General features: G+C 42.1%; 12 protein-coding genes across 26 annotated transcripts; 2 read left to right on the forward strand and 10 right to left on the reverse strand.

Annotated features, from left to right (window-relative positions):
* The first annotated feature begins 5,283 nt into the window (after positions 1–5,283).
* On the forward strand, positions 5,284–13,823 carry LOC121864026. 2 transcript variants are annotated; one of them, XM_042362908.1, is made up of 4 exons: positions 5,284–5,338; positions 6,017–6,152; positions 9,358–9,626; positions 13,262–13,823. In XM_042362908.1, the coding sequence occupies exons 2-4, from the start codon at positions 6,143–6,145 to the stop codon at positions 13,733–13,735; spliced, it is 753 nt and encodes a 250-aa protein (XP_042218842.1). In that variant the 5' UTR covers positions 5,284–5,338; positions 6,017–6,142; the 3' UTR covers positions 13,736–13,823. The 2 variants fall into 2 exon arrangements, with proteins under 2 accessions (XP_042218842.1, XP_042218841.1); XM_042362907.1 differs by lacking the exon at positions 5,284–5,338 and adding an exon at positions 5,370–5,509.
* A 16,095-nt stretch (positions 13,824–29,918) lies between these two features.
* On the reverse strand, positions 29,919–43,791 carry LOC121864051 (chorion peroxidase-like). Its single transcript, XM_042362948.1, has 17 exons — positions 43,685–43,791; positions 43,216–43,289; positions 42,622–42,715; positions 41,737–41,928; positions 41,165–41,364; positions 40,544–40,720; positions 39,835–39,913; positions 39,374–39,519; positions 38,920–39,047; positions 37,852–37,965; positions 36,725–36,857; positions 35,801–35,928; positions 35,244–35,353; positions 34,811–34,903; positions 32,673–32,842; positions 32,428–32,536; positions 29,919–31,649 (listed from the first exon to the last, which is right to left on the reverse strand). The coding sequence occupies exons 1-17, from the start codon at positions 43,789–43,791 to the stop codon at positions 31,550–31,552; spliced, it is 2,154 nt and encodes a 717-aa protein (XP_042218882.1). The 3' UTR covers positions 29,919–31,549.
* Positions 43,792–45,330: 1,539 nt separating this feature from the next.
* LOC121864052 (osteocalcin 2-like) lies at positions 45,331–47,311 on the reverse strand. Its single transcript, XM_042362950.1, has 3 exons — positions 47,202–47,311; positions 45,630–45,807; positions 45,331–45,489 (listed from the first exon to the last, which is right to left on the reverse strand). Exons 1-3 carry the CDS (start codon positions 47,309–47,311, stop codon positions 45,331–45,333), a joined length of 447 nt encoding a protein of 148 aa, XP_042218884.1.
* A 945-nt stretch (positions 47,312–48,256) lies between these two features.
* On the reverse strand, positions 48,257–51,166 carry LOC121864045. Its single transcript, XM_042362943.1, has 3 exons — positions 51,012–51,166; positions 49,483–50,052; positions 48,257–49,184 (listed from the first exon to the last, which is right to left on the reverse strand). Exons 2-3 carry the CDS (start codon positions 49,951–49,953, stop codon positions 48,378–48,380), a joined length of 1,278 nt encoding a protein of 425 aa, XP_042218877.1. The 5' UTR covers positions 49,954–50,052; positions 51,012–51,166; the 3' UTR covers positions 48,257–48,377.
* Positions 51,167–52,598: 1,432 nt separating this feature from the next.
* LOC121864053 lies at positions 52,599–57,715 on the reverse strand. The gene is made up of 7 exons (XM_042362951.1): positions 57,548–57,715; positions 56,950–57,126; positions 56,346–56,482; positions 55,329–55,541; positions 54,401–54,510; positions 53,795–54,009; positions 52,599–53,613 (listed from the first exon to the last, which is right to left on the reverse strand). Exons 1-7 carry the CDS (start codon positions 57,713–57,715, stop codon positions 52,672–52,674), a joined length of 1,962 nt encoding a protein of 653 aa, XP_042218885.1. The 3' UTR covers positions 52,599–52,671.
* Positions 57,716–62,062: 4,347 nt separating this feature from the next.
* Positions 62,063–72,815, reverse strand: LOC121864028 (phosphorylated adapter RNA export protein-like). 2 transcript variants are annotated; one of them, XM_042362910.1, is made up of 9 exons: positions 72,666–72,815; positions 70,461–70,630; positions 69,662–69,755; positions 68,855–69,045; positions 68,219–68,385; positions 67,576–67,667; positions 66,990–67,170; positions 66,622–66,761; positions 62,063–65,871 (listed from the first exon to the last, which is right to left on the reverse strand). In XM_042362910.1, exons 1-9 carry the CDS (start codon positions 72,717–72,719, stop codon positions 65,641–65,643), a joined length of 1,320 nt encoding a protein of 439 aa, XP_042218844.1. In that variant the 5' UTR covers positions 72,720–72,815; the 3' UTR covers positions 62,063–65,640. The 2 variants fall into 2 exon arrangements, with proteins under 2 accessions (XP_042218844.1, XP_042218843.1); XM_042362909.1 differs by having other exon boundaries at positions 69,662–69,767.
* A 650-nt stretch (positions 72,816–73,465) lies between these two features.
* LOC121864029 (probable rRNA-processing protein EBP2 homolog) lies at positions 73,466–79,112 on the forward strand. 6 transcript variants are annotated; one of them, XM_042362914.1, is made up of 8 exons: positions 73,466–73,531; positions 74,220–74,341; positions 74,564–74,650; positions 75,119–75,226; positions 75,803–76,033; positions 76,817–76,981; positions 78,297–78,391; positions 78,784–79,112. In XM_042362914.1, exons 2-8 carry the CDS (start codon positions 74,252–74,254, stop codon positions 78,983–78,985), a joined length of 978 nt encoding a protein of 325 aa, XP_042218848.1. In that variant the 5' UTR covers positions 73,466–73,531; positions 74,220–74,251; the 3' UTR covers positions 78,986–79,112. The 6 variants fall into 6 exon arrangements, with proteins under 6 accessions (XP_042218848.1, XP_042218851.1, XP_042218846.1 ...); XM_042362917.1 differs by having other exon boundaries at positions 73,488–73,531; positions 74,233–74,341; XM_042362912.1 differs by having other exon boundaries at positions 73,494–73,611; positions 74,222–74,341.
* Positions 79,113–79,867: 755 nt separating this feature from the next.
* On the reverse strand, positions 79,868–87,044 carry LOC121864030. Of its 3 annotated transcripts, none has more exons than XM_042362919.1 (8): positions 86,972–87,044; positions 84,847–84,907; positions 84,353–84,422; positions 83,932–84,065; positions 82,842–83,056; positions 82,617–82,720; positions 80,922–81,049; positions 79,868–80,706 (listed from the first exon to the last, which is right to left on the reverse strand). In XM_042362919.1, the coding sequence occupies exons 2-8, from the start codon at positions 84,882–84,884 to the stop codon at positions 80,604–80,606; spliced, it is 792 nt and encodes a 263-aa protein (XP_042218853.1). In that variant the 5' UTR covers positions 84,885–84,907; positions 86,972–87,044; the 3' UTR covers positions 79,868–80,603. The 3 variants fall into 3 exon arrangements, with proteins under 3 accessions (XP_042218853.1, XP_042218855.1, XP_042218854.1); XM_042362921.1 differs by lacking the exon at positions 86,972–87,044 and adding an exon at positions 85,635–85,721; XM_042362920.1 differs by lacking the exon at positions 86,972–87,044 and adding an exon at positions 85,665–85,704.
* Positions 87,045–88,025: 981 nt separating this feature from the next.
* Positions 88,026–91,263, reverse strand: LOC121864046. The gene is made up of 6 exons (XM_042362944.1): positions 91,023–91,263; positions 90,346–90,367; positions 89,538–89,610; positions 89,205–89,411; positions 88,770–88,897; positions 88,026–88,630 (listed from the first exon to the last, which is right to left on the reverse strand). Exons 1-6 carry the CDS (start codon positions 91,030–91,032, stop codon positions 88,453–88,455), a joined length of 618 nt encoding a protein of 205 aa, XP_042218878.1. The 5' UTR covers positions 91,033–91,263; the 3' UTR covers positions 88,026–88,452.
* A 2,286-nt stretch (positions 91,264–93,549) lies between these two features.
* LOC121864047 lies at positions 93,550–96,895 on the reverse strand. Its single transcript, XM_042362945.1, has 7 exons — positions 96,674–96,895; positions 95,571–95,646; positions 95,240–95,281; positions 94,980–95,024; positions 94,589–94,664; positions 94,094–94,261; positions 93,550–93,975 (listed from the first exon to the last, which is right to left on the reverse strand). The coding sequence occupies exons 1-7, from the start codon at positions 96,678–96,680 to the stop codon at positions 93,625–93,627; spliced, it is 765 nt and encodes a 254-aa protein (XP_042218879.1). The 5' UTR covers positions 96,681–96,895; the 3' UTR covers positions 93,550–93,624.
* Positions 96,896–99,140: 2,245 nt separating this feature from the next.
* On the reverse strand, positions 99,141–111,854 carry LOC121864031. 4 transcript variants are annotated; one of them, XM_042362924.1, is made up of 7 exons: positions 111,642–111,854; positions 109,867–110,050; positions 109,161–109,268; positions 107,317–107,377; positions 102,684–102,762; positions 99,635–99,793; positions 99,141–99,505 (listed from the first exon to the last, which is right to left on the reverse strand). In XM_042362924.1, the coding sequence occupies exons 1-7, from the start codon at positions 111,645–111,647 to the stop codon at positions 99,230–99,232; spliced, it is 873 nt and encodes a 290-aa protein (XP_042218858.1). In that variant the 5' UTR covers positions 111,648–111,854; the 3' UTR covers positions 99,141–99,229. The 4 variants fall into 4 exon arrangements, with proteins under 4 accessions (XP_042218858.1, XP_042218857.1, XP_042218859.1 ...); XM_042362923.1 differs by lacking the exon at positions 102,684–102,762 and adding an exon at positions 104,892–104,970; XM_042362925.1 differs by lacking the exons at positions 99,141–99,505; positions 99,635–99,793; positions 102,684–102,762 and adding exons at positions 100,288–101,549; positions 101,930–102,064; positions 104,892–104,970 and having other exon boundaries at positions 109,927–110,050; positions 111,642–111,841.
* An 8,829-nt stretch (positions 111,855–120,683) lies between these two features.
* On the reverse strand, positions 120,684–131,355 carry LOC121864033 (protein trapped in endoderm-1-like). Of its 3 annotated transcripts, none has more exons than XM_042362927.1 (4): positions 130,893–131,355; positions 125,678–126,409; positions 122,390–122,562; positions 120,684–121,964 (listed from the first exon to the last, which is right to left on the reverse strand). In XM_042362927.1, the coding sequence occupies exons 2-4, from the start codon at positions 126,206–126,208 to the stop codon at positions 121,304–121,306; spliced, it is 1,365 nt and encodes a 454-aa protein (XP_042218861.1). In that variant the 5' UTR covers positions 126,209–126,409; positions 130,893–131,355; the 3' UTR covers positions 120,684–121,303. The 3 variants fall into 3 exon arrangements, with proteins under 3 accessions (XP_042218861.1, XP_042218860.1, XP_042218863.1); XM_042362926.1 differs by having other exon boundaries at positions 125,678–126,581; XM_042362929.1 differs by lacking the exons at positions 120,684–121,964; positions 122,390–122,562 and adding exons at positions 123,291–124,485; positions 125,094–125,266 and having other exon boundaries at positions 125,678–126,581.
* Positions 131,356–142,057: the final 10,702 nt, after the last annotated feature.

Consider the following 142,057-nt stretch of genomic DNA (forward strand, 5'->3'; position numbering starts at 1 on the left):
CTACACTTCCCCAGGGCTGTGGATGCCGAGGTTAACCATATACAATAACGCAGGCTGGCCACAAATCTTTCATCTCACTAATCATTGCAGCTGTAAATCCCCGACCATTGTCACTCTGGAGGAAGTGGGGCGCTCCAAAAAGTAAAAATATGTCCAGTAGTTGCTATGCCACTTCAGCAGCAACGTTTTAACTGAGAATTTCGTAAGGTGGTCCTGATAATGCAATAATAACTTGTACTCCTCAAACCTTATCATATCAGTGCGAAAGATATTCATTAATACTATAAAATTCATTATTCTTAATAATGATATATTAAATCTCACTAAAACTGGAACTTTCTTTGCAGCAATTATCATACACCTAACAGGCATCTCGCCCGTGCCACCTGTACGCCCTCTGCTTAACAAAAGGTTCTCGGTGAATCAGGGTTCCTCCTCAAAGAGGTCGCTGATGCAGATCAAAATATCTCTAGGCTATAGACGAAAATTATTAGAGCTATATATAATTCAAGACCACACCAGTCTGGTTTACTAATGGAGCTTGTCACTAGTGAAGTAAAGTCTCTTAAAGGTTCCAGACAACCACCACACGTACTGTATTGGCAGTTTTTTCTACTGGGACAATGCTATCGATAACAAGTCTACGGACTTGGCGCACCCTCATTCAACTACTACAAATTACGTGGATGGCGAGTCAAGTTGTCTCCACTACTAATGGCCGCTAACCCTGATGGTCAGTTCAGGTTAGGTTGGGGTTAATTAAGACTAGGGCCTACTTGGGCTGAGCCGCCAGAACATGATGAACCCAGAGTGATATAAGTTTAATGCAGTTGTTAGGAAATAAAATTTAACGGCACCGTTTAATGTTTAATATTTTATTAAATTAAATTCTGAAAATACATCGGTACTAGTTGTAATTATGTAATTAAAAGAATTGGTATTGATATAATAAAAATCATTACCAGGTGTGCGTTGTATGCAAATGAAACCCAATTCCGATTTAACAATTTTACAATGAAACAGTGAGTGAATTACGTCGAAATTATTACTTAACATCGATGCTTTAATTTTTTCAAATAGCGTTATAATTATTATAATTAATTTGTTTGTAATCTACTGTAATACGGCAGCCAATAACATTCCAATATTTCATGACTAATTTCGGCATAGAATAATCAAGATCTGTTTCGACATATTTACATTACTTGTTGAATACGAGTAAGCGAGGGCAGCACCCTACGAGAGGCTGCAACTACCGGCACTTATGTTGAGATGCTTATGCACGATTAACTCTAATGCAGTTAACGAGTTTCTGAGACAGCAGTTTGAATTTGAAGCCGTTAGTCTTTAGCTTGAGTGTTGAAGTAAATGACTCACTAATAGTGTAACTCGCTAATCTGGTGACTCGTTAATATCTGGTGACTCGTTATTATCTGGTGACTCGTTAATATCTGGTGATTCTTTAATATCTGGTGACTCGTTACTATCTGGTGACTAGTTAATATCTGGTGACTCGTTAATATCTGGTGACTCGTTAATATCTGGTGACTCGTTAAAATCTGGTGACTCGTTACTATCTGGTGACTAGTTAATATCTGGTGACTCGTTAAAATCTGTTGACTCGTTACTATCTGGTGACTCGTTACTATCTGGTGACTCGTTACTATCTGGTGACTCGATAAAATCTGTTGACTCGTTACTATCTGGTGACTCGTTACTATCTGGTGACTCGTTAATATCTGGTGACTCGTTAATATCTGGTGACTAGTTAATATCTGGTGACTCGTTAAAATCTGGTGACTCGTTAATATCTGATGACTCGTTACTATCTGGTGACTGGTGACTCGTTAAAATCTGTTGACTCGTTACTATCTGGTGACTCGTTACTATCTGGTGACTCGTTACTATCTGGTGACTCGATAAAATCTGTTGACTCGTTACTATCTGGTGACTCGTTACTATCTGGTGACTCGTTAATATCTGGTGACTCGTTAATATCTGGTGACTAGTTAATATCTGGTGACTCGTTAAAATCTGGTGACTCGTTAATATCTGATGACTCGTTACTATCTGGTGACTAGCTAATATCTGATGACTCGTTACTATCTGGTGACTCGTTAATATCTGGCGACTAGTTAATATCTGATGACTCGTTACTATCTGGTGACTCGTTAATGTCTGGTGACTCGTTAATATCTGGTGACTCGTTAATATCTAGTATATTTTTAAGTTGGTGAGTCGCTAATCAAGTGACTCACTAACTCGCTAATATGGTGACACTTAACAGTCCGTGTAGTACACTGTTTGTACTGTATACCTAAACTATCTATGTGCACTATACCTACACTGTCTATGTACGCTGTCTAACTACACTGTCTATGTACTTGTACAATCTATACCAATACTGTCTATGTACACTGTATACCTATACTGTCTATGTACACTGTTTGTATACCTATACTCTAATGTTTATTCTATATGCATTGTATACTGTACAGTACCTGCAGTGTCAATTTACCATATACTGTATGCTGAACCTATGTAAATTTTATTATAATTTTACTGAATTAATATTTATCTATCTATCTACCACACAGCTACTGCAAATGTCAATTCTCAATTGACTTTGTTGTAAACAGGCTCGCTGTACCAAGCACTAATCTAACCTAACCTATTCTAGCTGTAACTTTGAGTGATACAAGACACATTTGTCTATCAGCTTCACTTCTGTTGTTAAGAAGTGTCACACCTACCATCTTCAAGCCTCAGGTTAGAAATGCCTACTCGCGTTTTTAATTTCGACTTTGCGTAGTGGTAAAACGCCTTTGAGTTTGACTTGACTTCACTAGCATTCTGCCTCTGGAACTCTTTTTCGGCCCTTCTTCACTCTGACTTTGCTTGGTTCCTGGACCTGGCATACATCCCCCTGTCCTGCTCATAATTTGTCCTAACTCACGTCTCGAAATCCAGAGTTTTCTTCTTAACTTTGTCGACCGCCGCATGGTTCACGTGTAGCGGTCTCTTTGTAATCCTGGCGGCACTGGGTTTGGTCTTGGGTATATATTTATCAATCGAATGGTTCACTTTACTGGCTATGATATTCAACGTAGCATCTGTGTTCTTATTCCTTCCTAAGTCAGGCCAGTGTATACCATATACCTCATCCTGTGGTAATTTTCTTTGTAATATTTGAACCTGAACCTGGTTTTGTCATGAAACAAGTAACAGTTAAATCTGAAGGACAACGTTACTTGGGAACTGGTACCAACTGGGGCTAGGTGTTCCAGATTGACCACCACACCCTCCTCGTTACTTATGATGAGGTCCAGTGGTTTGGGTGTTTGCTCCCCTGTGTAGTGAGTTCGATCTTTAACATGTTGGAATATTATTGTCTCTCAGAGTTTCTACGAAAAGAATGGCTCTGTTATTTAAGTCATTTGGCGTTGATTCATTTCTCCAGTCGATATCGCCATAATTAAAGTCGTCCCCCCATGACAAAAAGGTGGCTAGGGTTCTGCACCGCTACATTGTCAATTAAATGTCTTAAGTTTCTCTGGTTTAATGCACTACAGTTTGTGGATCTGTAGATACATCCAACAATGAGTAAGTCTTTCCCCTTCAGTTTAATTTTACACCACTTAGATTCTTCGAAAACACCCTCTCCCGGCACCTTCACCTGGCTGGCGCTTTCAAGTTTCTTGGGAAAGGTTCGTAAATGAATTCATATCCATCTTTCTTGAACTCACATTCATCCGGTTCGATTCTCCTGTTTTTGTACAACCCTCAGTAGTGTTACAAACTTGTCGAGGAACGTGTCAATATTAGCGTACATCACTTTCAAGCCGGAAATTGTCCTCTGTAATATCGCTGGTTTTGGTATTGACTCCGTCCCTCCTCTATTCTCTGCAGTTGCCTCTTTCACTGTATCCCTTGTGGTTTGAGGGGTGTGATCATAGATGACATTGTTCACATGGCTCTCGCCCCCTCCTGGGTGGGAGGTAGAGCGGATGGCAGGTGTCCCGACTCTCGTTATCCTCTGGTTCTGTGCAGGCGTTCTTGCTCCCACTACCCGCCCCTTGTTTATAACCCAAGTACGTCCGTCCCGGCTCCTCATCGACTCCTCCCTCCTCTGCTTCAAGGACTCTTTTATTTTTATCCTCTTCACCACTCCAGGAGTTTTCATATTAATAAATATTGATTTAGTAGATTGTGAGTATCACCGCTCTCTCATTTTCTTCTAACAATTTGTTCTCAGAAAATAAACACTGTAACCCATGTGCCTGAGCTCGTCTTCCACGCGACCTAAAACTTTAATGATAGAAGTTATATTCTAAATAAAAGCCTGGGTGGTGGTAGTCTACTGTATAAGTACAATAGTTATACTAAGAGGTGATGTTAAAGAATGATATGGTTTACCCAGGTGTTTTAATGTTTCATCTGTAAGTAGACACATCTAACTTAAAGTAACTCATGCGCATTCTGTTGCAAATTTAAATTTTATAACATGACATAAGATACTAAGGAATATCAGAGTCTCGGTACTACTCGAGAGAAAACGGACGCCTCAGATGGGGGACTCAATAATGAAGTTATAGCTACATGTTTTATGGGCTATTAAGCGTAATATGAATCGTCTGATTTTACGCTAACATGTACAACCGTGGTCATTCCACAGTAATGCTAACACAAGGTGTCCACATTGAAATGAAACGACTTTGAAGCCTTATAAAGTATATAGTATAATCCATGAAGAGGAATATTCACACCTCTCATAGCTAGTATGCTTGAGTTTAATTCGTTTTAGTATTGGGAATGAATTTGTTCCTGAGTATATAGGAACCTTTTACCAGTGTTTGTCAAGTCTGGCCGTAGGGAAGCTCACACTTGGCCCAAAGGAGGGTCACCAGACTGGTACCTGCACTTCAACACCTCAGTTACCCCGGCGCAAGGGGTGGCCTAATTAAGGTGTATAAACATATCAGATGGCTCAGGGTAGTCAATACTCAGTCTAGTGTCTATACCTGTAGCTGGCCAACGCCCGCCCCATCACTCAGGGGTCACAGGCACAGCTCTACCATGAACAGTGTTAATGTTACAGGAACACCACAGCTAAAAATAATAAAATATTTTTTTGTATGAATAAATAACGTTTTAATCTACTAATTTAAGAAAAAAATACTTTGTATTTAAATTTTACATAATTTTTTTACTCATGTTATACTAAATAACTAAGTAAACCAGTAAGTGGAGGTGTGTGTGTGTGGTAGTGGTACAGTAGTGAACATCAGCCGTGTTGTTGTTGTGGCCGCGTTCCAACACCAACCTTGTTTCCAGTTTGGTAAGAATAAGACTTTTTTTTAAGTCTATAACCTGTTAACACCTTCCTCTACTGTGTTGGTGAAGGATTATACTGTACATATGTCTAGTAAGCGTCACTATAAGATTGAATAAGAGGGAATTGCAGATACCAGAGGTGCAAAATCTGAATTGTGTGCACTCAGCAGTTGAGGTAAACTACCTCGTTCACCAGGTCCATGATACTTGATCTGTGATTCAAGGGCGAGAATAGTGACGTTCCCGTACACATTAAACTTGAAAGAACAAGGAAGAATGACCCACACTATTATATTAATATTTGTCTTCACGGAATACATGTAGACATATGATGGCTGGTCAGGTTAGGTTAGGTTAGGTTAGGTCAGGTCAGGTCAGGTTAGGTAGTTCATCTCATCTCTCTCAAGTTATGTTACTACTATTGTGTTTTTAGGTAAACAATAAGTTATCTTCTATAATAATTGTCTTGAGAGTTCCTGGTTAACCTTTGTGACTGTTGTATACAAAATTACCTTAACTGTCTACTTGAATTAAATAATTTACATAAATAAGTGTTAGGTTTTCATAATTCATCATTAGGCCTACAACTTTTTCACCTGATAAAGTGTACATGTGTTTGAGACTTACACAATATTTGTAAGTTAGTGCATAATTAATATCTTTGAATTTTATCATCTTACAGATTTGTTATGGCACTGTACTGCAGCAGTTAGGAGAATTGTATAGCAGCAACTTCAACTGATTAACAACTATGGCAGTGTCTACGTAACTGGAGTTTACCTCATTGTTGGTGGCCTCTTCTGCAGACATGAGTATTGGTAATTTGCACTTATAATGATTTTGTGGCTAATTACTTATGGTAAAATTATCTTTTCAGTCATCTATCTAATAGGTTAGGTTGAAATTATGTTTTTCCCATGGTTTTTAATGTGTCTTGAACGATTCTGACCTTTATTTTTACCGATAATGCGGATCCCAGTGAGAACCAGTGGTTTTGGGTGGGGGTAAATCACAAAAAGCAGTAATTTGCGATAGAATTGAAGGTCAAAATCATTCAAAACACATCAAAAACCATGGGAAAAACATAATTTGAACCTAACCTAACTGGTAAAAATCGGTCACAGCACAGCTTCTCAAATGCAATCTAACCAAATTTATCTTATCCTAACCTACTGCGTGGACCCAGTCAACCAACCTATATTCGGATGGTGTAAATATGTCCACACACACACACCCTACTGCATGCACTCAGTTGGCTAACCTATGTCCAAACAGCGAAATAATATCCGCACACAGCTGAGGGCTAAAGTAACCTAACCTATCCAACCGTGTGCTTCCCTTAATTAGACCTAGAAGAGTCGGGGTCATCAGGGTCCTCCGTCTCGTCATCCACAGATCGCACTGGCCGCTGTTTTTCTGACTTGGGGGATAGAGCGTGCTGGCAGTGACGAAAAACTGGTGTTGAAGCTTGTCCTCGCTCAACTGTATGATGGAACAAGTAGCGTGCCAAGTACTGTTTAAAATACGTGGACTTGTTCCCAGGCCTCTTCAGTTGCTCCTTAAGATCCCTCCACAGACACGGCCCCTCTCGTACTTCCGCTTGCCAAATTGCGACTCGTCTACTTCGACTATAATTGCACTTCTTTCTCTTGCTAGACTTGGGAATAACAGTTCTTCTCCCACAGTACTGAAGGTGTTTTTCAGCTCGGTAACTACAAGGCTGGTTACGCTTTGTGCAAGTAATTTCCGTAGGTAGAACACCGTGTTCGTGTAGAAATTTCCACACTTCTTCATCTTTACCGTAATATTTGATGTAAAATTTGGTGATGGTTTCAAAGTAGTCGAGATCACAGCCACCACACAAGGAAGATATCATGGAAATTCATTCAAATTCAAGCGGTGGTACCAGGAGCCTATACCGAGCTGTGATTGGTTGATATAAAATAATACGTACCAATCAACATCAATCAACATCCAAAGAACAACTATGCATGCGTCAGACTCGAGCACACGTGTAATGCAGCATAGTAACCAACAAACGAACACACAGGAGCTCTCTCGGATGGTGGTAACATAAACAATGGACTTAGAAAAAATAAGATGATTTATCAATAAATTATTACGGCTTTCTCGGAAAGTAATAATTTGTGGAAGAAATGCTACAGAAGAGACAAATCTTAGAATTGTCTAAACTACTGATTACAAAACTTAAAATCCTAAAACTTGCTGAATGACTGAAACGATAATAATACAGTGGTCCCTCGGTTAACGTGCACAATTCGCTCCAGAAGGTTGCTCGTTAACCGAAAAATTTTTTAACCGAAACCATTGTTTCAATGGGTTTTTGGGAAATTGGTTCCAGCTCACTGAAAATTACATACAAACTAAAAACAAATGCAGTAAAGTACACTTACTTTGAGGTGTGCATGTAGAAGGCTCCTGGTTGATGATGATGATGGGAATTAGAATGGGGGTGGAGGAGAAGGGAGAAGAGAAGGCATTGGGGTGGAAGAGAAGTCACCCCATGCTGCCATTTCACCCATAAAATTTTAGTTCGCTTGGTGTAATTCAAGATTATTTTCTTTAAATTAACACTGCACTGTGCTATATATTATCAATATGTAAAATATATTTCAAAATGACCAATAATTTGACTGGAAACACAGAAAAAAGCATTTGTGTTGAAGAGTCTCAAACAAGATGTTCCTTCCTCTGAACTGCTAAACAAACTGACGCTAAGCTTGGTGTGTTGAGTGGCTGTTTGGCGCGCAAAAAACCAGCTTCCTGTACTTCAATTATGTTCAATAATTGTTAAAATGACTAAAAATTTAATATGAAACTTTTAAAATTATTGAATAGTACAACCTTCTTAATATATACTAAAATGGTAAGGAATTTAAGCCCTAAAACCGATTACTGTATTGGCGGACTAATACTACAGCTGGTGGGCAGCCAAATGCAGGCGAAAACATGTTGGGAACAATTCGTAAGGAATTCTTTAACCGAGGGTTAGCATCGTTAACCGAAGTGAAGAATCTTATGGAAGGTAATCCGTTAACCGAAATTTCGTTAACCGAGGGATCACTGTACCTTATTTACAGTAAAAGTCCAGAAATCCGGACCACCCGAGAATCCGGACTTTTAGGAAATTTTAACTTTTTTATTTTTTTTATTTAGCGGGCTTTTGTGTGTATGTGTGCATGCGTGAGTGCCACAGCTGCATAGCGACAACAAGCGACCATGCGGTCGCCACTTTAAAACGAGCAATCAAACTGTGACAATGTATGTAATTTTGAGTCCTACTTTTTTCATTTACAGAGTACATGTACTATACAAGCCCATAATAATGGCTCCTAAAGTAGATAAACTTCGTTGTGTGAAGAGAAAGAACACGTTGAAATTGAGTGACAAACTTGAAATAATTAAGAAACTAGAACGTGGTGTGAGCAATACTGTTCTAATGGAAACATACGACATTGGAAAGTCTACAATTTATGATATAAAAAAGGCAAAGAATAAAATTCTACAATTCACAGCTCTTTCCTTAAAACTGCTCGTTTTGATAAATGAAGTATGCTATATTTGCTAATGAATAAACTATCAAAATGTACCTGTTCATCTCTTCTTTATTCCTCCTTAAATTTGAATTTTAAAAGTACTGCCTGAGAATCCGGAAAATCCGAAAATCCGGACCAACCCAATCCCCAAGCAGTCTGGATTTTTGGACTTCTACTGTATATCATTAAAGGGCAAGAAATTCTATTAATACCTGAAAGAAATTGGAGGTTCCTACTTAACCTGTTGACTAAACTCTGGCAAAAATTGGTGGTGAACACACTGATGGGGCAGCAACACTCACCAAGCTACAGTTTAGAGATATAGTTTTCCTATTGTTTTAGGGAGATTAAAAGTTTTCACAGTATACAGTACAGTACTGTATTGTTACATTAGCCAACCATTGATTATATTTATTATAATGTACTGTATACCAATATGTGTTAGTACAAAACTTATTCTTTACAGGTAAAGTTTATCAAAAATGGTCGAGGGATATGGTCCACCTTCTCCTCTCAGAAATACGTCACCTTTGGCCAAAGTTTCGCAACAAAAAATATACCATGAAAATGTTGTATGAGGATGCTAGTACAAAATTACGTGAGTATGGGTATGAAGTTAGTGCATACAGAGTAGAGAAGAAGTGGCATAACTTGGCATCAACGTACAGGAATGTGCTGAACAAGATGCATAACTATGGGGAAGAATCCATTACAAGAAGACATGAATATTTTGAGGTAAGGTCTTTGGGTATAGAAAAATAATTTAAGTAGTGGTTGCAGTATCTCCCCCTTCCCCCCCTAAGATACTGTATAGGTACAGTATTAATATATTTTTTTCATGTACAGTTACCCCTCGCTATATGAATGGGTTTGGTTCCTTGAAAACCATCCGTTAAGTGAATTTCGTACAGTAAAACCCCCATAATTCATTCCCATCAAATTCGAAATCACTCTTAATTCATAATGTTTTGCTGTTACAAAATCTATATTAAAATTTTTTTTAATATTTAGTAAAATTTTGAAATAAGAGAGATATTTTGAAATACTGTAGTTTGATTTATTTACTGTACTGCATAGCTATTACAATTTTTGTAACATTTGGTAAAGTTTTGGATTGTGAAAGACATTTACAGATACCGGTATATATATGATGCAACATGTCATTATGCAGCCATGGGATGTGACCGCCCGGCAGCCTCAGTGTAAACAAGTAATATACAGTACATGTCATGGTCGGTTCATAACCCAAGAAATTCACACTTTGGGGATCAAGTACTTGTATTGCTTTCATTGCAGAACATACAATATTCATCGCTGAAGCATCTTTTCATCTCGGACAGCTTGTGGTCTAGTATGGGATTGAAGAATCCAGTATATATACAGATTTTTTACAAATACTACAGCAAGTGGGTTTTCAGACTGTTTGCCATTAGATTTACAAAGAACAGATTAATCTTGCAAATTTTATGGAAATTTGCTTTTCCTTCCTCACGCTCCTTGAAAAAACAAACAATGTCTGAAAGATCAAAATCATGAATTAATGTATTCTTTACCCTTACTATAGGGCATAATGTGAAGCTGGAGTTGAGTGCGAGTCTTCAAGCTGAGCTGTGGTGGTTTTCAATTAATTCCTATGTCAAAATTGACTGACTGCAGTAAATTAGATAACTGACTTGTCTTAGTAAGAATATCTCATAATTACCAACTTCATTATACTGTAAAGTGAACATTTATTTGGGCTAAGAATCCTCTACCATCACCGGCTCACTCCAGCATTCCTGTCATTTAATAGGTCTTCAAGAAGTCTTAGTAATGTAGGCAACCTATCTCTAATTTGCATACATCAAATCTGCAAACCCATATGAAAAGCAGAGTTGTAAAATAACTAAATAAATTTACTTGAGTTCTGTACTCAAGTAACATCATTAGTCATTACTTGCCCCAAACAAAGAGTTTTATTGTCTTTAGCAAGCTTGTAATATATCTTTTAATTAATTACTTATAAACCAAAGTAAAAAAGTTGTGTGGGTGAAGCCGTGAAGGCTATGGTGTGGGGTGACACCATGTGGTCACATACCTAGAGGTCTCCCTTTGAGCTTTTTGCATTCATTAGCACCTTGACCATGTATTGCCCTTTAGTGTGGTCACTTAATCCGAGGGCTACTTAATTTACTTCTTAACTTAAAGTCGCTGTCACCAGACCACAGGACAGTATGTGTAGTGTTCTTTAGGTAGCTGGCAGAGCAATCCAAGCACTGTGAGTTCATGTTTTTCATTAACCAAGTTGAGAGTGGAAGGAAGGGTGAAACACCAACCAAGAATTTAATTACTTTATTTCCTAAATTAAAAATATCGCATTAAGTCACAATATAAAAATAGTTGACCTTCCCCAAGCAATTATTAAGGTCACTGCACCACACACAAAATGTCCGACCCTTTCCACATAATTAATTAAGGTCTTCTCTCCACACAAAATCATGGACCTCCTTACCTAGTTCGTTCTTGCAATAGCATCAACCTCCTCAACGTCACCCTTAATAAGGAACATTTGATAATATACTGTACACAGTACAGTACAGATCCTCCCCGACTTACGACCTACTCGACTTACGACCACCCGCACTTACGACCTGCCTCAGCCGTACCAAAATTTCGTAGAATTACGTATTTTCGAGTCCCAAAGTCAGTACACAGACAAAAAAAATTTTTGTAATTCACTTTAAAATGGCTGGCAAGCTTAAAAGTAAATGTTTTGTGGTGCTGAGAAGAAAAAGAGACACCCATTTTAGATTTTCTATGTATTATTTAAGCATTTCCGACTTATGACCATTTCGACTTACGACCTGGATTTGGGTCCCTAACCCCGTTTTAAGTCGGGGAGGAGCTGTACATACAGGTACTGCAGCTCATTCTTAGCATCAAGGTACACACACGAGGTACCTATCTCACACTCTACTCTTGTTAGGTAGATGAGATCCTTCCCAGGCATCCATACCTGGACTATTTCTGCGTCCGGCATCATTAGGTCGCTTAAAGTGGCAACCATGAGCACCTCAAATAGCACTATCATTTCTTCACAACCGGGGTGTTGAAGTGCAAGATGTCCAGAGATCCACAGTGGAGGTTGCATAGTGGCCAAAAGCTTTACCCACAACATGAGGTGGGTTCCTCAAAGTAGAACAGGGGTTGCTGGGCCAAGCATTCTCTCCAACCTCACTGGTCTCCCTCCACTCACAGGTGGGGCACACCTACATGTATGAGATGCTGAGCATCACTGAGTGTAAACAAATGTGTTCACTGGCCTGATGAGCCTGTGTATTAATACACAACATTACAAAACCTCATAATTAACTTATTATATTACAATAACATTAGACAAGGCTTTAGGGTGTATTTAAAGTGCTAGATATGCCTCTTTAAGTACTCTGCTGTAGCACCAGCTGTAGTGTACTGACCAGCGTGTATGAGGTGCCGAGCGTCACTGAGGACGAGTCTCCAGGTCTCACACTGAATAGGCCTACTGGTGCCAATGCTTGAATTTCTAGCCCCCACACATACACTTTCTTATATTGTGACTTTATGCCTTATAGTTACATACCTTAATTCTAAATTACATACTACAATAAGTGTCTGGTTAGCCAGCTTCTGGCAAATTACTTTGTCTATCTCATCACCTCGAAACTGTAGCCGCGGCCGAATTAGGAGCCAGACCAAGCAAAAGCCTTGGTTCTTTGTTTGGGTATATCCACTTCCCTTTATTCCCTATGTATGATTCATTCCCCCACACTTTTCAACTGTTTAACACTTTCATAAGATTCTCAAATCATTACATTGTTCGTGGTTATTTGTCACATGGGGTAATGATGTGGATTAAGTTCACACTGAGGTACATAAGATATTTTCCATGGAGTATAGTTTATGGGTCAGTTCCAACACTTCACACATGTCTGATACATTTATCTTTTTCCCAGATCATTGTTCTCATATATTTTCATCTGATACCCAAGGTAGCTATGTTTACTAATCGTACACAGATGTAAGTATCATAACCTTCAGACCCGGTCACATTTATTCACTTTAGTACGCCTTCCCAATCATCATATAGGCACCTTCAGTTCTCCCTTAATACTGTCAATTGAATATCTAATAGTCACCAGTCTTACAGTCAGGTTGATAAAAACTTTGATAAGGCTTAGCAATAGAAAGACACATGTGCGAATATTGTATGGCAGTGGTGTACCAGCTAGAGAGAGTGCGTGCGTGCATGCGCGTGTGTAAAATAATTTAGAAATAACCGTATTTCGATACAGGTAAAGAAATTCTTTGAGGCAAATGTACAGAACAGTATCTAATTCCTTGCTTCATTTCAGGCAATGCATGAATTAATGGGGAACATGAATGCCGTTAGACAAAAGTCTTCAGTCTCGCCCTTAGAGGAGATGTTGCCGGGAACCTCTCAGACTCGTTCTTCCAGCCCCTTGTCACCAGCCTCCACTCTAGCCTCCCCTCCGTCCTCTCCAGAACCAAGTCGAAAAAGAATAAGAACTGATGAGCACAGTTCACCTAAAATTATTCTAATACCTGCAGTTCAAAACCATGATCAAGTATACCCAGAACAGAGTGTTCCTATTCAAACACAAGTCAAAGGGCATATAAAGCAGCAAATAATTGATGACGCGGAGGAGCAGGAGTCACGGCGAGAGTGGCGAGAGTGGAAGAGACAACAGGAATTAATAAATGTACAGCGTGAAGGGAACCGGGTTCTTGAGAACATAGACAATAATTTAGTTGCTATAAGAAAGTCTCTTGATTTTATTGTACAGAAACTTTCTAATCAAGGGTGATGTTCAAAAAAACTAATTTAACTTTAACTAAAAATTACTATTTTCTTCTGAATTTGATTAAATGTAGACCCTATGAAAATTGAGATTGCATCACAAGTTTTATTCCTTCCCAATAACATATGCAGTTACATTTGACATTGATAATAATCACTGAGTCATGATTCATAAGACCAATGTAAATTTTTTATGGTAACTTCTTTTTAATGGGAAGTACCATGGAAAAAATACCACAAAATGCATGCAGCCATCTGAGGGGTAGTAAGCATGTGTGTACAGTGATTCCTTACAGTACTGTATCCGTTCTGTTGTGGAATACCTCTATCAGAAGTTTTTATGCTATCTCTTCTCTATATGGTACTTTTTTTAATCAGTTGGTTACAAGTCACTTGATTGGAATTAGTAAATATTATGAATAGACTACAAAATCTATGATCTACAGAAAAATCTTTGGATATGGAATAAGAAAATGTAGCACATATTATGTACAGTATGTTGATTTTTATAATGTATTTCATTTTGGCGCCAACCACATTATAAAGTTGTATTTACTGGTGCTCCTCTACTCACAATTTATGACCTTCCAGAGATACAGTACTGTACAAACATACTTGTCCATATATCCAATTGACTATTTATACATTATAATAATGTTAAAGGCTGGGAAGATATACTGAGTAATGTGCTCTATTTATTGCTGGGACACAGCTGTACTGTACTGTACATATTTTATTGTTTACAATACCTGTATGTTCAGTATCTACAAGAGTAAAATTGTACTTGGGAACAAGCCTCAGGAACATAACATGTTGATAAGTAGAGGAGCACCTGTATTGGTTTAATTATTGGTTTTCATAACTGTCCATGTTAGTTCTTACATAAACCTTAAAAGTGGTAATACAGTACTGTACCAGTGGTGCTGTGTTTCGACTTTATTCTACAGGCCTATCTATTTAAGGGATGCAACTGTATGGCACTCTAACAGATCAGACACAAATGTTATTAAAAATTATTATGTTAGGTTCAAGTATAACTTGACTGGATGCTGCATACATTTTATTTGTAGTCTTACAGGTTACAGTATATCCACTGTAGGAGAGGGTGGCCAAATTGGAAGCCACACACATACATTCATAATCTCCTCTCTTGTCGTCATTCATTTATTCTTACTGCTGTAACAGATGTGTGCGGCTATAAGACTCCCCTTTGACAACAAGGCCCAAATACTGTATCTACCCTGCTGCTTCACCCAAGCCAGCATCACTGTCACTAGTGCTGAATGTCCTTCCCTAAAACCACTCATTCATGAACACTGCTCATGCCTCCTGGATATCCATCCTTGCACTTGAAGTACATTCCTTACCCCATCCTTCCATCTTCTTGGTCGTCTCTGCCTTCTATTGTCAATCTTTTGAATAATGCACATTTTCCCTGAATCTTGTACCCTTCCATGACATTTTAGAGGAAATGGTGAAGCCTAGCATATCTATTTTAGAATTTGACAAAATGATTGCATCCTGAAATGTGATTGGTAGGAAATCATCTAATTTGGAAAGAGTAATTGGTAAGTACTGAGTTTTATTACTATTGAATTTAACCAAGTTTCTACCTCCCCATTTGGAGATGCTGCAAAACTTACTAGCACTTCATAGCATTGCTCAAATACCCATCACAAGATTGTTCGTGTACATAAAGTAAAGTAAAGTATTACTACTTTCCACAATTGGGGATCTATGTTACTTTGGCCAATACACACACATATCCCGACTCCACAAGTCAGTTTGGTAAATTATATCGTGGTGTAGAAAAGAAACAATAAGGAAAACTTTACAGAAAAAAAAAAAAGTAAGAGTACTGTAAAGTACTCCAAGTTCTTCAGCTTTGGAAAGAGCCATGCATTGACGAATCAGGGCTGCCCTGCATTACTGATTTTCTCAATTATATCTAATAAATACTTAATTATTACTAAATTTGCTTTTATCTAAGAATAATATAATACTTTTCAAATTAATTAAACCATTAACTAAGAAAACCTAACATGGAAAAGTATAGATGAAGAGATTATGTTAATTACCGTAACTTAATGGGTGGTTACCGCTGTTTAGTAATAGATAGATAGATAGACAGTTGCAGGCACTATTCTCTCAGGGTAGCTGAGGTGCCATAGTGCTAGTGGTGGCCTACTTTTGGACATTTTCAATCAACTGACCGTCGGAGACCAGACAGTACACCAGGCGGGTAAGTACCTCTACGGCACTGTTTCATACCTATGCCAGGGCGTCAAAGGTTAAATCCTTAACTGCCTTAATCTGTTTACTAAGTTACCAACAGTGTGTTTTATGAGAGCCAGTACATGCCCACAGTGCCAACAGTCTGTAACAGAATGCTAGTACATGCCCACAGTGCCAACAGTCTGTAATAGAGGGCCAGTACATACCCACAGTACGTAACAGAGCCAGTACTTGCCCACAGTATGTAACGGAGAGCCAGTACATGCCCACAGTATGTAACAAAGAGCCAGTATATGCCCACAGTGCCAACAGTACATAACAGAGACCCAGTACATACCTACAGTGCCAACAGTACATAACAGAGACCCAGTACATACCTACAGTGCGAACAGTACATAACAGAAAGCCAGTACAGGGACAGCGACGCTGCCATGGGTCTTTCCATAATCACCGGCACCCCAAGGACCTTGCTAGGGTCGCTACCGCGCCCAGGGACTCCCCAGCGAAAGCCACACTCTCAGCGGCCCTCCCAAGGACAGTGGCGCCCCCAGGGGCTCGCTCAGGGTCAGCGGAGCTCCCAGGTGCCTTCACAAACATGGCGGCACCCCCAAGGACCCCGCCAGGATCGCTGGTTCTCCCAGGGACAGCCACGCTCTCAGACGTTCTCCCAGGGACGACGGCGCCCCCAGGGGCCCTTCCAGGGACGGCAGCGCCCCAGGGGCCTTTCCAGGGACGGCAGCGCCCCAGGGGCCCTACCAGGGCACTGGCACCCCCCGAGGATCTCCCAGGAACAGCGGCGCGATCAGTGGCCCTCCCAGGGACAGTGGGGCGCTCAGGGGCCCCCCTGAAGGGCAGTGGCGCCCCAAGGTGCAATGCCATGGACGGCGGCGCCCCCAGGGGCTCTTGTCAGGGGCGCTGGCACTGCCAGGAGCTCTCTCAGGGCCAAGGGCACTTCCAGGGACTCTCAGGGACAGCGACGCCCCCAAGGACACTGCCAGGGACAGCCACGTTCCCAGAGGCCCTGCTGAGCGTGGTGATGCCCACATGGACCCTTTCTGAAGCAGTAGCGCTGTTATGGGCCCTCCTAGGGGCGGCAGGGCTCCCAGAGGCCTTTCTGGGGATGGTGGGGTCCTTCACAGGGGCAACAGGGTCCCTGCTAGGGGCGGTGGCGACGCCAGGGGCCCTTCAAAGGGCGGCGGAACCCACAGAGATTTGATGGAGGTGTCGTACATATTGCACTCGTCCAATAATCCATTACTTAACTGTGATTGGTGGACTAGAATGTAAATCCACCAAATTACAGCCAATAGGAGAATAGAGCACTCAGTCAGCACAACACCCCAACTTACGTTTTCCTGTTGGATATTTTATTCTCCATTTCATTGTTCAGGATACGATGATACTGGGGCGATGCCGCATGTGGAAAGGCCCCTAGAGGCGCCGTCGCCCCTGGCAGAGACTCTGCTGCCCTTGGAAAGGCACCCACTACGACTAGGAGGCCCCATAGTAGCGCCTGGCAAGGGCACCCCATAGAGTCACCCTGGGGGAAACACCGCCTCTGGAAGGGCCCCTGAAGGCGCCACCGCTGGGGCAGGGCCCCTGGGGGCGTCACCGTCCCTGGGAACACCCCTGAAGGAGCCCCTGTCCCTGTAAGGGAAGCTGGGATCGCCGCTATCCCTATAAGGGTCACTTGGCCATGCCAGGCACGGAGGTGCCACCAGGGCCCTGTCAGGGTCGACGGCGCCCCCAGGGGACCTCTCAGGGGCGCTGGATCCACCAGGAGCTTTCTTAGGGACAACGGCAATCCTAGAAGCTTTCTCAAGGAAGGCGGCGTTCTCAGGGGTTCCTCCAGAAACAGCCGAGTTTCCATGGGCCTCTCAGGGACGGCAACGCTCCTAGGGACCCTCACAGAAACGGCGGCACATCCATGGGCCCTGCTAGTGGCGCTGGCGGCCCGAGGGGCTCTCACAGGGACAGCGGTGACCCCAGGGGTTTTTCCAGGGACGGGGGCGCCTCCAGGCATGTTCCTAGGGAATATGGTGCTCCTAGAGGCCCTCCCAGAGGCCCTGCCAGCGGCGGTGGCGCCTTCAGGGGCCCTTCCAGAGGCGGTGGCTCCCTCAAGACCTCTTTATGGGGCGCCACTGCTCCCAGGGACCCTGCCAAGGCCTGTGGCTCACAATAGGTCCTCCTAGGGGAGGCGGCGCCCCAAAACAATTGATTTATTTATTCTCCTTTTTATTGTTCAGGTTACGATAATACTGAAAATGCGATGGGCGGTGTATTTATTTAACGTCATATCTCCCAGAATTTATATAGTGAAATGAGAATAAATATCCAACAGCAAAGCATAAGTTGGGGTGTTGTGCTGACTGATTGCTCTGTTCTCTTATTGGCTGTAATTTGATGACGTTGCCTCTTATTCCACCAATCACAGTTAAGTAAGGGATTACTGGACGAATGCAAAATGTACGACAAAACTATGAAGTTTTTGGGCCGATGCCGCATGTGGAAGGGCCCCTGGGGGCGCCGTCGCCCCTGGCAGAGACCCTGCCGTCCCTGGAAAGGCACCCACTGCGATTAGGAGGGCCCATAGCAGCGCCACGGGCCCTAGAAGGGCCCATAGGGGCGCCACATCCCCTGGCAGGTTCCTTGGGGGCAGTGGAGCCCCATAGAGGGACCCTGGGGGAGACACCGTCTCTGGAAGGGCGCCTGAAGGCGCCACAGCTGTGGAAAGGCCCCTGCGGGCGTCGCCATCCCTGGGAAAACCCCTGAATGCGCCCCCGTCCCTGTAAGGGAAGCTGAGATCGACGTTATCCCAATCTGGGTCACTTGGCTATGCCAGACATGGAGGCGCCACCAGGGCCCTCTCAGAGTCGGCGGAGCCCCCAGGGGACCTGTCAGGGACGCTGGATCCACCAGGGACGCTCTTAGGGACAACGACATTCCTAGGGGCCTTCTCAGGGAGGCGGCGTCCTCAGAGGCTCCTCCAGGAACAGCTGAGCTTCCATGGGCCTCTCAGGGACAGCAACGCTCCTAGGGACCCTCACAGACACGGCGGCACCCCCAAGTTCCCTGCTAGAAGGGCTGGAAACCCTAGGGGCCCTCAAAGTTACAGCCGTGATCCCAGGGGCCCTCACAGGGACAGCCGTGATCCCAGGGGCCTTTCCAGGGACGGGGGCGCCTCCAGGTACGTTCCAAGAGACCGTGGTGCTCCCAGAGGCCCTTCCAGCGTAGGTGGCGCATTCAGGGGCGCTTCCAGAGTCGGTGGCTCCCCCCAGGCCTCATTATGGGGCGCCACTGCTCCCAGGGACCCTGCCAAGGCCTGTGGCTCGCAATAGGTCCTCCTAGGGGAGGCGGCGCCCCAAAACAATGGAAAATGGTCTCGTATATATTGCATTCTTCCAGTAATCTCTTACTTAACTGTGATTGGTGGAATAAGTGGTAACGTCATCAAATTACAGCCACTGGAAAACAGAGCAATCAATTAGCACAACACCCCAACTTATGTTTTCCTGTTGGATATTTATTCTCCTTTTCATTGTTCAGGTTGCGATAATACTGAAAATGCGATGGGCGGTGTTTTTATTTAACGTCATATCTCCCAGAATTTAAATAGTGAAACGAGAATAAATATCCAACAGCAAATCATAAGTTGGGGTGTTGTGCTGACTGATTGCTCTGTTCTCCTATTGGCTGTAATTTGATGACGTTACATCTTGCTCCACCAATCACAGTTAAGTAAGGGATTACTGGACGAATGCAAAATGTACGACAAAACTATGAAGTTTTTGGGGCGATGCCGCATGTGGAAGGGCCCCTGGGGGCGCCGTCGCCCCTGGAAGAGACCCTGCCGTCCCTGGAAAGGCACCCACTGCGATTAGGAGGGCCCATAGCAGCGCCACGGGCCCTAGAAGGGCCCATAGGGGCGCCACATCCCCTGGCAGGTTCCTTGGGGACAGTGGAGCCCCATAGATGGACCCTGGGGGAGACACCGTCTCTGGAAGGGCGCCTGAAGGCGCCACAGCTGTGGAAGGGCCCCTGCGGGCGTCGCCATCCCTGGGAATACCCCTGAATGCGCCCCCGTCCCTGTAAGGGAAGCTGAGATCGACGTTATCCCAATCTGGGTCACTTGGCTATGCCAGACACGGAGGCGCCACCAGGGCCCTCTCAGAGTCGGCGGAGACCCCAGGGGACCTGTCAGGGACGCTGGATCCACCAGGGACACTCTTAGGGACAACGACATTCCTAGGGGCCTTCTCAGGGAGGCGACGTCCTCAGAGGCTCCTCCAGGAACAGCTGAGCTTCCATGGGCCTCTCAGGGACAGCAACGCTCCTAGGGACCCTCACAGACACGGCAGCACCCCCAAGTTCCCTGCTAGAAGCGCTGGAAACCCTAGGGGCCCTCAAAGTTACAGCCGTGATCCCAGGGGCCCTCACAGGGACAGCCGTGATCCCAGGGGCCCTCACAGGGACAGCCGTGATCCCAGGGGCCCTTCCAGGGACGGGGGCGCCTCCAGGTACGTTCCAAGGGACCGTGGTGCTCCCAGAGGCCCTTCCAGCTTAGGTGGTGCATTCAGGGGCGCTTCCAGAGTCGGTGGCTCCCCCCAGGCCTCATTATGGGGCGCCACTGCTCCCAGGGACCCTGCCAAGGCCTGTGGCTCGCAATAGGTCCTCCTAGGGGAGGCGGCGCCCCAAAACAATGGAAAATGGTGTCGTATATATTGCATTCTTCCAGTAATCTCTTACTTAACTGTGATTGGTGGAATAAGTGGTAACGTCATCAAATTACAGCCACTGGAAAACAGAGCAATCAATTAGCACAACACCCCAACTTATGTTTTCCTGTTGGATATTTATTCTCCTCTTCATTGTTCAGGTTGCGATAATACTGAAAATGCGATGGGCGGTGTATTTATTGAACGTCATATCTCCCAGAATTTGAATAGTGAAACGAGAATACATATCCAACAGCAAAGCATAAGTTGGGGTGTTGTGCTGACTGATTGCTCTGTTCTCCTATTGGCTGAAATTTGATGACGTTACATCTTGCTCCACCAATCACAGTTAAGTAAGGGATTACTGGACGAATGCAAAATGTACGACAAAACTATGAAGTTTTTGGGGCGATGCCGCATGTGGAAGGGCCCCTGGGGGCGCCGTCGCCCCTGGCAGAGACCCTGCCGTCCCTGGAAAGGCACCCACTGCGATTAGGAGGGCCCATAGCAGCGCCACGGGCCCTAGAAGGGCCCATAGGGGCGCCACATCCCCTGGCAGGTTCCTTGGGGGCAGTGGAGCCCCATAGAGGGACCCTGGGGGAGACATCGTCTCTGGAAGGGCGCCTGAAGGCGCCACAGCTGTGGAAGGGCCCCTGCGGGCGTCGCCATCCCTGGGAACACCCCTGAATGCGCCCCCGTCCCTGTAAGGGAAGCTGATATCGACGTTATCCCAATCTGGGTCACTTGGCTATGCCAGACACGGAGGCGCCACCAGGGCCCTCTCAGAGTCGGCGGAGCCCCCAGGGGACCTGTCAGGGACGCTGGATCTACCAGGGACGCTCTTAGGGACAACGATATTCTTAGGGGCCTTCTCAGGGAGGCGGCGTCCTCAGAGACTCCTCCAGAAACAGCTGAGCTTCCATGGGCCTCTCAGGGACAGCAACGCTCCTAGGGACCCTCACAGACACGGCGGCACCCCCAAGTTCCCTGCTAGAAACGCTGGAAACCCTAGGGGCCCTCAAAGTTACAGCCGTGATCCCAGGGGCCCTCACAGGGACAGCCGTGATCCCAGGGGCCCTCACAGGGACAGCCGTGATCCCAGGGGCCTTTCCAGGGACGGGGGCGCCTCCAGGTACGTTCCAAGGGACCGTGGTGCTCCCAGAGGCCCTTCCAGCGTAGGTGGCGCATTCAGGGGCGCTTCCAGAGTCGGTGGCTCCCCCCAGGCCTCATTATGGGGCGCCACTGCTCCCAGGGACCCTGCCAAGGCCTGTGGCTCGCAATAGGTCCTCCTAGGGGAGGCGGCGCCCCAAAACAATGGAAAATGGTGTCGTATATATTGCATTCTTCCAGTAAACTCTTACTTAACTGTGATTGGTGGAATAAGTGGTAACGTCATCAAATTACAGCCACTGGAAAACAGAGCAATCAATTAGCACAACACCCCAACTTATGTTTTCCTGTTGGATATTTATTCTCCTTTTCATTGTTCAGGTTGCGATAATACTGAAAATGCGATGGGCGGTGTATGTATTTAAAGTCATATCTCCCAGAATTTAAATAGTGAAACGAGAATAAATATCCAACAGCAAAAACGCAGGTAGAGATGTTAATGCTAACTGTTCTATAGCTGTAATTTGATAACGATATCCATAATCACAGTTAAATAAAGATACTGAACGAAATACAAAATACGACAAAACTACTCTAAAGTTTTGAGGCGATACACGCGTAAGGAAAAGAACTGGGGGCACTCGTCGCCCTGGCAGAACCCTACCGTCCCTGGAAAGGCACCCACGCGATTAGGAGGGCCCCATAGCAGCGCCACGGGCCCCTAAAGGGTATAGGGCGCCACATCCCCTGGCAGGTTTCATGGGGGCAGTGGGGCCTATAGAGGACCCTGGGGAGACACCGTCTCTAGAAGGCCTGAAAACTTTCCCCGTAATGGAAAGAGGGCCCTGCGAGTCGTCGCCATCCCTGAGAACACCCTGAATGCGCCCCCCGTCCCTGTAAGGGAAGCTGGAATCGACGTTATCCCAATCTGGGTCCTTGGCTATGCAGACACGGAAGCCACCAGGGCCCTCTCAGAGTCGGCGGAGCCCCAGGGAGACCCTGTCAGGGACGCTGGATCCACCAGGGACGCTCTTAGGGACAACGACATTCTAAGGGGCCTTCTCAGGGAGGCGGCGTCCTCAGAGGCTCCTCCAGGAACAGCTGAGCTTCCATGGGCCTCTCAGGGACAGCAGCTCTAGGGACCCTCACAGACACGGCGGCACCCCCAAGTTCCCTGCTAAAGCGCTGGAACTAGGGGCCCTCAAAGTTACAGCCGTGATCCCAGGGGCCCTCACAGGGACAGCCGTGATCCCAGGGGCCTTTCAGGGACGGGGCGCCTCCAGGTACGTTCAAGGACCGTGGTGCTCCCAGAGGCCCCGCCAGCGGCGGTGGCGCCTTCAGGCCCTTCCAGAGGCGTTGATCACCCGAGGCCTCTTATGGGGCGCCACTGCTCCCAGGGACTCTGCCAAGGCCTGTGGCTCACAATGGGTCCTCCTAGGGGAGGCGGCGCCCCAAAACAATGGATAGTGGTGTCATATATATTGCATTCTTCCAGTAATCTCTTAATTAACTGTGATTGGAGGAATAAGTGGTAATGTCATCAAATTATAGCCACTAGGAAAAAAGAGCAACCAATTAGCACAACACCCCAACTTATGGTTTGCTGTTGGATATTTATTTTCCTTTTCATTTTTCAGGTTGCGATCATACTGAAAATGAGATGGGCTGTGTATTTATTTAACGTCATATCTTCCAGAATTTAAATAGTGAAACGAAAATAAATATCCAACAGCAAAGCATAAGTTGGGGTGTTGTGCTGACTGATTGCTCTGTTCTCCTATTGGCTGTAATTTGATGACGTTACATCTTGCTCCACCAATCACAGTTAAGTAAGGGATTACTGGACGAATGCAAAATGTACGACAAAACTATGAAGTTTTTGGGCCGATGCCGCATGTGGAAGGGCCCCTGGGGGCGCCGTCGCCCCTGGCAGAGACCCTACCGTCCCTGGAAAGGCACCCACTGCGATTAGGAGGGCCCATAGCAGCGCCACGGGCCCTAGAAGGGCCCATAGGGGCGCCACATCCCCTGGCAGGTTCCTTGGGGGCAGTGGAGCCCCATAGAGGGACCCTGGGGGAGACACCGTCTCTGGAAGGGCGCCTGAAGGCGCCACAGCTGTGGAAAGGCCCCTGCGGGCGTCGCCATCCCTGGGAAAACCCCTGAATGCGCCCCCGTCCCTGTAAGGGAAGCTGAGATCGACGTTATCCCAATCTGGGTCACTTGGCTATGCCAGACATGGAGGCGCCACCAGGGCCCTCTCAGAGTCGGCGGAGCCCCCAGGGGACCTGTCAGGGACGCTGGATCCACCAGTGACGCTCTTAGGGACAACGACATTCCTAGGGGCCTTCTCAGGGAGGCGGCGTCCTCAGAGGCTCCTCCAGGAACAGCTGAGCTTCCATGGGCCTCTCAGGGACAGCAACGCTCCTAGGGACCCTCACAGACACGGCGGCACCCCCAAGTTCCCTGCTAGAAGGGCTGGAAACCCTAGGGGCCCTCAAAGTTACAGCCGTGATCCCAGGGGCCCTCACAGGGACAGCCGTGATCCCAGGGGCCTTTCCAGGGACGGGGGCGCCTCCAGGTACGTTCCAAGAGACCGTGGTGCTCCCAGAGGCCCTTCCAGCGTAGGTGGCGCATTCAGGGGCGCTTCCAGAGTCGGTGGCTCCCCCCAGGCCTCATTATGGGGCGCCACTGCTCCCAGGGACCCTGCCAAGGCCTGTGGCTCTGCAATAGTCTCCCAGAGGTGCGCCCAAAACAATGGAAAAATGGTGTCGTATATATTGCATTCTTTCCAGTAATCTCTTACTTAACTGTGATTGGTAGAATAAGTAACATCATCAAATTCACAGTTACTGGAAAAACAGAGCAATCAATTAGCACAACACCCCAACTTATGTTTTCCTGTTGGATATTTATTCTCCTCTTCATTGTTCAGGCTGGGTGACAATACTGAAAAATGCGATATGTGTGTATTTTATTTAACGTCATATCTCCCAGAATTCTAAATAGGTGAAACGAGAATAAATATCCAACAGCAAAGCATAGGTTGGGGTACAGCTGACTGATTGCTCTGTTCTCCTATTGGCTGTAATTTGATGACGCTACATCTTGCTCCACCAATCACAGTTAAGTAAGGGATTATCACCAATGCAAATGTAATGCACAAAACTACAGTTTTTTGGGGCGATGCTGTGGAAGGGCCCCAAAGTTGCTGCCCCCTGGCAGACCCCGTCCCTGGAAAGGCACCCACTGCGATTAGGAGGGCCCATAGCAGCGCCACGGGCCCTAGAAGGGCCCATAGGGGCGCCACATCCCCTGGCAGGTTCCTTGGGGGCAGTGGAGCCCCATAGAGGGACCCTGGGGGAGACACCGTCTCTGGAAGGGCGCCTGAAGGCGCCACAGGAGTGGAAGGGCCCCTGCGGGCGTCGCCATCCCTGAGAACACCCCTGAATGCGCCCCCGTCCCTGTAAGGGAAGCTGAGATCGACGTTATCCCAATCTGGGTCACTTGGCTATGCCAGACACGGAGGCGCCACCAGGGCCCTCTCGGAGTCGGCGGAGCCCCCAGGGGCCTGTCAGGGACGCTGGATCCACCAGGGACGCTCTTAGGGACAACGACATTCCTAGGGGCCTTCTCAGGGAGGCGGCGTCCTCAGAGGCTCCTCCAGGAACAGCTGAGCTTCCATGGGCCTCTCAGGGACAGCAACGCTCCTAGGGACCCTCACAGACACGGCGGCACCCCCAAGTTCCCTGCTAAAAGCGCTGGAAACCCTAGGGGCCCTCAAAGCTACAGCCGTGATCCCAGGGGCCCTCACAGGGACAGCCGTGATCCCAGGGGCTTTTCCAGGGACGGGGGCGCCTCCAGGTACGTTCCAAGGGACCGTGGTACTCCCAGAGGCCCTTCCAGCGTAGGTGGCCCATTCAGGGGCGCTTCCAGAGTCGGTGGCTCCCGCCAGGCCTCATTATGGGGCGCCACTGCTCCCAGGGACCCTGCCAAGGCCTGTGGCTCGCAATAGGTCCTCCTAGGGGAGGCGGCGCCCCAAAACAATGGAAAATGGTGTCGTATATATTGCATTCTTCCAGTAATCTCTTACTTAACTGTGATTGGTGGAATAAGTGGTAACATCATCAAATTACAGCCACTGGAAAACAGAGCAATCAATTAGCACAACACCCCAACTTATGTTTTCCTGTTGGATATTTATTCTCCTCTTCATTGTTCAGGTTGCGATAATACTGAAAATGCGATGGGCGGTGTATTTATTTAACGTCATATCTCCCAGAATTTAAATAGTGAAACGAGAATAAATATCCAACAGCAAAGCATAAGTTGGGGTGTTGTGCTGACTGATTGCTCTGTTCTCCTATTGGCTGTAATTTGATGACGTTACATCTTGCTCCACCAATCACAGTTAAGTAAGGGATTACTGGACGAATGCAAAATGTACGACAAAACTATGAAGTTTTTGGGGCGATGCCGCATGTGGAAGGGCCCCTGGGGGCGCCGTCGCCCCTGGCAGAGACCCTGCCGTCCCTGTAAAGGCACCCACTGCGATTAGGAGGGCCCATAGCAGCGCCACGGGCCCTAGAAGGGCCCATAGGGGCGCCACATCCCCTGGCAGGTTCCTTGGGGGCAGTGGAGCCCCATAGAGGGACCCTGGGGGAGACACCGTCTCTGGAAGGGCGCCTGAAGGCGCCACAGGTGTGGAAGGGCCCCTGCGGGCGTCGCCATCCCTGAGAACACCCCTGAATGCGCCCCCGTCCCTGAAAGGGAAGCTGAGATCGACGTTATCCCAATCTGGGTCACTTGGCTATGCCAGACACGGAGGCGCCACCAGGGCCCTCTCAGAGTCGGCGGAGCCCCCAGGGGACCTGTCAGGGACGCTGAATCCACCAGGGACGCTCTTAGGGACAACGACATTCCTAGGGGCCTTCTCAGGGAGGCGGCGTCCTCAGAGGCTCCTCCAGGAACAGCTGAGCTTCCATGGGCATCTCAGGGACAGCAACGCTCCTAGGGACCCTCACAGACACGGCGGCACCCCCAAGTTCCCTGCTAAAAGCGCTGGAAACCCTAGGGGCCCTCAAAGTTACAGCCGTGATCCCAGGGGCCCTCACAGGGACAGCCGTGATCCCAGGGGCCTTTCCAGGGACGGGGGCGCCTCCAGGTACGTTCCAAGGGACCGTGGTGCTCCCAGAGGCCCTTCCAGCGTAGGTGGTGCATTCAGGGGCGCTTCCATAGTCGGTGGCTCCCCCCAGGCCTCATTATGGGGCGCCACTGCTCCCAGGGACCCTGCCAAGGCCTGTGGCTCGCAATAGGTCCTCCTAGGGGAGGCGGAGCCCCAAAACAATGGAAAATAGTGTCGTATATATTGCATTCTTCCAGTAATCTCTTACTTAACTGTGATTGGTGGAATAAGTGGTAACGTCATCAAATTACAGCCACTGGAAAACAGAGCAATCAATTATCACAACACCCCAACTTATGTTTTCCTGTTGGATATTTATTCTCCTTTTCATTGCTCAGGTTGCGATAATACTGAAAATGCGATGGGCGGTGTATTTATTTAACGTCATATCTCCCAGAATTTAAATAGTGAAACGAGAATAAATATCCAACAGCAAAGCATAAACTGGGGTGTTGTGCTGACTGATTGCTCTGTTCTCCTATTGGCTGTAATTTAATGACGTTACATCTTGCTCCACCAATCACAGTTAAGTAAGGGATTACTGGACGAATGCAAATTGTATGACAAAACTATGAAGTTTTTGGGGCGATGCCGCATGTGGAAGGGCCCCTGGGGGCGCCGTCACCCCTGGCAGAGACCCTGTCGTCCCTGGAAAGGCACCCACTGCGATTAGGAGGGCCCATAGCAGCGCCACGGGCCCTAGAAGGGCCCATAGGGGCGCCACATCCCCTGGCAGGTTCCTTGGGGGCAGTGGAGCCCCATAGAGGGACCCTGGGGGAGACACCGTCTCTGGAAGGGCGCCTGAAGGCGCCACAGCTGTGGAAGGGCCCCTGCGGGCGTCGCCATCCCTGGGAACACCCCTGAATGCGCCCCCGTCCCTGTAAGGGAAGCTGAGATCGACGTTATCCCAATCTGGGTCACTTGGCGATGCCAGACACGGAGGAGCCACCAGGGCCCTCTCAGAGTCGGCGGAGCCCCCAGGGGACCTGTCAGGGACGCTGGATCCACCAGGGACGCTCTTAGGGACAACGACATTCCTAGGGGCCTTCTCAGGGAGGCGGCGTCCTCAGAGGCTCCTTCAGGAACAGCTGAGCTTCCATGGGCCTCTCAGGGACAGCAACGCTCCTAGGGACCCTCACAGACACGGCGGCACCCCCAAGTTCCCTGCTAGAAGCGCTGGAAACCCTAGGGGCCCTCAAAGTTACAGCCGTGATCCCAAGGGCCCTTACAGGGACAGCCGTGATCCCAGGGGCCCTCACAGGGACAGCCGTGATCCCAGGGGCCTTTCCAGGGACGGGGGCGCCTCCAGGTACGTTCCAAGGGACCGTGGTGCTTCCAGAGGCCCTTCCAGCGTAGGTGGCGCATTCAGGGGCGCTTCCAGAGTCGGTGGCTCCCCCCAGGCCTCATTATGGGGCGCCACTGCTCCCAGGGACCCTGCCAAGGCCTGCGGCTCGCAATAGGTCCTCCTAGGGGAGGCGGCGCCCCCAAAACAATGGAAAATGGTGTCGTATATATTGCATTCTTCCAGTAATCTCTTACTTAACTGTGATTGGTGGAATAAGTGGTAACGTCATCAAATTACAGCCACTGGAAAACAGAGCAATCAATTTGCACAACACCCCAAGTTATGTTTTCCTGTTGGATATTTATTCTCCTTTTCATTGTTCAGGTTGCGATAATACTGAAAATGCGATGGGCGGTGTATTTATTTAACGTCATATCTCCCAGAATTTAAATAGTGAAACGAGAATAAATATCCAACAGCAAAGCATAAGTTGGGGTGTTGTGCTGACTGATTGCTCTGTTCTCCTATTGGCTGAAATTTGATGACGTTACATCTTGCTCCACCAATCACAGTTAAGTAAGGGATTACTGGACGAATGCAAAATGTATGACAAAACTATGAAGTTTTTGGGGCGATGCCGCATGTGGAAGGGCCCATGGGGGCGCCGTCGCCCCTGGCAGAGACCCTGCCGTCCCTGGAAAGGCACCCACTGCGATTAGGAGGGCCCATAGCAGCGCCACGGGCCCTAGAAGGGCCCGTAGGGGCGCCACATCCCCTGGCAGGTTCCTTGGGGGCAGTGGAGCCCCATAGAGGGACCCTGGGGGAGACACCGTCTCTGGAAGGGCGCCTGAAGGCGCCACAGCTGTGGAAAGGCCCCTGCGGGCGTCGCCATCCCTGGGAACACCCCTGAATGCGCCCCCGTCCCTGTAAGGGAAGCTGAGATCGACGTTATCCCAATCTGGGTCACTTGGCTATGCCAGACACGGAGGCGCCACCAGGGCCCTCTCAGAGTCGGCGGAGACCCCAGGGGACCTGTCAGGGACGCTGGATCCACCAGGGACACTCCCGAGCGGCGTGCCCAGGGAACCTGCCAGTGGTGGCGGCGACCCCAGGGACCCTGCTAGGGGCAGCGGCGCCTCCAGGGACTCTCGCAGGGATCTTTTAAGGGACGGGTGCGCCGCCATGGACCTTCCTAGCAACGGCGGCGCCTCTAGGGGCCCTCTCAATGGCGGCGAAGCCCCCAGGGGCATTCCCAGGTGTGGTGGTGCCCGCAGGGGCCCTCCAAGGGGTGGTGGCATTTCCAGGGTCCTACTCATGGGCGGCAGTGCCCCCAGGGTCCCTCCCTGAGGTGGTGGCGCCACCAGGGCCTACTCAGGGGCGGCGGCGCCCTACAGAGATCCTCTCAGAGGCAGTGGCGTCCCCAGGGGCACCCCCAGGTACCCCATCAAGGGTCTCCAGAGGCCCTATGACATGCCCGTTCGCTGTGTCATTTATATTGCATACTTCCAGCAGTCCCTTACTGAACTACATGTGTATGTTTGTCGATTCATTGTTACCAAAATTTTCAAACATAATTCTAATATTTTCCAGATACAGCACTTGATTCAAAATTTTGTAATATATATATTGAGGTGACGACAATATGGGTTATTGAAATCTTGAAGAAATCTTATTTTTATTATTTACTCAAGAGATCACAAGGTATACAAGTGATATCTCCATTAGCCAGACCTCTCCAATTGCTGGAATTGAAATGAGCTTGAAAATTTTCCGGATTCAATTCAAATTCAATTGTTTCAATTCAATTCAAAATTTCTCTCAATTCCAGTTTGGGAACCGATTTTCTGAGGCTGAAAATTAGGTGCATTTTCTGTTAAATTCCAGAAACTTTCTCCAAATATTTATCCTGGTTTGGGAGCGAATTCCAAGGATGAAATAATGAAAATTTTCTGGAAAATTACAAGAAACCTTTCCCAGTACCCAGAAAAATTCCTGAAATCTGGAAGCTCTCATTCCCAGAAGTGTTCTGCACCAATTGTTCTGGCTAAAGGGAATATCACTTACAGTACACCCTCGCACTTCTGGACTCCTCAGATCTAAATTTCAGTTGGTCCGGACGACATCTGTAAGTGGAAAATTCATATCTGATCTCTCTCTCAGTCCGTATGCCACGTTTACCCCCACCGCTATAATGGACACTGTTCACATCTCCTGTAGCTACTCACTGCATGTCATTTATTGAGTAACGCACTAATATGATTATTATTGTTATTACTGTATTATTCTTCAATACCATTATTAATAATACTCTATTATTGTTATAATCAAAACCGTCCATGTGACATCCGGACGCCATCACCCCTGATTGTCTGGAAGTGCGAGGGTTTATTTATTTATGTTAATATAACATGGATATATATTTAGTATAGGCAAATTAGGAAATGACGCTGCTAATTGAAGTAGTCTTTCTTTCCAAAACTGGTCAATACAGAACATGTATCTGTACAGACAAAAGGGTACCAAAACTTTGGACCAGCCCTAACATTCATACTGTCACAACTTCTAACATCATTAATCTGATTTTACACTTAGGAATAAGCTAACTCAGTAGTGTTTATTATATAAATAAAAAAATTAAATGACTTTGCAATGGCACAATTAGTATAATAAGCAAAATCATACAAGTGAAGTTTGGGTAGGTTAGGTCAGGTCAGGTTAAATATGTTTGTTTCTTGTGGTCACAAGAAACTTCAACACTGCCCTTTCAATAAAGTATTTTTGTTACATAGGTAATCATGCTGTAGACAACAAAAGGTTTTGTATCATCAGCTGTAGACAACAAAAGGTGTTAGGTGTTGTGGAGGACAGTGAGTGTTGAGGTCTTCCACACATGTATACACACTGAAATCATTTTGTATAATGTTGCAAACATTTTAATTCTTACTGGTATAAGATATTGGTTATTTTTTACCGACTTTATTTTAATAATTAGTATAGAAGCTAATTCAAATGTTAGTTTATGTGATATTTCAAATAGGACAGTTGCTTGTGGGTCTCCATGTTGTGAAGTAATTTTTGTGAGCATTAAAAAATATCACATATGACAGATTGCTACATTACAGTCTGCCATTCCTAAATAAACAAGGAACTACACAAAATACTTATACATTTCAAGATACTGTGTTATCTTTAAGTGTTCAACGAATATATCATTCAGACTTGTTATAATTTAGCCGAATGTGTACAAATAAAAAGAGCTACTACTAGAGACTCGGCCTGATGAGAGGTGGAGTCTTAATCAGCAGCTGGAAATGATGGACCAGGGGCTGTCTCCTGCCAGGGTGTTAGATCAAGGTGAGGAAGGAAGCCGCCCTTACATGACACTCGCGGGTTTCTGCCAAAATACACACATATATAACTTGACAATAAAACTAATACAACCTAATCTACCATAACCAAAAACAGAATCATCACAATACAAGACACCTAACTTAATCTAACAAAAACTCACACATGTAGCATAACAAGATACTTAATCTAACTTAATCTAACAAAACACACACACGATATTTAACTTCACCACTTGATCAACACAAATACCGTACACACACAATACTATATCAAAATACACTATACAATTCTCAGGGTTTACTTTTTAAATGACTATCACCCAGGTTAAACATTTCAATGGACTTTTGGGTTAGTTGATTTTTTTTTTCTGAACCAATAGCTTTCATTTCTCTGGGAGTTATAAATGTTCTCTCTTGGCCGTAGTTAAGCTTATCCCAAATACCTAGTGTTTTGAAAGGGTAACACTAGGAAGGGGTAACACTGAGAAAGGGTAACACTAGGAAGGGGTAACACTGAGAAGGGGTAACACTAGGAAGGGGTAACACTGAGAAAGGGTAACACTAGGAAGGGGTAACACTGAGAAGGGGTAACACTAGGAAGGGGTAACACTAGGAAGGGGTTACACTAGGAAGGGGTAACACTGAGAAGGGGTAACACTGAGAAAGGGTAACACTAGGAAGGGGTAACACTAGGAAGGGGTTACACTAGGAAGGGGTAACACTGAGAAGGGGTAGTCCCAGGTTGTGCAGATTATATGAAATATTTACTTGTCCTGGGCAAGTGACTTTTTATATTTACTTGTCTGGAAATCTGATACTCACAACTTGTAGTCTACGAGCACCATGGGGTAGCGCTGGAGAGTTAACAGATTGTCACTGTTCTCACACAACACTCGTGCCAGACTTGTACTCCTGATTGACTCCAGCTGACCTGTCAACATCAAATCTTTGCTATAATCATGTTCATACGGCTTCATTTAATTATTGAATATTAATTCTAATTATTTGTTCTTGGTGAATAAGTAACAGAAGTGAGTGTCAGGTAAGCACAGTCATTGAGTACTTACGCAAGGTGAGGGAAGATGGCTGGCCTGGCAGTTCATACCAGTATCTGTCACCATATTTAAGTCGTTGCATCTGGGTGGCCACGATGCAGGTAAAGGTCGGCCCCAGCAGTGACCCTGCCAATGGCCTCTCCGACACCCCTGCACTCCACAGGTCGATATCATCAACATGGCTGTGTTGGATAAGATAAGTAAACGAGTCGATTTTACAAAGACAAGTAGAAACCAAGGAATTCATGAGAGTGTAGGTCTTAAAATGGCAATAAAAAGAAACAAATAAACACTTACTTGGTTCAGTTTGGCAATAAACACAAAAAGTGGGTCACACTGCAATCAGAACACTGTACTGTATATAATCTAGTTGTTAAAAAGTGCTAAAACAGAAGAAATATTGAATATACAGCAAACCTCGCATCTTCTGTGGACTGTCCTCTATCTTTTACCCCACTTAAAGTTTACCTCAGTATCTCTGAATTATAGAAAACAATGTTGGTAATAATAGACATCCTTGTTTCATATCACTACCAATTTTTCAGGGTTTTGTTGCACCGTCGGCTACGCTCACTCTTGCTTTTTATCCAAATACTATACTGTCACATTATAAATCTTGTCTCTCTAATTAGCCACTTGGGCAGTCAGTTACGACTCTGTTGTGCACTGTTGGCAAGTACTGGGCATGCACTGACTCAGAATGTGTCTAAGCTTGTACCAGTGTTGGACAAGGCTGGTCTTACATGAGTTCACGGTGCCGCCACAACACACACTGGCAGGTTATTAAAAGAGTTTGCAATTTTCATGACAAAAAAGTTTGCCCTGACAATTTATGAACTTGTGGCTTCTTTAACCTGATACTGTACTGAGACCTCTTGTGGGATGGACATATGCTAGTTCCAGGCATGAACATTCAACTAAGAAATGTCATCTGAGGTGCTTATAAAGTTTTATTAAATCACCCCTTGTTCATCTATAGCAGTGGTGTCAAACTGAAAACCTTTCGAGGGCCAATTCTTATTTTAGTTACCCTCTTCAGGGCCAACACAAGTGCTATATCACATACTGTATATTATTTGTAGGATTGAAGTTTACAGCTTCACACATTGCCTTACCTGGCTTACCAGGAACACCTCACTTGGGTTTGTCTGATCTTAAGTATGTATAATTCATTTTACTAAATAAACATGATTATATCTTTTTTTTCTTCATAATTTCACGGGTTGATAAATTTTACCGTCATCCCGCGGGCCACACCTGACCATCCCAAGGGCCCCATTTGGCCCGCGGGCCATGAGTTTGACACCCCTGATCTATAGCATAAGCTAGGCAACCTGAATTGGAACAGTGCAGGCACCATTGTGCTGGCCCTCTTTTGGACATTTTCCATCAACTGACAGTCTCTAGCATATCTCGGGGACCAGATGGGATGACAGTATCATATTCCAAACAGGGTAGAACCTCACTTTTTAAGTATTATGAGGGATGGACCATCTAGGTATGTGAGAAACTTTTGTATTTTAAGTTCTAATAACTTTTTTGCTGTAAGGTTATATTGGTCTTTTGGTCTAATCTCCTTCCACCAGTCGATGTCGCCATTAATGAAGTCCCCCATGTCAAGGAGGTGGCTAGAGTCAAGCGCCATACCAATGACTATTAAGGTTCTTATAATGCTTTGGTTTAATTAACTGCAATTCAGGGATCTATAAATACACTTAGCAGTGAGTAAGCCTCTTCCTTTCAGTTTAACTTTATACCTTTTCGATTCTTCTAAAACATCTTCCTCTTTGCTCCCTCACTTCACTGACTCTAGGGTCCTGCCTAGTACAGTACAGTATAAATAATCAAACAGGTGCACTTGGTATCAAGGGGGAAATAACAAGAACAGAACAAGTGGTCAGGCTAAGGGGTGAATTTAGGTTAGTATTTACTTATAATAAATGATATAGTATTATTCAACCACTGTACTTTGCCTTAACTGTGTTTGTTTTGATTAAGTTAAGTAAAGTAGTTAAATTAGAGTAGGTTTGGGTTAAGGTAATGAGACCAACTTGTTCGTATTTTTCCACTACAATACATAATTGCTGACATAATATAATGAATTTGGCTGCTGGGAAGAACATGAGCCCTTTGGCACTTGAAAGCCTCACCTGTATAGCTTCTTGTATCTTTGTGCCGTGAAATTGGACATGTACAGTCCCAGCTGATCAAAGGTGTATATGGCCGGCAGCCCACAATATCGCCTGTACAGAACAAGAGAATTACTGACACAATTTACGTGCAGCTTGGAATAAGGCAATACAGTACACCCTTTAAGTGTTTGGGGGAATATTGATTTTCTAAGATGTGACTTTCCACAGACAATACTAAAAGAACTACAGGAGTAAAGCCAAATACAAGTATTGCAAAATGGATTTCAACCAGATTTGTCAAAATGAGCTTATCATTATATTGTATTATATGTAAAATATTTGTATTACAATAAATTGGATTAATATATCAAGAAATTACGATGTTTATGTTCAAAAGATATGAGTGACAGGCACATGATACAGCAACCATTATTGTGGTAAGGAACAGTACCTGTAGGTGGTGTAGCCTGGGAGGCCCATCTCTCTGCCTCGTTGCAGGTTAAGTGAGACCAAGTCTATGCCGAAATTCTTCTCAGGAGGCTCAAACAGATGGTTCGTCACCTAGGTACACCAGTCATCATCACAGGGAGGAAGTACAAGTGCAGTGTATATGATAGTGTATATGAACTCCTATGATCCTGTGCCAGAGCTTACATCATACACTCTAATTCATAATTGCAACTGTATATCAAAACTGACATCCTTTAAAGCTGCGAGGGATCATTTGAAGATCAACCACCCTAAAGCTAACTTAGCATAACCTTCATTTGAAATAAGATTGGGTGTATAATATTCAAGTGTGAGTACAGTGTGAGTCTTGACTATAAGAGTACAGTATGTCACTGGTCACTGAAGCTATTTTTTTTTGCAGTAAACAGGTAAGAATCTGCCTTTTATTATACTATTGCAAACAGCAGATTACATGAAAACTAATTTGTTTTCGCAGATACAGCATTATCAAATCTTTTAATTATGTCTGAAGATAGAAGGTGGGGAGTGTAGACATACTTCTTGGGTCACAGCATCATCCACAGCCTGGGCGGGCTGGTTCATCAGACCCACATAGTACTGATCCAACACACCCGCTCTGAAGAGGTCCCATGGCTGTCGAATCAGTCGACTCAGTCGTGTTGACGCTGGAACATAATGCGCCATCATAATTATTTTTATTTATTTTTATTGCACCATGACACCTCCCCATATTTAATAGGAAAGTGCTATGACAACAACAGGAGTATTCACTTATACATGTAATTGCTCTTTAGCACTATCGAGGACATGTTACCAGTCACGTTGATTTTCAAAACTTCCTAACACTTCAAAGTACTGTACAGCCAAAGAAACCCACGACGAAGTATTTGGGTAAATTTTCCAGTTCAGACCTGAACCTCGAAGCTTCTCTGTCACTTTACCCAAATTCTTTGTCATGGGTTTCGGAACATAACGCTAAGGGGGTGTATGTAACATGACGTTTTTCGTTGACTGTACATCCTAAAATGCCTCATACATTTGTGAGTTTGGATTAGTTTAAACTATTTTGCTGTGGTCAAAAGATATTGAAACTGGAAACACTCCTTACTTCTGACAGATCATTTTAATGAACCAGGACCCTTATCACAGTGGTTTGTCATGGTCAATATTTTGATGTGATGACCGCTACTCAAGAATTTATTTATAGTGCCACATGCTTTCATCAATGTTGTATGTATATAAACATAAGTTAAGGTGAACCTCCCTATGGTCAACGTTAAGCCACAACATCATTATTATTCAAGGTATCATACATGGAAGCTGCAAAATACACTTATGTTATCAAGTGTTCACTTGTTCAGCCTCAAGTTGATGATCATTTAAAAAATGATAATTATCCTGATATACAGTACTGTATATGGTTACTTTATACTAGCCAATCTTGTAATGATCTCCACTGACCTATGAACTTGTGCGAGGCGCTCCACCTCTCCACAGCACTTGGGAGAAGGGAGTGTCCGAACCTGAAGGCAGCGCTGATAAAGGCGACAGTCATTGAGGGATCTGTGGAGGGATTGTAGCCATCCCAGTAGCCCTGCCAGAGAACAACACACACGTTGAAAACATTCAATGGTTGATCTATTATTTGTTTTTGTTTTGTCAGTCTTAATTTATGGTCAAATGTTTAAAGACTTGGTTTGAAACTGACAGGTATAGTGTACTGACATTTTTAAGGACTGTACAGAATTTCACTGTCAAAACTCAGTCCACAACACCTCACCTATGAGAGCAAATTACTCAACTTGTTAGTCAATTTTTCTTTTCTTCGACTTCACAATGGATCAAAATACTATACTGGAGGTGCATTTGCAGTAGTGTCTTCTGAAGGAAAAATGAGAATTGCAAGGTATAAAAGTAGAGAAGGATAATAAAGTTTTGCTTAAGGGACTTACGTATTATAAAGACATAAGGAATGACTATTGTAACCAGTACTGACAGAAGATATATGGGCACTGACCATGGGATTAGTGGCAGAATATAGTAGAGAGAGAAAGGTTTTCATTTACTGTATGCAGTACAGTATTCATAAAATCATCGTACTCCTCGTCATATTCATCTTACAGTACAGTGCAGTGCAGTACAGTACAGTACAGTACAGTACAGTATATACATTCTCCACCTTTCATCCCTCGTTCTCTCTGGTGCATTAGATGAGACAAATGACACCAATATATTTGTGTGAAAATAAAATTAAAAATTATAAATATAAGATTAAAGCTGCTAGAAAAATTAATTTGAGTCCCCAAGACCAGAGACATCTTATGATTTGTGTAAAATAATAATAATAATGTAAGGAAAGCTTCCAGACCTATCACAAGGACCCAACTTCGATGCCCTAACAATCCCTTGGGAACATTTTTCAGTGTACCCCATCCCTCACCTCGCTTCATAAGGATGGCTGTATCATATTTTCTATGTATTTGCAAAAATACAGTACAGTGTACAGTATTGTATTTCTCTCAAATGTGTCTGACCAGTAAAATTGTTGACCCCATAACTCTTAACTTGCTTCTCACCACACAACTTACAGTCCTACGAAGGATGAGATCATATTGCTTCATGACGTCCTCACCCAACAGGAGGGGAAGAAACTCTTTAAAAGTAATGTGTTGAATCTGCGCCACCACGATACGCCGTGTCTCCTGTGGGAAGTGTGCAAAGTTAGCGCATTTTATTTCATGTCCGGTTAAATTAGGTTAAATGATCCTGCCCAATCGCAGTAAACAATGTCAGTATGTTGACTTTCTTAACCTACTACAGGAAGTTGATGGTGACCAGTGCAACATTAACACTACTATGATGGAAAGACAATTATTCACGGACAAATAGAAAGTTGCCCACTTAACCCCCTTTGTGACCTCACCTTCACCCGACGGTCCATCACCCTAGACTCTCTCATTTCTAACTCCCTCTCTTATCTCTCATCACCTTATCAGACACGAGGCTTTACCGTCTACCATGTATCTTAACACCCTTTACCGTCTACCATGTATCTTAACACCCTTTACTGTCTACCATGTATCTTAACACCCTTTACCGTCTACCATGTATCTTAACACCCTTTACCGTCTACCATGCATCTTAACACCCTTTACCGTCTACCATGTATCTTAACACCGAGATTGAGTTTATTTTAGGCCAGACATGACCAACACTGGCACATGCTCGGGTACATTCAAGAGCTTATAAATGCCCAGTTCTTGCAACGGTGTTAAGCAGAGAATAGACTGACAGCCAGACCCGATAGTGAGCTGACCAGTGGCGAGGATGATAAAGTAATTAACATTTAACAAATCAAACTGGAATTTTGGGTTAACTGTAATGTTATCTTAATAGTGTGTGGTAACTTAATGCCTTCACCCACCTGTGCTACCACTATCCACCTGGTACTACCACTACCCACCTGATACTACCACCACCCACCTGGTACTGGTACTACCCACTATCCACCTGGTACTACCACTACCCACCTGATACTACCACTACCCACCTGATACTACCCACCACCCACCTGGTACTACCCACTACCCACCTGGTACTACCACTACCACCCACCCACCTGGTAATACCACTACCCACCTAGTAGCAGCACCCACCTGGTAGAGAGTCTCATCATTCCAGTGGGGGTTGAGGCGTGAGAGAGATTTAGCGAGGCGGTTGTGTTCCCGGAACCATAGTGTGTGCATGGTGGTCAGGATCAGCTGCTCGTTCACCCGGATGTCTCCTGATAGAGATAGATAGATTTAGGGAGATATTTTTTCATTAAATCAAAATACAAGTTTACAATTGGTTTGACTCAATTCATGATATGGGTTCCTAACCAAGCTTTTGTCCTACTGTTCTTTCCCAACCTCATCAATGACAATGAAACTAGTTCACAAATTGGTAATAATTATAAGTTGATGGGTGGGGAAATGATAATACAAATGTATCAAATATTTTTAGCAAAAATATAGTAACGTACAACGGTACAAGATATGACAGTTTGAGGAATTTTGAAAATGTAAATCAACTCTGAATTGTAAACCCTTTTCAGCGTGACTGACACACCTGCCTCGAAGCAATACTGGTTGGGGAAGGACCTCAGGCAGCCCTCATCAGGCCAGTCCAGCTTTAGGGGTAGAAGTTCCTTTAATCCCAGCGACGAGAGGGTATTGTTCATCTTCATCAGTCCTCCACGTAGTAACCGCAGCTTCCTGAACCATCAAACATATACACAGCAATTTTATCTTAAAACTATATATTGTATGTATATGATTATTGGAGGACTAACTTTCTCAGCTTCCTGTACTCTCCCTTACACTTGGCTTTAAGTATGAACACTATGTACATGATTACAGTATGTGTTGGGAGTTTTAGTTTTGTAAGTTGCCTCAACAACAAACGTGTAACACTCAGCTTAAAGTCTGTGATTATATATATACTGTACTCCTCTCCCTCCATCACCATACACAAACTAAAAACATGATTATACTTTATGACCTCCCCATAACCTGGTGGAGTGATCCTACCTGGCAAGTACAGGGTCACTTCCATATACAGTATTAGCGTCAATGACCCCGGCCTGGACGTTGAAGGGGGCGCGAACACCTGGACGACGAGAGGAAGTCTAACTGTAGCAATACTCACTGTACCTTTACTTTCACTACTTCACAAACATTATAGGTACTGTATAGATATAGATACGAGTACAAGTCGATATATAGATACAAAATTCAAATGTAGTATACAGGTGTAAACGCAAGTAAGACATAGCACAGTGGTAACTATATGGAAACTGTTACCTATACGAAATTGTGCTATTAGTAGTATGATCATTATTATTTCACCTAATTATATGAACTAAGAAACTTCTTATACTAGGTAAGGATACTTATAGACTGCAATATGATTATCGTGCATAACTACTGCTTTGTATTAGTGTACCAGTGTAGTCAATATGCCTTGGACATTGCTAAATATTTGGCATCCACTTGTCTGTCACACAGTAAAACCTCCATCCAATGGACCTTGATCAAACATATATAGTCCGTCAGATACAAGTTTCACATATCATGGACCCCTCGATCTGACAGCTTTTTCTCTCCATTTAGTTCATCGGATGGAAGTTCCACTGTATTTGTCATTTGTCTAAGGCTGGTGAATGATGTTTGCCATTAGATTTGTCAGAATTAACCTGATGATACAGAGAAATTATTCTCACCAACATCCTTCCCTTACCTAGCCTACAATCCATACGGACGCCAGAAAACGCTCTGACGAAGTCCATGCAGCTCTGGCCGAAGGTGGAGTAGAAGGGATCATTAGGAGGCAGGTGTATGGGTAGGCATAAGGGGTTGGTCTGGTTGGCAGTAGACGGCTGACAGCATCCCCCTGGCTCATTCCTGGTCATTGGATCTGACGTCAACATAGAAACAGGTTAGGTTATTCTAGATTTGGTTGGGTTAGGCTATTATGTCATGATATGCTTTGCTATGTTAGTTTATGTTGAGTTATATTATTTTATATTGAGATATGTTAGTTTATGTTGAAGTATGTTGGCTTATGTTGGTCCATGTTAGTTTATGTTGGACCAAGTTAGTTTATGCTGGTCTATGTAGATAGAGCAAGTATACAAAGAGTACTGTACATCGATCCAACCAAGGAAGCCGTCAAAAGCATACTGTGATGCAAGTACATTTTAAGATATATAACTATATTATACCTCCTGACTAGTCGGGAATCGAACCCTGGACCTCTACGTGTGAACATGGATTGGTACCACCGCGCCACCCTTGTGGGTTGTGATATAAGACAACTCAAGGTAGGTTTGATCAGTTGATTAGATCAAGTCAGGTTTACCGAGGGGCGTGGCGGTGAGGGTAAAGTCGTGGTCCATGAACTGGCCCCACGCCACCACGTAGAGTGTGATGGCGTGATCATGAAAGCCCTTGTCGCGGTGGACGGTAGCCGAGACAGCCCGAGGCGAGGGAAGGTGTTCTCCACGCACAACACTGACCCGCGGGTCACCCACTCCATCACTGTACGCTGGCGGCACCAATCTGAGAAAAGGGTACAGGGGTGGAGGGTCCGGGTTATTGCATTGTCTTGTGGACACGGTAAATCTCCTCAAGATATTTAATTCCGACAAGTTAGGAATGATCCAGCACACCATATAGCTTATCCAGCATTTCAAGTATCGATTGTCTATTGTCCTTAAGTTTCTTGACAACAAAGGAGATGAACTAGTTGCTTGAGAAAGGTTTGTAAATGAGACATATCGTCAACACTCCCTCATCTCACATACTGTAGTGTTAGAAATTTCACAAGTCATGAGGATGAATGATATAACTTTAATCCTAATGGAACAACCATTCACAGTTTATCATCATCTATTAACCATCTAAATTATAAGGACATGTCAACATCTATACCTGGAGAAAACACTTCTGGTGGAGGCGAAGGTGGGCACATAAAGGTTGTTGCAGAGACCATCGTGGCGGCGGTACTTGCTAGGGATACAGCGTAAGGAGGAAGCGAAGTCCGGGCAATGTTTGGCGATAATCGTCTTACGAGTGTCCAGCTGGGGCAGCGCCGACCACACTTCCTGCTGACTCAGCCTGAACCTGACAGTGAAGAGAGTCGTATATTACTTGATAACCCCCAACAAAAGAAGGGGACTTAGAATCTAACAAAAACGAAGGGAAGGGAAAACCCGAAAAGAAAAAAGGAACATTAACAAATAAAGCAACTCATCGCAGCTACCTTGATTTCACAAATTTAAAAAAATTTCATCATAATTTGTCTGGTTCTCACAATTTTTTGTTTTGGAACCAGACAGTAAAACTCGAACCTAAATTTCACCAGTCTGTTGAAAATTATCACCATATAGCAACCCGACTGTGGAGGCTTGCTGGAAAAAATTCCAGCGGACGCCCTTGGTATAGTGGTAACAGTAGTAGTAGTAGCATTAATAGAAGCTGTAGCAAGGATAACACTACTAGTAACATCAACTAACACTGGTCCCCGGTAATGATAAGGCTTGATAATAACTATCAGTTGCCAAGTACGGTTTCACCTGAATGTAGAACTTGATTCTCTAGTCTAGGTTCCGATGCTGGGAATTGCACGTAACCGTAATTGCAAGCATTACTGTACATGCAACTACTTAATTTAAGCTAAACCACAAAAATAATGTTGAAGATATCATTAAATGTACACCGACACTCTACCTTCACTAGACACGTCACTTACGCCAGTTAGCGGACACAGATAAAGTATGAAATCTTAGTAAACTGAAACCTGAAGCGTAAATTTACCTTTGAGCAAGGATCCTGGTGGTGTGAAGGAGGACCTCCCCCAAGGGTGCTATGTCCTCAGGCTTCCAGGCTCCCTTAGGGCGGCTCACAATGGCTGTTGACATAAGCACTGTACATATTATGTTGTTAAATACAAAGGCGAAGGAAAATATGCAATTGTGCCTTTATCTGAGGTCGACGAGGGCAAGTGCAGGGGCGGCTCCAGGGGGGTCCTTAGGGTCCGGATCTCCCCCTTTTCATCATAAAATTCCAACACCTTTTCTTTAATGCACTATTGTACTCAGGCGTTTTTGTATCGTAAAAAGTAATAATAATTGACCTCAGAATATCTCCTAATATCAAGTGCACATGACCTCAAAATGCTCATGATATTGGTATATTTCAAACAGTTTCCGCCTCTCCGAAAAAACCAGCTCGCTGTGCTCGCCATGTTCCACTACCTACAACTTCTTGAACCCCCTTTTTGATAATCCTGGATCCGCCCCTACAGTGGTTACCTTATGTACTTATCTTCCTGGGTAAGTGACTCCCTATGTACTGACTTAACATAATATTATGTAGAGGAGACTGACCTGCCATTAGGTGTCAACTCACCTGTCTTCTCAGAGGCGGTGAGGAAGGCTTCATTAACGGCCGTATAGGTGATGCAGGTGTGGGTATAGGGGGACCTGTAGCAGGGGTGGTGTGGATGTTTCAATATTTTCTTAAATGGAACATAAAAGTATTTTTTTGTACCTATGAGGAGATTTTTAGTATATTGTATCTATTAATATTTTTTATGTTCTTACAATCACTTAAAGGCTTTCAGTCAGTGGCTAGATTATGTTAGTTATGTTATGTTAGTTAAGTAAGGTTAGATTAAAATGACTAACGTAAAGTTTGGTTAGTTTTGTTAACATTTGATTAGGTTAACTAAGGTTAGGGAAAGGTTAAACAGGTTAAAGTTAGGTTAGGTAAAGTTATTAGATAGTTAACTTATGTTAGGTTAAGGATAGGTTAGCATAGATTACCTAAGAGTAGGTTAGGTTGAGGTTAAAGGAAGGTTAGGAGGAATCAGACTCACTCTAGTGGCAGGAGTGTGTTGATGGCGAGGGTGGCTGCTGGTCTGTCCAGGAGTAGAGCACAAGGGTCCCCGCCCCGGGCCGTCACCATCACCGTCACCAGGAACATCCTCAGGCTGAAATAATTAGGTTTTATTTTGAAGTTTTGTTTTATCACGTATAATAATAGCAGCAGCAGTTGTTGAGGCATAACTAACTCAGCTAGAGTAGTTACTTTTGTATTAGGATATTTAGGTAATGAAATGATGGCGAAGGTGTGGCGAAAAGGGGAAGTTTGAGGCCACGTTGTAATAAGTTGCCATAGTAGTAGTAGTAGGTCATTATTTTGTACTTTGGTGTATACAATAATGATGATAGTTAACCTGGTCAGGACGGAGTACACTTTTCACTTTGTGTGTGTGTGTGTGTGTGTGTTAACAACTTTCTTCACCAAGACGAAGGCGTGTAAAGTACTCTATCATGTGCTTAATTACCCAGCGACAACACAGAGACATTGTAGAAAGTGTCTGAAACAGTGACCTTCTGAAATCCTTATTTGTTGTAAAGTTTAGTTTTCTCCAGCTAAGTAACACAAAGGCGTTGTATATGTGAAAACCATAACAAAGGATTAACCTGACCGTGTTTTAAGCTTGGCGCGTGGCTGTAACCTAAACATAGTTCACCACTTATAAACAAAAGACTGGCACACTCTCTCTCCACGCTTCACACGTCTGCCTTTGTCCAGCTTCTCTATATCTTAGTCTTTAGTTCTCTTATCACGCTTTCACTCTTAACTCTGCTGATCTAGTTCAATAGTACTTATTTTCTCTCTTCTAATGAATTGAAACTTAAAAATCGAACCCCCAATACACGCCAACAGTCCAAGTGGCCGACAAGTGGTGAAAAGGATAACTGTAACTACAAATATTAATGTAAAAAAGGTTGATGTAACACTGAGAAACCACAATATTAATAACAGATACGATACATGCCTTGACAACTGTAGCTTTAGTGAATTGATACAAATTGGTGTATCAGTGCACAACAGGAGCACTTATGTATGGTAATGGTATAAACTCGAGACTTACAAATATGTTCTACGTTAACATTTCCTTCCGTTTTATGAAGCGGAGACCTCTCACTCACCCACTGTACAGACATTTCGTGCAATATTGATTTCATGTTAGTTGCCAATTGGTTAGCGATTGTGTACAACTATCACTATCACTTCCCAGCCACGGTAGATAATGAGGTGACTTTTTATGCGGCTTCCTGCCTCTGCTTGTGTGGCAGCAGGAAGTGTAACTTCACTGTCAACTTATTGAACAACTTACTTTCAGGCGCGGCATTAAGAGAGGAACATTTGTATCATTGGTGAAATTAGTAATGTTTACAGGAGCTTTGTGGTGGTTTACCTTATGTTTAGTCGATAACAAAAATAGTAGAAACAAACAAGAATAAATTATATTTACTTCGAAGAAAGTACTTGAGCCTAAGCCATCCTGTGCATACCTCCATCCTGCTGCTGCTACAATTACTACTATTGTGTATGAGTTTACCTTCACCCTGGTCATATTGCTATGTACTGTATGTATTTTTGTGTGTGTGTTTACCACCAGCAACTGTAATAACAGGGAAATAAAACTTCACTTACTGGCAAAATAGTAGATTAGCGGCCATGTTGACTAGGCGACTGTGTAACACTGGAGGACTGAGAGGACTGTGTAACACTGGAGGACTGAGAGGACTGTGTAACACTAGAGGACTGAGAGGACTGTGTAACACTGGAGGACTCAGAGGACTGTGTAACACTAGAGGACTCAGAGGACTGTGTAACAATAGAGGTCTGTAACACTAGAGGACTGTGTAACACTAGAGGACTGAGAGGACTGTATAACACTGGAGGACTCAGAGGACTGTGTAACACTAGAGGACTCAGAGGACTGTGTAACAATAGAGGTCTGTAACACTAGAGGACTGTGTAACACTAGAGGACTCAGAGGACTGTGTAACACTGGAGGACTGAGAGGACTGTGTAACACTTGAGGACTGAGAGGACTGTGTAACACTAGAGGTCTGTAACACTAGAGGACTGTGTAACACTAAAGGACTGAGAGGACTGTGTAACACTAGCGGACTGAGAGGACTGTGTACACAAGAGGACTGTGTACACTAGAGGACTGTGTACTACTGAGGACTGTGTAACACTAGAGGTGTGTGTAACACTGGGGCTGTGTAACACTAACACAGGTTAGGTAAATTATAACGTTAACGTTAGGATAGGTCAAACTAACGTTTGGTTAAGGTAAGGCAAAGTAACGTTAGGTTAAGGTAAGGCAAAGTAATGTTAGGTTGAGAAAGGTGACTTGTACAGTGTAACGGTGCGGATGTTACACAGTTGAAGGCTGGAAGGTGACTGCCGGGAAGGGAGTGCCGGACTTGGAGGTTCTGGTCCGAAGCAGCTGGAGCCTGTCGGTGGTGTGTGGGCTCAGGGATGCAGGCGGGTCCGCTACTGAAACGCCAAGTAGTCACTAAGGCCCTGCTGGTTGGGTCTATTATGTAACGTCATGTTATTAAACGGTATTATTCTTACAACGCCCCTTTATTATGTCTGCAGACACTTTCTAACCTAACTTAACCAAGCAAACCTAACTTACGACAACATTTACTAATCTGAGCAGAAAGTTATGCCAAGGAATAATTTGGTATTATAATGTTTGTAAACTAAGGGCTATGATTATTTTCTATTGCAACCAGCAGTTATTTTCGCAAGTTTAGGAAGATTATCGGGTTTAATTTGATGTATTACCTATGTCAGAATTTTCTAGAATGTATTGCATCATTTTTGTTATGATTTACTAACGTATTATAAGCTTCGATCAGAGTAGAACGTTCTAGAGCTTCCCAAGCATATCTTGTCCAGACTTGCAAGTCCTGGTTGGTGCTAGGGTGTTCCAGGATCGTCTAATGAGGTATATAAGCGGCAGCGAGCCGCCTCGAAGAATAATTATCCTATGCAAATGATGTCACCCAAATCATCCGACATCCAGGCAAAGCCAAACAGATGATGGCACGAAAAACAGCCCACGCCATCGAACAAATAAATCACTCTGAAAAAATTGGACAGTTCAAATTAATACATAAACTAAAGATCATTCACATTGCCAAAACAAACCCAGCACCAATCACAGTCAACAGCGAACCTATACAATACTCCAACGAAGGTAAAATAGTGGGACTCACAAGAACAAGAAAAACAAAACACACAACACAACGCAAAACGCTTACCCAATCACAACTTGCAAAACTATGAAGATTCAGCAAAATGGACACAACATTCAGCTACACCTATTCAAAGCACTTGTCCGCCCCCACCCGCCCCCACTTGGAGTACCAGCCAAAACCACTCGGCAAAATCAGTAAACCTAAACTTCAAGCAGTACAAAACAAAGCTTCCGTAGAGCATCAAAGCAACTCCCCCACACCAAAATACAAGAACTTCACGAACTATACAATATCAAACCACTGAAAAAAACGTACACAGCCAAGCTGAGAGAGTTTGGCGCAAACTTGGAGTTGGAGGACCCAATCTTCTCCCAATCAAAGAAGAAACCACAAGAACACCCAGCTGGTGGCCCAAGAGCCTCCATGCTGACATAGAAGAACCAGACCCACTATATTAATAAATAACACCACCATCTAACTAACACAAATTAACACACTTTACACAAACGAGTGCTCAGCTAACTTAACCCCCACCGACTCCCCTGAGTGAGCGGGCTCGTGCTGTGTATGGCCACCACCCCAACCATTCACCTCGACTCGGCTAGGTGGATGGCCCACCTGCTTTACTCCCTATAACTTAACTTAACTTTCCGTTTCTATTCTTCCCTTTTCTCTTACCTCTCCTCTCGCATGGCAAAGCCATTTGCCACTTTACTTCATTATCATCATCATCATCATCATCGGGAGGTCAGTCGATGGTTTCTGCTCAATGTTAAGTACGTGCCTATTAGTGACAACTGAAGTAATTGTTGTGCAAGTATTATGGAATTGTTGCGAGTGATATAAAGTGAAAAGACTAAGGAATTGTGCAATGATAGTGTGCTGACTGTATATTAGATATGAGAAGTCCAGTGGTAAAGACATACCCTGTGAACAGTTGTGTGACGACTTCGTGATTATTAAAGATGCATACAGTTCACAAGTGTGTTTCTGTGACCTGGTGGAAATCTACCTGCCTGTTTGTCTGTACTGTACACTGATACCAATCGTCGGGATATTACCGGAGACCGGCGGGAGAGCCAGTGGTAATTCGACGACACTTGTGATATATTTATTGCTTCTGTATACGACCATGGCCGCTGGTAACCAGCGGTGGACGCTGGGAAGCGGCGAAAGAAGAGGGTCGTAACAACAGAATGGATGAGGGGAGGAACCCAGAGAAAATTATAAATGCAAGACAGGCCTCTGGTTATACAGACGCGAAACTATTGGTTTGAGGATTAAAGTGTCATTGTAGGAGCTGCTTATGAGATAAAACAGCAGTATGAAGGTTGACCTGGTCAAGAAACTGGTCCTATTATAAACAATATTTATTGGTATACTTGTAATGTACAATTATTTTTTCATTCTGCTTATCAATCTCGTTTTAAAATCAACAGTTTCTTTCGTTAATATTGTCAGCCAAACAACCCTGACCTGGGTGTGTCAGCGTCAACCTCTTGCCTCGTCCTGTGGTGTCCCATCACCCTTGTTTCTGTCACTCGCCGTTCTCAACTTGGCCATCACTATTTCTTCCTCTAGTGATAATATCCTCATCCTGGCCGCGTGTTCCTTGGTTCTCATCTCAGAGTCTTCTTTCAGCATACTCATCCTGAAGCTGTGATCCTCCCGAGCTAGAGTGAGCAGCTTGGCGTGCAGGTCTGGGCAGCAACAGAAGGACGGGACACGGGTGGGAACCATCCCATACCCACCCTGGCGAAGTGGCTCTCTCACATCTTGTAGTTTCGGCTTCTTCGCAGCTTGGGGTAACTCTTCCGTCATCGCGTCAACACTTGAAGCGAAAGACGGGTGAAAGAATGCATTACCTGGACTGCCTGTGTGTGACGAGGTGTGTGGCGCGCCAACTTTTGACAGGGGGGTATGGCTGTCTGGGGGTGGACTACACTGCCCAGTAAGTGACGATGGATTTTGATAAATAGTTGACGGAGTTGTTGTTGAATCCTGTTTGTGTAGCACGGTTGGTGTGGGACTGACCTCGGTTACAGTCAAAGAGTGGGGAATGACAGGGATGGAAATGACTGGCTCCTGGTGTGACTGGCTATGGCTGCTGCTCAATGGTTCGGACATCACTGGGGAGGACTGACAGCGTTGGCTGGCGAAGATGGAGTCTGGGAACAGATCAGTGGCCGAGGATTCCCTGTCTGGAAGGTCCTCAGGTGAGCCTAAATCATCATCACGTGGCTCATTCTTAATTTCCATCTCATTTGTAAATCCTTCTTTTAGCGACACTTGCATCACCTGGAGAGGAACAGTAATATATTAGTTCAGGTGAACACCTCGACCAGTCTAATGTATGTAATACTAGCGGCTGTCAGTTGAGCCATTTGGTGATGATTTTAGTTTAGAAACAATACCAAGTGTTGTATTGTTAGTTACAAGTGCCCGAATAGAAGTTTAGTATGCACGTATTCAATGAAATAAAGACCAAACCGTATAATGAAATTCGCGATTCAGTCTAGACGTCGGTAAATTGTTACACAAGTTCAAAGCTTCGTACAGAAATAACTGAACTTGTAAACATACGCTAAAGACTCACCTGTTCAGGGGTGACGAAGGTCGAGTCGTAATGATGGTTAAACTTGAAGAGTTCGCTGTTGTCAGGCAAGGTGTGAGTGTCCGTAGCTACCAGACGCTGCAGGTGACGCTGTTGATGTTGCATCTGTTGATGTAACAAGCCCAACAGCATTTCTGATATAGGGTCTGGGTCTGGCGGCGGAACCCCTGACGCCACCTCCCCAAGCCTAGCTTCATACCTCCTTGCCTTCGCCTTCATGTTCTTGTACAGAGTCTGGATCTGTTGACGGGATCGCGGCGCTGACGTGTTGGCGTTGAAGTGTCGCGTTATTTCGTCCCAAAGTTCAGATTTCCGAATAATAGTCTGTGCGTCATTCTCTCGAGCGTCCAGCACGCCCATGTGGGTAGCGAGAGCCCCCAGCAGGAGAGAGCGCTCAGCAGAGGAGGCACTGGTACTCCTTCCGCCGCGCACCAACATCATCCCATCCATCATGGTGGTTCTTGCCGATGTGTAACCTTCCTCACCAACAGTCCTTAATCACTCTCCTGAAAAAGTCCTGGTGGAGTAGGCGGGCAGTTCCTCTGCTCCAACCTGCAACCACAAGGCGAAGATGCTGACATTATCAAGACGAACTATTAGCCAGTAGCCTTAATTCAATTTTTTCCTGTCTGAAGCCTCTTGAGTATGTATATAACTGTGTATGGAAATAAGCAAACAATTTTAAACACTGACATTATTTACATGTTTAAGGGGGAGAAATGAGGTCTGTTGCTGCCTTGCTGTGGCTTGCGTGTGCCTGTGGCTACTTCTATTATTATCAACACACCTCCCCCCAAACACTCCCACAACCCCCACACCCCAATAACCCACATCACCTACACCCACCCCACACACACATTCCACAACCCCACACACGCCACAATCCTTCCATCCACACAAACCCCACACACCTCCTACAACTACCCACACCCCCCCTCACACACCACAACACCCACACCCCTCACACACCACAACACCCCCCCTCACACACCACAACACCCCCACACACCACAACACCCACACCCCCCCCTCACACACCCCCCCCACCCCCCACAAACCCCCTCACACACCACAACACACCACCACACCACAACACCACCCCCCTCACACCACAACACCCACACTCACACACACACACCCCCCCCCCCTCACCACAGCACCCACACCCCCCACACACACCCCACACCCCCACACACCACACACCACACCACACCCCCCTCACACACCACACACCACAACACCCCACCCCCCCCTCACACCACAACACCCACACCACAACACCCACACCCCCTCACACACCCCACCCCCTCACACACCCACCCCACCACACCACAACACCCACACACATCCCCCTCACACACCACAACACCCCCACACACCCCTCACACACCACAACACCCACACATCCCCCCTCACACACCACAACACCCACACCCACCTCACACACCACAACACCCACACCCTCCTCACACACCACAACACACACAGTACAATAATAAAGTAACACTCACCTGGCTCGTTTCCTAGTGGTCGTGTTGATTGATGAGTCCCAGCTATTGAGAGTCTACACCCACCACCACACTCAACACCTACCACCAGTACCACTACAACCACCACGACTTTTTTAGTATACCAGACTGGGTGGTGTCTCCTGCTATACTAGGGTGGTAGTAGTGGTGAATAGTGGTATGAATATCGAGCTAGCGACTGTTATCTAGACACGCTATCTACACTTATCGAGCCACTGGCATAGCGATAGGAGATATAGATAACGAATTTACTGGGGATATTTAGAAATGTCTGGTCTGTTTGTGTTCTAATGTATTTGTCCTTATTGTACGTGTTTGTAATTGCATGTGTTTGTGTGTGTGTATTGTACGTGTGTTTGTCTCTATTGTGTGTGTTGTACGTGTGCTCTACGTACGTGTGTGTGTGTGTGTGTGTGTGTGTGTTGTACGTATGTTTGTTTGTGTATTGTACGTGTGTTTTTTTTTGTTTGTGTGTGTGTGTATTGTGCGCATGTTTGTGTGTGTTGTACGCGTGTTTGTGTTTGTTTTGGGGTGCACATGCATAATTTATATTCACATGAACGTTTTTCGGTGTATGTGTGTGTTTGTGATGGGTGTCCGTGAGTATGAGTTGTGTTTACCCAAGTTTGTTTCGGGTATGTATCTTTGTTCTGGGTGTACGTGTATGTATTTTCTAGGTGTGTGTGTGTGTGTGTGTGTGTGTGTGTGTGTGTGTGTGTGTGTTGGTCAAACTATCGAGTTTTTCAGCAAATACCTTCCTACACTTACACTAATCAGGGTTAGGTTAGGTTGTTATTAAGCTTATTTAAAGTGTCATGACAAATCCCTGGTTGATTCCGTCCACATCAGAGTGACCTTACTCCTGTCTGATGTAATGTACGTAATAGTGAGTATTATTAAAGGCAGGAGAAACAAGACGATAATATACCCAGTTTATTAAAGAGTTGCCAACACCTACTTAGACATTGAGTCTTATGGGGAAAAAGAGAACAATTGAGATTAAAGTTTTCTAAAGCGTTTCAATCGGATTTTTTTTTTTTTTAAATACTACAAATAACACCAAACAAACCTTTGAAAACCTTAACTAACTATTACTAACTTGTACAAATGTTAAGAACTGCTTTTGAGTTTATGGATCCTACCTCATCTGAACACCGAAAGCAACAACATCGTATACTAAAAACCGAAAAAAAACACCATCGCATACTAAATACCGAAAGCATGAATAAAGTAAAGCTTTCTATAGTTTTAGGATTTTTAAATGTCAGGAAAAGTTACGAAAGGTTTTCAAAACTTTGTTTATTGTCTTTCTTTAGTGTTTTACTCCACATTCCCTCTACTTCAAAGCCCTGCCCACTTTGAACAAGTAATATTGAGGGTAATATTATCGGTTAGAACACTGGAAAAATAAAAAAAAATTCCGATGGAAACGCTTTAGAAAACATTTTTAGTTTTTCTTTTTATCCTCATAAAAGACTCAATATATAAGTAGGTGTTGGCAACTTCTAAATATTTACCGAATATTATTGTTTTAAATATTTCATATACAGTATAACATTTGAGATATATACATTCATCATTTGTACAATATATCACGCAAAACAGAACTTATTAAAACTTAAACTATAGTCATAATTAACATTTAATTTAGGGTGCCCACGTGTAGTCCAGCACAGTCGTAAAGTGGTGCGTTCTGCGTTAGAGAGGAACACAAACCTGACAGCAAGCAGCCAAGGGAGCGTCCTCCCCGACACACCAGACCCTTGGCAGCTGTGCACCCCCGTGACGCTGCTATGGTCACCCCCACTTCCTTCCCACATTCAGTCTGGAACCTGTGTCGCCCCTGTAGTGCTCCGTGACACGTGACAGGTCCCCACACTCCATCAGGGGCGGAACATCGAAGGTCTGTGTGTTGGCGCGAGCAGTCAACGTGTAGCTGGGCGCCTCGTTCAGCTGGCACTAACAAGGTAGGTAATGATGGGTGTATATCCACCTCGTTCACCTTCTTTGAACCTGTTAGTTCCTCTAAATAGCGCAGCACCAGAGTACATCCTTCACCAGATACCAGAGGCTTCAGCACCTCCCGAGTCACCAGCAGCTCCTGATACAACCGCCGACTTAAACCATGACGAGTGACGTCATACTGCAGGAGGGGCAGCCATCCATCTAGGGAGGTGCCCACCAGCCTCACACTGGCAGCCACAGAGTTCACGGGAACGGACGCAGCCACTACATATGACCCTCGCCACGTCCGTTGTCCGCCAGTCAACAGCAACTTGGAAGCTGCCACTATGGATTCAGTGGGCGAAAGAAGTGGATTCTCTCTCAGGAAACCTCCTGGAGTATCGTCGTGAGCACGGTACATGAAGGTCAGCAGCTCAGACTGGTTAGTCCGCATGCGATCGTGTATCTGCGTCTGGAAGGGCAGAATCCAGACGGCAGGGAAGATACTGTCAGCTGCCCTGATGAGGCGCCAGGTGTCAGCGGTGCCCAGTAGAAGGACAGGGCTTGGAGTTATGACCAGTTGACCTTTCAATCGCTCCGCCAGTTGCTCCATGTCGGCCGTCTCGTAGTAGTGAAGCACCTGTGGTTACCACCCAACACTTGCTTACTGTCTGTACTCACCACACTTACACAGCATATCCAATGTAATCATTATTGTGTATTTTACGCAATTAAGTAAATATTCTCACCGAAGTCTACGAGTCTATACTAAACCTTGAGAAACATTAATATGAATAATGGGGAACTAGCTGATACACTACCTTGATTGGACGGATGCCAATGTCACGAAGGTGAGCGAGGAAAGCGTCCGTGTGGAGAGATGCTCGCGCCAACACCAATGGACGGGGATGATGCACCAGGGTCAGGAAGTCTCCTACGGCCGCCGCCAACAACTTTGCTGACGGCTGCACCTTCACTATATTTCTGGCTCCCTCCAGGTAAGTTGTTGTTGCCGTTGGCGTCACAAACCTCGCTCCTGAAGTAGAAATAGCATTGATTATTATATTAACGACACATCTCGTTCCTGATAGTATCCTCATCACCTTTAGCTGTAACCCTCCTCTGTCTGTCTCTATACATGTGGGGGGCGTGGATATGTGGGGCGTGGGAGTGAGAGGGGGTAGGTGTAGGAAGGCGCGGGTGTAGGAAGGCGGGGGTGGGAAGGGGGGGTGGGAGGGGGAGGGAGGGGGTGAGGGAGGGGGTGTGGGGAGGGGGATGTGGGAGGGGGGTGGGAGGGGGTGGGAGGAGGGGTGGGGAGGGGGAGTGAGTGGGTGGGGGGTACTCCTGAAATCAAATATCAAAACATAAACGATAAACTTGCGCGAAGAGATATGGCGTGCAGAGGGAGGTGAAAAGTAAAGACCTACCTGGAGCTTTGGCCCTCGCCCAGTGAGCTACCGTCAGCGCCTCCTCATCCGTCAGGTAGCCGAAGTAATGGGTGGTGCCGTGGACCCCATAGAAGTGCTCCGTCAACTGCCTGAAAAATACAAGGCGAGTCACGCTTTGTTAACACTGTAATGGTGAATAAAAAAAAAACTCCAGTAACCTGTGAGGTTTTTTCATCAGGTTATTTTTACACAATTACGCAGGAAATAGGGTCACTGCTCAATATGGCCAGCATTAGCCAGGCTCTTTTGTGTTCACGTACGTAAGGATGGTTTTCTGAGCCCTAAATGACGCCAGTGGTAACAACCTTATGAATAACCGTGACTATCAACTTTTATAAAGGTTTAAAGAAAATAACAATGACCCTAAATTTACCACACGCTATATCACGACTCACTGAGCAAACATCAACCAATCAACTGGAATAATGTTTTCATCTGAAGAGGAAACGATTGTAGTGGATTTGCGTATGACTTAAGATTCACTTGGCAACCAGTTATCTGCAACGGCCAGTGAATTATACAGAAAATTATATACAAGTTCAACAGTAATTTTTCGCTTGATAGTCTCTGGGGAAAAGCCCAGCACTAGTGGATGAATCACTTGCTTCTTGACCCAACAGACGCCAGTTCAAATACTGCGGTTGGCAAAGGAGTATGGTGTCCCCAGTCAACCCAACTGTAGAATGGGTACCTAAGGTGGTGTTGGGCGGTAAAGTGTAGTGCCCGCCACGCTGCCTTCTGTATCGGCCGCCAGGAATATGGGACCTACTTTAAATGTCGCTGTCTGTAGGATAAACCGAGGGAGCCGTTTCCGCTTCTTTTTTTTGCCCTACACGCTGTTTAATCGTAAGTACAGCCACTTGTTATACCAATTGAATTACTAAATCTCTCTCTCTCTCTCCCTCACCTGGCCAGGTCCGGGTCGCTCTGGGAGTCTCTGACTAGGACGCTGCTGGGGAGGAACCTGGAGGAGTTGTTGATGGAGGGGTGGTCTTGCCTCTTCTCGCCCGCCTCCTGCTGATTCTCATCCATCTCCCGCTGCCTCTCCTCATCCAACTTCTGCCTCAACTCTTCCTGCTGCTTCTCCTCCTCCAGCACCTGCTTCAGCCGCCGCCCGTAGCTGCCCGAAACATAAGCTTTAATTAGTAAGTCGATAGGTATCTTCGTCTAACATACCTACCTAATGTAACCTAACTACCAAACACAACACAAATTAACACAACACAACTACCAAACATGACTGTGGAACATAACAGTACAATACTTGTCATGGCAAGTGCCTTTGAGATCTACCTGCCCTGACAAATTTATGGAGGGAATTTGCTTGTCCGGATTTTTTTATGGGAAATGTTAAATAAGTATATTAAACAATCTGCCAGAGAATATTGTGACGGCACCAAGTGTGAGCTCTTTCAAGACCAGAGTTGACCAACACTGGAACAGGTTCAGGTACATACAGAGAAGGATGGCAAGACTAATCCCGGCCATTAGGAACCTTGAAAATAAGAGACAGGTTAAAGCATCTGAATCTGCACTCCCTTGAGAGACGTAAAGTGAGGGGCGATAGATCGTGGTGTATAAATGTAAGTCAGGGTAAAATAAAGGTAATTAAACTATTCACACAGCAGCGAACTCATTGCAATGGTTTAAAATTAGACATTTAGATTTAGGCGCGAGATAGGTAAACATTGATTTGGAAACAGTAGTGGATGAGTGGAACAAGTTACCGAACATCATCATTAACTCCAATACGCTAGATAGCTTCAAACATATATCGGATGGATATATGAGCGATAGGAGTTAGGTGTAAACGGGACTGCCCAGTATGAGCCAATAGGCCGGCTGCAGTTCTTATGTAATATATCCCAACCCAACCAAACCTAACCTACCCAACCTCCTGGGCTATTAGTGCAACATTACCTACCTAAGGCCAAGATAACGGGTGTGACCTCGGAGGGGCAGAAGGAAGGCCACAGCGTCGGGGTCAGCAGGGTCAGTGCCTACAGTGTCTAGCAGGCCCTTCACCTCGTCCGAATACTCCATCTGGTCCACCTCCCCCACCTGTAAATCCAAACACAGGTACAAAACACGTCACCAGCCAACATGCCTCGCGTCACCAGCCAACATGCCTCGCGTCACCAGCCAACATGCCTCGCGTCACCAGCCAACATGCCTCGCGTCACCAGCCAACATGCCTCGCGTCACCAGCCAACATGACTGCATCACCAGCCAACACGCGCGCCAACCATGCCACCAGCCAACATGCACCAGCCAACATGCACCAGCCAACATGCCACCAGCCAACATGCCTCACCAGCCAACATGCGTCACCAGCCAACATGCACCAGCCAACATGCCTCACCAGCCAACATGCCTCACCAGCCAACATGCCTCACGTCACCAGCCAACATGCCTCACGTCACCAGCCAACATGCCTCACGTCACCAGCCAACATGCCTCACGTCACCAGCCAACATGCCTCACGTCACCAGCCAACATGCCTCACGTCACCAGCCAACATGCCTCACCTGGTTGTAGTCTTGAGTCACTTCTTCCTTCAGCTGGTCGTGGATGGTCTGGACGATCTCTTGGTAGATGTAATCTTTCTTCTCCTGTGGCAGGTCGGCGCCACCTTGTGTGTGGTGGTCCTTCTCGGGTTGGCGTAGCACCTTGAGCGACACAGCCGAGTCCCTCTCAGAGGCTCCCTGTAATAATTTCAGTTGGCTAGTGTTAGTTTCTCCCCAGCCTGTTTGTGTGCGGTGGATCATATTGGTACGGTGTACATTAGTACTAGTCTCTATAATCTCTTGGTATTCACTGTATACTATATTACAGCTGCATAACAAAATGGGGTCCCAATGTAGTATCTACGTTTTCTATGGTGATGCATCACAGCAAAGGGGCAACCTCTACATGGCCGAAACAATAATTTGACCTTCATAAATTCCAATCGTTTCAGTTTCAGATAATTGTATCTACAATATTTTCTGGTAACTGCGTTGAACCAGGAAAAAGGCACTACCAAAATGAGATATTTCTACACAATTTCATGACCCAAGAAACGTTAGCAGACGACAGTTTACAAATTGATCAACAACAAGACGTTCAGCTATAATGGTTACTCACCAGGTGAAACTGTAGCATTGGTAGCGAGAGAGCCACACCCATCACGCAGGTCACCAGCACCGCCACCTTCACCAGGCCACCCATATCGTATTTATCTACACACTTGTGTTCCTTGACGCTCACCTCTGGTTCACAGAGCAGTTTCACGTCCTCCCAGCAACGACCCATGATGGCGGTAGACTGGCTGATGATTATCCAAGTTCTAAGAGCCGTGTGAGTGAAGCGTCTCGGACACCTCGAACACCATGAACCACTAATGGTCAAGTAAAAACCGTGAGTGAAGCATTTGGGACATCTAGGGCGCTTCAATACAGTACTGTATTGTGGTTTTGAAGTGAAATACACCCTTTCACATATCCGTTGAGACATTGTTACATAACTATTTGACAAATTTCATAACCGAATGACAGAACACATATCGAATGACACTCTAAAATAACTGTTCGTTCGTGCTAACGGAAGTGATTGACATAAGTTATGAAGTTGACAGACGTGAACAATAAACCGACAGTCTACACATAGTTTGAGAATGTAACAATTGGAGAATGACATACCACCAACAGTTATTGTAGATTGTCATTCGATATGTGTTCTGTCATTCGGATATGTGAAAAGGTGCATACCATATGTTGGTGAAGGTTCATTAGGGGAGACCAAAAAGCTTTGTGAAGCACTTGAAAGAATATTGCTTCAAGGCTTCACCAGATCTGACTGTCGATACTTTTACGTATATTAATGTTGTTGTATAGGCACAACTATTTTTAAAAATGTCTTACTTCAGACATTTAAATTATTTCAAAGTGATTTTTTTTTAAGAAAGAAATGATGAGTGGAGATGAGAAAACATTTGAAAACCGATTGAAACTGAATTAAAATTAAAATATTTTATTGACAAAACAATTACATCAAAAGGACTCCCACCCGACCCTTCTGGGGATGACAAAAAATTATAAATGTTATAACAATACAGTAATTATTTTTACACCAATGAAATAGTTAAAGGAGCAAAGCACCGGGTGCCGTAAGCTTTTCCTTTTTAATCGCATATTATGATAACTCACCTCTCGTTATAGGAACACTGATCATCCTCAGTGTACACTGACTTGACACTAATTCACGCCTTAAGTCTACTCTTACTTTGTGATGAGACCTGCATACTCGGAGGTAATTTGTCCAAACTAGCAGTTCCAGCCCATTTCCTACGAAGTTGACTGGCCCAGTGGCCCTACCCTGTGGGTCAGCGTAGCTGTTGTCCTTGCTTCCAACACCTCGCACTTTATTCTCTTCCTTTCATATGTCACCCAACCTCTTGCCTTTAGCAATTCTCTCTAGAAATTCTGTCCAGTATATATTCTGTGCCTCCTGCTTGGTTTCACTACACATGTTTGCAGTTTCTTTCAGTACGTCCTTGATTTCATTATTGTTTTGGATTTGCACTCCATTCTCTTTCCACATTTCTATGGAGTTAACTCCAGCCCTGAACCGTTTGTCTCTAACATACATATTACGTTTCCCATTATTTATTTCTCCTTTATAACTAATGTACACTTACTTGTCGTCAAAACAGAATCAATATGTAATAAATCATCATAAAAGCTATCAACATCCTTTGGTTCATAATCTGTATACTGTAGTAGTGATCAGCTTCTCTTTTGTGTCTTCCGGCAACCAATATCTTTTCCGCTTTATTAGCCAAAGTCAGCAAACAAATAAAGCACAAATTTCTAGAGGTCATTAACCCCTTTGCTGCGTTTCCCGCACTTGCCAATTTATTCTGGCTACCGCCAGACGATTTTATTCAGCTTAGGGTAACCTCCCACAGCCAGAGGGTTAAGTGTTCAGGTTCAATGACCAGTGCACTGTTCTGAATCAGGTTATGAAAATACAGTGCAGTGCTCAAAAGGATTTCAATAAATGTTGAGGTAGACGATTTTCTCTTAAAGAGGAATCAGAGTGGCTGGGGTGTACTTGCGTGGTTTACCTGCCATACTTCAAAATCAGTGGTGGACATATTTTTTTTTTTTTGCATTTTTTGATATAAAATATATATATATATCAGTGTTGGTTGTACACAGTGAGAGTAAGTCTCAAAGGCCACTGTCAAGCAATAATAATATCATCATTATTAAGGGAGACAAATGGGAGCCAAAAAATTATTACCCTAAACACCGCACTTATATATCAAGTGTTCACCTGTTTACTGATTTTTTAAGATACAGATTGCATTATTCTTTCTGATGAAAATTACTTTTTCCTGATATAGGTCGTTCTTACACTGACCTCCAGAATTATTTAGTAATAATAATAATGTCATGTCTCAAATTAGTACAGTGTAGTCTAACTCGTGCACCTGTAAGCATTTCACCATTCTCTCATTGTCAAATTATATTGTCACACAAACATTAAAATGAAAGTTGAGTAATATGATGAGTCTTATGTCTTAGAAATTAATTTTGGCTGTAAAATATGTTTGTTTTTGTACAACGTCTCTCCCACTCCAGTACATTGTGGGTTTGAGTCCTGTCCCAGAGTAAGGGTGTTATCCAGTGAGTCCCTCAGTGCTAAACATCACAAGTTTCCTCCAGGTACTACACCTTCCTCCTATCCAAACATTGGACAATAAAGTTCATAACAAAGTACTGTAACAAAAAATAGACCAACTGCCCATATGACTACAAAGTTGGTAAATGGTGAATTGAATACTGTAATAAATTGTTGTAAGTATGAGCTGCCTAAGAGAGACAGGAGTGAGACAATGGAGGCTTATAAATATTCAGCAGAAGCAAAACACTCACTGCCTATGATGGAATTCAAAGAAATTTTATACATAATTACTTTGATATAATATGGAACTGTAATTTCTTTAAGTATGAAGGCAGTATTTTTATCTGGGTATTTCTACAATGGCATTTGCTTCCAGTTTAGTGACTTTTTAAGACATTCTCAAATTGGTTTTGGCATCATGGCCCAAAAATACTATTTTTTATTTAAAGTTAAATAGGACAGTTTGGCAGAAGGACGACCAGTGGAAAAGGGAACCTGCATTTAACAGATAAATTAATTTACAATTACGTACAATATTACACACAGTTCATGACTAATCTTCACATTACAGTAATTAGATACAAATATTAAATGACAGATATTGTAATTAGTAAGCCACTTAAACAATGCTGAGGCTCCTTCTTGACACAGCAAGTTCCTTATGTTTGACTGCCTATTAAGAGGAGTGTGGACACAACACACTAACCCAAGGACGTGAAGATACTGTTCCGAGCTCCACCTACCTTCACTACCCCAACTGTAATGTTATGTACAAATTCACAATGAGGTAGACAGATTCCCTGGGCATTAACCAACAAATTTGAGGCAGGGAGAGCATGATGTGTCCACTCAGTCAATGGTAGTCTTCCTGGCCAAATGCTCAACAACATTAAGTCTCAAAGTTTTTCATGAGGCTCCACAGGTCATTTGTAAAGTGTGAAGGCAAAAGAGAACAGTTTCCATGTCATTCATTTATTTGAGTACAGTATGATAAAGATCAATTAATATGTATGTGTACAACCTTACTATACTGTACAAGTAAAAATTATAAACACAAGAATTATAGTTAAGAAGTTGAGAAATAAAAATTGGTTCAAAAGGGACATAAAAAAATTATATATATATATTTATATGTAAACTTACAGTAAAAACCAAGATATAAGTGAATTATGAAAGTAATATATAAATGAATGAAAGTGCGAGTATACTGGAAATCATAAGAGAGGTGTTGCTATGTGTGTCAGTGTGAACAAAATGACCTTCAAAATATAGCTACAGGTGCCATGATTTGATAATATAAACAAGACAGTAGTACATCACCTCCCACCAATATATACTGTGCCATTTACCAACATACATGACCACCTGAGTGACAGAATCCATTTATAGCCGAAATCATTTACCGCCACGTCTCCGTTCTGTCACAGACCGCCAAACTTGCCTTGTATTCACCACTGACGTCACAGTTCCGTTCAGTCTGTGTGCACCTGACAAATAAACATGGCAGGAAATTTGAAACTCTCAGCGATTACACTATTATTGAATGAAGGAGGAGGGAAATAGATTGTGTGATAAAAAGAATATTGGACTCTGTACAAGGGAACCAATAATTCAGAATGTCACTATATAAATTCAACTTCTTGCTGAAGGAAATAGACATGGGTTTGACCAGAAGTAGCACTAAATGTCGGGAAGCAATATCATCGACGGAGACTCCGACTGTCACATCAAACTGTTCTTGCAGAGAAACCAAGACGCCGACGGAACAGAGACACGATGTTACATGATATTTCTGTTAATGTGAACAGCTCCACTGAAATACCTACGAGAAATTTTGACAGAACGTTGACGATTCGTTACGTGACGGTAAATGTGAATCGGCCTTTACACGTCCTTTTAAAACATACAATGTTGTATCAGCACAAAACATTTAAAGTCGTGTATTCACTTCCTTGAAAACAAACAGAAAAATTATCTTTACATCCTTTTATTTAATTATTCATGTACATGGTTGTGTGTTTTAACTTTCTCTACTTTAATACAAAGTTTTGGGTTCTCTCATCTATATTATTTAAACAGTAGTTTGTGCTTTCTCATCCTATGAACTATTTACATTTATCATTCTAAATGTCTTCAAACCTTCTACATACCATCTCTTGTTATGAACTCCACTACAAACTTCATCATACAGTATAGTGTTGATGTAATCTTTAACACAAGTCACACAATATGTATACAGTACCTCACATCATCAAAGCTTCCTTCTGCATATTAATTCAGACATACAATTATCACTATCATCCACTGTTCCACATCAGCCTGGTATAATTCCTTCAAGAATATCTTTACTAAATTTATTGATATACATTAATTACTGCTTGGCAACCCTGCACCCTATGGACTTTTGACTTGCATGTGTAAAAAAAAAAAAAAATTATATAAATAAATAATTAAAAAATACACACAAAACTGAGATTTTTGGGGGTGCTGTATTTTTTACTGTCTTGTTATTTGGTGTTTATACTGTACAGTATATGTGTCCATAAATATTTAACCCATATTAAAACTAAATAACCTCAATAATACTACAGATAGAAATTAGTCCACATGCTGAAGTGTACAAAGACAAGAAAAAACTTAGTAGTAGTTTGTCAAGTAAAATAAAAGCAACGTGTTGTATCTATGATGTTTTTGAAGTTATTAATTTTTACAATGGGTCAAGAGCAGTGAGTGCGTGCAGTAGAGGAAGACCATCTTACTTGTGAGGTTAAAGTGCAGCAATATACAGGATGTTTAAAAAATAATAATATATACACACCGCATTACAGATCTTTATGACAATCGTGTGAATGCTTCTATTATAACAGCTGCATTGGCCTCACTTGTGCATACATCTTTTTGAGAAACCCTGCATAATGTGTTGTACAGTACCAAGATCTCCGTCACATTAGGCTTGGTGCCCCTCTTCCACTCCATTCAATTATTGTACCAATACACTTTTTTAGGTACCATCTCTTGGTGTCATTAATTATTCCATAAGAAAGAACTCTGGTTGACAGCATGGGAGGACATTATATTGAGGAAGCTGAAAGGTATGGCACAAGAAGAGAGGAAGTACAGCACAGTATATATAAGATTGATGAAGGACTGTGTGGTTGGATGTGCTGAGCTGAAGTGATTAAACCATTTGACCAAGTCTTGCATGGGCAACTGTACTGCATACTAATAATAAAATTGATTCAGTTAAAAACATTATCCTTTTTTTTTTTACAACACATAATGTCCTTAAAGGTATAAATCTTTTCCTGAATATTGTTTATCATACAGCAGATATTTGGCCTGCATTCATGTGAGACTGATCATCCTAAAATATAATCATCTTTAACAGCAAAACATAACAAAAACATTAAGAAAATAACATGTGTATAATAAACATACATTGAAAAAAGGTACAGGAATCAAGAATCTATGTTATTGGAAATTGAACATACACTGTAGAAAACTTACAAATCTAAAAACACAGAGTGAACATTGCAGTATCCAACTCTAGTATTACACACAAATATAAACTTACAAAATGATACACACATTCTGTTTATATGAATTTCTCACAACAAAAATAAATAAATTTATACTGTAATGCAAACTGACCAATGCTGTAAGATATTTTAGACTGTTTAGTTAACTGAAATTTCTCTACTGTTATTAAATTGATCTAGAGAAGATGTCATGATGTGGCACAGACCACCAGCTGCTGAGGACCACCTCCTCCTCACATCACACTATTTATAAACTCTTAACTAAGCTTTCTCTCATGGAAACATAACCTTTCTCCCATGCATAACATAACTTTTCTCTCACCCATAACATACCCTTAATCAAAACTTCTCAAACAAACTTGCCCCTCACTAGTATCTCCCACCAAAACTGTTCTCTCTCTCTCACACACATACAATCATCAAAAACTAACACACACACGCACGCACGCACACACACCCACACACACACACTTCTGAAGGCTGCAATGAGGAATACAAAGTCAACATTATAGAAGCAGTAAATACAGATGGGCTTTTGATTTCCTTTCTATATAACAATTGTATATATAATTGGATAGCAGGTAAAAAACATTTGTAATTAATACTTGTTGGCGGGTAAAAACAACTTTTTACAATATTTTGATAAGCAGTAGCTCATGTACCCCAATTTCATCTTTAATTATAAGTTAGCAGATAAACACACTATAGTATTACCTAGCTTTTTCCTTTTATTATAAAACAATTGCTATTTTTGTACACATGTATCTAATTTTTATTTTTTAGTGCAAATTTTTTTATTAATTATTTGTAATCAAGTAAACTAACATGTTTATGTTTGTATTTTTTCATGATCAATCAATTTAGTTGACAAACTCTGAATTAGTTTATAATACATAAACCAATACAGGACAGTATTATAAGTGTCATTGGTATACCCATTGTGGTAGTGATCCTACAGTCAAATACTGTAGTAATTAAAGAGTTTCTCTTAAAGCAGATTTATAGAAATATAAATAAAAACAGGCAAAAGTGATATATTAAGACAAATAATTTATATTGAAATTGCAAAAGTAAGCATTATGGCATTTTGCTATAACATCTGAGCTCTGCCTACAACCTTTACCAACACCTTACCAAAGAACATCTCTTGCATATACAGTACAGTCCAGTACACTTCCCATCATTCTCACACGAAATTAACACACATACACAAACACACGTAATGTATTCCTTTGATAAAAAAAATTATTTTCAGAATTCTGCATCATGTGGGTTAATTAAAAATATAAAAATCATTTTGGTGCTAGTTAACACTACTGTATAATCACAACAAGAGAACATCACTCAAGTGGGACACGTCATTAGTCTTCATAATTGGACAAAAAGACGTCATCCATAAAGTAGCTAGTAGGGCCATTTTACTAAAAACTCTACTTGATATTTAATTATATTCTGAACCTTAAAAGATACTTAACTCTTCTGGGTGATTTTATTTACAAAAAATTCCAACAAAAAATCTTCCTGATCAACCGATGACATTTATAAAACATGTTGACTGAAATGTTCTGTAAAGCCTTTTGTCTTTTTTTTTACAATGAGATCTTAATTTTTAAATATTTTATCTTAGATTATTAATAAAAATAAATAATTACTGTAATATTCTCAAAGACAATACCTTGGTATGACACACAGCAATGAGGCACTTGACACTATAGCAGATGGTACTATGAGGAGTCAGGATCATGAGGGTAAATGTGAAGTTTCAAGGTAGATGTAATCCAAACTCTGAAGAACATCTGCCACAGAGGCCAGGAGTTGAAGAGCACTGGGCAGGGGACTAAACACGAAGGCCTCGGGTCTAACTTCTGGCAATAAGATGCAAACTTTACTCTTTGGGAGAAAAACTTCAAATGACAGCAAACTTTTCTCGCAGCCTAACAAAAAAGCTGAACTATAGTGAAAACAAATAACAAGAACCCATACATTCACTCTAGATAAACGAGGAAAGCATCAGAAGAGTTCCATTTCGTCATTGGCGTGGATGTCGAGAAAATCTTCGTCGTACACTTCTGTGGATCTCTCCTCTCCCTTAGCTGCCTGGGGATCTGACTGAACATTCAAAAAACCACCATTGAATGTATCAAGTGAGGTGTCACCTTTACATGATCTGGGATCAGGCACAGCGTTGGTTACAGCCGACGACACCATATCTGGCAGCCCCGAGGGTGATAGCTGGTTGATCTGGGAAAAATAAAGCGTATTAGTTATTGTATCACTGAACCACCAGGATTCGGTTCACATCACATGACATTTCGAAATTTTGTGATACTGTTTGAATTACCACATGGGCTTGGCTAGATTATCTTGCCAATTAGGCTGAGGACACACTCTAGGCTATTCTATTACCAAATTACTCCACTACCAAAAGCTAGAAAATTTCAGTCATATAGTAATAAAGATAAAAAAAAATAGCGAATCAAACATTGCTAAAAAAAAAAGATTTTTAAATGATAGTAAACCCTTGCACTTCAGGGGGGGGGAGGGTGTCTACATGTGGCAAATGTCCAGATGAACCGGGGGGCAAATGTACGTTAACGATGATAATAATAATATTGTACATTGACTTTATTGATATGGGTAATAACAATAGTGATGGTTGCGCTCTGCAATAACACAGCATAATGGAAATCCGCATATAGTGAATACGTACAGGAAAGCCTCTGATAATGACGGTTCTACCTACGATGATTCATATTTAAAACCGTGGTTAATTTGGGACCCAATTCAAGACGTCGGTCTGGACCAACCAAAATCCTGATCCGAGAGGTCTAAATGTGTGAGGGTTTACTGTATTTGGTCATATATTTCAAAGAGATTCAAGTTTTCAGATCATTACTAAAATCTACAGTTCTAACATTCTATACTACCAAATGGAATAAAATTCTATGTCATGCATTCTTAAAATACTCGAGACTTTAGGTAGCATATTACCAAGGAGCCTGCTACGTCCTCTGCTTCATTATCAGAAGGTTGTGGGGAGGTGACAGGGGTGGAGCCGGGGCACTTGGCTCCCCCAGGGTCATCCGAGAAGAGCCCTCCCAGATGCAGTCCTTCCTCACTCACATCTTCTCCTATACGACAGAAATTAAAACATCAATACAACACAAACTGCAGACATATAACAGCTCCATAAATTCAAACATCTCTGTATGCTATTAAACTTTACTCTAACAACTCAAGCTTATATAACTAGTAAATTGTTTTAAAATAGTTGTGTATGTAAATTCAGGATAAAAGTAAGTGAAGTTATAGTAATACAGTATATACAGTACAGATATGTACACCAATGCACTAGCTACCTTGAGGCTTTGATTCATGCCTCTCCCTCTTGCGGTGAGCTCTCTTGCGTTTTCTCCACTGCTGTGTTGACCGAGACTCTTCTTGTGGGAAAATTTTTACTATGTCAGATTTATCGAGGTCTGGAAGGGCCTTAACCAACTGAAGATACACCCCCCCTGATGTTCTTCTTCTGGAGCCGTTCTGGTGTATTAAAAGAGTTTTTACTAATTGGACTCTATCTGTGAGTGAAAGTTCATCAACAAGGAAAATGAAACTTCCCCTAATGATGGCTACCGTCCCTATAGCTTACTTCCACTGATGATGACCACCGTCCCAACAATTATCTTCCACTGATGATGGCTGCCATCTCTACATTTAACTTCCACTAATGGTGGCTACCGTCCCTACAGCTAACTTAAAAAAAGATGGCTACCGTCCCTACAGTTAACTTCCACTGATGATGGCCACAGTCCCTATAGTTAACTTCCACTGATGATGGCTGCCATCCCTACAGTTAACTTCCTCTGATGATGGCCACTGTCCTTACAGCTAACTTTCACCATTGGTATTAACTGTTCAAGGTATTAAGAAGGTGCAAAGACTTACCATAATTAAAAGGCCACCATCACGCTCCAGCTCTTGTGTCTCTTTGTACAGATCAATGGCTTTCTCACGACCCAGGACTTCCACAACTCTCACTGAGGGGGAAAAGTCACGAGCCAAACAAGTGAAGAGAATCAGTTTGACGCACTGACCTATTCACAAGTACAGTACAGGTGTACTAGAATTTCTGATAAACATTTCAACGTAATGACCTTTAGCCTTTAGTAGTGAAGAGACTAAGATGTCACAGAGTAAATACCATGAATGATAATTCTTAACAAACACGTCCTTCCTACACTCCTCATACAAGACAATAAAAGTACACTTAACACCTGATATATAACATTATAACAAAGAACACTTAATACCTGATATATGATAACATTACAATAAAAGAACACTTAACACCTGATTTATAATAACATGAAATGTCTTTCCTATACTAGACCAGCACAGTAAAATGATCCTTTATCACATGTGTATTCTCCCACTTGTTAAAGCACAACAATATTATAGCAGTAATACTGGATTGGTTGTGTAATAAGGCCTCTGCTCCTTGTTAGAAATTAGTCAAACTGTTTCAAGATAAGTGTTTGGTGAAGATGCAATATAACTCCAGGGAGGTGAACAATAGCTCTAGGCATACCTATTAGCTCCGGCTTCTTCTCCAATAAGCCATTAGCTATAGCCAGGCCGACCTCTTCGTCCGTCATGGTCTCACTGACGCTCACATCCACCAAGTTTCGTTGCCCACTTTTCGTTTTTGTTTTTTTATAAGTAAGTCTCTCCTTAACGTGCCGTTTTCTGTTCATCCTGATGGACAAATGAACGTTAGCGAAACATTTACCTAATTATTTGAAAGATACATGTACTGTACTGTAATTCTTTGTTTCTAGAAATTTCAAACTTGTCCCATGATATGAAAAGTTTTACATTTCCAGATCTTGGAGGCTAATATTTTGGGTTCTGCTCTGTTGATCCCTAAGTGTATGGCAACTTGCTGGGTTACTGCCATCCTGGCCATAATACTCGTCCACCGAGAGTTGCAAAATATACCTGACAGATACTCATTTGATTCATTATTGTGGAGTTGTGAACGATACATTATAATACCACTAAGCGCAGGTAATGTTTAGAGTAAGCTGCCACAATACACAGTCAGACATTAATAAATCTAACACATTGATCCATTTACCCACATAGATCACCATACAATGTCAAAACTTCTCTTCTCTTCCCATCATTATTAACAAAATTTTTTTTTTCTTTTACTCTTACTTACCTCTTTTGCTTCCTCTCTTCTGTTTCTTCTTCTTCTTCTTCCTCCTCCTCCTCCTCCTCCTCTGCCTCCGAGTCATCTGGCTGGATGCCACGGAGTTTAAGGGCTTGTGTGTAGTCGTAACTCTCAACACTGCGGTCGCCTTGATCTAGTCTCTTCTTAAGACCAAAACCACCTATTTCCTGTGATAGCACCTGATGGTTGAAGAAACCTTTATATTAATTCACAGGAGTTAAGAGCTGGGTAAACACTAGTTAGTTTTCATAAGAAGGACATTAATGAAGTCAACGTCAATTATGGTGGAAACTATAATGAATATATAAAGCAGCCTAAACCTCCACTACATTTATATGATTAACATGTAGGTTGCAAAACACATATTCTCCTTCTAGTAGCTACCACATGTGTTCTGCCATGTTGTTAACTCACCATAACACAGATCTCAAGATATCCAGGTCATTTATCCAAGTCAATTCATAAAAGACTCTCCCTCCAGCACTATACACCAGCCCTCCTTTTAATTAACAGTGTCACCAATCAAACCAACATGGACCTCACAATGAAAGGACAGACTCCTAATGTGGTTTCAATTCTGGTTTTGAAGTTTAGAGGTTCACAGCTCACTGGGCACTGATTTCTAGGCCTGGGGTTATGCCATATACATTATCTTTACACTCATACACACGTCTCAGTCAACTGCATCACACAAGTTTCAACAACAGAATGGTTGTATCTTTGAACCCTACATATGAATAACTTAAAAAAGGAAAAAGACAGATGAAGAGTAGTTAGTTGCCAAAGAAGTTGTACCTGCTCCTCCATAACTGTTGACCAGATGTTGTTACGTCGCTTAGCTTTGGCAATTGGCTTGATTTCGCCACCCGTACTTCCAACTGTCCAGCCTCTGGAATCACGACTGAAATGTAATTTATAAAATTGTATTTAAATGTTGCATAATGTGTGCTTACTCTCATCCATTAATGAGTAAAAGAAAGAGTGCTATAGTAAGTTTCCCATGAGAAGACTCAGCACACAAAGGAAGGAGGGGAGAGTATTAAGGTCTTCATGACAGGAGACCCAAAACACAAGGGAAAAATACCTTCATGAAATGTTTTCATTCAGTAAATAATATTTGTGGTTTACAATGAACAAGCTGAGGACCATCTCATCGCAGACTATGTTATACTAGCTATGATCAACACTTGTTTTAAAACCTCAATATGATCATACAGTAATAGTCTTAATAATATTTCTACCAGAAACAAGTTCATTAACTTATTAAAAACATTACCATCACAGTTCACATAAAGAAATAAATTTTGTTAATAAGTTCTATAAATTTTCAAGTTTTACAAGAGATTCTTTATTGATGGTGTCTCACAACCCATGGAAGGTCATCTTTACATATCTGCTTGGTTCATGACAGACCTTGCAATATCTTATGGGGTTATTCTACCAAGTGGTTCATTCCTGTAAGACATAATGAGTGGTGATTACAGGCAAAATCTTCCAATAGTTGCGTATACAATATATTGTACAGTAATGCACATCAGAACCATATAGTGTAGTGTACTGCAGAGTTTCTCTTATAATACAATCCCAAAATTACCTTTCAGAGTAACAGGTGTCCATTTTACTGACATTAGATCTTTTTCTCTTGGCAATAGTTGGAGTGTCAGAGTCTGAGTCGGAGGAACATTCTTCATCGCTGGAGGGCAAGTGTCTCGGGGCATGACGATACTGAGAGGCATCAGGGCGCACTACAGGCTTGTATGCCAGCTGTAAGATAAGTACAATATTAGTAGAAAATAAAGCAAGATCAAGTTTTGTTAGTAAAGTGAACCCTTTCTATTCATGGGGGAGAGGTTCCAAGGAATGACGTGAATTGGGGAAACCGCGAATAGTAACTTAAACTACCTTAGTGCACACTATATACCTAGACAGTACTGTACTATGTACTTTGTGAAAAATTTAAGTCACCGGTACTACTCTCCTTCGTATGTGGAAGTTTGGAGCTTAATGAAATATACTGTACAGTAGGATGAAATCTGGTTACTGAAGCATAAGGAGATCATCAGGATCACTATTGGAAGAGGGTGATGCAGTGGTGGATGGTGGAGAGGCACGTGGCGGTGAAGCGGATGGTGGAGCGGTGGCAGCAGCTGCGAGTAGGTTGAGGTAGATGAATCAGCTGGGCGAGCAGCTGGTTCTTTCTTGAAAAGCATCTTGATTGGTAGTTGTTTCCTCTTGGTTTTGAGGTCTCTAAATGTTTCACCCCACTAGCATCACCAGCACTGACACTAGGTAGTCGTTTAGGGGCCATATCACACAGAAACACTAAAGCATTGAGTACAACACCAGAGATGCTGCATCGCAAGCAATGGTTAAGTGCAAACAAAAGGAGAAGAGGGAGAGGAGACACTGTGGGTGCATGGGGGTGACTCACTGCACTGCGGGAGAGGCTTGTAAGCTAGCCACCATCTGCTTACTGTGAATAGTCAAATCATAAATTGCAATCCCATGAATAGCAAGGGTTTACTGTAATGCAACACACTTCAGTACACTGAAAATACTGGAACAACCAAGTATGCTTTTAGGGGATAATCAGTAATTAATAAATCAGCACTGATGCTATCACATTATTAATCACCAGTACAGTATAGCATGGAGACATTTATTAAGCTTTATCACAACATCCAATTTCTCAAAATTTTACCTTACCTTTAAGATAATATATATACTGAACATTATTTAATTATTTCAAGGCTCTTTAATTAATGTTAACTACTGTACTCAAAATTTTAGATTTTGAATCCAAATCCTTGACCAGCATGTAAAGGAGTACAGTTCCTTTGTATGAAAATTAAAAATCTATGGGTCAGACGTCATTTATCTGATGTAACGCCTTTTTTTCTGTATACTGAAAACTAACGTGTTTAAATGGTAAACTCAAGTGTATATTACTGAGAAAATGTATATAAAGGTGATTTAAGACTTACAGGCACAGCTTAACACTGTTTTAATGGTAGGTATTCTTGGCTGGCTGTATTCTGGTACAGTACAGCACAGCACATATTGTACTGTATGTGAAAACAGCAGTGAGCGGCAAACAAGGTTTTATAATGGTAGCAGACAATGAACTAAGAGTGCATGAAGAAGCTAGAGTTTGAGGCTGTATGACAATCAGCCAATCCTAGGCATCCCTTGCAGTTACATGACCCCAGTAGCCAATAACAATGAACGAGCACTCTGAGCAGTTGACCTAAGTTTTCCATGCAGCTAGCCCACCTATGTCCTTAACATATGATGTAATCACAAAGAAATTCATTCAAATGCCCAGAAAAGAGATTTTTGGAATTTCATAGAATTTTATTTTTATTTTCCAGGTACTGTACAGTACAGGTGTATGTACTGTATATACTAACGGATACACATTGGCAGTACAGTAAAGTAAAACAGTTAAAAGTTTAATAGTCATTAGGTAGGGCTCTTACAGTTGGCAACAGTGAATGATTATATTATACACCTGACCTACTATAGTGTACAGTATATGGTGAAGAGCTGCTGCTATAGTGTACACTGAAGAGGATAAAATACAGCAAGGTTAGTAGAGTGTTGGTAGAAGAGCAGGATGGGCGGACAACGTGGCCGAGTGAAGGGTGGTGGCCAAGGAAATAAAGTAAGGTAAGTAAGGTGAGAATAACGTTTATAACATGTAAAGGTAAAGGAAGGTTAATAAGGTAAAGGAAGGTTAGTAAGGTTAGTAAAGGCTGAAGGGAACACAGTATGGCGGCTCCCTCCATCACTCACTCACATCAAAACTGTCCTCGGTCCCGTCAGACACCTCCCCTTCCTCCTTGTCCTCCATGCTGAGCCACTACACCTTCACCACAGCTCCACCACAGCTCCACCACTCTACCACAGCTCCACCACTGCCGCCGCCGCCGCCAAACGTAAACATTAACAGGTGAGCATCAACCCCCGCCACGGTGCGCACCTCATAGATAGATAACTAGATAGATAAGTAAGTAGGTAGATATATAGGTAGATTAATAGGTAGGTAGATGGATATGTTATATACTTATTCAATGATATATCCTTATACAAGTGTACAATTGGTTTAGAATGTATATATCTGTAGATAGTGTACATGAGCCCTTCTGGTGCGCATATGCTAGATATATATATTATATACTTATTCTCTATTATCGCCATACAAGTTTGTAATTGGTTTAAGACTTATGTACACACACTACAGGTATACAGGGCAGGTCACACATGTGTACAGTATACATACACTCTTCTGGTCCGCACAGATTAAATAGAATTTTTTTTCTTATCAAATGAAATATTTAAATTGTACAGTTAAAATAATAATTGTTTGATAGAGTTAATAGATATATACCAACATGTTGAGGTTGGTTACATGAACGGTGGAGAGGAAAACGTTCTTATATTTTATACCAAGTTTATATAAATAATATTATTTAAATAAACATATTATAATGAAAATATTTATATAATAATTCCTTCAAATATTTACAAATATAATAATAATTTAATAATTATAAAAAAAACATCATGTATAAATAAGTAATCATAAAAAATATGTAAAGGACATAAGGCGGGTATAAGACAAGACAGACAGACAGACAGACACACGTGAACCGAGTGACTCCAAGTTAATGGTCTCTATTACTGGTGGTTAATATACACCGAGGCCACTACAGGTTAATTATAGTTCTCAGTTAGTAGTAAAGGTAAGGTGGGTAGTGCTTAATTAGTTGTGAAGGTAAGACTAGACACCTGGAGAGTTGACTCGTCTGATGGTGTGTTGGTTATCACTAATTACTATTATTGTTTACCTGCACTGTCTAGGTACACAGGGAACTATATACATCAATGGTCATACCTACTGTGTATGTACAGTAGCTAAAACAACTATCTGAACCTGAACTAACCAAGCAAAGAAACCTACCTAACCTTATCTAACTTCCTCTATATTAGACAGAAGGTATTTACTCTGATATACACCAAACACTGACCAAACTATAGTGTTTTTCCTAAGTCTTTGTTACACGTTAATATGGTTTGTCCACCTGAGAACACCACGTTTGCTCTTCAATCATTGATTAACGCCCAGCAACTGCCCCAAGACCTTCCCATACCTTATTTAACCTTATGTAAATTGTTACCAAACATAAAATTATATGTTTGTACTTGATGAGAGTGGTCTGGCCTTAGCTGCTATTGAAATACAGTACAGTACAGTATCTCCATAGAATATACAATTTTCTATAGCCAGTTCTATATACAAGACCTTACACTGTTATCACTAATCATTTTATATACAATATAACTAATTAACAGGTACTACATCCAGGTACTACAGAGTGAATAATGTCACCCGAGAGTGAAGCCGAGTCGTCAGAGTACGAGTACTCTGACATAGACGAGCGAGAAGCTATGGAAGACGACTCGGATGCCGAGGTAACTCACAGAACAATTCCTGTACCTGGTCAATGGACTGTACATAAACCAACCTCACCTTTGTTTTAACATGAGAAATAGCTACAGTATACAGTATCTTTGTGAGAAAATTTATAATGTTATCTAGTAACTACTGTGTGTGGTTTATGTTATAAGTTTTATGGCTTGGTGAATATGGTGCTATTGTGAATGGTCACTTAATAATAATCTTTCTTTACACAGCTACAAGAAGCCTTTGCCAGAGGAGAACTAAAACCTGGCCTTCATGTTGTTGAGGAAAAAGTTGTCAAGGAATATAAGAATGATGTGGTGAGTCAAATCTTTTGTTCTGTGATGTGTGGAAGGCGAACAAACTCTTAATAAAATGCTGTTGTTCACTGACATCATCTTTATTTGTGAACATATGTTATATTTAAAATTGAAGGGGCTGTCACTGTGTAAGTCAAGATGTGAGGCCTGAGCTCTGCTGTGTTACTTGTTTATGTCTTCAAGGACAAAGGTCAATTTCACACTTTCCTAAGTTTCATGTTGTCATTGTAAGTTTCCGTTACACTCTTCCGTTGTCATGAAGTTAGGTATGTTTTATGGCTGATCTGCCAGTTTGTCTTATTTGTCATGAAATGTTGACTTTTGTCTGCGAGTGACCCACTGAATGCCTGATGGTGTTCCGGTTGCTTACTTTCCCTAAATGTGATGCCTATAGTACTGCAGAATACCATTGGTATCGTGCTTCCTTTTTTCATTTTGAAATATTTATCGAGTTTTTCTTTAAAACAGAATGGTTTAAAGCAGAAGATAGAAGAGTTTCAGCTCACAGTGCCGTGGGTTGAGCGGTTTGATGTTACGAATGAACTCGCAGCCATGGCACCAGAGCTGGATGCAGAGGTAAAACATTTGTTATGTTCTGTCGTGAATGTGGAAGAGGCACATAGAGTTATCCCTGTCTGTTTGTGTTAACCCTTGTGCAAGCTGAAGCATCCATGTCTTATGAACAGATTCTTCTTGTATTCTTTATGTTGCAGGTTCCTCCCTCTTGCTTTATTGTATTGATTATCATAAACATTTACATATATATAGTTTAGACAATAGGTACACAGAATTAATGATATACATTGGTGCTCAGAATCAAGCTCCCATCATAGTAGTGTGAATTTATACTGTTTATATTATTAGATTGTGAATGGAATGTCATTACAGCATTATAATTAATATTTACCTGTATTATCATAGTTCCTTTATAAGGTTAAACCATCATCAGACCAGAGTGTGTTGCCGTTAGTTTAATCTTTGTTTTAATATCATATCACCTCTTATCGGCCATGCATCCTGTTGGTTTGTTTTTTATATGTAACTAAACTTAAATGTCCAGTGTTGGTACAGGTACTGGACTAACTCACGTGCCCTCTATATGACCGACTAAGAAACTTTGTAATGAAATAATAATCTCTTTCTTCTGTGCAGATCACAGAACACGCACAGACAAGAGAAAAGCGCATGAAAAGTCAGTTTAAGAACTTCACCCTGGAAAATGACCCGATACATAATGACTTCAAGCGGGAGATGACATTCTACAGACAGGCTCAGGCAGCAGTGATGGAAGGGTTCGAGCGCCTTCAAAGTCTTAACCAACCAACCCTTCGACCGAGTGACTACTTTGCTCAGATGGCCAAGAGTGATGAACACATGCAAAAGGTCTCTGTCCTACAGTAGTGTTCTTTATGGCTACCCTGGATGGTTCAGTGCCTAAGGAATTATTGTTTCTGTAATATACTGTTTAATGTTGTAAATAGTGCAAACTTTACTGGTATCTTGTAACATAATTTTTTTTTTATTTAAATGTGGAGATTCTAAATACACAAGTTTTATTAGAGCTGAATTATATTTAAAAGGCACTACAAACCCATCTTCACAAATTTCCCATCATATAGTTTACAGATAGACTCGTCATGCACTGGTTGTGTAGATCAGGTTATGCTTCAGGTTCATCATTTTTTAATTGTGATGATTTTTTAATATTTTGGCTGGACCTGCACTCACTGTATACCAAAATGACCTATTCAACCGATGTGTGGGACAGTTCACTTTGTAGCAGGGATAAATTCACCTAACCTAACTGAATCCAACCCAACCTAACCCTTTTGATCTATAGCCTTTTTCAGATTCTTTTTTTGAGGGCATTGTACTGAATTCTTTCTGAAGACCCAATGAACCATCCTCTTAATTAAAGACATTGTGTTACATAGAGTAATAGTACAGACACTTAATTACCTGTAATGTTCACCGTAGTGGGGGAAAAGCTGAGAAAGATGACCAGTCTCTCGTGGTCTTGTGGCTAGAGACAGATAAAGATAAAATAGTCAGGCGAGATATTTTTTATATAATGGGCAACTACAGAAGAATTTAATATTTATTTCCACCCAATCATATTAGTTATCCTTTCACACCAGTCTTATACATTATTATTTTTTCCTACAGGTTAGGAGAAGGTTGATGAACAAGCAGATAGGACAACAGATTAGCCAACGGGTGAAAAAGATTCGAGAAATCAAGAAGTACGGCAAGAAGGTTCAGATAGAGGCGGAGCAACAGAAACATAAAAACAAAAAAGAAATGTTGGAAAAAATTAAAAAGTTCAGAAAGGTAAGTTACTGTAATTGTGTGTCTTGTATTACTTGTTTTACTTGCAGTCCTTTATTATTACAGGTAACCCCTAATTTAACGATGGGGTTACATGCCTGAAAACCCAATGTGAAGCAAAATTATCTCTAAATGAGGGATAACATGGTGAATCGGTCTTTGGGAGATTTTTTTATCTAAATACTATACACTATATTTAACGATAATTTGCTATATTCATACACTACAGTAAAGTAACACTCCAAGCCCACGTCAAAAGCAAAGTCGTCATTGTGTGACCTTTCCGAGACTGAAGAACTACTGTTGTTAGGGGGGGGGCACATAACTCACACTTCACTTCAGAAAATGTGCCTTCTTAAGTACTTTTGCAATGTAGGTAGCATTACCCTTCACTGCTCTCATGATGCCATATAATAGCAGGCTTCACCTCCAAACTTGTGGGAGAGCTTGGCCATACCTGATAAGGGAGGTGAAACAGCAGCATGCTTACCCAACATTTTTTCAAAGTTCAGTTACTTTACACAACATAAGAACACTACGTATAGTACTCAATGGCCCTTTATAAGTCACAGCAATGCACAGCAATCACAGAAGTAGTGTATTCAGCAATAACAGCAAAGCACGGAAAACAATGCTCAAACGATGGCAGTAAACAGTACTCGACTTGGGTGGGTAGGTAGTGTAAACAAGTGACAGTAGAATTGCATAATTGGAGCTTAGATTCCCCAGTTTTCCCCCTCTGCAGGGAGTCGAGACATCGCTAAATTAAGTTTTGACCTAACCTTAAACAAGAAACAGCATTAAAAATTTTTTATTGCTAGACTGAATTACAGTAACACTAAAAAGGGATACTTTCATAGTACGTATTGGAATCTCAGTTATATAAAATTTACTACAAATCATATACTTTACTGTTGTTTTTTGTTTTTTTACACTAACTTGCAAAATAAAAATATTGAAAATATGGGCACATAGTTTAGTACTCTAGGTCAGGAACAAACAGATGCTTGGACTTTTGTCATACATACACTGAATTTGAGAGCAGTCTAGATGGTTTGACTGCAAAGGTCACCATCCAGTGACAAATGGAGGATGGGAAAAATTTCCTTGAAGAAAATGTAAATAGCTTATTCTGTACTGTACAGAGATCTTATTATTTCACAGTTCCCATGTTTTGCTCAATATTTATTTAAGCCATTTACATAATTATTCTGTAATATCTTGTTGCTGTAACATGTAAATGAACGAGGCCCTTTAAGAAATTTTGAATTTTTTTTTTTTGTTCACAGCTTGTTTTACCTTTCATTTGTCCTTTTAGGGGAAAGCAGACACCATAGACTTCCTGGAGGACAAAGGGCCTCTGCGTGGTGGTGGAGCCAAGACTAAAACTCAGCTGAAGAAAGGAACAAAACGGTGAGACAAGTAATGTGTAACATTTACCATGCCTTGGTGAGGTTCCGTCCATCAGTCTGGCTCTCTATAAGTGAGGAGGAATTTGGGGAGATACTGGATAGATGACATCCAGAGAGCAACAGTGTGTGTGTGTGTTTGGTGAGAAAAAAGGGTGTGGGTGGCTGATGCTGGGGTGTAATAAGTAATAGTGGAGTGAATGAATCATTGCAAAGTAAACTATAAATGGCAGCTAAGGATCATCTCCACTCCTCCCCTTCTCACCATAATGCGCAAAAATAGAATGCTGGTTACTGTCATAGAATGCCCAGTAGGTTTTCAGTTCTGTAATATAAAATAGCTCATGTTATTCTGATAAAGTAGTTATTAATCTCACTTTATAAATTTTTTTACAGAGTCACAGGGAAGAGAGTGATGAAGGACAAGAAGTACGGGTTTGGGGGCAAGAAGCGCAACATTAAACGCAACACCGCCAAGAGTCACGCCAACGATAGCAACATGCCAGCGATGAAGAGACCCGGAGCAAGCAACAAGAAGAGAGGACAAAAGCCAAAGGGAAATAGAAATAAAAAGAGTAAGAGTAAATCTAAATTCTGATGCTAATGAATAAAGTCAACATAAGAATATTGATGTAATTTAATATATTCATAAAACTTTTCAGTTATCATACTTGAAGGAGCTCTTATTAACTATATCATTTGTTAAAATAAACAAAAGAAGCTTATGTTTAGTTTTATTACATTTTACAGACTTCGCACTAAGGGGGTTACACTTTTACCTAATATATTTATATGAGGAACAAATTCTCTTATTACTGACTACAGAGATGTTGTCAAGACGGAGTTAGAAAAATGACAGAAACTCCAATTTTATTTTTGTGGCGAGCAGATGACCCAGATATGACTTAACTTAATGATCCTTTGGTAGTTTTGGTGAGGAAAGGCTTGACTGATCTAATTTACCAAATAAATAAATGTTTTTGCACTTCTGGTATTAAAACCAAAAATTCCATATCAACGATGTGAGCACAAGGTGAGCCTAATTTGAAAAAATTTCAAATTGCATACTGTACTGTATGTCAAAAATAAAAATAAATTACAATGATAATTAAATTGATACGTTCTGTAGCATATCACAAAACACAATAGTACATATTTTATGTACAAAAAAACAACTTCCCCAAGGGGGAGGTCCTGGGGGTCTGGACTCACCCTTTTCATCAGAAAATTCCAATATTTTTCTCTAGTGCAGTATTGTACTCAGGCATTTTTATATAGTAAAAAGTAATTACTATTGACCTCAGAATATCTCCTATTATCAAATGCACATGTCTTCAAAATGCCCATAATATTGGTCAGATATAAAAAAAATTCTGGAAGGGCTTACAGCGCTTCCCTGCCCCCCCCCCCACAAACCAAAAAAAAAACTCCAGCTGGATGGGCTCTCTATGATCCCCCACCCAAAACTTCTTGACCCCCTTTTTATATTCCTAGATCCACCTGTGCTTCCACACACTGAGTGACGTGACAGTTCAGTCATGCAGTCACACAGCTGACTCGGAGACGTGTGGCTACTGCTGCACTGCACATCATAGTTATATATTGTAGGAGGGGCACGATGCAGTTACTGCTCACAGTCTCCACACATACTCTTCATTTTTCTTATTTTGTAGTTTATTATATTTCTTTATTTCTAAGCCACAGAGTATTGTACAGTATTGTATTGAATTGACCTTTCCCCAACTTTTATAGTTTCATAACAATGAAAACATGTGTAGCCATCTCACAGGTCACCTTATCCCCAGTTTTCCCCTTCCCAGTGGGTCAAGGTATCTCTAAACCAAATTTCGTCCTAACGATAAGCAGGAAAGGACGTCAAAAGTTTTTTATCACTAAAAGAGTACAGGTACTTTTTAAATATTTGTGGCTCAACGCTATATACATTAGTAAGCCCCACTGTAAGTTTGAATTTTATTCTTAATTTGACAGTGAACACAGCATATGTACTGTGGTAACTTTACAAGCAATGGCAGTTCCAGGAGGACCGGGACCCCCCCTTTTAATCAGAAAATTTCACCCACAACTTCTTGAACCCCCTTTTTGATATTCCTGGATCTGCCCCTGTCAAGGGTACTAAATGTACTGTATGTTGGTCATGAAGTTATCAATTAGCACAATATTGCACTTTAAAAGACTTGGCAGCAGAGGACATCATCTTAGGACATCTGTTGGCACACTGGTGTCCCTGTAGCCACACCTGCCTCATGTAGGAGGCTCCTGGTGGGCTCGTTCTTGGCCAGGGCCCCCACAAATGTATTCCTATGGGGAACCAACATGATGTCATTATTCTGATGGATTGAGAGATATTGAGTGATTACAAATGATCTTCCCAAATTTAATCTTAAGATGATTTTACTGAATAAATGTGTGTGCCAGGATGGTCTACAGCATGTACCTGCCCCACTAGTTGTAATGTTTATGACAATTTCCTGAATAATTATCTCTACTTAAAGTGCTACTGTCAGTTTACATACATGAGAAGTTTAACAGCAATAGATCCAATCCAGCCATGGTTTGTGGTGAGGGTGTTGGTGGCCCGACACACACCGGCACGTCCAGTATCTGGCAACACTCGTCCATCACCGACATCAACTAACCACATCTGTAATAAAAGTTTTTTGTCATTGAACTAGATCATATGACTGTATTGTAATTGTTTATGCTGCCCTTCAACTGTGCCTGATGATTTTAACCCCTTGCGTTTAGTGTTGCCTCCGAGTTGAATAAAATCATGTGACGTTAGCCAAGTAAAATATTAAAGTAGTGAACAGTATGTTGTGAACTGTATTAAGCTGGACAGACATGTTTATGTTTGCCTGCTAAGTGATGATGTTTCCAAATATTGATAAGATATTCCTGGTATTGGTTGACTTTCACTTGTGTTATTTATGTTCAGTCCTTTAGTTGTAAAATGTCATACTGTAATTTAACGTGATGGTTTGGCTGGGAGAAAGACCAAACAATTACTTGGGGTGAAAACAACAAGTATTTTCTCGATTTAACGAACTACAGTAATTCGAGCCACCCGTTCATTAAATCAAAATTTCCGTTAAATCGATAAATATGATAAATATTTACAATTTTCTAACATCCTCTCTGAAGTGCCAATGCCTTGAAATCATTTGAATCTTGATTGTCCAGTTATTTAACATTGTTTTAGAGAATAACAGGTTTGCTTACCAATTGTGAACATATTTAATTTGAATAAATGGACAGCTACACGAACATTTTCTATGAACTAATCAGCTATTTTTATAGAAGAAGGGCATGGCTTATGGGCCAGGTTAGCATGGTAAGGGTATACTCTAGTGTATAATGCATCTCCATATGGCCCGATTTATTCACTATCAGTTGTTAAGTGCAGACGTAACCAAATTGAACCATGTATCAATTAATTTTAAAATAGAAATTATTGTATAAAGTAAAATGTTATAAGACAATGGTTTAGTAGTGCTGTTAATGTTGTGTAAGTGTCTTGGCATGTCACCTCACCACCTGACTCATCACCTCACCCTTCGCCTCGTTAAAGCAGCTCAGAGTTACATTGATTTATTGCTGTATTATTTTGCAGTTTTAGTATTGTGTGTACCTTTAAAGAAATATTTATGTTCGCGCAGTAATTATAAATAGACCCAGAGCAGAAAAATCCAGCGTTACCCTAGTGGTTGGTCTTCCCACCCATGCACCAACCATGTGAGGATGTGGCTAAACATGGTGCAATCTTTCATAATGCTGTAAACCTTTGTCTCCAGGTTTAGAGTGTTTTTCTATTATTTGCATTATATTATTATTTATTGTTTTTATATATTTAGTACATTCGCCGTAGGTTGAACTAGGTTTTACTGTATCATGTGTCTGAGGTGTGAGCGTATTAATGGAATTAATCTCGATTTAGCGAACTAGTTCACTAAATCGAGCATAAAATAATGGGAAAAATGCCTTCTGCTAAAGACATTAAATACTACAACATGGCCAGTAGTTTACCTTTAATAAAACTTAACTGGAACATTTAACACTCTATAGATAATAGTTAAGTTTAAACCAATGTAATTATACATTGGTTATAATACAGATAACAGAAAAGTATTAAAATTCATATAAACTAAACGGTAATTAAGACAGAACCAGATGATTGTATTTAAAAATGGAGGCAAGTGTGTGCTACTTACTGCCAGTCGCGGTGCAATTTGTGCAAGGTCATTAAGTAGGCCGGGTCTACTCTCCGAGTTAGTGTTGGGGTCATCAGTCTCGTCAGAGTAGTAGTCACTATTACCTGAGATCACATCTTTATTACTAAATTTTATGTAGTCATAATATAAGTTCTTATTGAATCATTGTTAATACTGTACTGTATATAAAAGGTGTAGGTGTTACAGGAGACCAGTGTTCATTACCTTTGGGGTGGAGGTCTCTGTTTTCTTCATAATTATCATCATTAAGCTCCATCTCATATCTCTTCCTAAATGTATCTTCCTCTTCTCCTTCTTCTTCTTCCATCATTTGTCTCTCTCTTGATGTGTCTTCTCCTCCTCTGTTATCTTCCTCTGACTCTTCACCTCCGTTTGCCATCCACTGTATGCTCTTCAGCACAGGATGGACTATGTTCTCCCTGTCCAGAGGTGAAATTCTATTATGTCTGTCTGTTAGTATTTCTCTGTGTGAAAATTTGAAGACTTTTTAGTATACTGTACATGTATAGAACACTTCTCTGAGATTTTGGTGATAACTGTTAACATCCAGAGTAATATCAATGATGACTACGTACAGTGTTAACAAAAAGAATGTCTAGTGACAGCGACAAAAACTTAGTGATGATGTGAAAATTAAGTTTCATGACTTTTATTTGCTGTGACTGTGGCAGCTACCGCGAGATCTTGCTGCTGTCCATAGCTGGCAAGATTATCGCCCAAATCCTCTTAAACAGACTTCTTCCCGAGGCAGAAAACTTCCTCCCAGAATCTCAATACAGCTTTAGACCATCACATGGCATCACTAACATGATCTTTGCTGCCTGCTAGATACAGGAAAAGTGCAAAGAACAGCATTGTGACCTGTATATGGCTTCATCGACTTTACCAAGACCTATACGTGTGGGCTGTGTTCCTCTGTGCTTAATTACCCAAGGAGAGTATAATTCCCAAATACTTTAGTATAGACCAGACTTATGGTAACTTCCCTTCTGATTATTATTATTATTATTATTATAGATCATTGAACTCTGGTATTGTACAGTACTAAAATTGTAAGCCATAAAAGAACATCTACAGTCGATTCCGTTAAAAAAGCAATAAAATTATGTGAAACTTCCATATACAGTAACTGACTTCTCTCTCCACATAATCTGTATATGGAAGTATCACATCTAATGGACTTTCCTCTCCATATACTGTAGTCCATTAAATAATAGTTTCACTGCACCCTTACTTATATTCCTGAATAAATATGTAGAGAGCAGTTAATTATGAATTACCACAGTCTACTTACCATTGGGCACCACCCAGCAGGTCAGCCAATGGAAAGGTCTGAGAGAGGATAGAGGGCGGGGCTTCACCGATATCATTTCTACGTCTACGTCGCTTACCACCTCCTCCATTGTTGACAAATTCCTCTATGGTGTCCTGTAGGAGAGATAGTGCAGATGAATGGTGAAAATCCTATACTGTACAAGTATTAATGAATGGTTAAGTTTTTTATTTGGATCACCTGAAGATTAACCATCTTCATGCTACCTGGGGAAGGTTAAGTTAGCATCAGGGTAATTATTCTTCACGTGGAATAAGCTGAGGGGACGAATCTTTATAATTGCAGCTGAATAATGAAAGCCCAGATATTTTATTTGGCAGTGACTATTATAATGATAATTATTAACAGTACTGTATTGTCAATAAAACCTTAAAAGGCAGACCTGCAGGTTTGAAAGAAGACCTATGAAGGCGATGAGAGCCACGGCCTGAGCACAGTCAAATGATTCATACCTGAGGAAAGTAGAAATTGACAGATTGTGTACACTCTGGCCTGATGATTATGCCCAAGAGGGAGGTCACAGGTAATGACAACTAAAATGGCATCAATATTGTCATAAAAACTGCACTGCAACTACAGTGTGTTCTGTGTAAATGGAACCAAATGGATTAAGAAAAATAATTTATTAATTCATAGTTTTGAAAATTTCCTTATTTCTTAACCCGAATCATTTCTAACTCCTTGTACTGTACTGTACAATATGATTAAATAATTTATCTTATTTTTAATTCTCACTTGCCTCTAACTTAACCATACCCCATTTGGTTCCTTTTATATGGAACACCCTGTAGCTCTGATCTTTTAATCCTAGTAAAAAGAAAATTGCAAAAATAAGTCTTTGACAATTCAGGAATATAAAAATGCAGGGTAACTCACGAGCCTCTAGCAGTGGCTGACACTGTGTCAGTCTTCATCTTGACCTCAGATAATGTTCCTTCTGAAATCATTAAAAACAATATTTCAACAGATTGGTTATGAACATATGGTATACAGTGATATCCCCAGAAAAATCCCACATCCCTTGAATTTTTCCGGTTTTGGGGAAGGTTCCGAAAATTTTGCATTATTTTATATTTGGAATTTGTTCCCAGATCTAGAAAAAAATGGGGAGAGTTTCCAGAATATTTCTTGAAATTCTTCAGTAAATGCACCTGATTTTCAACCTTGGAAACTCTTTCACAGACCCGGAATGGAGAGAGTTCCCAGAAAAATTTTAAGCCAATTTCAATTCCGGTTATTGGAGAGTTCCGGCTGAAAGGAATTGCAGCGAATGGAGATATTACTATTGAAAAATTGGCCAAAACATAAATTTATATAGAGAAATTCTGATAAATAAATGAAATAAAAGTGAATGTAAATGTGGGTCCCTTAAAGCAAGATGGCCTGTTAAGAGATAGTGTAGACACTTGAGACCTTCGGGACACAAGGAGGCAGAGTGGCCGGCACTGCACTTGACCCAGTTCACTTCTCCAGTTCTAAAGTTAGGTGCCCCATCCTACACCAGAAACGCCTGAGCTAAGGCCTCTGTACCCCTTGAAATAAATGTTATAGAATGTTGTGTTTCTACAACAATGCTGTTACCACAACGTTACCACCACAACACAGTGTTACCACCACAACACAGTGTAACCACCACAACAGTATTACCACCACAACACAGTTACCATCTCAACACCACAACACAATGTTACCACCTCAACGCCACAGTACAGGCTGCCGTCCACCACTACACTGTTGTAACGTTAAGAGACAGACCTGAGTGTGTGTTAAGCCACGCCCCGTCCCCCTCCCCTTCCCCCCTTCCCTCTCTTCCCTTCCATTTCCTTCCTTTCTTTCCCATCCTTCCATTCCTTTCTTCTCTTCCCTCCCTCCCCTCCCATTCGTCCCCTGTCCTCTTTTTCTTCCCCTTCTCTTCTCCCCCCCCCTCCAATATATCTTCCGCCTACGTTTTGGTCGTCATTCGTAAAAGGATTTTACGTTAATTGTTATTGATAAGAGATAAACTTAATGGACATAATTATTTGCGGACGTCGCCGTTATCGGACATCGCCGTTATCGGACGGCATTGTTAACGGACGTCGCCGTTAATAGACGTTACTGTTAAGAAACGTCACCGTTTAATGCAATTTGTGATTATTGGATGCCACTATTAAAGGACGACACTATTAACGGACTTCACCGTTAGTGCACGTCACCTAATAATTAATTAACGTCACCAATTCTGTTGACTGTTGAAGTTTGAACATATGAGGAACGCTGCGTCACGCCTTGTCTGGCTCCCGTTATGCGTCTGTCTGTGTGTGTGTGTGTACCTCAATGTAACCTCAGTCACCAGTCACTGTATGTACCTCACTCACTAGAAACTGTATACCGAGCACGCTTATAAAACAGATGACTAAGTGAACGAGAATAACTTATTTCTAACCCCTGACAGCTTACGGCAGCCAGACTCATACGGAGACTCTCCCGATGCTTCGCTGTCTCAACACCCATAGTACTTGGTGTTGAGTGTGTGAATTACTCTAGCACACACACACTAGGTGGGATCATGGAACTTGGAACATGTACGCATAAAGAAAGAATAATAAAATGAAAGAAAAAATAGCCTGAGATAAACTAATCATTAATTTACTATAAAAGCCTCAATGAGAAATACTTATATACTATTAAATTGACTGGTAAGTGAAAATAGGTAGTTTTCACGCGACAATGACCATCTAAACTACCTTTGGTTCGGCAGTTGGAGCTGTTCACAGTTCCAATGGCACTATTAGAAAGCCTTGGTTCACAACCTGATGATTGTATACACTATTATCACTTATTAACGTCACTAGCTCTCCGCCAGGCCACATGCTTGTTAACAGGACAGCCATCACTGTTCAAGCACAAATGTTAACTGTTAGTCAGCGTTACTTAATACCTAATATTATTCATGAGAACCTCTGGATGCAAATTAATATACTAATGTGATCAAAACTGCTGCATCACACTGGAGACATACCTATTAATTAACGTTGTCGACTGAGCAACACACAGCGGGAACACAACACACTCCCTCACCAGTAGCTGCCGTCTGACTCCTGCCGCCAACACCCACAGGCTCCTCACACACCTCGAACCCAAACCGAAACACCAACTAAAACCAACGAAGCCTCAAAGTTGTTACTCGTCCTGACACCCAAACCTACTGAGACTCTCTATGCTCCTTTCTCAACACCCCAGACCTAAGACGACTCTCTCTATGCTCCTCTCTCAACACCCCAGACCTATGAAGACTCTCTCTATGCTCCTCTCTCAACACCCCAGACCTATGATGACTCTCTCTATGCTCCTCTCTCAACACCCCAGACCTATGAAGACTCTCTCTATGCTCCTCTCTCAACACCCCAGACCTAAGACGACTCTCTATGCTCCTCTCTCAACACCCCAGACCTAAGACGACTCTCTATATGCTCCTCTCAACACCCTGATGACTCTCTATGAACACCCCAGACCTAAGACGACTCTCTATGCTCCTCTCTCAACACCCCAGACCTATGATGACTCTCTCTATGCTCCTCTCTCAACACAGACCTATGATGACTCTCTGCCCTCTCAGACCTACGATGACTCTCTATGCCCTCTCAACACCCCAGACCTAAGACGACTCTCTATGCTCCTCTCTCAACACCCCAGACCTATGAAGACTCTCTCTCTATGCTCCTCTCTCAACACCCCAGACCTATGAAGACTCTCTCTCTATGCTCCTCTCTCAACACCCCAGATCTAAGACGACTCTCTCTATGCTCCTCTCTCAACACCCCAGACCTAAGACGACTCTCTCTATGCTCCCCTCTCAACACCCCAGACCTAAGACGACTCTCTCTGCTCCTCTCTCAACACCCCAGACCTAAGACGACTCTCTCTATGCTCCCCTCTCAACACCCCAGACCTAAGACGACCCTCTCTATGCTCCCCTCTCAACACAGACCTACTGGTTCATTCTCTTGTGTTATTATACAAAAAAAATGCATAGGGTCTTTTTGAAATATGTAAAGGTTAAATGAAAAACAAAGTAATTAGTATAACGTTTAACTGTTTGAGAGACATACACACTGTTGACACCTGAGTGAGCGTGTGTCATTATTTTATTGCAGCATAGATAATATATATATAAGACATTCGTGTTTATAATCAACTATACAAGATAATGTTTTTATACAAGTAAATGATACAGTGTGTGTGTGTGTGTGTGTGTGTGTGTGTGTGGGTGTGGGTGTGGGTGTAATTATCTGGTTATACAGTATAGTCATTTGTACAGGGGTTGTGGAGTGGGGGTAGTGGCGTTGAGGTTGTGATTGGGGGTAGTGGCGTTGAGGTTGTAGTTGGCAGACTCTAGATGACGCGCGTGTTGGAACGTTAGCGCGAGGCAATAGTAACCTCTGACAGCGTCGACGGCGTTGAGGGAAACTCCACACGGCGTCGAAAGTGTTGATTTAGACTCTAGCTAGCATCGATGGCGTTGAGTTCACCACCACGATTACTGTCGGCGGCGGTGACGTTGTGGCAGGTGGGGAAGGCTGCTTCACACAGGTATCCTCGGCGACCCTCTCTAGCCGCCGTCTGCGCCATCCTCAGTAGCTCTTCATCACCACCACTCAAGGCACGACTCGACACCTTGCTGTGATAGGACATGTTACTTGTTATTGTGTATGTACGTTCTTTGTATATATATTACTACTACTACTACTACTTACTACTACTACTACTTACTACTACTACTACTACTACATCATAAGGTTCTATCAGCTATAACTCACGTAAACAGGGTAGCAAAGATCCTGCCCGCCGCCCCATACTCCTTGGCCAGGGCTCGGTTAGCTTCACACACACTCTGTTTTAGACACTCAGCACGACGTTCATCACTCGTTACCTTCTGCCATCCTTCCTGGAATACACCTGAACCTTTAGTCTACTTTACCTACCTGAGTTATATTACGTTAATTTACCTGTATATAAGGTTAATTTACTTGTCTGAGTTATATAAGGTTAATTTTCTGAGTTATTTTAGGACAATACAATTTCCCTTCTGTATTCTAAGTATGGTCGAGTTCCAGCGCAATTTTGGTGATATTTTGTTCTCCATTTTTGTAATGTACTTTCTCGCGATAACAGTTAAAGAAATTAAATACTTTTTCTGTGTTAAAATTATTTACTATGAGTGTTAATCAGTTTGTGTGGGTCTGTCAGCTCACCATAAGCGGAAGAATAATATCAGGCAGAGCGTCGTAGAGATGGTCTGCACCGCCATGGGTGATGAACGTCAGGATGTCTGATTCCGGCTGCCCACTGTATGCCGTCCACCGCCCATCTCCTGCCGCCCACCGTCCACCTCCTACCGCCCACCGCTTCTTTCTTCTCTCGTCGTCTTCCTTTTCCTCAGTGACGTATTCTACTATGTCCTGCACGTCACGGAGATACCATTAATAACTACAACACCACTGCTACTACTAGTATATTGCTAGTATATTGTGACAAGTGTGTATGTGTTCTATCTATCTATCAAGGCTGAGACAGTTCACACTCACCCTCAAGACGTCAACGAAGAGGATGAAGCCAAGTAGGGCGAGAGCTGAGTTGCAGTCTACGTACCGGGACAGCCTGTGTGAGGGAGGAACAACAACTTAGCTGGACAGCCTGTGTGAGGGAGGAACAACAACTTAGCTGGACAGCCTGTGTGAGGGAGGAACAACAACTTAGCTGGACAGCCTGTGTGAGGGAGGAACAACAACTTACAGCCTGTGACAACAACTTAGCTGGACAGCCTGTGTGAGGGAGGAACAACAACTTAGCTGGACAGCCTGTGTGAGGGAGGAACAACAACTTAGCTGGACAGCCTGTGTGAGGGAGGAACAACAACTTAGCTGGACAGCCTGTGTAAGGGAGGAACAACAACTTAGCTGGACAGCCTGTGTGAGGGAGGAACAACAACTTAGCTGGACAGCCTGTGTGAGGGAGGAACAACTTAGCGGAAATGTCGCCAAATCTAGCGACTTTTAAACTTGATTTTTAGTGAATTTAACCAAGTTTGCTTTTAAAATTAGCGATTTTTTTCTAATAAATTTGCGACTTGTGTATTGGGAGTTGGTAACATGGGAGAGAGAGGCACCATGGAGCTACCTACCTCCTTTAGGTGTGTTACTGTTCCGTTATGTTAATTATACCACCATATACAGTACATGTTTCTTACACTAACAAACATCTGCTACTTATATCTCCAATCGTCTGTTATTTAAACCTTCAAACATGTGTTACTTAATTAAACATCTGCTACTTTACCAAAAACTGTTACTTACAACACTACACTTATTATTTAAACTAGTATTCGCTACTTACCCATGGCTGCTGGGAGAGGGAGCTGTGAATGAGAAATATTATTATTATTATTATTATTATTAATATTACGGTACATTTATAACAATAACAGTACAATTAATAGCAAAAACGGTACTTAATAACAACAAAAGCAGTCTAGTATTACAGCTACAGTATAAGGGTACAGTTAATAGCAACACGTTCATTATATATAAGAACAGGAAGACTTGCTATGAAAGCCCTAAGAGCCGTTCACTGGCTACGGGGAGGACATGATCGTAAATGAACGTGTGGTAAAGGGGTGAGTCGGTCACTTGAACGTGTTATAAGTATGTAATTACGTATAGGTACAATTACAGGTACATTACATAAGTAGACAGGTAAATATGGATCACCTGAAGAATCTACACCCCTAGTTAGGTTAGCGTTAGGGTGAAATAAAATGGAGTGGAGATTCTTCAGGTGATCTATTAAAAAACAGTACAGAAAAATTAAAAACCAAATATAAGAACACTTGAATTTAGGTCGGTGCACATTATAATGACCAAGGTATTATAATTTAACACAGTTTGTCTCTGAATAATTACGTTTTCTATGACAGTTATCATCATTCACTGTAAAGGAAACCGTGTGAAGGTCTTATAGTACAAGAATGTTAATTTATAATACAAGTGTGGGTAAAACGTCATCATATTTACCGTAAGTCATTTTATGTGCTCGAAGCAGTGTGATAACTTCACCCAAGTTCACACTCCTCCGTCATGCGTGGAAGCGGGAACTTAAATTAGCCTTTTGGTGATGAGAATGACAGAATGTAGGTAGCAGTGATGCAGAGGAAGGTTGATCGTGACCGCGACGTGATGGTAGCTCTACAATATCAACGCCCAAGTACCGTACAGTGAGCGTCTGCCTCTCGCTGTTGTTACCTGCTGTATGACACCTGCCGTACTCGCTGTTGCCAACACTCACAACCCCATGGTGATTCTTAAAACTTTCTAAACTCCTCCAAAATCAACACAATGTGGATATAATTGAACGCAAAACTCTTTTTAAAGTAGTGATAATTAAGTAGGATTAACCTATCATTTACTGAAAGATACTAATTCACTCAAGATATTCGTTAAATTTAGCAATTAGTTGGCAATACTGAAATTACTGCCTAGGATTCAATCTACGTCTGGCAACCATAAGTTAAGCCATTCCTCACTCGGTAGTTATATATTACTATTGAAGAAAACTATATAATTGCCAGACCATAGATTACATAAGCTAAAACTATATCTAAGTATTTAAGTCGGAAGGCAAAGGAAGAGGAGAAGTTGTTGTACCGTTCACTGAGGCACATGTCCAGTAGCCATGTAGATTGATAGATATTCTCTATAATCGTCAAACAAACCGACTTTGGTTCAACATGTACAGTATACAAGATGAGATTAGGTTAGGATATGTTAGGTTAGGTTAGGTTAGGTTAGGTTAGGTTAGGTTAGGTTAGCATTAAGGTAGTTTATCTTCAGGTGAAATAAGCTGGGGGGATGATTCTTCAGGTGATCCTACGTTTTTTTGCGGTTATTTTGTATATGAATAAGATAATTGTAACAACTCGAGTGAGATAACACCGTAAGTCCGTCTGAATATTGACGAACTTAATGTAGGATCTGATCACGAGTTACAATTATATTTTTTTTCATTTATTGTTGTTCCTTAAATATTTACTATGTGTTAATGAGGATGTGATATTAGTTGACATACTGATAATAACTGTTTTAACACATATAGGAGCGTGAATACGTTGAGAGAGAGAGAGAGAGAGAGAGAGACAGAGAGAGAGAGACAGAGAGAGAGAGAGAGACAGAGAACTTACTACAGTAGTTAGCGAAGTGGATAAGAATTGTGTTTGTTATTTTAAAAGTGATTTGTTGCTTGACTGGCAGATGTAGTTCGAAAATACAGTTAGAAGCACTGCCATAAGTAGAAATGGTAGTAAGTACAGTCGTAAGTAATAGTAGTAGTGGTAGTAAGTAGTTAAGTGCAGTTGTAAGTAATAATTAAAAGTACTTTCTTCATGTGTTCATTTCCGCTGGGACGTTATGAACCACTAACATATACTCACATAACGTACACACACACACACACACACACACACCAGAGGATAGATATACCGTAAAATAGGTCAGTTGAGGCTGCTGAACCGGTTACTTCATCCTTCCGGCTAGTTACGGTTCACACGGCCACCGGTCACGTGTGTCCTAATGGTCTTTAGTGAGAGAGAGAGAGCCAGGAGGCACTAGGGTAGGGTTAACTTGTCCCACCCGCAGCCACTCGTCCCGTTGGGTGAACTGTATCCACAAATACAGACACCCGCAAAAGTCCTGTCGCCTCTCCTCCTGAACCACCAACTCGTGAACCCGAATCATTTATGGACAATAATGCTTCACGGTCTTCGGCTTCGGATTCATGAGTCTGGATCTCGGGATTCGTGGAACAGCTGACTTTTGTGGGTTTTTAAACACGAAAAGTTTCCTACGGTTGCTGTGTTATGAGGATTGCTGTGTCATTAAAATAAGGGTGCTGTGTCATAATCTCACAGCAGAAGGCGGAGGCATAGTTGGTGTAATTTGTCAGTTAACAGGAACCAATGAATCAACAAACAGATGTCAGCTCAACTAACGTGTGTTTGGTTAACTGTTTTACCGCAAAAGTAACGCGAACACGGGTAGATTTTTTTTTTTTACTTTGTTCGTTTTCCTGGCCAGCTGACTTCGTATCTGACGGAGAGATGATATTCCCTGACTACTGACGGAGAGATGATATTCCCTGACTACTGACGGAGAGAGAGAGAGGTTGTAGGTGACACAGTACAGAGCTGGTAAGAGAGTTCCATATAATACCCGTGACTTGACTTTAATTCAAGTGACAATTGACGCTTAACTAACTTTAGTGTTGTAACAGTTTGAGGATGATTATTAAGTTAGGTTAATTAGTTCAAGTAAGGTCTGGTTAGGTTGGGTTAGTTAGGTTAGTTAGATTAGCTGGGTTATGTAAGGTTAGGTTGTTATATTAGGTGAGGTCATGTAAGGTCAGGTCCTTGAACGAAAGGAGAAAGAGTTTCTTGGTGCGATGTTAAGAACGGGACTTTTAGGGTCAGAGGTCAAGGTCACATGGTCAACAAAGACACATGTTTTGGGTTAGGTTAAGTTATGGTGTACAGGTAAAAAAAAATTGATCTAAGAGACAAAATTTTATTGCTGTTTTCATTACATTATTTTATCGATTAATTAACCCCCACAAACACACACAGGTTTAGGTGGCATGTAGCAGGTGCTGTTGGACTAACATGGTCACATTAACGCCCTCAAGAGGTGTATGTTGTGACTTTAGATCCTGACATCCATAAAACGCCTTCCTACAGTTCTCTCCCTTCCTCCCAGCTTCTGCCGCCTTCAACGCCTTCAAATAAGTCTCCTGGTCGCTCGTGAAGGACTTAGCGACCACTTGGCTCAGCAGGGAGGACACCAGGCCTCCTACAGCACCTCCAAGGGCTCCTCCTCCGTTGGTGTAGGATTCCTTTAGAAGAACGCGGTTTGCTTCACACACACTGAGTTGTAGACATTCCTGGGTCTCGAAGCCGTCGTTCACATCTACCGCGCTGTGCTGTGGTGTTAGTTATTATTATTATTATTATTATTATTATTATTATTATTATTATTATTATTACTACTTCTTCTTCTTCTTATTATTATTACCGTTATTACATTCATCATCAACTTACCAACATGGGCAAGACTACAGCAGGCAGTGTGTGTAGGAGACGGCCGGCTCCACCACCGGCTAAGAAGCTCACTAGAGGCAGGCCGGATATATCCTCACCTATGTCTCTCTTTCTTCTCGTTTCGTCTTTGTCATTTTCATCTACCTTTATCACATTTCCTATCACATCCTGCGGCAAGGAAATGGGGAGAGGTGAGAGAGAGAGAGAGAGAGAGAGCACTCACTGTCTCGCCAACCAACTCTTAATCTAAATATAATAACATAACCCTTGTAAAATATTACCCTGACCATAATTATTCATTTAGATATAAGTTAATATATATCTACCAACATGCATAACCCTTCAATATATACCTAAACTATAAATGTTATTATTTAATGTCCGTAACTTGCATATTAAACAACTGATATACAGCACAACCCTCCAATTAACGGACTATATGGGAGAGGACAGTCCGTTATAGAGAAGCTTCACTGTACCGGGTATATGACTCACCCTGAGTAATTCAATGAGTCCAAGTAGACCAATGAGTCCAAGAGCTGAGTTACAGTCGATGGACTTCTCTTTGTACCTGAGAGAGAGAGAGAGAGAGAGAGAGAGAGAGAGAGAGAGAGAGAGAATATAATATAAACATTATTCATATATACACAAATATATAAGGTTAGTTATGGTGACCAAAACCAAGTTGACGAGTATCCCATTAGACAGATATAATCAATTTATTTACACAAAAATACGATAAAATAAAAACAACCTAAAAATTTAAATAATAAATATAACATATTTCTGTAAGTTAAACTCTAAAAAAATATTTAAAACTTATCAATTTCGTATAAAAGTTTAATTGGTAATAATGTTTGTATAATATTAAAATTGATTCACGTACCCTTCTCCACTGTGGCCAGAAGCGGAACCAACTCCTCCAATCAACCTGAAGAAAAAATAAAATTAATTACATTTATTGAAATCTTTACCTTAATTATTCAAGGGGCAATAATATGTTATAAAACCAACGATATATAATTTTCTTATTGTGTATTTGTTGTTAACGGTTGTATTTACGAAAACAGAATATTTTAGTAATTAGTATAATATAACAACAACCTGACACGGACTAATAAAAAAACCCTGAATCGATTAAGTTACCATTTGTCGATACCGTCTGCAGCACCCAGCCCTCCGAAGCCACTAGAAAAAATAAAAGATTTACATTTGTCTTACATTTTGATTGTTGATGACTATTGTTGATGACTATTGTTGACGACTATTGTTGATGACTATTGTTGATGACTATTGTTGATGACTATTGTTGATGACTATTGTTGATGACTATTGTTGAAGTGGTAGCAAAGAAACCAAGTGAGATGACCCCTATACATATCAATTCTCTGTGCATATATATACATTATATACACATGTGGTATAAAAAGGTTAATTTAAGACTATACTGATAAAATACTTGCATAAACTGACTTACCCTCCGCTATAGGCATCAGTCAGTCCTCCGCCAAATGTGTTAGCAAACGCGCCAAAGATACCCGAACTTCCGTAGCCTGTGTGGGAGGTTATGAGTTTGTGAGGCTAGGAGGTTGTGAGGCTAGGAGGTTGTGAGGCTATGAGGTTGTGAGGCTAGGAGGTTGTGGGGCTAGGAGGTTGAGGCTTGTGAGGCTAGGGGTTGTGAGGCTTTTGTGAGGCTAGGGAGGTTGTGTGTGGCTAGGAGGTTGTGGCTAGGAGGTTGTGAGAGGCTAGGAGGGTTGTGAGGCTAGGAGGCTGAGAGGCTGTGGGGCTAGGCTGTAGCTGGGCTGTGAGGCTGGGAGGTTGTGAGGCTGGGAGTGTGAGGCCAGGAGGCTAGGTGGGCTAGGAGGGTTGTGGGAGGGGTGAGGCTGGGGTTGTGAGGCAGGAGGGTTGTGAGGCTAGGGGTTGTGGGCAGGAGGTTGTGAGGCTAGGGGTTGTGAGGCTGAGAGAGAGGGGAGGTTGTGAGCTAGGAGGTTGTGGAGCTAGGGGTTTGTGAGCCCTGGAGGTTTGTGAGGCTAGGGTTGTGAGGCTAGGAGGTTGTGAGGCTAGGAGGGTTGTGAGGCTATAGGAGGTTGTGAGGCTAGGGGAGGAGGCTTGAGGCTGAGCTGAGGCTATGAGCGGGTTGTGAGGCTAGGAGGTTGTGAGGCTAGGAGGTTGTGAGGCTAGGAGGTTGTGAGGCTAGGAGGTTGTGAGGCTATGAGGTTGTGAGGCTATGAGGTTGTGAGGCTAGGAGGTTGTGAGGCTAGGAGGTTGTGAGGCTAGGAGGTTGTGAGGCTAGGAGGTTGTGAGGCTAGGAGGTTGTGAGGCTAGGAGGTTGTGAGGCTATGAGGTTGTAATCGATCTAATGACACTGGAGTATATTGATAATAGATAATTGGATACTAATTAGTCAATCAGTGAATTACCTAAGGATTAACCCTCAACTTATTTCACATTAACATAAACCACTTTAACGCTTCCTTGAGGTTAGGTTATGTTGATCTTCAGGTGAGATAAACTAGGGCCGAATCTACAGGTGATCCAAACGACAGGTACAGTCATTAACAAATACAAATTATAACTTACCTCCCATTCTGCTTCTTTAATGTTTATCACCAACAAAAATATCACATTAAATTCAATATTAATCTTCTCGCTGTCGAAAATAATATTGACACTTGATACTTCAGCGTAATGGATGCTGGCGCCTCGAAGTTCACCAACGCCTGGTCTTCCTGCCTGCTGAGGAGAGATGTACCTGGTGTGTCTGTGGTCAACAGCGAACCCAGTCTATCCTGGTGGAAGTGGGAGGTAACGGTGTGTGTGGGTGTGGGTGTGTGGCAAGGAGGAGGTTCATTTCCTTGTTACCGCTTCGACCGCTCAATAGATGGCGTTGTTTACATTATACACATGGAGCTCTGTATACACCATTCCATCACGCCTCCACACACACACACATACACACGTACACATGTATACATCTATTCCATTACTAGAAAAAAATAATTACTTCCTGTTTAATGATCTTTGAGAGAAAATAAATACCACAGATTATTTAGTTTTACTCATAACCGTAAAAGACTGGAAGGGGTAACTGTGGTATATTGTCTGGCACACCGCTTACCATCTGCCTCGCTCCTCCAAGTTTAAATAAATGTTAAGTGTTAAAATATTCCCTAACAGATGTTGTTCTCTTAATGTTTATACAAGGGAGGTAATTTGTCACGTGTTTATCATGAGCTACAGTACATGACAAATACATAAACGTAAATAAACATGAAGGAAATATTAAATAACAGAATTGAGACAGAGATTCTAAAAGGGAACACGAAGAAATGAAAGAATGGGAGAAGATGGACAGAGTATAATGAGTGATAAAAGAAGGAGAGAAAGAGAAGACGATAAAGAGAATAAAAATGATAATTGTGTAGATAATTGTATGAAAGAGGATGATAGATATAAATAAACAATAATAATCGTATAACGGAATTTATAGTTTATCTATGTTAAAAGTAAACAAAATTTGGTCTTGGTTAGGTTAGGTTTGTAATTTATTAAGTGATGTCGTTGAACTGGTGGTGTTAGGTGATTGGTGGTGGTAGGTGATTGGTGTTTGGTGGTGGGTGGTGATTGGTGGTGGGTGGTAGGTGGGCGGGTAGGGCAGAGCACAGGAGGGTAGTAACCTGCCTAGCCTGTAGCAATAACAGTAATGGTGTTCCTAAGGCAATAAGCTACTTGTAACACTTCCTGACCTAATGGTAGTAGTAGTAGTAGTAGTGGTAGTAGAAGTAGTATTAGTGATGGTAGAGGTAGCAGTTGTGGTGGTATTAGTAATTGTAGCTATGGTGGTAGTAGTAGTGGTGGTGGTGGTGGTGATAGTGGTGATAATGGCGTCAATAGTGGTAGGAATGGTGTTAGTTGTTGTGGTAATACTGGTGGTTCGTGGCGGTGTTACGGGGAGTGGAATGAGAAAGAGTGAGGAATGATGGGAGAGAAGAAGGGAAGGAAGGAAGGAAGGAAGGAAGGAGGAAGAGTAGGAGGAGGAGGAAGAGAGGGTATGACGTCAGAAACAGCAATAAGAACAGCTGTATAAACAGAATAGTTGTTGCCACAGTACAGCTCCATCTGTTCCGTTACCACTACTACCACCACCACCACGTCTACCACCACCACTACCCCAGATAATGCAGGAGGGGACTGGACTGCTCTACTCTACTTGTTGACATAACTTCATAGGTCACTCAACAAATTTTTCAACTCGTTTATATCCTGTTTGACCAGCAACAGTAGGGCAGTTTCCTCACCTCTAGCAGTTAGGTTAGGTTAGATTAGGTTAGGTTAGGCAATTCATACCAGGAAGTCTCATCGTATGAACTTCCTTGATTACAGCCGCAAGATGTTTTGACTTTCACGTTAATATTTAGAATCAGATTGTTATTAAACTTACAACCCCAAGAAATTAATTACAACCCTAATTTATCTGACCTTTTCCGGGGTTGTGTATTGAGGGCGTTAGTGTGTGTGAATTTTTTATGTTATATTGATCGTCGATGTTAACCTCTTAGTGTTATCAGCGGTAGACAGGTGGCAGTACTACAGAATCAAGGAGTATAAAATTTATTGCATTTATTTATTTGTTTCACCTACTTATCAGTTTATTAGCTGTTCGGGTGGTCGGTTAATGTCATTCAAGGGTCAACCATCGTGTTCAAGGGTTAAACCATCGTGTTTAAGGGGTTAAGTCATCGTCCTCACGAGTTTAAGCCATCTTGCTCAGTGGGTTAAGCTGTCAACGTCGTCAAGGGGTTAAGTCATCGTACTCATGGGGTTAAAGGCATTAGCCATTGAAGGACATTTGTAAATAAAAACAACCATAGTTTGTATTTAATTTATTCTACAGTAAAACAATACATTGTCAAGCGTCACTTGAAAGGTTCCTAGTTAACTTGGTATACTGTACTGGTGAATTCATACACACTGTTTATGTCTCATCTGAACCCCTTAACTAACTCTGTGATATACATCTAACATTAATCTGAATATTTTCTTCCTCTTTCTCTTGTCGTTCTTCGTGTTTTACATTTATTTCCCCTTTCTCGTCTTCCTTATTCCATCTAGTTCTCTCCTTTCTCCTCCTCCTTCTCAGCTGGTAACATTCCTCCTCGGGTCACAGGGATAAGCCAGCTGACAGTTGGTACCACTCAGACGTCCCCATCTGGAAGCATCAAGAGCCAGATGGTAACGGGAAGAATCGGCTCCTATGAAACCTTTCGTCACCACGTTAGAGAAGAGAGCTCCCAGGATGCGTCCCAAGGCCCCGTGGCGTCCTGCGAGCGCTGCGTTGGCGTCACACAGGGGCCGCTGGAGGCAGGTGTTCGTAGTCTCTGTGTCTTCTTGAGTCGCTTCGGACATGTGACTCTGTGAGGAAGAGATGACAGGGGGGGGGATTAGTGTTGAGAGAGAGAGAGAGAGAGAGAGAGAGAGAGAGAGAGAGAGAGAGAGACTTATAGAACCCCCAGATATACAGAACCCCAGAGAGTGACTTACCATCAGAGGAACGATCACATGAGGCAGGTCACCCACTAAGGCTTCAACGCCTCCGTCAGATATAAACTGCATTAGAAGGTGTTCCTCCTCCAGTTGGGGATCGAACTGGGCACCTCTGCGACGTCGTCTGTTGCTGTTAGTTAGTTGTTGTACCACGTCCTGGGGGTGAGATATAAGGCGTGAGGGGTATGTATGTATCGTCAGTATTTACACTAATATTACTCTATACAAGAAAGAATATAATACATGATATAAAACTGTATGTATAGTGATTATGGCTTGAAGATATACATAATACATAACATTAATTACCTTTCTTTTTAATGTTGTTAGTGATTCTCTCTCTCTCTCTCTCTCTCTCTCTTATATGAATTCTTAATTTAATTCTAATTTCTCTCTCCGTTCCCATGTTTTCCCTACCTGATATCTTTTCCTCTGATCAGTATCTTTCTCCTATTATTTTACACTTTCTTTCCTCTTTTCATACTTTCCCTACTTTTTTACTTTATACTTTTTTCGTATCTACTTTTTTTTGGATATTTCTGTCTTTTATTTTAATTCTATAATTGTATAACAATAAAAAAGAAACAGTTGTGGTTATTATTATTTTTTTATATTATCTGTGAGAAAATTTAGGGAAAGAACAGTTTAAGTTATTATTATTATTATTTTATTTCGAGAATATAATTACATGGAACACAGAGTATAAAGGTGTCGTATAAGAGGTTTAGAGGGACGCCATGTTGAGTGTGTGTGTGTGTGTTAACTCTGAACCCCTGATATGAACCCTTAAACACACATGGGTTCACTTAGGTGTACCTCATGTGCAAATGTTTGTACAATATATTTATAGACTTAATGACTATAGGAATTATTTGCATATATATATGTGTGTGTTAATGGTGTGATTTTTGTCTATGTATGTATGTATGTATTTATGTATGTATGTATGTAAATAAATAAATAAATTATATATCGAAGACATACGAATTTTTTGAACTAAATTAATAAGACGTGTGTTGTGAGCTAACGACAAGACACAACACAACGGGATGATGCTCTGAACACAGCACACAGTGAACCTGCACCGTGATGGGAAGTGACAGAGGAAAATAACTGTCACGTCTGGATACAATGCCCAGGAAGGATCGTAACAGAGAGGAGGGGAAAGGCTTTGATGTGTATTGTTGAGTCATCATTGATAAGTTGCTGTGGGCCGTCGAGCTACCACTGGGAAGTCTTGTTGTTGATGACGGTATTAGGAGGGTAGGTAGTACTCGACGTGTCTTCAGTCGACGTTGTTGAAGGCTGTAGGTAATCGACGTAAGAAGTCTTCAATTGACGTGGTTGAAGGCTATAGGTAATCGACGTAAGAAGTCTTCAGTCGACGTTGTTGAAGGCTATAGGTAATCGACGTAAGAAGTCTTCGGTCGACGTTGTTGAAGGCTATAGGTAATCGACGTAAGAAGTCTTCAGTCGACGTTGTTGAAGGCTATAGGTAATCGACGTAAGAAGTCTTCAATTGACGTGGTTGAAGGCTATAGGTAATCGACGTAAGAAGTCTTCAGTCGACGTGGTTGTGAGGTAAATCTTCGACGTGTACCTCTGCGTCGTCGTTCACGTGTTGCGAGTGGTGGTGACTGCTGGTGTTGGCCTCTTGGGAGTAGCGGTGTTTAGGGGAACACTTAGGGAACCTCAGGGAACACTGATGACCAGACCGGCCGGCCGAGGCAGCCTCCAGGGCCAAGTGGAAGTTGGGGATATGGTCGCCGGTGAAGGCCTTACTGACCACGTTAGAGAGAAGGGAGGCGACCACACGACCTACCACACCGTACCTCAAGGAGAGCTCGGCGTTGGCCTCACACAGCGGCTTCTGTAGGCAATGAGGGGCCTCTGATCCCTCCATGAGGTCAACCTGAGGCCGGGAGGACAGAAGACTCAGGTATTTGTTTATACTAAGCTGTCAACCATGAACTTCCTGAATAATAATCATGGTAGTAATTATTAGAGCGATTCCTTATATAATCATGATTAATTAAACATCGCCTGAACAAGAACTTAGATGTAAGAGCTGGCGTTTTATCTAATTTTCTCGGCATCACCTGAAGATTCGACCTCCCCCCCCTCCCTCTCCCAACTTCAGGTGAAATAAACTGGCAAGGAAGGAGAGAGAGAGAGAGAGAGAGAGAGAGAGAGAGAGAGAGAGGAGGGGGGAGGGGCGAATCTTCAGGTGATCTATTACTCTATAATTATATATTTCATTAAGAGTTTTCTTCAAGTAGGTCGAGTTCATACCATGAGCGGCAGGACGACTTCAGGAAGACCCTCCTTGAGAGCACTGAGACCTCCGTTGTGCACGAAGGAGAACACGTCGTTTTCATCACCAGCTTCGCGTTTTCTTCTGCCTCCTGTGATCTGCTGTACTACGTCCTAAAGTGGGATTAACGCACGACGGATGAGTTGAGAGAGAGAGAGAGAGAGAGAGAGAGGGTTGGGTTAAGTTAGGTTAGGGTAATGTAGGTTAGGGTAGGGTATGGTATGGTAGGTTAGGTTAGGTTAGGTTAGGTTAGGTTAGGGTAGGGTAGGGTAGGGTAGGTCCAGTCCAGTTCGATTTCAAGCGCTTCCAGTCAACCAAATTTTTTACCCGAAACGAAATTTTTCCGAATTTTAAAAAGAAAAAGAGAAAACATCTCGGGCCAGTATCCACAAGAGGACATCTCAAGGATCAGCACCCACGGCACGGACTGTCACAGTTCAATGACCGAGAGAAAAAAAAAATTGTGATATACTGGAAACCGAGACGAGAATTTTCAGACCACGCCGTCATACCGCCATCTTGTTTGTTTACACTGTGGCCACGACGAGTAAAATACCACAGGAATAGAGATATTAAGTTGGTGTTAACATTATCACAATAAATTGATACGAACGAACAACAGCTTCACACACACACACACACACACCCAGTCTACATTACCCATGACCCATAGCCTACTTCATGCACCCTAGGTACAACACGGCCCTAGACACAACCCTACCCACCACCTACCCTGAGGACGTCAATGAAGAGTATGAGGGAGAGGATGGCCAGGGCGGAGCTGCAGTCAACGTACTTGGTGAGGGAGTAGCTGATGGTCGACGCCAGCGCCAAAATAATGCAGCGATGGTAAGAGTAAACACTAATACTCTATACTACAGGTAAACTAATATACTATACATGTAATGTTATGTGAGATGTAATGGGTGTTATTTCCTGTTATTCTTGTATGTTAATATGTACAGTATATAAAAGATATTTATGGTTATGTTATTAGATTTTCCCATTATAGTACGAAGATCGACGCCAGTGCCACGCAACACTAGCGGTGGTTAGAGTAATTACTACGTTTGGACACTCATGGGAAGCTTATGTATTGGTTTTTTTTGATGTTCCTGAAGTGTAATTTTCAGTAACTGTTGTTTCTAGGTTTTTTATGCATATGTAACCTGTACAGTCACCCAAAAAAGTCCTGTCGCGAACCATGAACCCCGAGATTCAGACTCTTGAATCCGAAGCATTTATGGACAGAATACTGTATCGGTGTCTACTGCTTCGGGTTCACGAGTCTGAATCGTGGTTCGCGACAGGACTTTTTTGGGTGACTGTACAGTACAGTATATACATATATATAATTCCATTTACTGCTTGTGAATAAAATGTTGGAAGGAAATTATGCAATTATTTGTGGCAAGTCGTAAGTAAATCATATTATAAATGAATATGTATTTGTGGATATGAGTAGATGTGTGGTATATGAAAACTCTCTCTCTCTCTCTCTCTCTCTCTCTCTCTCTCTCTCAAATATTGATTAACAGATACAGATACGTGAGATTTGGTTGATTAGGTACTGGTTGAGTAAGGGTTGGTGGACCGATTAGCGGATACGTGCGATTTGGTTGACTAAGTTACGAGTATTGAAGTTTGGTTGATGAATCTCACTTGAAAGGTTTAGTTGACGATTGAGTTGACTGAGTTTTGGTTGACTAGATTCTGATGTCAACTAAACTCGACTGAGAACTGGAAATTAAGGACTAGGAATTGAGGACTGGAAATTGAGAACTGGAAATTGAAGACTGGAAATCAAGGAATGGAAATTAAGGACTGGAAATTAAGGACTGGAAATTAAGGACTGGAAATTAAGGACTGGAAATTGAGGACTGGAAATCAAGGACTTAAACTTGCATTGAAACTTTACTAATATAGAGATACAGAGAAAGTGAAAAGGAATAAGGATGTTGAAATTTTAAATGAATATACAGAGTCATCAAAAAACAAAAAAGGATTTTACTATTCTGTACAGGGTCATCAAAAAGTTTAGTCCGATTTCAGATGTTTATATTTAAAAATGTGAGCATTCTTTTTTGATGACTGTATTAATAGGTAATTTATAACAATATTAAAACATATATATGTTTTCTATAAGAGGAAACAACAACATCAAGAAGAAGAAGAAGAACAACAACAAAAAACAATGGAAGTCTAAATAATGGAAATAAATTAGGAAATAGAATAAATGAAATGAGTAACAAAGGTAATGGCTAATTCATGTGTATCTGAGAAGCTGATTGGTTGGGAAGGTTCTGCTCGTGGCGTTGATTGGTTAATGTTCTATTCGCGGCGCTGGTTGGTCAATGACATTCTGTTCTAAGCAATGATTGGATAAAAGAAGATTCAGTGCAACGATCTCTAACTACAAATAAGTTTCGTTATTGACGTTATTTAAAGACACGAATGCAATGACAACGATGCAATTACGTATGGTAATGTTAACCTATGCTGATGAAGGAACTGGCATCGTCGCAATCACATACAGGACTGTTAACCTTAGATACACATAAGAAGTGGCCGGGTCGCAATCACATACAGGACTGTTAACCTTAGATACACATGAGAAGTGGCCGGGTCGCAATCACGTACTCTTAGCGCTCTATATATATAACAATAACGTACATCACTTAAAGAGCCTCGGCAATCACGTACGGATTAAAATAACCTAAAGAATCACGTACAATATATCTTTGAGAAGTCACGAACGTACGCACACATATAACAGTATAACTTACTTAATCCAACTCGATGTATCTAGATTATCAGGTACAGTTAGCTATCACCTGAGCCAAGTCACGTGGAGGAGGAGGAGGAGAAACACGAGAAGGAGAGATAGAAAGGGAGGAAGGAGGAGGAGAAGGAAGACGATGAAGAGGAAGAAGGGCTCACCTGAACGATGTTGAGAAGGAAGAGGAAGGCGAGAAGGGCGACAGCCGAGGCGTTCACATACCCAGAGGCACACGACAACCTGTGAACGGCGGCAGAGTTAACACCTACACCTGCTCCCACACCTACACCCTCACCTACACCTACACCCTCACCTACACCTACACCTACACCCTCACCCTCACCTACACCCTCACCTACACCTACACCTGCACCTACACCTACACCTGCACCTACACCTACACCCTCACCCACACCTACACCTACACCCTCATCTACACCTACACCTACACACCTTCACCTACACCTACACCTACACCTACACCTACACCTACACCTCACCTACACCTACACACTACACCCTACACCTGCACCTACACCTACACCCCTATCACACCTACACCTACACCCCACCTACACCTACACCTACACCTACACCTACACCCCCACCTACACCTACACCTACACCCTCACCCCTCACCTACACCCTCACCCACACCTACACCTACACCCCTCACCTACACCTACACCTACACCCCTCACCTACACCTACACCTACACCCTCAATCTCACCTACACCCCCACCTACACCTACACCTACACCCTCACCCTCACCTACACCTACACCCCATCTACACCTACACCCTCACCCTCACACCTACACCTACACCCTCACCTACACCCCACACCTACACCCTCACCCCCACCCCCACCTCACCTACACCTACACCTACACCCCACCCTCACCTTCACACCTACACCCTCATCTACACCTACACCCCTCACCCCTCACCTACAAGCACCCCCCTCACCCACCACACCTACACCCCTCACCTACACCTACACCCTCACCCACCTACACCTACACCCTCACCCTCACCTACACCCTCACCTACACCTACACCTGCACCTACACCTGCACCTACACCTACACCTTCCTGCACCTACACCCCCTCACCCACACCTACACCCTCACCTACACCTACACCCAGCAGCACCTCTACCTACACCTACACCTAAGCACCTCCCCACCTACACCTTCACCTACACCCCTACACCCTCACCTACACCTACAACTTCACCCTCACCTACACCTACACCTACACCTACACCCTCACCTACACCTACACCCTGACCTACACCTACACCCTCACCTACACCTACACCTACACCCTCACCTACACCTTATTTACAACAGATGTCCTTAAATTACACTAAATCTCCTTTATTTATTAACTTTTGAGGTTAATGGTTTAATCTTTTGAGGTTAATGGTTTAATCTTTTGAGGTTAATGGTTTAATCTTTTGAGGCTAATGGTTTAAGATGATGATGGTTTAACCCTTTGAGGTTGGCATTTAAACAATTATCCTCAACGGCTTAAACAATAATCTTCAAGGGGTTAAAGTTAAACCAACATCCTCAAAGGGTTAAAAATATCCTACTGCATTTTAATTAAAGGTCTAAAGTCATAAAGTTGTTATTTTGGTAATTAAGTGTAGTAATGATTCTTGGATTAATTACAGGTATAACACTAATTACTAGACACCTGTACTGTAGTTAATCGTGGGTGAATTTTAGTAAATGTGTTGAGAAAAGTTAGATGTTGTTGGAAATATTAATAAAGATCTTCCTAAACTCGTTAATTAAGGAACAGGAATTAATTAAGGTGATTAGTAAGAGCCAGTTCGAAATAATCACCCATAATTATGAGTTATGTCCACAGAAAAACATTACGTGAACATAAGATGAAATAATGATTTCAGAATACAATGACGAGATGTTTAGATGTTTATTATTGACACATCCAGAACATGTTGATGGAATAAACATCAACACATAACTGCTGATGTTAGAGATAGATGTTGATGATGTTCTTATTATGTTGTTATAGAAGCAGTAAATGGAATATATATATATATTTATCTCTGTGTCTCTACCTCTCACTATCTGTATGTGTGTGTGTGTGTGTGTGTGTGTGTGTGTTTGTGTGTGTGTGTGTGTGTGTGTGTGTGTGTGTTTGTGTGTGTAAGCATATATACACAATTGTCTTAGCTATTACACCAAAATATTATTATTGCAACATCACCAACTATGTACAAAATATTTACACACACAACAATGATTTAAAATTCCACCCATGCAGCATCATTAGAAACTTACACCTCAGAATCCAATTTTAGTTACGACATCACGTGTTTATCGCGATCCTGGTAACGTATATCGATTGCCAGGTGTGAATTTATCTAATAATTTTAGTGAATTTAATTTCGTCATGTAGGCTAGGTTAAAACATGCAATCAGGGTACAGGATTTCATAGAGCCAAATTGGATTCTGATGGGTTGAATCTGATCTTTGTTATTTATTTACATATGAATATTCAGTGGTATCCAGCACCCAGACTCAACACAACAAACAATAACACTCACCCATATCCGCTCTCACTGCCGTAGCTCCCGTACCCACCACCACCCCCTGTTGAACCGTAGTCTGGGGGAAGGAGATGGTGAGTAATTGAGAGATAATGCCATTAGTTATGACACACGCGTATACATAAAACACTAACTGCTTTTATACGTCTTGATGAGTCTCGAACAAGTGTCCTCTCGAACTCAGTATCCATCTGTCACCACATACACACACACACACACACACAGACACACACACACAGACACACACACACACACATCACCGTAGACGACCACAGAAGGACGACTGACGAATATTCAAGGTATTAATGATCATGTCCTGTTAAGAGAAGAAAACAGTGTGTGTGTGTGTGTGTGTGTGTGTGTGTGTGTGTGTGTGTGTGTGTGTGTGTAGGGAGTATTGTTCGTGACTGTTGTTGTTTATTTATGTTTTACAGTGAGAAGTGACGATGTTTTATGACCAAACAATATCACATAACTTGCAGCCTGTGTTTATTTTTCCTTCGGTCTTGTTTTGTATTAATTTATTGATTTCTGTTATCGATCTTTTTCCTTTATTTATTATCCTGTAAATTGTATTGATCATAATGACCAAATATTACTTAGTTTCCTGTTTGCTTAAAATTTAAATTTGCCGGCAACATCGATGACATCACAGAGGTAAATAAACCACGTTCCAAGAGATGATCTGTCACCTTAATACACAAAGACGCAGAATATAGTATTAATCAATGTTAGTATTATGATATCCTACAGAGACAATTACAAATAAATATGAGACTTGAGGGAGCGTCGTAGAACCTGAAGGAGTTGCGGGAGGTGAGACTACGGCGGCGGGGGGAGGGTGCTGATGGTTACCGTTGTTCCCTAGGGCGAGAGTCCACGTGTGCTTATAATACCGCGGTAAAAAATCCCCACCAATTATGGACGTTCTGGAGGGTAGATGGACCGTGTCTACTGCCATGTGTTTGTGTGTGTGTGAGAGAGAGAGAGAGTTAAGTCACACACCATCTACACATCGTTGTTAAATCTTAATCTCACTTACGTTGTCAAACACAGGCCAGCACGTACACACACACACACACACACACACCGGACTCACGTCTTCCTGGTTAAGTGCAGGCCCGTGTGTTCGTGATGTTTACCCGAACACACGAGACAAATTACGGATTTTAAAACTTTCGTTCGGTAAATATTCACTAAACCTGAGCGTACTGTTCTTGGTACTCTTTGTAAACTGATCGACGAGTCTTAAAGTATATTACCTAAAAATACATCCCACAGCTTGGTTAGGTTAGGTTAGGTTATAAGTTTCTCAGACACCCTTTATATAGTCTGAGAAAGTCTATCGTCACGACACTATTGTAAACCTTTTCTGCTTGATCACCAAGACATGAAACTTTGAAGGTGTGAGGTACAGTGAACCACAAGTCTGCCGTTAACTTTTGCGCTGAGAACTGAGGTTTACCGAACAGGAACCGGTAGTGGAATTATCGACTCTAATTTATGTGAGTATGATGACTTGAGAATGATGACTTAACTCTTGAGTGCTATAACTTGAGAATGATGACTTAACCCTTGAGTGCTATAACTTGAGAATGATAACTTAACCCTTGAGTGCTATAACTTGAGAATGATGACTTAACCCTTGATTACGATGACTTTAGAATGATGACTTAACCCTTGAGTACGATGACTTTAGAATGATGACTTAACCCTTGTGTACGATGACTTGAGAATTATGACTTAACCCTTGTGTACGATGACTTGAGAATTATGACTTAACCCTTGAGTACGATAACTTAACTCACAACAACAACAACAGCAGAGTTAATGATACTTACAGCCACCACCACCAGACGCTGCCGCTGCGTCACCATAACCAGTACCACCTAACTTGCTGTTACTGGAGGCACTTGTGTCGCTGTATAAGCCGGCACCCACGCGGTTAGCTGTGGATACAAAACCGAGATATAGAGTCACTCAGAAACCTAAAAACTATCTATACCAAAGTGTGTTGAGACAATATGACACAATGGACCAAGGATTTTGACAACCCTACCGAGACAACAGGAGTCACAGTGTTCATACTGAAATTCATCGATCAACCCAAGTACAGATTGTTCTTTGATTGACTGTATAGCATTAAACAGTTGTATTTTGTACTGTAGTCGGAGTAAAAACCTCCATTTAACGGACTTCTCTCCATATATATATTCCATTGGTTGGGAATTTCACATCTAACAATCCCTCCGAATAACAGACTTTTATCTCAATATTATCCGTTAGATGGAGGTTTCACATGTAATATAACCTCGACATTTTTTTTCATCTCCCTGTAATCCGTTAAACAGAGGCTTCGCAATACATGGATAATACAAAGTGATTAACTGAACTATATATTATATTTTCTTTACATTACTTTGTATCTGGTACTTGGCTTATATTGTATAGTCTAACTTGCCTTACTTTACAGAGAGAGAGAGAGAGAGAGAGAGAGCAGAGAGAGAGAGAGAGAGAGAGAGAGAGAGAGAGAGAGACATCACTCACCAGCTAGGGAGTTATAAGCCTCGTTCATGTCATAACCAGAACTATCAGTAGGACTTCTACCTCCTGGCCGTCGCTGTTGCCACCCTTCAGGTTTGGGCAACATCTCGTGGGCCTTCTCTTCCGAGTCAGGGTAGGCCGTTGTCAGCGTCACCGTCAGCACCACTACCCAGCGGAGATCGAACATCTGTGGAAACAACGAGATGGTCGTGATAATGATGATGATGATGATGATGATGATGATGATGATGATGATGATACTATTACTGTTACTAATAGGATAGGATAGTTTAGGTTAGGTTAGGCTGGGTTAGGTTAGATTTGGTTAGGTTATGACATGTTAGCGTAGGTTAGTTATGGTTAGCGTTGGAGGTGACTACTCTTCTATTGAATTAAACTAGGGAGCGAATCTTCAGGATATTCGCGATGTATGACCAAGTGATGCAAACTGTGGTGGTGTGTTGTGGCGCCTGGTTGGTGCTGCTTAACGCCTCAGGAACTTAACGGTGAAGTAGCCGCGTCTTGCAGCCTCACCGGGGAGACTTGACCGTCCTCGTCATCTAACCTAACCTAACCCTCTCAGGTAACGTTAGGATGGTTAATATTCAGGTGAAAATTTGTAATAGTAATAATAATAATAATAATCAACTTATCCTCGCCACTATAAAATAATTACGGGTGTTTAATGATTCTCGTTGTCTGATGAACAAACGTTTTTACGACGATTTTATACATTTTAATTTTATTGATCCTTGGTTGTAAATATTTTGTAATTCTTAGAAGTTGTTTTCTGGTGTATAATGACAAGCCCTTAAGTGCGATGACAAGCCCTTAAGTACGATGACAAGCGCTTGAGCACATTGACTTTAGAAGCTATTACTTCTTTAATATTAACATACAACTCGAGCAATACAACATGTTAGATATTTGTCCCCAACCTCCTGTAGGCTCTGGGGCCATATAGTGGAGGGCGTCACAAATTTGGATCTCCATTCAAGTAAAAAAAAACTCATACCCCCTCTATACTGTACAGTTATTTGCAGTTTTACACGTCTAACTGTTACCATTTACATACTTTTTTACATTTACTCTTGGACAGGACGTGTGTATTTACCCCAGTGAGAAGGCTGGCTCTCTCTCTGGGGTAAATATATCCGTCCTGTACACGACAATTGTATCAAGTTATTACATATTTTCATTAATTTCACTCTTACAAAAAATCCCAAATAATTCAAAATTTTCTAATACACCCTCGTGGGCTCCATGATATAGTTCCGCGGCCGTGAACCACATGTTGAGGACCACAGCTGTAGAGACTACCGGTACCGGGAGATTACAAAGGTTTTTCCCGGGTTTAAACATTTATTACGAAAAAAACAAACAAAGTTAGAGCAAAAGGAAGATACATTGATAACGAAGGACAGGAAAGGTTTTATTTTTAAGCTTTATTAATACAATGTGAGCTGCCTTAAAGGCTCGGCAGACTTCAAAACAATATTGTCAATCGTATTGAACTTTTCCAACAACTTCACGTATCCTTCCCTTTTAATCAACCAAAGGTACTGCCATTGATGGAACAAACACTTAATTTTTAATATTAAACCGGTGGAAAAAAGTCACTTTATTAATATTTTAGAATTAATGTTGAAAATCGGTTAAATACTCCAAACTAGCCTGGGATAATTCACCAGTAACCATACCTTAAAAAAATTAGATATACAAACTTTAATAATATTATATAGGTGTGAGTAATAAATAAATTCCACTATTAATCTTACCTTCATAGTTGAGGGATGAGAATGATAAATACAGGCTGAGTCGCTGTACGTCCGGCTGCTCGATCACCACCACTACACTGTGTCTGCTGGAAGATCTGAACTGGTCGATGTAAACACAAACGTCGTGGGACCCAACCACCAGCCTTATGAACTCCGCCTCTCTGCGTACAGCGTCGCTGAATGAGGACGAGGGGGATGGCGGCTGGAGGTGTGTGTGTGTGTGTGTGTGTGTGTGTGCATGTGTGTGTGTGTAGTGCGAGGAGGGTGACAGCAACAGTAGGGTTGACGAAGCGTGGACGATATCTCACTGCTGGAAGCTCTTGTGTGTGTGTGTGTGTGTGTGTATCTTAGACAGGAAGATCATGTAGAGTTAGTATTCGGTTACATTATCCTCACCCTGGAGATAAACATATATCTCTAACTCTTTAACTATAAAGAGAGGTTCCGTCTCACCGTCTTTTTCTCTCTGTCTGCCTCCTATCCATTTCTGACAGCACCCTTAGTGTCAAGACCTGACTGAATTACTCAGAAAAGGCAAACTGTACTACAAGCTTTGCCAATAAATTTGTCAACCGTTAACTGTGTCTGTCTCTTCTCTCGTCCGTCTCCCACACGCGCGCCTCAGGACACAATCAATAACATTCCCTCGGGCGAGTAAAGAATTATTGCCACATACAAAAATTCCTGTCACAGTTAACACCGTAATACTGCAAACAATAGGGCAGTGGTGGTGGTAGTGATGGTTGGGGTGGTGGTAGTGATGGTAGGGATGGTGGTAGTGATGGTAGGGGTGGTGGTAGTGATGGTTGGGGTGGTGGTAGTGATGGTAGGGATGGTGGTAGTGATGGTAGGAGTGGTGGTAGTGATGGTAGGGATGGTGGTAGTGATGGTGGTAGGGGTAGTGGTAATAATGGTGGTAGGGGGTGGTGGTAATAATGGTGGTGATGGTTGGTGATGGTGGTGACGTACGAGACCTTATTTCAACCCTTTGAGGACGACGGTTTAACCCTTTTGATATCAATGATTTAACCCTTTGACATCAGTGGTTTAACCCTTTGACATCAGTGGTTTAGCCCTTTGACATCAGTGGTTTTACCCTTTGACAATAGTTGTTTAACCTTTGACATCAGTGGTTTAACCCTTTGACATCAATGGTCTAACCCTTTGACATCAGTGGTTTAACCCTTTGACATCAATGGTTTAACCCTTTGACATCAGTGTTTTAACCCTTTGACGTCAGTGATTTAACCCCCTTGTCCTCAAAGGGTCAGAGGGTTACACACAGACGGCTCCTGACCTTCAAGTGTTTGTTGACTCCATCTGATTTATGGTGTTTGTTAATACTTGAGTCGTGAAAAATTGACAAAGTTGAAAAAGAAAGAAAAAAGAAACTTGTAGGTGACCAAAATATAGAAATAATATATAGTGTCCATAAATTATATCAGAACCACACTGTAAACTAAAGGAAACTGTATTATTATTATTATTATTATTATTATTATTATTATTATTATTATTATTATTATTATTATTATTATTATTATTATTATTATCATTATTATTATTATTATTATTATTATTATTATTATTATTCCTTCTTTTCCATCTCTTTTTTCTTCTCCTCCTCTCTGTCACCATCTTATCACTAAATCATCCTCACCAACTGCCGTTACTTAACTGTCAATGACCCAGTTATGCGAATTACCATCATCTAACTGTCTCATATAACTCTGTAAATCACCCAATTGCTCTCTCATGTCACCAATTCGCGCACCATACACGCTCTACTGGTGCTTGTTGACGACGCCCCTTGTGCTAGTGAACAAGGGTGTATGTTAATCTAATTGGAGCACGATTTTGTTAACAGAAGGAGGGGTATGTATGTATGTATGTATGTATGTATGTATGTATGTATGTATGTATGTATGTATGTATGTATGTATGTATGTATGTATGTATGTAAGAGACCAGTTAATCACATAATACACAAGACACACATTGTATAAATATTTAACAGTTTAAAAATACTAAGTCAGTCATTAAACTGTTAACTGTGGTGTCGTTTGATTTTCTGATCGTGGTGATTAAACTAACAGGTGTTGATAATTACGTCAGGTATACACACCTTTATGATCACGTGTACACACCTTTATGATCACGTGTACACACCTGAATGATCACGTGTACACACCTGTATGTCACGTTTGAAGGAGAGTTAATGATGCCTGAATAAGATAGGTGTGTGTGTGTGTGTGTGTGTGTGTGTGTGTGTGTGTGTTGATCCATTAGAGGTATTGTGTGTGTTTATTGGTCAAGGTGTGGCGGCAGAAGTGGGGAATACCGGGAATATTAATTAATCTAATGCTACCTGGTGGGGTTTGGTTAGCGTTAGGTTAGGTTGGGTTAGGTTAGGTTAGGTTTAACACTCGGTAAAAATAAGCATGGGGGAGAGAGACAAATTACTGAGAGATAATAATGATCAGTTTATGTGAATTAAGGTCATTATTAAATCATACAGGTGTGTTCTACCTGCCTTTAATTAATGAGCGTCTAGATTTTTATAAATATATATGAGGAAATTATTTAATACCTGCATTATAAATCTTAACACTGCAAAAACGAGAACATTGGTTACAGTCCAGATAAAACTCATGTTTTTCTCTGTTTTATCATCTTCTAAAAGTGTGTGTATGTGTGTGTGTGTGTGTGTGTGTGTGTGCGTGTGTGTGTGTGTGTGTGTGTGTGTGTGTGTGTGTGTGTGTGTGTGTGTGTGTGCGTGTGTGTGTGTACTATACTGTACGTGTGATCTCCTTTAAGACCAAACTTGACCGACAATGGAACCTGTTCAGTACTGCCAAGAGCCCGATCATCCCTCCCAGCTCCCTGTCAGTAATGTGTTACAACAGACCAACACGTGTGCGACCTATATACTGAGCTGAAGAGGATAAAGTAAATATTCCTTCTCTCTCTGTCTCATGCTTATTCGAGCACACACACACACACACACACACACACACACACACACACTCACACACACACACACACACACACACACACACACACACACACACACACACACACACACACACACACACACACACACACTATATACGTTTCTGAGGTGATGTGAAGGTTGTGTACACAGGTAGCAGGTTAGTACATACAGGGGGTTAGTACACACAGGGGGTTAGTACACACAGGAGGCGTGTTAGTACACACACGGGGGGGGCGTGCTAATACACACAGGAGGGCTTAGCACACAGGTGGGGTGGGAGGAGGTGGTCAGCTGTAAGACATTGACCCGACTGCAGTATGACGCTGCAGGAGCTCGCAACGTTAGTGTAACGGCGCGTGAAAGTCCTTCCCTGAGGATTTTATCTTGATCCACGCCTCTTACCCCTTACCCACGCCCTTACCCACGCCTCTTACCCTTACTCCACGCCATTACCCACGCCTCTCACCCTTTACCCACGCCCTTACCCGCCTCTTACCTTTACCCACGCCTCTTACCCTTTTACCCACGCCCTTACCCACGCCTCTTACCCACGCCCTTACTCTTACACGCCACTCCCCCACGCCCTTACCCACGCCTCTTACCTTTTGCCCACGCCCTTACCCATGCCTCTTACCCTTTACCCACGCCCTTACCCACGCCTCTTACCTTTTACCCAAGCCCCAACCCACGCCTGCACTTTTTATCTGCATCCTTACCCACGCTTCTTGCCCTTCACCCACACCCTTACCCATAAATCACGAATTACCTTACGTGTACCAACATAATAATAATAACAACAACAATAATAATAATAATAATAATAATAATAATAATAATAATAATAATAATAATAATAATAATAATAATAATAATAATAATAATAATAATAATAATAATAATAATAATAATAATAATAATACATATAAGAATCTCCTAACAACATTTACTGTACAATATAAAGAACAGGAAAGCAGGATTAATTTACTTTAGTCAATAATGTAAATGGTTGCGTATTTAACGAATAATTATTTGCCATAGTTAACCCTGGAATATGAAAGAATCCATTTTCTCTCAATTCGTCGGGGCACCTAAAGTAGAAGTTCATTTCTTACATAATGTCCGAATAACTTCTAATTTTACTTTAATTTACTTTAAATAACTCTATTTTACTTTAATTTACTTCGAATAACCATTTATACTTTACTTTATTCAATACTGTATATACTGTAGCTGCATATTTACAGATAATTATTTGCCATAGTTTACCCTGAAAAATTAAAATCCATTTTCTCTCTTTTTTTCGGGGGAGCCTAAAGTAGAAATTCATTTCTTACATAATGTCCGAATACATTTTTATTTTACTTTAATTTACTTCTAATAACTATTTCTACTGTACTTTATTTGTTCTGATAGGCATTTTTACACAATGTCTTTTACTGTTTGTGAATTTATGATTAAGATTCTGTTATAAAAGCAAGTTTTGTATGTGTTAAAGATAATAATCACATTAATATATCTGACTGCGGTGAAACGTAACGCGTGTAAATGGTGCAGACAGTCTACAATTATAGCAAAACATAGAGAGATGTTATGTAAAACTTGCAAACATACCGCAAATGGCGTGTTGTGTTCCTGACGTCAATGTGTGTTGTGTGTGTGTGTGTGTGTGTGTGTGTGTGTGTGTGTGTGTGTGTGTGTAAGGTATAATAAGTATTCAGGATGTGGTGGCTAAGTGGGGTACCTGAGTCGATCTTGGGGCAATCATGGTCTACCCAGTTGTAGATGGGTACCTAAGTCTACAGTTGGGGAAGTGAAGGTGATCAAGTACAGTGTCTGCCTCCTTGTGTACCGAAGGCTTACTGTAAAGTGTACTCTAGCCACAATGTCCTACCACCGAATCAGAGAACAATAAGTTAATCGCTTGATTACTACGAGTGAACCCTTGTGTACGTTGAGTAAACACCTGAGTACAATGAGTTAACATCTGAGTACGATGACTTAATCTCCTTTGAGTACGATGTTATGCCGTCATACATAAACGGTTAAGACATCGTATTGAAAGGGTTTAAGTCATCGTACTCATGGTATTAAGACACCATACTTTAGAGGTTAGAAAAGTGTACTCAATGTGTTAAGACAGCATACTCAAGGGATTAGAAAACCATACTCAAAGTATTCAATTATCGTACTCGTAAAGATGAGATCGTACTCAAGAATTTCATTATGATTAATGACGTCACTTTGTATAGTTTTAATTACAGTTTATGAACAATAATTTCATTTATTTCTAATGATAAAAATAATGACTTACGTCTAATTAACAAATATAAGTTCATAAGTGCAGAGGCAACTATTTATAAGGTGTTGAATCTCTCTCTACCCATCTCCTCCTCCCCCGCCTCCCATACTCACATCTATCCTCTATCTCCCAGTCTCTCTCATCTCTCACCCCCCCGCCTCCCATACTCACATCTATCCCTCTATCTCCCAGTCTCTCTCTATCTCTCCCCCCCCCACCACCCCTGGTAGCGCTACTCACCAGTCCTTCACTTACAGTACAGTATAATGAGATAAAAACAGAAGAGCATCAGTGTGTTAGTGACGTCAATCGAGAAGTGAAGGACTTGGCCTCTCGGAAGCTAAGTTTTTCATACCCGGAGACGTCAATCAATTAATCATGATATATCTGATCAGTAAACTCCAAGCCTCTAGTCTTGTTATCATTCTCTTTATTCTATAATTATTAATGAGAAAATTGGAGCTGGTTCTGAGTACTGATTTATAGACTATTGGATTACGTATATAGTTGTAGGGTCTAAGATTGTTGGTTCAAGTCGTTTATTTCGTTTATATTACAGATTAGATTCCATTCGTTTATATATATATTTTTATTTATTGGTGTGTGTAAATTCCTTCAGTCAACTGGTGTTAGGTTAGGTTAGGGTATGTTAGGTTAGAATAGGTTAGGGTATGTTAGGTAATGTTACAGTAGGTTAGGGATAAGTTAGGTTAGGATAGGTTAGGAATAGGTTAAGTTAGGATAGGGTCGAATAGGTTAGGTTAGGTTAGGTTAGGTTAGTTTAAGGTTAACTTTTAATTAGGTTACGTTACGTGTATAAAGAACATAAGAGAGAGAGAGAGAGAGAGAGAGAGAGAGAGAGAGAGACCCCCACGCAGTATCTCAAAGGGTCAGGTAGAGAACGTGTTATCTCTTTGAGGTATATGAGAACTAAAAGGGTGTGTTGCGATAACTCTATTTATCTCTCATCTCCCGTCACTCATGTATTACCCCTGAGTTTAAGGGTTCCGTCTGAAGCCCTACAGTGCGACCTGATTGAAACTAGGGTTCCTATTGATTTTTCGGCAGGTGTCTTAGAGCTCGCCCACCTACCTCTCTCTCTCTCTCTCTCTCTCTCTCTCTCTCTCTCTCTCTCTGTATATACATTTGTCTGTCTGTGAATTTATCTTTGTCTCTCTCTCTCTGTATATACATTTGTCTGTCTGTGAATTCATGTCTGTTTGTCTGTATCCTCGTGTCGTGCTTAACGAGATATCACCCGTGATAACCATAACTAGAGGTTAGGTTAAGGTTAGGTTAGATTAGGTTAGGTTAAGGTTAACTTAAGAATGTTACGTTGCGTGTACAAAGAACATGAGAGAGAGAGAAGAATGCGTATGTGTCTGAGTATTTCCAGATATAAACTGAAAACAATTTAAACAGAGTAGAAAAGAGCAATGTTTAGTGGTAGTAGTGGTGGTGGTAGTGGTGGTGGTGGTAGTGGTGGCAGTGGTGGTGGTGGTGGTGGTGGTGGTGGTGTGGTGGCGGTGGTGGTGGTGGTGGTGGTGGTGGTAGTGGTGGCAGTGGTGGTGGTGGTGGTGGAGTGGTGGCGGTGGTGGTGTGGTGGTGGTGGTGGTGTGGTGGGTGGTGGTGGTGGTGGGTGGTGGTGGTGGTGGTGGTGGTGTGGTGGTGGTGGTGGTGGCGGTGGTGGTGGTGGTGGTGGTGGTGGTGGTGGTGGTGGTGGTGGTGGTGGTGGTGGTGGTGTGGGTGGGGTGGTGGTGGTGGTGGTGGTGGTGGTGGTGGTGGTGGTGGTGGTGGTGGTGGTGGTGGTGGTGGTGGTGGTGGTGGTGGTGGTGGTGGTGGTGGTGGTGGTGGTGGTGGTGGGTGGTGGTGGTGGTGGTGGTGGTGGTTGGTGGTGGGTGGTGGTGGTGGTGGTGGTGGTGGTGATGGTGGTGGTGGTGGTGGTGGTGGTGGTGGTGGTGGTGGTGGTGGTGGTGGTGGTGGTGGTGGTGGTGGTGGCGGTGGTGGTGAGGTGGTGGTCCAGGTCGAGGGAGAAGGTGACTCGATATTGACATTCTTCCAATCAATCAATTTCTTCAATTTAGTTTCTCTCTCTCTCTCTCTCTCTCTCTCTCTCTCTCTCTCTCTCTCTCTCTCTTCCTTGTGTGGGTTCTCGACTAATATAACTGTTTACCATGGAACGTTTTCTGAGACTGGTTAACCTCAGATATCGGTGAAGAGAAACCAACAAGTATAATAACTTAAGTAATATAAACTATTTGCAAGGCACACAAGAAACAATAATGACAAAAAAAATAAATAGGAAGTTTGCTCAGTTGGAGAATTTATCCAGTGACAAAACACCACAGAACTTAACCTAACCTACCAGGAACACTTACAACACAATACAAATAACAATGTACTCACCACTATGGAGGAGAAGGAGGTGAGATCCACAACCATATACTGTCCACAACCTAACTGACTGGTTAACCCAACACCAAACCTCTAATGAATGAGTCGAAACATTAACAAAAGCTTCAACTCTTCCAATAAGTTGTGGTGACTCTTGGCAGTCCTCACCACACCTTTAAACTTAACCAATAGATGGCGACTGTCGTAACACTCTGTCTGTCTCTCTGTCTGTATTTCCCACTTCTTCTTCTCTCTTCATTTATTTGTCTTGTGTTCATCCTACTTAAAACTTTGGTTAACAAAGTTTTAGTCGTAACTTTTATTAATAACCCGAGTAATTTATATCCTGTTCAGTATCACACACACACACACACACACACACACACTCCCTGTTTGATGTTTATACCAAATGTTTTCCGGGTCTTTCATTGACTAATGCTAAATAAACAAACACACACACACAACAATTTCAGCTGGTTGTGTTCTCCCTACAGTAGCACTAGACTGTTGGTACACAAGGTCACTGCAAGGTCACTGTGTGGGTCGACCGACTTCACATCTCCAATTGTAATTGTACCACTGCTGGCGTCCACACCGAGCCTGCCCCGTGCCCGGCTGCCCCCGTCCACCCACAGCGCGCTCATGGACATGAGGACACCATCCCCGGCCCCCACCGGCATGCCGGCACCTGGGGCCCATCCACTCCAGTTCTCCACATCAATTGACCACCCTGCTGATATGCAAGTGGACTACGTATCTACGCCAAGAAGGACGTCCCCTACCAGCCTCTCGACGTCCCCCTTGAAGCCGACACTACCGACGTACACGCCATCACAATCACACTTTAAAGTATGTCCTTCAATATTGTCAATGCCTATGGCCTGGCACTTGACATTATTAGGGACCTGCCACGCTTTGACATAAACAGATGAAATGTACCGGGAATTTTCCCCCCATACACTCATCATTCTGTCACTTTATGTAAATTGCTGACAAAGCCCATGACCCTTCAGGCTTTTACGCCCTTAATGCAGGAGTCATAAAGGCAAGCATGAACTCCCCATGTTTCCCAGATGGGCGCTGTAAACGCTTCTGCTCTTCACCTTGCACAGGATGTAAGGGGGTGCCCAATAAATTAGCCCCCTCGGGGGCAATCTAAAAAAAATCTAAAAAAAAAATGTTAGTTATTATTATTATTATTATTATTATTATTATCATTATTATTATTATTATTATTATTATTATTATTATTGTTATTATTATTATTGTTGTTGTTGTTGTCACTGTTGTTACAAGAATTATTAGTATTGTAAATATAATTTTCATTATCACATTAAATGGATAATAAAAGACATTTATTGTTTAATTTGTATCACAATTACATTTTGTAATTAAAAGAATTTCACTTGGCCAACAGAAAACGATCATAATTATCAGGCATGTGTGTGTGTGTGTGTGGAGTTTACACTCATTGTGGATCATATAACAAACATTGTCGTCACCTGTGTAAACAAAGATGGTCATTAGATTAATTAATAATATTAGGTAAGTTGAAGGAAAATTAGGCAGTTAAATATTCACATTTCTGATTCTTTAATTAAGGTCAGGAGTTATGATCATTTAACCTGTACCATACACTCTACAGGTAATGTGTACTGATGAGCCTCAGGTGATGGTGTTGGTCTTCCTTACCTGTGAAGAATGTTGCGTCACTACCAGGTGTGTATATTACCTGTACAAGTTAGTATAAAAAATGATTACAACTTCAGTAAAATGACACAATATTATGAGGTTCTTATATGGAAATTATGGAAATACACTTAGCAATAATTGGCGTCTCTCCTTTCTCTCATCTTCTTGGTTTATTTATGTTTCTATTTCCTTTTCCGTGTTTTTCTTTCGTCTCTTTTCTCTGGCTTGCACTCCCCACTTTCCACATAAATGTTGTTATTTTATCTCACATGGTTCAGACACTCAAGAAACAGGTAACGTGTCGAGGCGGTGATCTGCAGTCCTTGACCCCCAGGATGATAAGGAACCCATACTTGACCTGAAGGAGGAGGAGGAGGAGAGGAAAGAGGAGTTGTATCTTTCTTGGTGAGGGACAGTACAGGTAGTAGTGGTGGTGGTGGTGGTGGTGACGGTGTTTGTTGGAGGACCGTCACCAGTACCACCACCAGTCACCAGCATCACCACCAACATCATCATGGGAGAGTGTGATGCCTTTGTCCCGTGGCCACTGCTAAGGATGGGGAGAGCTAAGACGGTCATGGTGTGAAAAGGAATGACTTTCAGCATCAATTGAGAGATTTCGGGTTTATAGACTTCCTTCCTTTTTCTCCTCTTACACCACAGCATCGAGATCTTGGTGCTCATGATGCTAAAAAACTGCTTACAAGCCTTCCTGAAACGTGGGTTGACGGCGGCGTAGACGAAAAAATTGACGCCGTACTGTACCCAATACAACATGTAGATGGCGATGTTGAGGGGGATGTTTATCTGCCCCGTCAGGAGGGTCTCGACGTTGTGGACGCAGATGGGGATCACGCAGAAGAGAAAGAGCAGCAACAGCGCCAGGAGGAGAGCTGTGGACCTCATCATTGCCCTGCAGCGCCGTGTTACCAGGTCCTTGTGCCTTTCAAAGTGATCGGCAATAAGGAAAACATTAAAATATTACAATCATTACTACTACTACTATTATTGTTACTATTGCTGTTACTACTATTACTTTAATAATAATAATAATAATAATAATAATAATAATAATAATAATAATAATAATAATAATAATAATAATAATAATAATAATAATAATAATAATAATAATGCTATATTACCGTATACTCTTGGAACAGTACATAAGTTCACAAACATTTGCTGTGGAGTCAAGACATAACACAGCTCTCCCTTATTCAGACTAGTGACTATTAGAACTAGTGACTATTAGGACCAGTGGCTATTAGGACTAGGGTATGAAGACTGGAACCTATTAAATCTTAGAGTAGGCCTATCCATTAATACTGAAAGCAAAATATTGTGTCGTGCAAGCCTCATACTCACATGCCAGCAGCTAGGAGTTTGGTTGTGTTGCGTCGGACTTGACAGATGATGCTACAACAGCCCGTGAGCATGAGGATACACGGCAGCAGTGACTGTAGGCAGTAGAAGTAGACGCGGGCGGAGGTGTTGCTCAGATCACACTTGAAGGAGGAGCGATCGTAGGCGAAATGACCCTGTGTATGTGTGTGTGTAGTGAGTAATACTTCCAGGTGTGTGTGTGTGTGTGTGTGTGTGTGTGTGTGTGTAGTGATTAATAATTCCAGGTGTGTGTGTGTGTGTGTGTGTGTGTGTGTAGTGAGTAATACTTCCAGGTGTGTGTGTGTGTGTGGCAACTAACCTAACCTAACCTAACCTAATCTTACCTAACCTAACCTACCTCTTAGTATATCGAAAAATAAATTCTTCAATAAGATTAGCGACCTAATTAATGAGCATTGCAGAAGGTAACAAACTATCCCTGCCTCTTAATTAATGGATTAGTAGCCGTATTAAAAGTAAAGGCTGGGTTAGATTAAGCTTGGAAAGGATCATACCGACTTATTGTTTGTGTAACTGACATTAATTACTTCTGGGACAAACACACACACACACACACACACACACACACACACACACACACACACACACACACCAGGTCACAGCCATCGTCCGCCAACAGACAGATCCGATTTCTATGGAATGGGATTAATGAGAACAGCAATTAAGCGTTAGGGTGAGAGAGAGGCCGTGACCTTGCTGCGTGGCGCTCACACACACACACACACACACATTGAGAGTATCTAGAATGTTTACAGTATAGTTAAGGGAGCCACCATAAGTATCACCCACTGTGGCAGAGTTCTTTAAGCCATGAGAGGACAGACTTGTTTATAAAGGTTAACACAATAAAACAGCTAGTAAGTGTTGTTCTCTTGTTTCTTTCCGACACACTGACAGCAACACGTGGCACACATCACCAGCAGGAAGGACAACACTTGTTGGTGCATCGGGGGAAAAAATATATGACATTTATAAAATGATGATTTATGATGTTTGGGTCCGTGGATATGTTCATTGTTCATTGTTTCTTATGACTGTTCATCGTTCATTGTTCTTTATGATTTTTCATTGTTCATTGTTCCTTTTAGTGTTCATTGTTCCTGTTGATGCCTGAGTCACTGTTTAGTATGAAAATGTGTTGTTCACAAGGTCAATATACCTTGGAACAAAATTCGAATCTCGATAAGACAAAATCCCAGAAGAACAATACTGGAATGTTTACAGGACGGTAAACTGAGGCTGACAGAGGTATATCTTTGGTAAACAACCTGTGTAAACTCACCTGTAATATAAATAGGTGTTGAGTTTAACCACTTAAGACAGGTGTCACACATACAGTACAGTACACCATTTAATGACACATCGATAAAGGTGATGTTTGGGTGGTTGGCTGATGTGTGTGACAAACATTAACGTAATATATTAAAGCATTAAGCTGCGGTGGTTACATCATGACCTCCTGTATCGTTGTTTCCATGGTGAGGGTCGACCGCCTGGAGGAGGGAGTTCCATCACTTGATATTGAGCTGTAGTGGAAGTGACGCCTGATGGTAGGTAATGAACTCTTGTCATCAAGGTGCTGTAGAGGATGTCCTTCCAAGTGACTGTCCTTAAGTGTGTGGAAGTTGATGAGATGGAAGCTAGATGGACACACCTCTGTCCCGTGTGGCGAAACAAGATCTGTCGAACAAACATCAGGAACTTGTGTAATGTTTGATGAGAGACGTGATCCTCTGAGGGTGGATGTTTCCCCACGTCGCGTTCTTGCCTTGAAGAAGTTCCTGGCGTTCTCTGCCACCGACCTGAAGAAATATTTATAAGCCTTCCTGTAGTTGGTGTTACTGGCAGCGTAAATCATGAAGTTGACGGCGTACTGGAGCCAGTAGAACATGAAGATGCCGATTCCTAGAGAGACTTGATTGCGGCCAGTTACCAGCATCATAATGTTGTACACACAGATAGGGATGATGCAGGCCAGGAAGAGGAGAAGCAGAGCCAGCAGCAGCGCCGTCGACTTCAGCATCTTGCGGAACCTCTGGTGTACAAGATCCCTCGGCCTGGGGGGTGAGAGAACCTCGTCTGAGTGTCTGTACATCCCACACCCTTCATCTTTATCTTAAATTTTAAGTTCTTGAAGTAACAGCCATATTTATGCTTCAACTCTCTCAGTTAAATGACCTTATGTTAAGTTTCGAATGTTTGAACTTATGATATCTTATTTACGCCAGGTTTTAGATCTTTGAACTAAAGGTGACTTGTATATGAAGGTGACACACATATCTCCATGTTGCATTATGTTGCAAAAATCACAATATTGTGGTTTTATTATAATGCAAAGTGTTGACTGTAATACAATTATGATCATAGGCAGAAGACCTTACACACACACACACACACACACACACACACTCAGGTGAATTTAAGCATCATCGTAGTGTTGAAAGAATTAATCTGTGACAACAATAAGAGCAAATATTAATAACCAGAGAAGGAAGAAGCCTCAGTGCTGACGTTCCAGCAGTTCCAGAGCTCCTGGACGTTTTCCAGGCCTGGAAAATGGCATGAGGAAAGAATTCTCAATGTTCACATTCCTGCAGTTTCAATTATCAAGTTTCCCTCCAAATGTGGAATATTAAATATAGACGAAAGGAGTCTCAATGCTCACATTCCAGCAGCTCGAAGCTTCCTTGTGTTCCTCCAGATTTGGAAGATGATGCTGAGGCAACCAGTCAGCATCAAGCCACACGGCAAGAGAGATTCCAAGCTGTAGAAGAAGATGCGAGCCTCCGGCTTCGTCATGTCGCACTTGTAGGTCTCCTCGTCGTAGTTGAAATGTCCCTGCAAGGTGCAACCATGCTAATCTTCCATAAATAGAGGGGCACGTCGTTCTTATAAACTCAACCATGCTCGTCATACATAAATAGAGGGTCACGTCCCTCTTATAAACTCAACCATGCTAGTCATACATACTGTAGACTTGTACTCTGTAGGAGTATTTCCATGCACTAAATCCAGCCATGGGAATCCGACATGCACAGGGACCTAACAATGGTACTTCTCACCTAAAAATGCACCGCTATAATTGACAGAATAGCTCTATAAGTAAATTCTTTAGTAAGCAGGGTTAAGTAAGTTAATAAGTGAGCAGGGATAAGAAAGTGTCTAAGTAAGCAGGGATAATTAAAATCCCAAGTAAGTAAGTAATCAATACACAGAAATAATCAAGATCATAATCAAGCCAGTACTGACCTCAGTGAGAGCACCCATCTGGAGGAGGACGCTGCCCACCCAAATGGCCACGATGAAGAAGATGGTTGGTCGTGGTCTGAAGAATCTTGCTCCCCTAAAGCGTCCCAAGTCCACACACCGCTGCACAGTCAGTAGTCCCAGCGTCGTCCACTCCGCCAGGGCGTTGACGTAGCGGAAGAGAGCGGCGCCAGTACAGAAGACCTTACTAGGATCTCCCTTCTTGGGGTCGATGGCATAGCCGTAGGTGACGATGGTGAGGGGAAGGTTGATGGTGCAGTAGAGGAAGTCGCAGAAACTGAGGTGCAGCAGCAGGAGTGTGTCGCCCTCTAGGGACACTACAGGTCGCTTGCCATGTTGGTAGCGGCCGCGTCTCCACATTCTGTCCAGATATAGTTGGTGAGCGATGGTGGACAGTGTGACAAGGTTGCCCACACCCCCTACACATGCCACCGTCAGCGCCCACGCCTGCGCCGCGATAATCCATCCCTCAGGTAATGGGGCGTCACCGGGAGATACAGTACTAGTGTTCATTGTCAGATTACCAACACACACACACACACACACACACCGAGGGGGAAGGTGAACACTTATCTAAAGCCAATCTGTCGTATATCACTGTCGCTCATATTGACCGGAGGTATTATGAGTTCACCGCTGAGGCGGACACAGGTTCGCGTCCAATTCTTAGCCACCAAGTGTAGGACCTCCCGTCGATCCAGCTGAGATGGGTACCTGAGTTTAGAGTTAGGGTGTAATAGGCGGTGGAGAACAGTGTCGTCCAGGCTATGTCTTCAGTATGCTGCGTCCGAAATTATTTATCATTTCACCACTTATCAGTTTACTAGCCGTTTGGGCAGTTGGTCTATCCCGTGTTAGTACAGGAGGAAACCAGAGTCCGGAAAACCTGTGATGTTTGGTAGTATTAAGCTTAGTAGTAACCTTAAATGTTGTTAATCCTACAGACAAATCACTATATAGTGTACTTACTATAAATGTTCTCTATAATATTCAAATTGTTCTTACAAAACCTTAAATATTTTCCATAAAGTTTCCTGATCTAAGTTTAGTTAATTATTTGGACATATTTGTAAGGCTTTTTCTTTTTCTCAGTATTGGGACACAAGAAGATGTAGGTGTGAATGGTTCGGCTGTCTACTGTAACACAACAATGAGGTCTGGAGAAAGTCCTCACCTGGGGTATTGATAGGTTATATGCATAATCAACAGAGAGTCCTTTGATTATTATTATTATCTTTGGTTTTTACCCCAAGATAAGAATTCCTGGTGGTTTAGCCTTTACATCTTGTCATAAGTTAAGTATATTTATCTGGGTACTCGGCAACTCCCCCTCCTGCTACTCTCCTTCTCTCCCAACTCTCCTCACACCTACCCCTCCCACTCTCCTTCTCTCCCAACTCTCCTCACACCTACCCCTCCCTCTCTCCTTCTCTCCTCACACCTACCCCTCCCTCTCTCCTTCTCTCCCTATCCCTTCCCACCCTCTCCTCTGCCGCCATCATCACCAGAACTAAAATAGCCAGACCCTCGTAACTAAGAACCTGTAATGATAACTCCTTTAGTTAGTAACTCCATGAACACAGAGCATGAACAAGTAAATACAGTTCTCTTGGTTATCATGGTAGGCAAAAGGTGTTATCATAGGCATCTCCGTTATCTTCAACTACGACCATCTTGCCGGGGGCTATGAGAGGGTATTGTTATTGCTGTGTGGGGTTGTTCTTTACTTTATTTTACTATTACAACAAAAACAACAGCAACTACTACTACTACTACTACTACTCCTACTACTACTACTACCTGTAGGTTGCTCATGTCATTGTTACTTAGTCAAGTCTGTATTGAGTACGGCAATGATTTAACCCGTTGAGTACGATGACTTAACCCCTTGAATACGACGATGACTTAACCCACTGAGTACAATGACTTAACCGCTTGAGTACGATGACTTAACCCCTTGAATTCGATGACTTAACCCACTGAATACAATGACTTAACCCTTTGAATACGATGACTTAACCCACTGAGTACAATGACTTAACCCCTTGAGTACGATGACTTAACCCCTGAGTACGTAAGGAAGAGTTTGTGATTTTGGTAGCTAGTTGAACATCAAAGTTTGCAGTGAATGTGTTTCTTATGTGTCTTGACCTGTCCTAACTGTCGAGACACCTAATCCAACAACAACAACCACAACCACAACCAAATAAATCAAAAATTATATTACTCAAACCATAAACCAGATTGTGAAAGGATCTTAAGATGAATTTTCTTGGTAACTAAAGAGAGCTACTCGGAACTGCTTGACTTAAAACGAACAGCTCATCATGCACGTATGAAACCAACTATTTCCTGACCTTCGACCACCCATAATCTCTTCCGAGCGATCTCTGAGTCCTCACATCTAACGTACTGTAACGTAATGTAACATAACGTAACCTAACCTAACTTAAACTAACGTAACATAAACCAGGGTGTCTAATCCTCAGATAATTTATTAGTTAAACAGATCCAGTTCGATACAGTCATTTCAAGTACAGCTACGAGGAAACTTTGAGCTCATCTACCTCCGTGTTCAAGACCAGAGCCAGCAACCGACACACACACACACACACACACACACACACACACACACACACACACACACCACACACACACACACACACACACACACACACCACACACACACACACACACACACACACACACACACACACACACCACACACACACACACACACACACACACACACACATAGACACAGAAAAATAAGAGAGATTCTTGTGAGTTTTATAGTGACTCAAAGGGGAAGAAACCCTATGACTGCTACAGTATATAACACCCAGGGGAGGAAACTGTAGTCTCTTACACTTTATGACGCGGGAACTTTCCTTCCTCTACACACACACACACACACGACTGCTCTATGTTTTTTCGTTATTGATGATACTACTACTACTACTACTACTACTACTACTACTACTACTACTACTACTACTACTACTACTACTACTACTAATAATAATAATAATAATAATAATAATAATAATAATAATAATAATAATAATAATAATAATGATAGTATCAACAACAAAAATAATAAAAATAATTATAATACTGACAATAACAACAATACGAACATTATACGCTATAACTATAAACAGAAATATAACAATTATATTACTCGACAACAACCAATAAGAACCCAATATTATGGCCCACCAATAAGAACCCAGTATTATAACCCACCAATAAGAACCCAATATTATAACCCACCAATAAGAACCCAGTGTTATAACCCACCAATAAGAACCCAGTATTATAACCCAAATAGAACAATATTGACCAATAAGAATATTATCAAATAAGACATGTTTAACCCACAATAAGAACCCAGTATTATAACCCACCAATAAGAACCGTATTATGACAATAAGAACCAGTATTATCATCCACCAATAGAACCGTGTTATAACCAATAGACCAGTATTTGACCAATGCAGTATTATGACCCACCAATAAGAACCCAGTATTATCATCCACCAATAAGAACCCAGTGTTATAACCCACCAATAAGAACCCAGTATTATGACCCACAAAGGTAAATATCATTCTTACTTCAGCTAAGAGTTATTAATTAAGATCACCTGCCGAGTGATTTATTGTCTCAAGTAGGAGCCACTGTACCTGCGTCTGTGTCGTTATTATACCTGTAGCTACACATACCTGTAGCTATACCTGTAGTTGTACCTGTAGCTATACCTGTAGTTGTACCTGTAGCATACCTGTAGCTATACCTGTAGTTGTACCTGTAGTTATACCTGTAGCTATACCTGTAGTTGTACCTGTAGCTATACCTGTAGTTGTACCTACCTTCTGTAGATACCTGTACCATACCTGTAGCACTGTATACCTGTAGCTATACCTGTAGTTGTACCTGTAGCTATACCTGTAGTTGTACCAGCTAACCTGTAGTTGTACCTGTAGCAACCATCTGTAGCTACTGTACCTGTAGCTATACCTGTAGTTGTACCTGTAGCTATACCTGTAGTTGTACCTGTAGCTTACCTGTAGCTATACCTGTCATACCTGTAGTTGTACCTGTAGTTGACCTGTAGCTATCCTGTTGTACCTGTAGCTACCTGTTATACCTGTAGTTGTACCTGTAGCTATACCTGTAGCTATACCTGTAGTTGTACCTGTAGCTATACCTGTAGTTGTACCTGTAGCTATACCTGTAGCTGTAGCTATACCTGTCCCTCCTGTTATACCTGTAGTTGTACCTGTAGCTATACCTGTAGTTGTACCTGTAGCTATACCTGTACCTATACCTGTAGCTACTGTATACCGTAGCTATCCTGTAGTCGTAGCTATACCTGTAGTTGTACCTGTAGCTATACCTGTAGCTTGTACTATACCTGTGGTATATCCTGTGCAGTTAGCTATACCTAGTTGTCCGTATATTTTCTGGTTGAGCTCCTGTGTTGTTCTGCTATATTTATAGTCGTATATATTTCTAAATAAATTTTCGAAATCCATTACAACTGAAATATCTACAGTCATTTCTTAATTTCGTTTCTTGTCTTAATATTATTTCCCGCCTTCGTGTGGAGATTCTGCCCGCCAGAAATGACTAACTCTTTATATTTCTCATGAGCGGATTTTTTTTCCTGATGTGGGTGGGATGTTCTTTTCCTAGGATGAAATAACTCGTTATTTTCCTTGACTTGAGAATGTGTTTTTTTCTACAATAAATTAACTGTTCTTTACCTTAATTTAAGATGTATTTTTGTTCTTTTTTTCCCTTAGGGCGACTTAACCGATGATTAGTTGCAGTTCATCCTGGGATTAAACGGCTCTTACAAACAACAATTACGTCTCCCAACTCCAGGCCATCACGCTACCTGTGTTGTCTTAACCAACACACCCTTCACCGGGAGAGAGAGAGAGAGAGAGAGAATTAACGAGATAACCTTTTCCTTCGAAGTTACTTTGTCTTGTGTCACCTGTATTAAAGTTGTAAATCAATATATTCATCCTTTATGAATTCTAATCTACATCCTTTTTTGTCTCATCATTTACAGAAGTTTGATTTACATGTGTATTGTAATTTACATAGTTTATATAAGTAAATTAGTGTGCTGTATATGTGCCTATGTTAATTAGTTTTATTATATATATATAGTATAATACTCACTTTGGGTATTTTAATCTTCTTTTGTTATTAAGTTCGTTGGTAATATAACTTGGGTAACTTCTTCATTTGGCATGGCTACGTGACGCAACACTCCCTCAGTTACCTATCCCAGCTCAGGAAGGGACAGACGGTGTTTAAAAGAGACAACATACACACACATCAAGGTGGTTCTCTGAAATAAATCTTTTCAGGAACTTCTTCAAACATTATGATCGTAATTATTTTTGCATGAAGGTAATTTTACAAAACACTTTTTTTTTTAAATTCGTGAGTAACATTTGTTTTTCTTTCTTTCTGATAATCGTTCTGGGGAAGGATATTGAAGGAGAGAAATATGGATTATGTTCAATTAGCACAGTTGATGGACGGATAAGTTGTTAATATAGGTTGGGTGGTGATACAAGGTATGACGCTGGTTGATCTTCACAAGCAACACGGCCACTACACACCACACCCAGAGCAGCCGGTCTACTGGCTCTCTGCCCTCCTGCACCAACACCACCACATCTCTCTCTCTCAGTTCTCTCACGCTTTCTAGTTTTCTCTCTCGATTTATCTCTCTAGTTGTCTCTCTTTCTCTTTTTTCTCTCTCTCTGTGACTGTTTCTTGTACTCGCTCTCTTTCACTGCCACTTTCTCTCTTTCTATTTTTGGCGTTTGACTTTCTTTTCTTTCTCTCTCTCCTCTCTTTAATGACCAAATCTGTCCATTTATTTATCTATCTCTCGATCTATTAATTATATTTTTCTGTTTTCCTTACTTAAGACCTGTCTATCTGTGTGTCTTCGTCTCTATCTCTCTCATTCTCTCTCCTATCTCTCTCATTCTCCTTCTGTCTTCTCTGTATCCATACCATTTTCCCCAACAACTCGCCATTCATTTCTCCCTCACCTTATTTCCACCATTTCTCCCTCACCATTTCCCTAGGTACACACACACACAGGTCCGGGCTACCCAAGACACCACAAGGGCGGCCTCCTCTACCTACTTACGTCTCTCACAATAAACAGATACACACTCAACAAAATCTCTCTCAGTCTCTACTTACTTACCATTCTTATCTCTGTCTATCTCTCATATTTTATCTATCTATCGATTCGTTCTTATGTCTTGAGTGTCTGTCTATCTGTCTGTCTGTCTATATGAAGATAAGGGAAAGTTTCCGTTTGCTGCATTAATTTCAGGGGTGGTGGTAGTTGTGGTAGAGGTGGTGGTAGTAGTGGTAGTGGTGGTGGTAGTGGTGGTGGTAGTAGTGGTAGAGGGTGGTAGTTTGTGGTGGTAGTGGTGGAGGTAGTGGAGGTGGTAGTAGTGGTAGAGGGTGGTGGTTTGTGGTGGTAGTGGTGGCGGTAGTTTGTGGGCGAATCAATGAATGACGTCGTTGTCTGCAGTAGGAAAGCGGGCTGCTTGTGTTTGCTTGACTCTGCGTACCCGATGAAGGATGTGTGTGTGTGTGTGTGTGTGATTACCATCGAAAAATTTCAGGTTGGAACATCCATCATCCATCAATATCATCCATCAGCATCACCCATAACATACACACACCATACAAGGGTATTGTGTCTTAGTTCTCAAGTACAGTATATCTGAACACGGAACACACCTCCTACTGCTCCTAACGCTACCTTGCACCAGGAACACTCACCAACTTTTACATCGGCTAGAAACTTTGGTAAGAAACTTTTGGGGTTCATCTTATCACACTGACTAAGAGAGAGAGAGAGGAGAGAGAGAGAGAGAGAGAGAGAGAGAGAGAGAGAGAGAGAAGTAGATCAAGGCCTGTTTGTTTATCCTTTCGGCTCCCCATCCGTTACCAACACCTCTTCCCTCCCTGACCACATATCCCTCCGCCTAGATGTATTTCTTTGTGTACTAACCTCTGTCCTGCATGGCAGTGAATAGTGACATCACCCACATGAATCTGATCTATGTATATATGTGTAGGTATGTGTATGTGTATGCATATGTATGTGTATGTGTGTGTATGTATATATGTATGTATCTATGTATATATGTATGTATGTATGTGAGTATATATGTATATGTGATATGTAACCGGTCGGAATTCTACCTATTGGGGTTTTGAGTTATAGTGGTTGGTAATGCAGTGGAAGCGCCCCTCAGAGGATACCGAACCAGCGCAAACACAATTCAATAAAATTATTCTCCGTGACCCTGGAATAGCTAGTACCTGCGATTGGGGTTAATGAGACGCACTGGTAAAAGATAACACTTCTATTTGCATCCTGCCCTGAATTAATCTGCCACCCAGATGCACGTGGGCTACTTATCTACGCCAAGAAGGACGTCCCTACAACCTCTCGACGTCCCCCTTGAAGCCGACACTACCGACATACACGCCATCACAATCACACTAAAATGTACGTCCTTCAATATTGTCAATGGCTACAGTATGTGCCTCCCTCCGCCTCTACTGCACCTGTCCTACCACAATATATCACCTCCACCCCCCCTCCTTGTGGGGGACCTCAATGCCCGACACCCCAGTCTCTGCTCCCAGGGGGCCCTACCCAAACTCCCGGGGTAACTCCTGACTTTCTTACCTACAAACCAATGATGACCCTGTTACCAACACCTCTCCCCTCCCTGACCAGATATCCCTCCTCCTAGAGACAGCCTCTCCCCTCCCTGACCAGATATCCCTCCTCCTAGAGACAGGCCTGGCACTTGACATTATTAGGGACCTGCCACGCTTTGCCATAAACAGATGAAATGTACCGGGAATTTTCCCCCCACACACTCATCATTCTGTCACTTTATGTAACTTACTGACAAAACCCATGACCCTTCAGGCTTTTACGCCCTTAATGCATGAGTCATAAAGGCAAGCATGAACTATGCATGCTTCCCAGATGGGCGCTGTAAACGCTTCTGCGCTACACCTTGCACAGGATGACAAGGGAGCAAATATAAACTAAGTAAATATATAGGTATCTATCTATTTATCTATCAACTCGCAGCGACTGTCATGTCACATCATTACTCCGTGTATGAACAATGTTGAAGGATGTGAGACCATTCTCCGTTCCCTGTCGTTGTCTTTCCCCGTCGTTCTCCCCCTGGCAGTATATTCCTTTTGAGAATGATACTAATGTTGCACCATACTCCCTCGTTCTATTATCTGAAGCTTAATATTAAGCTTACTTCTTTGGTGTTGGAGCCCTGTCAACCTCCTCTACCAACGGTGTTCCTGGAGCGACTGACTGATTGACGATTCATCATGGCACTGACAGTACAGACCTTGAGTAAGAAACCCCATCCCCTCTTCCAGTTCTTCGCAGCTCAATGGCTAATATATAATGTTCGATTAATATTCACATATCGCAAGTAGATCCATATATAACTGTTAAGGATACTCAGTTCTGGTTTACTTTAATGCTCAATATAATATATGTAAAGACATAACTGCTTGAAAACATTAACTTCAAGATATGAGCGGAGAAAACGTTTGAATTAAAGAATATCTACAGTCGAAGTCACAAACAAATTCACGCTTTCGGAGAACACATTTACCACTATTTATCTTTTCACTAATTATTATATATATTAAGACAAATGACACCAAACATATAGAACAACAGATAGGAGAGAATGACGTAAAATTCCGAATTCTTTACCCAAATTCAATTGTTTTCCTTATTAGCAGACGAAATTTCTTAAACTGGCATAACTGTACTGGACTGGAGACGGGCACACACACACACACCCACCGCGCAGGACGTTCGCCTGGCCCTGGATGAACGTAGTCACAGGTGATCCAAGTTGATGTCTCAGTAGAGGTCGCGCGCTCAACTCGCTCCCACCTGGCGGCACATGGCAAACACCCTACACCCCAAAACAAACATTTCTCGTGATTCATCAACAAACTGAATAGTGAGTGTTGTGAGTGACTATAAGAGCTGTTTCAAACACTGGATACATTTATTCTAAGACATTCGTGGTATTAGAACATTTCGAGTTACTGATAAAATGGTCTTTGTTTTAGTGAACAAATTGGAATAAGACTGTTAGAAAAAGTTTATTGTTATTTGTTGTGGTAATAAAACGTCGACAAGAGATCTCGATGAAAATGTTTCGTAATAAGATTATTGGTTATGACTGTTTAGTGAATTATAGTGTTAGAACGTTTTTTTATGAAGTGATGTGACCGTTTGTGTGTTAGAACGTTTTTAGAAGTGTTGTTTTGTGTTAGAACGTTTTTTTATGAAGTATTGTGACCGTTTGTGTGTTAGAACGTTTTTTTAGAAGTATTGTGACCGTTTGTGCGTTAGTCGTGTCTGGTGTCCCTCTTATGTGGGAAAATAAACCTTGAATATTGAAATGTTTCTTAAGTACATGATGAGTTAAAGTGTTCATTAATCAGTTCATTGACATAGTGCCAATCCAGAGTACTCATTAGCATATTATTAAAAATTGAGAATAATTCTATAACCTAACCTAACCTAGCTTAATGTAACCTAACCTAACCTAGCTTAATGTAACCTAACCTAACCTAACCTAGCTTAATGTAACCTAACCTAACCTAAACAATACAGCTCTGAGCCTCGACCCCTCCTGATACTAACCCCGGCGGTTATGATGCAACACAGAGCATTAGCAAGCAGTGACGTAATGGCTATCTTCATATAGTTACTGAAAATTATATAACGAATGACGTAATAGTAATATAAGTCCTATAATGGTATTTCGTTATTATTGTAAAAATATCGGTTGAATAAATTAGTAAAAAAAAAAAGATAATTAAAGGTAACTTCGTGTTTGTTAGTGTTTTATGAAGGTTAACTTAGAACTACAAAGATTTTGAACGAGCGTTGGGATTAGCTGATGATTAGACATACCAGCTTAATTCACCTTAAAATTAATCATCCTAAAGTTAATCTAATCTAACCAAACCTAACCTAACCTAACCTCTTAAAATATTGACATCATTCCCAGTAATTCGTCGCTTTTATTTATGTAGTGATTTTTAAATAACTTGAAGAAAAACAAAGATATGCCTAAAGAAATCAAGAAAAACGAAGAAAATAAAAACAAAAATATCCAAGAAAACAAAGAAAAACAAGATATATGAAATTTTCCCATTAAGACAACCAAGAAAATTCCTACCACCAACAAAAAAAAAGTGAACGTATCTGACCGCACAAAGTTTACCTGCCCGCAAGTTTCCCAGCAACCAGGTGAGGTGTGTTGTTGTGTTACCCAGCAAGACCGCACCTGTATGATGCAGCATGATTATGAGTGATATTAGGATACGCCTAGGATAAGTTATGACAGTCCTAGGATATGATACCTTTAGTACACACTATTCGACGCCCCTGGCACACTATTCGACGCCCCTAGCACACTGTTCGACGCCCCTAGCACACTGCTCGACGCACTTAGCACACTAGGCCTAGCACACTATTCGACGCCCCTAGCACACTATTCGACGCCCCTAGCACACTATTCGACGCCCCTAGCACACTATTCGACGCTCCAGGTACATTTCTCACAGCAGGGTCGACTGGGGTTGCCCTGGGAGTGAACCAGTTGTCAGGAGGTTAACACTGTCCCACCCGCCACCGCTGCCTCATTAACTAGAATAACAGTAATGGTTAGGAACAAGCAAAGGAGTATTATCTAAAAGGTCACTTGATATTTTCTCACTTAGCCCGGGAGAGGAGAAGGGAGAGGGAAGCGGCTGTCATTGAAAAACTGCGTCGTCTCTCTCTCTCCGTCCCCAACCTCACACCTTCCATCCCCTACACGGTCATAACCCCACACACGCACACCTCCCCCACACGGTCATAACCCCACACACGCACACCTCCCCTACACGGTCATAACCCCACACGCACACCTTTCCCTACACGGTCATAACCCCACACACGCACACCTCCCCTACACGGTCATAACCCCCCACACACGCACACTCCCCTACACGGTCATAACCCACACACGCACACCTCCCCCACACGGTCATAACCCCACACACGCACACCTCCCTACACGGTCATAACCCCACACGCACACCTCCCCTACACGGTCATAACCCCACACGCACACCTCCCTACACGGTCATAACCCCACACACGCACTCCCTACACGGTCATAACCCCACACACTTCTTTCTCCACTACACATCCCCCCTACCTCCACCACTCACCCCCCTCACCACTACTACAACCCAACCCCACCCTCCACCTCCCCATAACCCTCACTTCCCCACCTTCACCTCCCCATAACCCTCACCTCCCCAGCACATTATGGGTCAATACGTATCAAATATTGTTTTCTCTTATGTAACCTTGAAGATGTAGTGCGGGTTGTCTCCTTCTTAGTCTCGCCAGCTGGTAGTAGGAAATGTTTGGGCATGATTAAAGAAATGTTATTTATTTATTTATTAATTTATTTATTTATTTATCTATATTTACTTTTTTTCTTCACTTCTTCACGTCTTTTAGAACTTGTTAAATGGTGGTCGGAATAACAAGGCTTAACCCACATTTTCTCCCTCTTTAGTGGTTATCGTTCATTCATTTTTACGTTACACACACACACACACACACACACACACACACACACACACACACAGGTGACATAATTAACATACGTGTAAAGTCATGTTGTCAGTATCGTTGGATGAAAATATTTATCATGGTTCAGTCACGGCCCAAATCACGTCTTGCTTATCTGACTGATGAATGTTCTTCACGCGTGAGGTTTTTGTTATCCAGTGATATTTAACCTAACCTAACCTAGCGGTAATCTAACATAACCTATCCTAACCCAAAGCTAACCTAACCTAATAACAGCTAATTTAACCTAACCTATCATAAAATTTACCTAATCTAACCTTCACCTAACATTCAAGTGATCCCAAATGATCTAATCATTCGTCAGTTCTTTGTTTTTCATCGAATTATTACCCGGAATTATTATTACGTGAGGGAAAAATTAATTAGAGACGTAGGAGACATGAGAACATAGTCTATTGGCAGAGATATAAGAGATAAAGTTAACACAGCGATTATATTATACAGTGTTGCCAACTTAACCACCGAAGGACTACTTAAGCTCTTGTGTTATTGTGTTGAAAATAGTGAGTCTTAGCGAATTACGGGGTAGTTAGTTGCTCTCTCTCTCTCTCTCTCTATTTCTGTCTGTCTGTCTGTCTGTCTGTCTGTCTGTCTGTATGAAACTTTCCCTGTTTATATCTGTGTGTGTGTGAAGTAGACCAAGACAGGATCAACAGAGGGTCGAGGCTCAGGTAACCAGATCCTCTCAAGTCTTCAAAGATCAAACAAGAAATTTCTCCATGGGAATATGTAACAAAGATGGCGGCCAGGTTACGTTGAGACTCTACCGTACCTAGATAACTTATTTTAGACGTTTAAGTGGATTATCGGTGTTTAGATGGCGGTGTGTGCATATTTGTGTGTGTTACCTTATGTGTGGCAGTTAAATACGTTAAGTGTGGCAGTTAAATACGTTAAGTGTGGCAGTTAAATACGTTAAGTAAGGTGGTTAGATATATTAAGTGTGGCAGTTAAATACGTTAAGTGTGGCAGTTAAATACGTTAAATGTGGCAGTTAAATACGTTAAGTGAGGTGGTTAGATACGTTAAGTGAGGTGGTTATATACGTGAAGGTGGCAGTTAAATACGTTAAATGTGGCAGTTAAATACGTTATATTCGTACATATACGCTAAATGTGTCAGTTAGATACGTTAAATTCGTTAAGTGAGATAATCAGATACGTTATGTTTCTTTATATGAGGCAGTTGATTCGTCAACGTGACAGACACAGATATGGACAAGTGCACTAAGATAAGCTGGTCACACAGACATTTCCTATAATGTTGATATTCTTAGTTACTGACGTTGTGAAGTGAAAGTTGTACTAAAGCATTTCTTATTCAAGCAATGCTCCTTGAATATCATGTATGCAATAATATACACACACACACACACACACACACATATAAATACAAAGGCATATACATACATACATACATACATACATACATACATACATACACACATACAGACATACATACATACATACATACAAACATACACACATACATACATACATATATACATACATACATACATATATACATACATACATATATACATACATACATACATACATACATACATACGACGAAGTTTTAAGACTGGCATTTATTAGTACTGGGGTCTATTAGTACTGGGGTCTATTAGTACTGGGGTCTATTAGTACTGGGGTCTATTAGTACTGGGGTCTATTAGTACTGGGGTCTATTAGTACTGGGGTCTATTAGTACTGGGGTCTAATAGTACTGGGGTCTATTAGTACGGGGTCTATTAGTACTAGGGTCTATTAGTACTGGGTCTATTAGTACTGGGGTCTATTAGTACTGGGGTCTATTAGTACTGGGGTCTATTAGTACAGGGGTCTATTAGTACGGGGTCTATTGGTACTGGGGTCTATGTAGTACTGGGGTCTATTAGTACTGGGGTCTATTAGTACTAGGGGTCTATTAGTACTGGGGTCTATTAGTACTGGGGTCTATTAGTACTGGGGTCTATTAGTACTGGGGTCTATTAGTACTGGGGTCTATTAGTGCCTGGGGTCTATAGTACTGGGGTCTGTGTGGTTCTGGGGTCTATTAGTACTGGGGTCTATTAGTACTGGGGTCTATTTGTCTCCAGTTAACTTCATCGTAACTTGATCTATCGAAACATTACCCTCTCTCCCTCACTCACTCTCTCCCTCCCTCCCTCACTCCTCTCTCCTCACTCCACTCTCTCCCTCCTCCTCTGTCCCTCCTCCTCTGTCCCTCCCTCACTGTCCCCTCCTCCTCTCTCCCTCCCTCCTCTCTCCCCCTCCTCCCTCTCTCCTCCTCCTCTCTCCTCACTCACTCTCTCCCTCCTCACTCTCTCCCTCCTCACTCTCTCCCCTCCTCCTCTCTCCCTCACTCCTTCTCTCCCCTCACTCACTCTCTCCCTCCTCCTCTCTCCCTCACTCTCACTCCTCACTCCTCTCTCCTCACTCCTCTCTCCTCACTCACTCTCTCCCTCACTCCTCTCTCCCCTCCACTCCACTCTACCTCCTTCCTTCCCTTATTCCACTCCTCCTCTCATTCTCTTCTCCCTCGCTCCTTCCACCACCCTTCCCTTCCCTCATTGCTTTTCTTCCTCACTAACTCCTTGCCTCCCTCCCTCATTCATTAACTCCCTCCTTACTATCTCCTCATTAACCCCCATCACCCTTACTGCCCCCCCTCATTAATCCTTCCCTCCACCACTAGGAAAACATCAAGTAACACGTCACTGCAAATTTCACCTGATCGAGATATTTTTCCGTACTAGTTTTTGCCATTGGAGAGAGAGAGAGAGAGAGAGAGAGAAGAAGCCCACTAAATCCCTTCGTCTCAACGTGTTTGTTTTGCCGACATGTCCTTGTGGGTTTTCTCTCCCTCATCCTCCTTTCTTCCCTCCTTCCATCCATATATACTTCTTTCCTTCCCTCCCCTTCGTTCCTCTCTCCTTCCCTTCATTACTTTCTCTCCTCCCTTTAGCTTCCTCCTTCCTTCTTCCTCCTAACCTCCCTTCCTACTTTTGTCCCTATCTCTATCCTTCTTCCTCCCTTTCTTCCTTCTCTCCTTCTCAACCTCCCTCCTTCCCTCCACACAGTCTGGCACCTACAGATAATGGGTCATCCTCTTAATAGCGTCTCCATGCAGCTTCCATTATCCCGTGTCTATAGGGGCATCACCCATGTCCTTTGGTACCACTGATCCGTTATGAGATACTGAGGTCTTGAGAAATGTCCAATTCTGGTGGTTAAGACATGGGCCGTGTCCTCTGTCCTCTAATTGGATACGGAGAATGAAGATGTGTCCAAATTAGGTCGTGTCCTATGGGATAAACTAAAAAGAGCCTAATACAATAAAGTGACAGACAGACAGACAGAGAGACATAAATAATTAAGACACAGACAGACAGACAGAAGTGAGAGAAAAAATCAAACAACATGAAAGAAGTAAAGAAGGAAGGATTTTTTAAGTTAACAACTTTATTGGTAAAGCTTGGAGTACAGTTTGTTTATTCTGGATAGTTCAGTCAGGTCTTGACACTGAGGGTGCCACCACTGTTCACTGCCACTCAGGACAGTGGTTCATATGCAACAGGTCATATTCATTGTGTTATATTCTATTTGAGGACTAATCAGTGTGGACTAGCAAATTTAGGATAGACTGCAAGAATGTCCTCAAGCACTCCTGATTCAATGTAGTAATTACACTGTTCATGATACAATAAGCCAGGTGTCCTGAAGTCTTTGACAGTGTCACATTCAATGATATAGTGTTCAAGTGTATGCTTTAAAGGTTTATCACAAAGTTTACTTGCTGAGTGTTCCGGTATGGGTACAGCGTTACTAACTTGCTAGATGTGTCTGTATCCTAGCCTAATTCTGGCCACGACTACATTACATTGAGTGGTTCTGTCCTTATGCTGGCCATACCGGTACCTCTTGTCACAAAATTTGTCATATTTACTAATGCTACAACTGCCAGGTCTCTCTGCATTTCTCGTTCTTCTAGATCAGAGTTCATGATTTTGACTTATATGTTTTTAAGTACAGCATTGGACAGGCCAAGGTCCCGGTCTACCTTACATGGCTCATTGGCCAGTGAAATTAAAGACATACAGAGAGAGAGAGAGAGAGGATTTAAGTTCTGCGTCACATCTTGCATCGAAAACACTTGCAACCGATCACCTGCAGAACACACACACACACACACTCATACACGCTATGTTTCTCTCATCTCTCTTCCTCTCTCTTTCTTTGCATCCTTCTCTTCCCTGTTGCCATTCACTGCTTCCTCTCTCTCTCTCTCTCTTTCTCTCTCTCTCTCTTCTCTCTCTTTTTCTCTCTCTCTCTCATTCTTCTCTTTCTTTCTATTGCTAATTTACTGTTTTCTTCCTCTCTCTCTTTTTTAGACGTTCATCACGCACAGGTAATACAATCACCCACAAAGTCCTGTCTCCTCTCCTTCTGACCACGAATCCCCTAGACTGCTAGAGATTCAAACTCGTGAATCAGATCATTTATGGACAAATTGCACCAGTTTACTTCTTCGAGTTCACGAGTCTGAATCTCTATGGGGGTTCGTG

This window comes from Homarus americanus, unplaced genomic scaffold (genome assembly GCF_018991925.1).
Source record: "Homarus americanus isolate GMGI-L3 unplaced genomic scaffold, GMGI_Hamer_2.0 scaffold14720, whole genome shotgun sequence".
In the NCBI taxonomy this organism is placed as follows: Eukaryota; Metazoa; Arthropoda; class Malacostraca; order Decapoda; family Nephropidae; genus Homarus; species Homarus americanus.

Excerpts from the sequence above, each read along its gene's own strand:
- LOC121864046 (XM_042362944.1), bottom strand. Across the intron at positions 89,412-89,537 it reads TCTTCGTTGACGTCTTGAGG|GACATAGTAGAATACGTCAC; the intron begins GTGAGTGTGAAC and ends CGTGACGTGCAG. Across the intron at positions 88,898-89,204 it reads ATATTATTCTTCCGCTTATG|GAAGGATGGCAGAAGGTAAC; the intron begins GTGAGCTGACAG and ends GGTGTATTCCAG.
- LOC121864051 (XM_042362948.1), bottom strand. The coding sequence starts at position 43,791 with ATGTTCCTGGTGACGGTGATGGTGACGGCCCGGGGCGGGGACCCTTGT. Across the intron at positions 37,966-38,919 it reads ATGATGAGACTCTCTACCAG|GAGACACGGCGTATCGTGGT; the intron begins GTGGGTGCTGCT and ends CACTTCCCACAG. Across the intron at positions 31,650-32,427 it reads GTGCTCGTAGACTACAAGTT|AAACCCGCGAGTGTCATGTA; the intron begins GTGAGTATCAGA and ends GTATTTTGGCAG.
- LOC121864029 (XM_042362914.1), top strand. The coding sequence starts at position 74,252 with ATGTCACCCGAGAGTGAAGCCGAGTCGTCAGAGTACGAGTACTCTGAC. Across the intron at positions 74,342-74,563 it reads AAGACGACTCGGATGCCGAG|CTACAAGAAGCCTTTGCCAG; the intron begins GTAACTCACAGA and ends TTCTTTACACAG. Across the intron at positions 74,651-75,118 it reads AGGAATATAAGAATGATGTG|AATGGTTTAAAGCAGAAGAT; the intron begins GTGAGTCAAATC and ends TCTTTAAAACAG.
- LOC121864045 (XM_042362943.1), bottom strand. The coding sequence starts at position 49,953 with ATGATGGATGGGATGATGTTGGTGCGCGGCGGAAGGAGTACCAGTGCC. Across the intron at positions 49,185-49,482 it reads CCTTCGTCACCCCTGAACAG|GTGATGCAAGTGTCGCTAAA; the intron begins GTGAGTCTTTAG and ends GTTCCTCTCCAG.
- LOC121864028 (XM_042362909.1), bottom strand. The coding sequence starts at position 72,719 with ATGGAGGACAAGGAGGAAGGGGAGGTGTCTGACGGGACCGAGGACAGT. Across the intron at positions 69,768-70,460 it reads GACACCTGTTACTCTGAAAG|TCGTGATTCCAGAGGCTGGA; the intron begins GTAATTTTGGGA and ends ATTACATTTCAG. Across the intron at positions 65,872-66,621 it reads AGGACGTAGCAGGCTCCTTG|ATCAACCAGCTATCACCCTC; the intron begins GTAATATGCTAC and ends TATTTTTCCCAG.
- LOC121864033 (XM_042362927.1), bottom strand. The coding sequence starts at position 126,208 with ATGAACACTAGTACTGTATCTCCCGGTGACGCCCCATTACCTGAGGGA. Across the intron at positions 122,563-125,677 it reads AGATGGGTGCTCTCACTGAG|GGTCATTTCGCCTACGATCG; the intron begins GTCAGTACTGGC and ends ACACATACACAG. Across the intron at positions 121,965-122,389 it reads AAACTCCTAGCTGCTGGCAT|GCACAAGGACCTGGTAACAC; the intron begins GTGAGTATGAGG and ends TCACTTTGAAAG.
- LOC121864047 (XM_042362945.1), bottom strand. Across the intron at positions 95,025-95,239 it reads GCAGACGGTATCGACAAATG|GTTGATTGGAGGAGTTGGTT; the intron begins GTAACTTAATCG and ends TTTTTTCTTCAG. Across the intron at positions 94,262-94,588 it reads GACTCATTGAATTACTCAGG|GATGTGATAGGAAATGTGAT; the intron begins GTGAGTCATATA and ends TCCTTGCCGCAG.
- LOC121864053 (XM_042362951.1), bottom strand. The coding sequence starts at position 57,715 with ATGGGTCGTTGCTGGGAGGACGTGAAACTGCTCTGTGAACCAGAGGTG. Across the intron at positions 54,010-54,400 it reads GGCGAGGGCCAAAGCTCCAG|GAGCGAGGTTTGTGACGCCA; the intron begins GTAGGTCTTTAC and ends TTTCTACTTCAG. Across the intron at positions 53,614-53,794 it reads TTGGCATCCGTCCAATCAAG|GTGCTTCACTACTACGAGAC; the intron begins GTAGTGTATCAG and ends TGGTAACCACAG.
- LOC121864052 (XM_042362950.1), bottom strand. The coding sequence starts at position 47,311 with ATGGAGGCTCTTGGGCCACCAGCTGGGTGTTCTTGTGGTTTCTTCTTT. Across the intron at positions 45,808-47,201 it reads AACTCTCTCAGCTTGGCTGT|TCCTCTCAGTCCGCTAGTGT; the intron begins GTACGTTTTTTT and ends TTGTGTACACAG. Across the intron at positions 45,490-45,629 it reads GTGTTACACAGTCCTCTAGT|TCCTCTGAGTCCTCTAGTGT; the intron begins GTTACAGACCTC and ends ATTGTTACACAG.
- LOC121864030 (XM_042362919.1), bottom strand. The coding sequence starts at position 84,884 with ATGAAGACTGACACAGTGTCAGCCACTGCTAGAGGCTC. Across the intron at positions 83,057-83,931 it reads CTGCTGGGTGGTGCCCAATG|GGAGAACATAGTCCATCCTG; the intron begins GTAAGTAGACTG and ends ACCTCTGGACAG. Across the intron at positions 82,721-82,841 it reads CAGAGACCTCCACCCCAAAG|GTAATAGTGACTACTACTCT; the intron begins GTAATGAACACT and ends ATGTGATCTCAG.
- LOC121864031 (XM_042362922.1), bottom strand. Across the intron at positions 109,269-109,866 it reads GGCTTATAACTCCCTAGCTG|CTAACCGCGTGGGTGCCGGC; the intron begins GTGAGTGATGTC and ends TTGTATCCACAG. Across the intron at positions 102,065-104,891 it reads TCCTTCTCAACATCGTTCAG|GACGTAGTACAGCAGATCAC; the intron begins GTGAGCCCTTCT and ends ATCCCACTTTAG.
- LOC121864026 (XM_042362908.1), top strand. Across the intron at positions 9,627-13,261 it reads GAAGACATGAATATTTTGAG|GCAATGCATGAATTAATGGG; the intron begins GTAAGGTCTTTG and ends GCTTCATTTCAG.